This window comes from Drosophila tropicalis, unplaced genomic scaffold (assembly GCF_018151085.1).
Source record: "Drosophila tropicalis isolate 14030-0801.00 unplaced genomic scaffold, ASM1815108v1 contig_878, whole genome shotgun sequence".
Lineage (NCBI taxonomy): Eukaryota > Metazoa > Arthropoda > Insecta > Diptera > Drosophilidae > Drosophila > Drosophila tropicalis.
The window spans coordinates 13,606,478-13,744,252 of NW_027173374.1; the positions used below are offsets into that span (position 1 = coordinate 13,606,478).

General features: G+C 39.7%; 3 protein-coding genes across 3 annotated transcripts; 1 reads left to right on the plus strand and 2 right to left on the minus strand.

The window, feature by feature from the left end:
• Nucleotides 1-4,293: 4,293 nt before the first annotated feature.
• klg (klingon) lies at nucleotides 4,294-67,896 on the minus strand. Its single transcript, XM_068301187.1, has 11 exons — nucleotides 67,542-67,896; nucleotides 50,672-51,389; nucleotides 17,294-17,452; nucleotides 12,985-13,185; nucleotides 12,726-12,847; nucleotides 10,457-10,607; nucleotides 9,789-9,886; nucleotides 8,975-9,096; nucleotides 7,943-8,123; nucleotides 6,856-7,029; nucleotides 4,294-6,700 (listed from the first exon to the last, which is right to left on the minus strand). Exons 2-11 carry the CDS (start codon nucleotides 50,829-50,831, stop codon nucleotides 6,509-6,511), a joined length of 1,560 nt encoding a protein of 519 aa, XP_068157288.1. The 5' UTR covers nucleotides 50,832-51,389; nucleotides 67,542-67,896; the 3' UTR covers nucleotides 4,294-6,508.
• On the minus strand, nucleotides 41,519-42,700 carry LOC137584780 (very long chain fatty acid elongase F). Its single transcript, XM_068300340.1, has 2 exons — nucleotides 42,209-42,700; nucleotides 41,519-42,152 (listed from the first exon to the last, which is right to left on the minus strand). Exons 1-2 carry the CDS (start codon nucleotides 42,605-42,607, stop codon nucleotides 41,673-41,675), a joined length of 879 nt encoding a protein of 292 aa, XP_068156441.1. The 5' UTR covers nucleotides 42,608-42,700; the 3' UTR covers nucleotides 41,519-41,672.
• A 44,257-nt stretch (nucleotides 67,897-112,153) lies between the features above and the next one.
• On the plus strand, nucleotides 112,154-113,769 carry LOC137585018 (calcium uptake protein 1 homolog, mitochondrial). The gene is given in 2 exon segments (XM_068300651.1): nucleotides 112,154-112,777; nucleotides 112,779-113,769. Coding segments are annotated over 2 exon segments (1,443 nt in total). The 5' UTR covers nucleotides 112,154-112,294; the 3' UTR covers nucleotides 113,739-113,769.
• Nucleotides 113,770-137,775: the final 24,006 nt, after the last annotated feature.

Here is a 137,775-nt window from a genome sequence, read left to right on the forward strand (position 1 = left end):
AGTTGTATCTTTTTATAGATTTTCAGAAGATTGAAGCATGTAAATTAAGTTCAAGTTGGAAATTTGAGAAACTTGAGATAGTTTTTCACCTTCTTTTGGGGGTGAGGTTGGTAACAATCTTATCGCTTGGCTAACGAAGTAACGCCATTAGGCAACGCGTTTGCGACAACAAACAACAAGGCCATAAAAAAGGCCAACAACCTACCACTAGGCTGTCCCAGCCGAAAAGGAGTGTGTATGGTAACTGTAACTGTAACTGGGACATAGTCATAGAGGCAATGGCAAGCAAGTAAGCTGAAGCCTAATGAAATTCCATAGAAACATGTTCTCGCCTGATAAGCAGCCATTGGTCACTTGGATTTGCTAGCTGGATGGAGGACGACATGCAACTAACAGGGGAAATGTGCACCACACAGGCAATGGTGCGGAAGCGTAAGCGTGACGGGGTATGTTTAAATGGAAAGGAGAAGCCGAAGGAGCACCGCCAAACACCAAACACCAACCACTAACCACCACCACCAACATGAATTATGAAAAAGTGCAAAAAGCAGAAAGTCAAAGTCATTTGCAATGCAACGCCGTAAATTATTTTACACGGCCCAGTTAATGTAAGAGTTTTCAGCGGCTATCCGAGGTTGGCAGCGTTTTTTGGCATTGCCTTCACTAATATTTCTACCTTTTGAGGCAAGAGCAGATTGCACCACAACAACAACTACAAGAACTGAAGCAACTACAACTGCCTCAACTTTCATTTATCTTTATGAAAAGAAATCGCTCAACGTTCAGTGCTCAGTGTTCAGTCCTGAGGCTTCATTGTTTTATCCAGAACTGAAGCTTGCAGGCACCGCAACGTTTCCGTAGCGTTTTCCTGCGCTGAATTTCATGCAACGATTGCCAGAGGATTTCAGTTTCAGCTTCAGCTGCCTCTCTCCTGTCCCCTTAAGTTGCTTCTGCTGTCTTCACTTGCCTTGGCGTTAGCTTTAGCTTCGGCTTTGGCTTTGGCTTTGTGTATGCAAACAAAGTACGAGATAAACTTTTCTTCTGCCTGAACTTTGTCGACGTTGTTGGTGCTGCTGCCCGCCATTATAATTTCGACTTGCTCTCGCACAATTCCTGTCTTTGTCCACGCTTTATGAAAATGAGTTGAAAATAATACAAATCTCTGGCGTGGAGAGTTGGGGGAAAATTGTTTTTAAATTTCTGCCACGGTTGTGTGTTATGCGACACGCGCAACAAAATAACAATGGACCACGGACAATATGTCATTAGAATATAAATTGAAATTGAAGGCTCTGGCTTTCCGTTTCTCATAACCAACAGACGCTCCACACACACACACTCGAACATTGTCTTTCTGCATGTGGTAAGTTGATTCCAAAAAACTAAATGTTTCACTCACGTGCCACACGCAGCCTCATTCAGGATTGGACGATTGGGATGAAGCGCGTCAAACATACAGGACATACATTTCCAATTTATCCTGGCAAGGCTGTGCAAAATGAGCCACTCAATGCGATCATGCCCACCTCCCCCCCCATAACCACATCCACATTCACAATCAGACCACACCACACCCAATCACTCATTCCCATTCCAAAACGAAATCGAAACCCATCCAAGTTTCACGCAACAACCAACCATCAGCGCCATGAATTATGCAAATCTCTTGCGGCCCACATCACAAACTCAGGCAAAACTGAAAAAAACACCACACACACACACACACAAAAAGAGAGACAAAAAACAAAATCAAACAAAATCGATTGATGTACAAATTTTTCTTAACATCGGCAAAGAATTTTCTGGGAAGAAGGCTGCCTTTTGATTTGTACGCCAATGACAGGCGTTGGGCCTACTCCTAAATTATGTAGATTTGTTTTAGCATAATGCTTGCCATGGACTGCCATGGTCTGGGTCCGGGTATGAGAGCCACAGAGAACGGCCTGAGAGATCCGACAGCGATTTTTCCCCTGACTTTGGTTTTAAACCGCCATTAAGTTGCGTCCATAAATATCAGGCGTCCTTCTCTATGGTCCTCTATGGCTTGCTCCAACAACAGAGGACCTAGTCATGGGTGGGGTAAGAATTATGCAAATTTATTTGCCATTTTGGCCGTTGTTTCCTTTGTGGACTGTGTAAATTTTATTGAATTACTGTGCGTTGGCCAGGCAACTAATCAGGGCGGAGCTTGCTGTTGCCATAGCATATGAAGTGCTCCTCATTTCTGTTCTTTTTTTGTTGTTTTCTTTGTTATTTCCATTCGCTTCATCTAATTTGTTTTCATTTTCTCTACCCACTACCCATATGCCAACTTGGGTAGATGGATTCAACAAACAGATTGGGGTATATACGGACCAAGCATTGTCTGCTTCTGAATTGTTAGATAACTTACACTTTTTTAAAGTTAATTAAAACTAATCTAGGGTATCTAAGACCTCCGCGGACTAGACTATTCCGGGATTCTTCAAAAGGGCTAAAGTAAACTATATATGTATATGTTTTTCTTCAATTTCTCTCCCTGTCAAAAAGAAACAAACTGTTTCTATTAGCTGTTGGTTGAAACAACAAAGAGTATCTTAAAGTCGGTCAACCAACTTACAAAGTTGGTAGTTCAAAAAAAAAAAAAATGTTTCAATTTTTGACAACTGTGGGAATTGAACAGAAACTTGCCTTTTACGTCAAAACTTTTGCTGCATTCTTTTTTTTTTTTTTTTAAATCCAAATCAGCTGAAAATTAATTTAATTCGCGTTCAAAGTTTTCTGTGGCATTATGTTTTTTTTTTTTTTTTTATTCTGCTTTTCTCTTTTTGTGAGTCGAACTTTAGCTGAATTTTAATTATAAAAGTTGGAATCTTGCTCGCCTTGACGCCTTCTGGCTGCCTGGCTGACTGACTGGCTGACTGACTGACTCAATGAGTGAGTGACTCTGGTAATCATTTTTAACTGTTATTAGTTGCACCATTTGGAGGTGCCTGTATGTGGGGTCGGGGGTGGATGCGGCGCTCGATGCACTTTTGCCAATTTCACCGATATTAATTATGATTTCATTTTTGCAGTTAGCCAATTCTTTCTGCCAGCGATTCTTCATTCCCAAATGAACATGAACCAATTGCTTTTGGTGAATTTATGAAAGAAATGAAGAGAAAACAACTATGAATACGTGATTGGCGGAGTTGAAGATAGACAAAACTTGCCTTGTGGGGCAACTTAATTAATTTTACATTGCTTCAAGTGCTGGAGTGCTTTTGGCTTGGCATGGTAGTGGCTGCTGTCTTGCAAAAGTGTTCAAATGATAAACGAGCTAATTAATATGCCCCCTTCCTACCAGAAAGAATACTTTCAAATGGCCAAAACTGAGCTCTGGCACTGACCAGCAGTGCTCATGCAAATGGCTTCGAAATAGACGCGCCAACGGCGTCTCTGCTGCTCCTCTCCAATTATGCGATATGATTTGGAAAATTTTCATAGCCCAGCCAGCCCCCTTCGGCCATCATCCTACTTTCAAACTCGCACTCGAATTGTAGTAGTAGTACTAGTGCTTGGACTTTAACGAGCTTCAGCTTGCAGGCCACTGGGAGCCAGTGGGGGCCAGTTCAACGACACAAGAAAGAATTTTCATTAAAATTCATATGAAATATATTGAAACTTGCATGCATAATGGTCACTAAGTTTTCAAATGTCCACAAAACTTCCAGCTGCGGGCCGTGGGTTGGACGGCTTATGGGTGTCAACTTTGCCACGCCCACGCCCCCACTGCAACATGCAAATACTTGCTGGCATCCGGGTGGTTCGGCCCCCTTTTGAACTGAACATTCGTTCCAAATGCAACTAGCAAGTATTCCGCTAGGCGTCATCCTACTAAAGGGACCAGGACATCGTTTCCTCCACATCCGTGTGGTGCATTTTACTTATATTTATGTTTGTAGGAATGTTTCTACAAAAAAGAAGAGGGGAAAACGCAACTCAAGTAGTAGTTTGTGCGCCCCGTAAAATTTCATGCATAAACTTTTTGCAAAATGCAAAAAGTTCTCATTTATTTTTTTTCTATTCTATCCAGTTTTTTTTTTAATAATTTAAACTAGGCACGTTTTGCATCGCTGTCCAGGACCTCGATGTTTCAAAAGGCTTTCCAAGTGCCGCAGGTAATGTCAACGTGGGTGTAACTTTATGGTTTTGGTCCTTCTAAAATGCCATCGAAGTAATTCTAATTGAGTACAAAGCTTTTAATACTTACATAGATTAATATATGTATATCCAAACTTCATTACTCAAGTGTAAGAAAAATGCATTACGTTTTATGTTACATCTAATGCTTTATTTTATATTTTCTTTTTGAATATTTTTAAGGTTTCTTATGCGCAATATTCATACAATTAGCATCATACTAGTTTAAATGTATGTAGAGTTGTTATCAATGGATTTTGAATGGGATTCGGGGGATTCACTATTTTCTTGCTTGCCAAAACGATTTTACTGATTCGTTCCTATTTTGAAGTTTTTGCTTTATGCGCTAAAATTCTGCGGAATTCTCTCGTGTTTATACGCCATATTCTTGCTGTTTTTACTGGGTTTTCTTTTAATTTATGTTTGTATTTGCTTTGCCTCGATTGCATATACATATACATATACATAAATACATGTATGTGTATATACATATATATATTTGTGAACTGTAGTTTATACTTGGCTATGATATAAGTAAGGTACACACACACATACACATTTAGTTATGTTAGTAAATTTTCTTGTATCCGACTATTTGACAAGTAGTACATGCAAAATAAAGTTGGATGGAGCGCAGGAACAGGATCAGGACAAGGAACGGGAACAGAAACAGGAACAAGAGCAGATGCCTTTGGTATTTTTTGACTTTAAGATAGATATACATAGATACATGAGCTTACATATGTATGCCACATGTTACATATGTATGTGTATCGTTTGCAGGCTGCTAAAATGTACAGGAGTTTTCTTCTATCTTTCTTTCATTCATTCATTCATTCACTCTTTCATTCATTCATTCATCGTTAGTATCTTTGGTATTTCTTGTTTTTGGCTTTCATCTATTGTGTGCGACCTAAATGAAACAGATACAGATAACAGATACACACACACACACACACACACATACACAAGCATACATGTAGGGATGTCAATATGCATCTGCATCTGCAACTTGTTGAAGTGCAAAAGCTGATAAAATTCTGTTTAATGGAATTTATAACACTCGTTCGTTTTTTTTTCTTAATTTTTTTGTTTTTTTCTTTTCTGTGTATTTACATGTTCGTCTAGATGGTCTAGCGAACAACTTGGATGCTTCTTTTGTTGGTTAATTCCAATTCACTATATAATATATATGTATGTATATATTTTATATAGTTATTAGTTATGCAAAAATTCACATTGAATAATTCTATGAGACGACGAAGAAGATTATCCTAATTTGCCTCCATTGCAACACTTTTCTTGGCTTTCCATCCTCTTCTTCCTCTTCTTCGGCGTGTCTGTGGCTGTGTGTGTGTGTGTGTGTTTATTTTCTCTTGGTGGTACAACATGTTTACTTAAATTCTAATGTACATTGAAAAACATTATGCTGAATTACCATTATATTAGTTGATTTTCGTTTTATTTATTAATGATGCAAAACAGAAACATGAATTTTACTTTACAACTATCCTTTTATCATGGCAATATTTAAATTTAGTTCTGTATTTTGCTTGTTTCTTTATATCCTTTGTTTTCATTGCAGTTTTCTTGCTTTGTTTTGGGTTTAATAATATCACTATATAATATTTACTTAATTTACATACACATAAATATAAGTACGTATGGACTAGATGTACGTGTTGTAATATACGCTCTCACGATTCGTGTATTACTTTTTTCTGCCATTTTTGTTTTTTATTTTTATTATGAAGTAAAATGTAGTTCACATTCAGATATCTAATGCATATTTACATGACCTAATTCGAGTGGCTTATGCTATGCTATGGGACTGGATTGGATTGGAGTGCGTTGGGTTGGGTTTAGTTGGGGTTGAATTCAATTGAATGGGGATTCGGGTGTGGATTAGCATTTGCATTCGCATTTGCCATTTTCATATTTTCTCTTTTTCTTTTTTGTCCTCTTTATCATATTTGTGGGGTTTTCTAATTCAGTTTAGGTGTACTAATTAAATCGCTGACAAAAACTCTTGAAATATTATTTACATGGGTTTTAATGCACAAATGTTGCATTCATTTTGCTCTTTGCATTTTACTGTTGGCCTTGGGAACGGGGATCATTGGGGCGGGGACACAGATAATGTGTTGAATCGAGTTAAGCCATTGCTTAAATTGAAATCGAAAGTTTTCACTTAAATGCCATAGAAAAGGTAAGCGAACAGAGTTCGATATTATCCGCTTTTCATTTATCTGATTTGTTGGCTTAGTTTTCCCCCGAAATGCTTTTCCCCTTACTGATGTTTGGTGCTGCTGCTGCTGCTGTTGATGCTGTGGCAACTTTTCGCTTACCCCAAGCCGAGTCGACAATTACTCAAGGCTAAACCCAGCAGCAGGGCCATATGGAGTATCAGACATTGACTGGTGATGCCTGTGCCGGCGCTCTTGCTGCGCGATTTGGAGCTGGCCACCACTTCCGCATCTTCGGGGGCAATGTCCAGGCTGTTGCTGGCCACAATAAATTGAAATATATCGCTAACCTGCCGGGGGCGACATTAAGTGCAAAAGAAAGTGTCAGAAAAATATCATGTGTGTGTGTGTGTGTGTGTGTTAGCAAGGTTAGATAAAGATTAAGTAGCCATCTCTTTCCATATTGGATTCGTTGACATGTTGTGAATTTATGTTTGGCACTTACCTCATTCCAGCCATACCGATTCTTGGCCTGTACAATTGCCTCATAGTAAGCACCTGGATGTAGATTCTTAATGGTGTATGACATGATGTGTGTCAAGGGTTCCGATGCTGGTCGATGCTCTGGTGTGAGTATAAAGTCATGCCATCTTCCCGGCTGCTGGAATGTGTCGTTCATCTAAAAGTGAATTTAAAGAGTAGAGAGAGAGAGAGAGAGAGAGAGAGAGAGAGAGAGAGAGAGAGAGAGAGAGACAGAAAGACAGAGAGAAGGTAAGTGATTTGATTTTCAATCAGAACTCCTCGCTCAATGATCATTCGATTGAATTATAACAGATATCATTGCATCAATTAAGCTTCCAGTTAACGCTATATACATTCATATATAAGGATTCCCTCTTTGCATTAACTGCACTCCGCAAGCCATTTGCATTCACATTCAATGGACCGTAAGACCATCTCGCTTTTGGCGAAACTCATTAAATTTTTCAATCTTCACATAAAAGTAGCCCCCGAGATGGTTTTCTTGCAATTAAGGGAGACATTTTCATATCCTTTGTGAGCATATTAAAAATCACTCTTCGTCTTCCTCGCTGAATTTAATTTTTGTCGCTTTTACTGCCGCCTTTTATAGAGAGTCGGGTATCTTTGCATTCTTATTTATATATGTATGTATGTATGTGTGAATATCTGTATGACTTTATGGTTGATTTCTTCTTTTTAGACATTTTTTCTCTTTTGAATTAAATTTTAATCACTTGCTTCATTAGTGCCACACACACACACACACACACACACACACACACAAACATGAATATTATCCATTGTGGTGAAGTGGCAGCGCTCAGCAGTCGCCTTATATGTGCTTCAAGGTATCAGGTTGTTCCAACCGACGTCATCATGTGTGGCTATTGTAAAGACTTCTGCTGCAAAGCAGTTCATGTCAGTGTCAGTCAGTCAGTCAGATTCAGATTCAGATTGAAAAGTCCTGAAGGCTTTTCTTTACAAGATATACATATATACATGTATTGAATGCGGGTAATTCTTTCGCATCGGATTTATTTTACAGTCTACTGACTTGCCATTTTACTTACCAACACTCGGCGGTAGAGGAGACGCACCTCCTCCAGTGGCGGATAGCTATCGATTTTCCATGTCAGATTGTAGCTATCAGAGGATCGTCCCCATTTGGGTGAATAAAATTCAGCTGGTCCCGGGCGTCCAGATAATTCCATATATTTACGGGAACGTCCCAGGGAGTTATCGGCCACGCAGCTAAAAAGGATTAAAAAAGGTTGATTGCGTTTTCTTTGTTTTATTTCTGTTGTTTTTCTATTTTTTATTTTTTTTGGTTTCCTTCGCGTCATGTTGGCCAAAAAGCTAATTTCCTTTTAATTTTGCATTACACTCTGTCAACATTACTCATTCGCCACCCTTGCCCGCCCAGAGTGCGGGCCGACTTGTGCGAGAGAGAGGGAGAGAGAGACAGAGACGGATGGGGGGAAAGGCGAAAGGGGCGTGTTCCCTAGTGAGTTGTGGCAATGAGCAAGCCCGCATCGAACTGGCAAACTGAACTCGTCTAACTGAACTAATCCAAACACGTCGACACGTCGTGTGCACAAAAGCCACTCGCTGTGGGTGGCAAAGCAGGTGGCTAGCTCTGTCTCTACCTATCCCCCATATGATGGGGGTCTGTTGGCTAAAACTTTGTGCATGAAATGTTGTGTCAACATGGCGAAACTTCCGCTTCTTTAATATGTTTCAGACAGATTGACATTGATGTGGAAAACTTGTTTGTCCACAAAATGGACAGGGTACGCCCACATTGTGCTCTCACGCGGTCGACAATTCCCACGGGCTGGACGTGGGCCATTGAAACGTATAGGAGCCGCTTACTTGGCTTATCCCAACTTTGAATCGGATCTGAGAACCGAGAACCGGAGAACTAAGGACTGAGGACTGAGAACTGCTAACTGGCTGGCAAAAAGTGAAATAAGTTGTAGAGCCAAAAGTTGCCAAATTGACTAAATCAACGCTGGGTCCTACAAAAGTTCTTCATGGGAAGTTTATTGTGTGTCGTACAAGTTGTTGTCTGCAAAGATGGGGAAGGACACGCAATGCCTCACCTGTAGTTGCCAAAGTCCTCCTGCTGAATGTGGCGTATGGTGAGAGTATGTCGATTGCCTCTTGTGTTCATTATTCGTCTATCGGTCGTTTGTATCGGAAATGAGTTTTGGTACCAGGACACCTGCAGAGAGTGAGCGAGCGAGAGGGAAGAAGATGAAAAGTCAAGGATTAGCAAAAGAGCAAAATGATAATGATAAAGACGATGATGATGACGATTACGATGAGGATGACGTTAAGGATGGTGATGCAATGTGTCAGTGCTTGAATAGGTCAGGGCCATGTCAATTGACAGTGCAACAGTAAGTGAAACTAATAAATTCAGCTTAAATTTGACCCACTTGCTGGCAGCAAGAAGTTTTCTTTACCACAATGCCAAATGCTATGAAAGTTGGTCAAATAAAAATGGCATTAATTTGGCACAGACAAAAAACAAAACTAAAAAAAAAAATCTAAAAGAAATTGCAAACACAACACAAAACATGAGAGGAGGAATTTAAAAAAGAAAAAGGAAAACAACAGAAACAGCAAGAGAAACACTGAAAAACAGGAAAAAGTGACCTGAAAACAAAGTTCTTGAATAAAGCAGACGACGACGACGACGACGACGTCGATGGCAGGCACCTAACTGCTTGCTGCCCATAGCCCGTAATCGTAATAATCTAAAAATCCACCAAAAAGAAAATGGGAAAATCCTAACAAACAAAAGAAGGAGGAAAACGAAAACGAGAAAGAAAAAGGGGAGGGAAAAACAACAATTGCATATACACAACACAATGAAACGAATGAAACGATGAATTCAAAGAGCCAACAAACCGTTGCTACTGGATCAGCGTATACAATGCAAACGAGTTTCGCCTCGTATCCCTCGCCCGAGTGTATCCAAGACTTTTCCACTTGTATATCCGGGGGATCTGCATGATGTCAGCCAGCAACATCCGTCATCAGTGGAGATTGTGAGTGAGTGAGAGAAAGAAAAAGAGAAAGAGAGAGAGAGTGAGCCAGTGAGTATAAGAGACACAGAGGCAAGAATAACAAGAGGCAAAAAGTTTAGCACATGAAAAGAGAAGCCTTCTTCTGATTACAGTCAAAAATCAATTTCAATGCAGTTCTGCTAGGCCATGATTGAGTTGTTCCACAAAAGATTCACGATTCAAAATTGCTGAACTTGTTGTGTGAGTGCTTCTCTTCTACATATATCCTTGGCATCTTTGGTTGCATCTTAAATTTCTCGTTTTTTGAAGAAAAAGAAGTATTCCACATGCGCATAGTCAGCGCATTTTACCCACGCTGATTTACGACCCTCTGCCAGTTATTCGCAGATGCTGCTGCATTTTACAATAGTCTTGGAGGTCGGACTGGTGGCTTGACTCGCTGGCCACATACTTAAATGTGCTTTTTGCTGTCCTGTTCCTTCACTTTTTTTCCCCGCCATCGTGATTAATGATTGCAATTTCGTGGAATTGTATGTATAGTTTACTTACATAGCACATCGAGACGCATATCAACGGTAACCGGATCACCCACACCATTATCGGCGGTGCATTGATAGACTCCAGCCTGTTGGCGCTCCAATTTCTCCAGAGTCAAAATAGGGCCATCGCCAATGCGGGCCGTTGATTTGCCAGCTCCACTCTGTCAATAGAGAAAGGGCAACAGAAAAAGAAGAAGAGTTTTTGTTAAACAAGAATTTTCAGCAAATTGAATCAATCGACAGACATAAAATGAAGTCGGCAAATGTCAAAGGACAAATGCAGTTGACAACAGCAAGAAATGGAAAGTCAAGCTAAAAATGAAGAGATCTCCAGCGAACGCACAGACACACACACACATTGGGTACACAGAGTGCATGTAGAGAGTGCAGCAATGGCAAAAGTCAAGCTGCATACAAATATTCCAAGTGAAGCATGCAAAACTGCATGTAAACACAGACAGCGAACAAGAAAGGAGTCCGCCCCTTTTTTTTTTTTTTTTTTTTGTCATCGGAAACGGAAGAACCTAGTAAGCTACTACACTAGTACACATACAAACCGAGCAATGTCTGAGCTGAACGAACGTCTTGGTTCAGTTTTTGGCCCAAGTAAGTGACGCCCGAGGGGGGAACACGTGTCACTGGGCCCCAGCAAGCGAGTGTGTGAGACGGAAATGGTATAGAGAAGGAAGTGAATTGAAATGAAACGAAATGAAATGACATACAACTCTGGGCAATATATTTGGCCAAACAGACAGTCAGACAGACAGACTGAGAGACTGAGAGAGAGAAAGGCAGAAAACAGAGAAGGCAGTGAGAGCAAACAAATCGAACGGAAATGTCAAACGCGCCAAAGTGCACCAAGGCAAAAAGAAAATATTACCTAAAATAGATACATAGCTAAAGACCAATAGGAATCTGGACTCCAACTAGAACTTTCATCATGCAAAATTCTTACACTGGTGACTTTCTCATTCTGTGTGTGTGTGTGTGCGTGTGTTTGTGGCTTGGTGTGCTGAAATGACACTGACAGTGACTGGGTCACTTTCTGTTTGTCACCTGCCATTGCCTGTAGCATACTTTTGTGGGTCTTTGGACTCGCATTAATTACAATTTGGCAGCAACGACTTTGCTTGCCCTTGTTTGTTTTTGTCAACCTGCATGCATACCTTTCACCTGCAGTTTACCCATCTATCCTATCTTCTAGTTTTCCACATCTACTTCTACTTCTGCTGCTGCTGCTGTTGCTGTTGCTGACAGTGATTTACTGAGTGTTTCCTCCTTTAACTCCATATTTAGCTTCATTCTCATTCTACATACATACATAAATGTTAATGAGAATTTGATATATCGAGAGCTGTTGCTGTTTCTGTTCCTGCTACTGCTACTGCTCCTGCTTCTGGTTTCCTGCTGTTCTAGTTCTGATTCACATGTTGATAAACTTGCCGAAAATTAGCAGCGAAAACTAATTGCTAACTGGAATTCTTGTTGGCAAGTCATATAAGTCGGCATTAATTCATTTGTCGCTCCGGCTTCAAGGACCTTAAAATTTGAATAGCTGGCTGAGTAATTGTGTATGCGTGTGTGTGTGTGTGTGTGTGTTGCTGCTGTTATCCCTTTGTTGCTTCATGCGTAAAATTATGTGTTTGTTGAATTCATAATTGCCTACCATTACAGGCACATGGCACAATCGTAGATTGTTGTTGCCATTCCTCGTTTGTCGGTTGCCTTTGCCTTTGCCTTTGCCGTTGCCGTTGCCCTTGCCATTTGCCCCCTACAATTTATCATTTCACTTTCTAGGTGGAATGTGTTGAAAAGTTTGAGTGATGGGATTTTATGTTGATTTATAATAATAAGAAGTTTGTCCCTGTGTACTCTTTGCTATGCCTGTGCGATTTTAATGTAAACGAATCATTTTTAATTAATTAAGAAGAGAATATGTCGAAGGCAACTAAAAGAAAAAAGAAAAGAGCCAATGCCAACATTTCTCTCCTTAATGAGTTGGCCAAGTTTGCCACTAAAGAGCTTAAAAAAGGAAACCAACTTTAACTTTCAGTTGTAAAAGTGAAATTTTAATAGCTGGCAGATTCGCCCACTCTTCGCTTTTAGGTCCCTTTGGTCCATTTAAATGTACATAACGAAGCGAAACAGTTACGCGGATTAAATTCAATTAAATGAAATTCACTTAAAAATAGCATGAAAATTCTAAGCGGAAAAACAAAAGCGAACAACAGCACAATAACGACATAGAAATAGAGAGAGATGGAAAGGAAAAAACAAACCTTTTTGGTCCAGTAAATGGATGGTACCGGATTACCAGATCCTTTGCACTCCAATGTAATGGGTCCCCCTTTGCGGGCCTGCAACTGTCCAGAGGTGGGAATGGCTCGTACACTGGGCGGCACTGAGAGGCAGAAAGAGGGCGAAAAGAGAAAATGAAATCAGTTATTAATTGAAGTAACAGTCGACGTCAGTCGTGTTGTCAGTGGGGGGGAATACTTGAAATGTAAATCTGTGCAAAACATGTCAACATATACTCACCCAATATCTCAACTGTGTGCACTTGATCACGATTTATTTTGTCACTGATTTGACAAACATAATCCCCAGCATCTTGCGGCTCCAAATCGGATATCTCTAAATTATAGCCATCTATCAGTCTTACGCGCTCATCTCTGGTAACCATAATGTTGGAGGCGGTGAGAACATTTGCTCCACGACGCCAAAGCAAAACGAAATTGCCTGCAAAGTGAAGAATGAATAAAGAAAAAGAGGGAGAAAACAAAAAAAAATCGTATGAGAAAAATGTGTGTTGTAGTTTTGCCCGAGAAAATTTATTGTAAAATGCCGCAATATAAATATGAAGAACCAACATGCAGGGAGACCAGCAGTTGGCATAGTTATATTTCAACACACACACAAACACACACTTGACACATACATACACCCCGCAGATACACATCTATCGCCTGTCCTTAACTCCACTCGCTGTGTCTGTTGAGCTGTGAACATTCTGCAGATTCACTTTTGTTTGCCCAGCCAATCCCAAAATAGAAGAATATATTCTTGGGCTTTCCACTGTTTTTCATCTATGTTTATCTTGCTTTTCATACTTTAGTGTGTTTGCCCATATAAATGACATAATTTTGCAGATTCGTTTTTCTTTTGTTGTTGTTGGTTTCCTTTGCATATTTTTGTGAACAACTTACGGTTTTTATTATACATTCTGTTTCGCTTTTTGTATTGTATTATTGTGTCTGTTGCCTCAAAAGGCAAACAAAAATTTGTTAAATGGGATTAAGTGGCGTATAATATGTTTATTTATTTGATGTGCTCAAGTTGTCGACAAAAGTGAGCGACGGGGAAGAGCGAGGGGAGAGCGATTCGATTGGACTGGTCGCAATGCCAGCGAATTTATGAAGTTGTATTTATTATGGAAATATTAAAAACGAACGAAAGAGAACCAAAAAAAAAAAGAAAAAAAAAACACAGAAAAGAAAAAATAACATAAATAAAAACGTGAAAAATGCGGCATACGCTTGTATGAGTATGTACATACATTACGTATACGTGCCGTAAAACCGAAATCAGAATTGTGTAAACATAAAGTCGTCAGCGTTTAACAAATGTACACACAAACAGACAGACAGGGGTCCACTGGTCGGTCCACTGCTAGAGTCCTGCTGAAGTTGTGGCCAAGGGCGTGGCTATATCCGGGTCACTTGCGCCGCATTGGCTTATGATTTTCAGCATACGCCGTGTATAAAGTTTAAATGGAATTTTTTCCTTACAACCGACACAGTTATCGGTATTTTAAGAAAGGTATGAAATAAATAATTAATGGCAATTTCATACAGACATGAGATTAAATTAAATATTTGCTTATATCTACATATATACATTGCTTTTACGCATATAAAAGTTCTGCCGGTTATTGGCCCCAGTTGCAGATTGCAAATATTTTGAGCTGCCATTCATAAAAATTGCTGGATGTGTGGTGTGTGCCAACTGGCAAAGGATCTGCTGCCAACTTAAACGCACACACAATCATCTTTTTTTATTGTCTTCGATTATTATTATTATTGAAACGCTTTGAGTTTGCTTTTGCCCCAAACATTTCACGAGTACAGAGCAAGTGTCAAACATTTAAGTAAGGGAAAAAGGGAAAAGGGCATACAAGGCAGAACTGAGCCAAGTAAGAACAGGGTAAGAGTCAGGTGGTGGTTGGTTGCTGTTGGGTTTTATTTGGATTTTATTTTACAGGCCTAAACTTTTTTGCCTTTGCTGCATGTGTATATTGATATTATTTCTGGGACCACAGAGAGAATGAGAGAAAGAGAAAAATAATTTAATGCCAAAGGCAATAAAAATTTCATTTTATAGCTCATCAATTTCGAGCATATGAATTTGTATTGGAGTTAAAGGTGCCCCATCAGGACCCCCACAAAATGGCCATCGATTTTGGCTTTGAGGCTGCTTAAAAATTCCTAGCAATTTGGGCTGCCTCATAACTATAGATGGAGATGGGCACCCCAAAAATGGGTTACATAAGTTTCGTATATTATATTTTTTTGCGGTTAACTTTAGTTTTCGGGCCACTCAGAGTTTATTGAATGGCAGCATTTGATTCGCAAAAGAGTGAATGTTAAATGTCAATCGAATGGCTTCATAGACCATTTGATACTTAATTTCTTTTATTGGATTAAACTCGGTCTCCCTCTTGTACACTATCCTCGCACAGTTGGCTTTGGCGCTCTAAATACTATAAAGCTGCAATCAAACCCGTAACCGGTGCCATGTCAGTTCGACCATCCGTTGATGCGGATTGATGTCTGTGTGCCGTAGAATGCAGAAGGCAACAATAAATGAAACGTGGCTTAGTTGTAGCTATCAAATGAAGAACCGTTAAACCATTTTCCCTTGTTTCCTGTGTATGTGTGTGTGATTTGTGTCTGTATTGCGTCTATATGTATTTATTTTGTGTATTAAATTACACTTATTGTCTTTGTTTTGATTATATTCAAACTTATTCAATGCAAATTTAATTAAAATACGAAATTTGGCTCCGTTCGTGTAAAGGAGATGCAATTAAATTTAAAAACTTTGAAGTATTCTCAACTTTAAAACTGTTTTCAGCCATTAATTTGATATGAAAGATCTTTGAATAAACATTTCACTGGGTTGATCCCTTCAAGTATTTACTTTAATGTTTGCTTTATCAGCGACTTTTAATATTTAGTCATCTGTTTTCACTTGTAAACTAAATACCAGAACTCTTGATGGTGGTTAAATCTTTAATTCCTTTAATACATTTTGTTGTGGTGCTCTGATTTAAAGGTGCAAAGATTAATTATTTCCCATGTGACGTGGGTTATTTGTTCCACTTTCGTTTGACTGATGCAAAACTTGGCAATTTAAAGTGGCATGCGGCTCAGAGGGTGCCCTCGTTGTTGTTTCTGTTGTCGTTTGCTCTGATCGTCGTCAATGTGCAATTTATTTTCATTTGTTGTCAACGGTTAATTGCATTTTATTTATTGGCCTGTCAACGACAGTTGCAGCCCTTAAAGCTTCAGCCGCTTACAACATTTCATTGCACTTTAAATTGTTGTTTAAAACTGTGTGCATTTCTCTGGTGGCAAGGACATTTAAGTAAACTGTATATATACATACATATATTATATGATTGATGGCTTCAAATATGTCAAAATATATCAATCTTGAAGGCAAACATGAATAGAAAATATTAATGTTTGATTTAAGCCCTTTCTCATACAATTTGGGCATAATGTAAGGAGTACTAATTTATTGGACTACTTGCAATTTGAATATATAGATATTCCAATAAAACCTATTGAATATATTATTGAAGTTTCGAGCTGAAATCAAATCATTTCTGTCATTTGGTCTAAAATTTTAGTAATTACTTTTTGGTATATGCAAATTTGTTGGCTGTCAAATCCAATTATTTTTGTTGAGAGAAAAAGTGTTTCCATTTTCATTTTCAAAAATATATATACGAGGATACGTATGATATTGTCGTTTGCTAATTGAAGTTGCAATAAAAAAATGAAGAAATATATTTTCAAATACGAAAAATCAATCGATGCATAAAGATGCAACAACTTTTTATGCATCCATGAGCAATTGAATGTCCGATTATTTACAACTCAGTCAAGCTGCATAATCATGATGCCAGACAGCCGGATAGCCGGATAGCCAGCCAGGCAGTCAACCAACCATCCAACCAGCTAGCCAGCCAATCCATCTATAATTTAATCCAATACATCTCATGCTTTTAAATCTAGAACATTGATATGCCATCGAGTGGGTGGCGGCCGTTATGGCGTTAATCATGCCAGACTTATATATACATATATACATTTTTCATATATTATACGAGGTATATGCTTGTATGTACGTATTTTGCCAGCAAAATTTATAAATGCCATTTGAAAGGAACAAAATGCCATGCCGTGGCCTGAAAAATCCAAACGACAAGCTGTTGACAGCTGTTGGTTTTGCCATTATTGTTGTATGCTGGTTTTGTTGTTGTTGCTGCTGCTGTTTATAAAATTTATGTGAAGTGACATTTGGCCTAAACATATTTGCATTTATTTTGCATAATTTCTGTTGGTTTTCTGTTGCTTTTCTCTTTCTCTCTCGCTCTGTTTCTCTAGTGGTAAATTGGAATTTTTTGTTTTTGTCGAATATTTACGCATAAAAATATTAATAACGCTAGGATTAATTATGCCATGCCATCATCATAGTCATCATCAATATCAGCATCAGCATAATGATGAACATCATCATCAACATCATCTTTCATAATCATGGCATTCGCCATACTCACCCAAATTTTCCACTTGGCATGGTAGAACAAGCGTGTCGCCGACCACAGCCCGATAGGTGTGGCCCCGTGATAGGAAACGGGGTTGCGGTGCGGTTAGAGAGGATGAGGCAGCCACCGCTGATTGTTGGCCATTGTTCATGGAACGACTGTTGGAGTTGCCTGCGGAATGAAAAGGAGTGAGAATTTGTTATAGTAAAATTATGATTATACTTAATGGCAAACTCAACTAGCTTGTGTGTACATATTTAGTTGTATGTATGTATGTATGTGTGCCTATCGATGGCAATTTGTTTCCATTTGAATGGCTTTCAATTAGCATAAAAATGTTGCTGTACAATATTCACGTCGACGCAGATTCCCAGGATGGTCATAAACGCTCTTACCGTACAGTGATGCGAAAACAAACAAACAACATTGAAGTGAAATAAAGGGAATAGTGAATCATTTTAAACCTGAATGTTTCAAGTTCTTATCTGTACTTGTAAAGTTAATGAACTTGGATCCAATGTGCAGTATTGGCCATCGATGACATACAGAAGAGAGATAGAGAAACTGAGACAGACGGCTCTGTTCGCTCTGCCTGTTTCGGCTTCGTGTTAACGCACTTTGCGCGTCCTTGGGGCATCGTTTGGCGAACGTGAAAATTGCCATTGAAGTTACCACCCGCACACACACACACATTTGGAGCCCCAACTTAAAACCAATTTCTGTGACCTTTCACACAAAACTGTCTGACCCAGGCACGCAGCGGCACATAGCCAGCCGTTGCTTTTGTTGCTCCTGCTGTTGTTCTTGGCTCCTGGCGACAAATGAGCGCAGCGTAGCGTAACAAATGTCAGTCGTCCCGCTGCCACATTGCCTGCACCTACATACATACATACATATACCGAGGCAGCGTAACAAATTTGATTACAACAGAGAAGCAGAGCTCAGTTGCAGTCGCACAACATGACGCCCCAAGGAGTAGGAGCCAGAGAAATAGCTACGTCAGCAAACAGGCCAAAAGTTCTCCTTGCCTTCACTTTAGCAATGCAGACGCTGTTGGCTGCACTTTTTGGTTTCCGTATTCCTTTTCTTGTTATTTTTTTTTTTTTCTCTTGCCGCTGTTGCCTGGACATTGGCACCATAGTGCTGGAGCTCTAATACTGGCTCCTGGATACTTGCAGTTACATTCTTAAGAGACACTTTTACAGGTCCTTAGCGTCCAACAGCCATAAAGCGACATTTGCGCAGATCATCGTTTTATGGTGCGAGGGCAAAGCACAAAGGAAACGACACAAAATTGGTCAGTCTTTAATGCTGGGACTTGGCTTTTGTCACTTCTGCTTTTGCCGGTGCCATCGCCAGCCAGGCAGAGAGAGGCTAAGGGAAGGTGATGGCCGTACACTATAACAGCTTCAACATACCAAAGCATAACCCGCTGGCTTTCAACTTTTATAGTCATTCACTCTCTCACCCTAACGGACAAAAGCTGGAGTTATATTAAAAAATTTCACAGAGAAGTGAACTTTAAGACACTTGCAACTTTTGGGTAAATTCTGTACTTTGTTTTACAACCGGACAAAGGTTACTCTCTGGCTTTAGATGGACAATCGACTATAAAAACTGTCATGTGGTTGCCGGACAGGCCACTTTAAAATCTCTCCTTTCTCCATTCCAAAGGACGAAATAGTCTAGCGTTAATATCTCGACATGCATAAATATTTCTCAGTTTTGCAGCCGGCGCGATATGCACTTCAGTCAGCTCTTGATCCTCTCTTCTTGCTGCTCCCTTGCTTCAAACCAAAGTCCTTGTCCGCTTTTGAAGTGACTCGAAATTAGAGTTTTGCATATGAATATTATGCAAAACTGTGAGGAATCCACACCAAGGCAGTAGTAGAAGGAAGTGGACGGCAGACAGCGACAGGCTGGTCAAACGACCCAAGTGCCACATGTCGAGGCTTTTGCACATATTTTTCAAATGACCAAAAATGCAACTGGCCTTAAATTGCCATACATGAAATGCATTTAACATGCATGCAAGCCCAACTAGAAAACTCTGGCCAACAGATATAGATAGCAGGGTGACTAAAATACAAAGAGAGACGGACGAGAGGTGGTAATAGGTATTTTGTGTGTACATGTGCATACATAGAGATAGAAAGTGAGAGAGAGGGACAGAGCTGAGCTGGTGTGGTGGCATTAAACAATTTTCAAGTGGTTGCAAAGTATGCACAAAATTGCATTAAAACTGTGAGAGAGTTTCATTTCGATAAAAGGCAAACTTTTTCGTTTCTATCTCGCTCTCTACCTCGCTCTCGCTCACAATTTAAGTCAAACTCGTAATAAAGTTGCATACTTTAAGGCGAGTTGAACTTTAAGGGGTGCTTAAATTTCAACCAAACATTGCTACTCTCTCACATTTACTAGTCGCGTGCACTTCACGGCACTGAACACAACGAAAACTTTCACCACTTCCGCCCTGAACACTTTCGCCTGGCCGTGTCCGTGATGAAAAATGAGCGCGAATGCATTTTGTCCTCGCTGCGAAACTGTGTCACATGAGTTACCACCATCCGAACCAGCATTTGCTCCACCTCTCTCTCTCTCTCACTCTCTCTCTCTCTCCCCTCCATCCATCTATATATGCCACACCGTGTAAACACATGTGTATTTGTATCTGTGTGAGTGCAGTTAGGTTTTCAGATGTAAGTGTGTGAGTGAGTGCGTCTGCTTACCACAAAATGCTGCCGTCAGCGTTCCTGCCACACAATAAACTCAATTTTGAATAAGTGGCGACAGACTACACTCGGCAATTGGACTGCCTAATGCTCTTACCAACTCTTGTCAGATTTTTGTTTGACAGTGACACAATAAATGTATCAATCTATTAACTCTTCAAATAAAAAATTGAAATTGAAAACGCAAACCATCAAGGAAAATAATACCAAAAACATTATAAAAGTGTTAGAGAATTGCAAAACAAAACAGAACAATAAAGCAAAAACTTTTCTCTCTCTAGATTAAATTTTCACTAAATTCTTTCCAGCCAGATATATGTGCATATCTATATTCCCGATTTTATTGGCATTTTGGTTTGCTTGGTATAGCTTATAGAAAATTCACGTATACCCAGCAGAGTAGGGCACCAAGCAAAATGCGCAGTTGTTGTTTAAATAATTTATCTTATACAAAAACACAATATATAGACACAAACACACACACATCCCCGATAAAAGGCTGTGAGTTGAGGGGGTATATAGCGCGACAACATTTGCCCATAAAACTATGTACACGCAGTGCACAACAATGTTGCACTAAAAACACACACACACACACACACACACACACAGACAACCGAATACCGTCAATGGGGTAACTCACTCACTGGCAATAGTTGCAAGCCTTGCCTTATACTCTTGCGAAAAAGGTAATGGTGGTTTTTGCCCGTTCTGCGTGTGGTTACATTTGTAAACGAAACGCATCCAATTGGCATACTTTGGAAAGGCCTTCCTCTCGTTAGTTCGCTAGTTCTGACATTTTCGTTGTACGTGGGCTGCCAGATGCAACGATCTGTACTTTGATTTAAGTCCGCTTGCTGAATGCTCACGTTGCTGTGGTTTAGGTATGCTGTTTTCCATGCTGGTACTGAGATTTCAAGTATTTTCAATTGTTTTCTGTGTGTGCTTGTATGCTGAACGACTAAAAGACTGCATATAGGTCTGTGACCGCCTATGACGCGATTGGTTCCGCTTTCTGTGAAATTCGATTTGCAATTGTTTGCGCTGGCGGCTTTCAATGAGAAGTCTGTCAGGAGGTATTGTCACATGACGCTCCACTCCATCAACTCGACTAAATTTGTTGCATTATTTTAGGCAGACACAGGGCCCTCAGTCCTTTTCCGACATGCAAAACGCAATGTGTTGCACGGCTGGCAACATTTTCTCATTTCCGTTGCATGGCTGCAGCGTCTAACTTTGTTTTGGTTTTGCGGTTGAGTTTACACGCCGTAACACCTCGCCCACTCAGCAGCAGCAACAGCAGCCACATTTTGTTTCATTAAAACTTTTGCCACGTGTGGCAAGTCTTCGTGTGTATGTATGTGATCAGCATCTTTGCATGTTGTGCTATTTGTTTAGTGTTTTCATTCTCTTCTTCTCTACCTTTTCCCCCTCGTCTTCCTTATCCTTAAGCGACCAAACAATCTACTCATTCCCCTCTGCTCAAACCCCGACACTCCCTTCTTGCTGGCCTTTCAACGTTCTACGCTATCTGCATTTCAATGCATTTTAAAATATGTATAGCAGGACAGAACGCAATATAGAAAAAATTAAAAAAAGACAGAAGCAAAAACTAAAATAGACGGGAAAAGGAAAAACGGTTGAGGCAAAAGCAAAGTGTAAAGAAAACAGCAACAAGAATGTTCATTACATTTTCCCCGTGTTTCGGCAGCTTCTTGGCAAACTGTTTGCTTGTTAGCTGAGATTTCCATGCATATGGAGGTGAGAGCCGCGGGCTACATTGCCACACCTGCCGCATGATGGTATACAACCGTTTTTACCTTGTTTTTCCTCTCACTCTCTATCTCTCGCATCCAAGTCAAGAGCAAACTCACAGCATATTGCATTTTGTGGGTTATTTTTACCATGGATTGCATATTTAATGCATGCAAATTATTTACGGCGTTGACTTTTAGCTTCTGGGTCTGTTTTAAAGCACAGTTTGCCGCGGCCAATTCTGTTTTATTGGCCCCCGTAATTTTCATCACGCCCCCACATAACCACCCATCCTATTCGTGTGTCTCTATATGTGTATCCATCTAACCATTCGTCTAGCGGGCTAAGTCAGTTGACTTTTAGGTCGTAAGTGCATTTTCTCGGGTGACAAAAAGAAGCAAAAAAAAATAGCTCATGTCAATGGCAGATACTTTGCTTTGTACCACCATTTCCTAGTGAAATGTCACTCAAACAGCGAATGCCATTTACCCACCTATGAAGGTTGGGTAACTCCCGAAATATGCAAATGCTTCTCGCGCTCTAGTGTTGCATCTGCATGCTGGGTGTGAACCTGTCAAGCGTTTGCTCTTGTCGATAGTCAATCTATTCATCCTTCTAACTGGTTTCACATGTGAAAGCTGTCAGTCATTTCGAGTTGCAAATCTTTCCTCCGCTACGTTGTGATGCACTGCCCCGGTAGGGCGTGGCCTTTGGAATCCAGTTTGACTTTTATGCACATATCATTTGCATAACATTATGTGATCCAGAACTTCATATCCCATTCCTTGGCCCCCGACGCCTCCCCTCTGCTCGCCTGTCACCATGGAGCGCATTAAATTTTGAAATGCCAAATAAATCCGCAAGCGAAATGGTTTTTGCGCTATTTTCGTTTACGTTTGCACTTAGCATGCGGCACTGCAGCACTTTGGCTGCACTTCCTCTGCATCCTGATCCTATCCTGTGTGTGTGTGTGTGTGTGTGTGTGTGTGACTTTGTCGCTGACAGTTTCTTTATTTGCATTTCGACTTGAGCTACGTTTGATTTACGCTGCTGCTACTGCTTCTGCTGCTGATGTTGACGTTGCACTTGGCGTATGCGTAATAAGCGTATGAGCATTGACAGCAGCATAACCAAATAGTCATAGCATACTTTTTGGGGTCGTTCTTGTGCGTAAATTGTTTGATTGTCTATTTAGCATCTTAGATGAATTTCGGGTTTATTTATCGCCCCATTTATATTTCAAGCACATTGCCAAAGTCTTTAAATTAAATAATAAAACCAAATCCCCTTCAATGCTGGTCTAGCGTCAAACAAAACAAAAAAAACAACCAGTGAACCCTTCCGCACCACAAGCCGTAATAGGCAAAAGCCGACTAAAGTAGATGAAGGCTCCCGGGGCAAACGGGGTGGAAAGTGAGTGTAGTAAAATATAAATATGAAAACGGCAAACGTGGCAGGCAGTTTGTGTGTTTTCTAAAATATCTTGAGACTTATGACAATTGCCATAGGAACCCTTACGCACACAGACACACTCATGTGCTCAAGGAATTCTCTTAAAAGGGCGAAATACCCGTCGCGATACACTTGAAAAAATCAAAGGAATCTTTTTATAATTCAAGTGAGCATACTTACACCTGTGAGGACTTGATGCGCGGATTGCGGTCATAGGTAAATAATACCATGCAGAATTATTTGAAAATCGATATTCGATATTCATTATGTTTTCTTTCTCCTTTTTTCTCTGACTAAATTGGCACATCGAAACGATGGCGCAGCTTGACAGTCAATGTGTAACGTCTGCTGCTGGTCGTAAATCAAAATTATGGACACATAAAAATATTTTGCGGTTATATATTGACAGGAATTTTTGGCTAATAACTTAGAAACACACACACACACACACACGGAGACTTACACAAAATAAACACACATATACAAATGGAAGTTTTATGATCTCCGCTTTGGCCATTTTTTATCTATGTCACCACAAAAACAGAAACGTAGAAAAGCGAAAAGTCAAAGAAGGAAAAGAAAACTTCGATTTCCGTTTCGCTGCTGCTGCAAAATTTTCACACTGCGTATGAGTAATGGGACTGTAGTTTATGGCCAACTTGTATGCTGTTGGCTAATTTGAATTTAAAAGCATTTCCCTGGTTTCAATTTCAATTGCTTGGAAAATTTCAACAACCACTTTTGGACATTTACCATGCCTGCCTCGTGCCTGGTACTTGGTGCCTGGCTATTAATTCGCAACGCCTAAAATTGGTTTACGAAACATTAAACAATTGCAGTGCTGGCAAAAAACAACAAAAAATAAAAGAGAATATAAATTATATACATACTATGTAAATAGTTGCCTGGCGGCTGTTCATTGGTCTGGCCACATAGTTAGAGGCAATATGAAGGGCGAAAAATATCGCATTAAGAATTAAAATTAATTAAATTAAAATGCGTGCGGGATTCTTGCTGCAAACCAAGAGAGAAACCGCCTGATGCCGCTATACTCATGATGTTGGAGGTGGAGGTGTAAGCCTCCATTGGTCTGGCTGGTCTGGTTTGTTAAAGCTGCCACAAGATTTGCATAAAGTATAATGGCCATCTTCCTGGGCCCCCGCCAGCAGAATAGACTTTATAAGAGCGAACAGAGTCCAAGCTAACGGGGAAGAAGACCATGAAAAGCCAACCGAGCGTGGCCATTCAATTTTCATTTTTTCTCTCTTTCTTTTTCTCAGTCTTTTATTCATGTTTTTTGTTTCTTTTTTCTTTCAACGTCATCATCGTTGTCGTCTTTGAACTTTTCACATTTCTCGTTTTCGTTTTCGTTTTTTCGACTGTCGTGAAGCATTTGTAGTTTTTTGTACAAGACATTTCCGTGCCGCATGTCCAGTTCCTGGCCAGGCTGTATGTTGGCCTGCTGCTTTCTTATTTTTCTCTGTTCGTTTCGATTTTTTATGGCGCGCTATTTCGCTCGATTTCGCTTTGACTCGCTTTTCTGTTCCTTCCCTTTTTTTGTGTTGGCTTGGATTTTCACTGTCTCTGTCTGTCTCGGCTTCCTGGCAACGAGAAAATTTCAATTTGATTTTGTTGCTGCGATCGTTTTGTTTTATTTCCTGCAGATAACTTCAATTTCATGTATATCAGATTTTGCTTTCTCCGCCAACTATAGCAATAGTCAATAAAAAGAAATTTTTAGGACTTTAGTTGCTTCCGCTGGGTTGGCTCGACAACTTTCTTTTTTTTCAGCATTTAAACTGTCTATTTAGTCGGTTAAACGAACTGATAAATTGTATGCTAGATGATTACGGTTTGATAGCCTTATCTGCTGCTGCTGTTGTAATTGTGAATATTTTGTTTAACTCTTGGCAAAAGTTGCCAGGGCACTTGGAGTATTTAAAGCCATGGCTCTCAGCCTGCCTGCAGCTTCATTATGTACCATGGCCATGGCCAGAGTAAAGTTCTATGGCAAATAACCTAAAAGTGCAAAAACTTTTCGGAAATTTATGGCCCACACACACACAACCACGAGAGACTGAGTAGGCTGTGATGGCTGGCGGCTGCCATGCCTCAACGGACGACCTTTGCTTCCAAACCAGCCTCATATTTGTGTTAACTGTTCATCTGTACATCTGTGTGTGTGAATGTGCGTGTGTATTTGTGTTCTTTGAGGCCAAAATGCAAATGTTTGTGCGCCGCTCAAATCCTATTATTTTCTTATGAGGGTCAGCTGAGTGTCGTCGGGCGCAATATTGTTAATATGAACAGCAAACAAAGCCTGTCGCCAGCCACCAATCCCTTCCACGAGTCTGTTATGAGTATAACTAGTATTGTATCTGGCAAATTAGGATTCAGACTGAAACTGGACTCTCAATAGCCATGTCTGTCTCTTGATGGCAGTAGTAAACTAAATTTTAACAACTTGGATAGCAGCTTCATTATATTTTCATAAACTTTACAACTTGAATTATGTATAAAGAAAATGGAAAATTTACCATGCACACACACATACACACACACACCCACACACACAATTCAGAATAGACAAAACTATAAGATAAAGTCAAGATTATCTCAGAGAAATGAGGAAAAAAAACATTTCTTAAGCTTCAAACTCTATTTTATTAAACTTTTAAATAAAAATTTACTGTAAAACACGATAATCAATTATTGCAAAAACCAACTATACAACTTTAAATACATAAAGCAACAAAAATAATCAAAACAAGCATGGGAATCAAATAAGAACCAATTACATGTTTATAAACCATTGAGTATTTCCTTCTTTAATTTTCATTTTGCCAATTTTCAGCTAACTAATGTTTGTCTGTTGCTGGCCAATGTGCTTATATCTTCTCATTTATTTAACAATGTTTGCCTTTCGTTTGTTTGTTTGTTTGTTTGTGTATCGTGGGTTGTTCCCCTGTTTACTAAGTGGTTGCATTTTCCTTTTTTCCGTAAAGCGATTACTTTGAAGGTAGCTAAATAATTTGAGGTTGTTTTGTGCAAAAAGCAGAGACAGAGAGAGAGGACGAGAGAGATAGAAACCGAGTGTTTAATTTAATGAGCCAACAACAGGTACGAATTCGGTGACAACAATATCTACACCATATACAGATGAAAATTACAGGCAAACACACACATTTAGTCTGGCTAAATACGAAATGGACCAAAAATGTTATCCAGTCGACAGTAGTAAATTTCAATTTGTAGCAAAACTAGACATGCTAAGAGAAATGACAACAAAGAAAAACAGATATGCAATGCCAAAATTTGCCAAACCAACCAACCAACCAATCCACCCTACCACTCAGACAGAGAAAGACACTCGGACAAAGGCATACCAGAGAACGAGACAAATTGGTCAAGCATTTTTCAGTACTCATGGAATAGTACACTGTTGCCAGTGGTTTCATTTGCTGGACATAAATCAAGCAGAAATTGTTGCAGCATCCTAAAGTTGCAGCATCCACTTTATATTGCCCAATCAGAGACAGCAGCCAGAATACGTTTTAGTCTGCTTAAATTTTAAAGATAAACACTTGGTCATTGGTTGACTGGCAGAGAACTGTCTCCCTTTGTCTGTGGCATCAAGTTATTTCATATTTAAGCCAAATTTAATGGGCATGTCCAGCAGCTCATAGACCGCAAACCACACACCCACACATCCCACAGCCCCTCCCACCGACCCTCCTTCACTAAGTGTCCACCTCTTATGGACAAAAAAGGGCGAGGAGCAGAGAATAGACTATCAGACCAAGGCAAATCAAATTCTCTGCTTATGTATGCATGAATATTTTGCCATTTTATCTTATGCCTTTTTGCTTTTGGCCTTGTCTAGTTGTTTTCTTTGCCTCACTCTCTGACTCTTTGAATCTCTCGTGCTCCCTGCTTCTCAGGGCTTATTTGCAAATCAATTATGTAGAGTCCAATAGAAAGAGGTGGGGGGATGGCGTAGGAGAAAAGAGAAGAGAGAGAAATACAACAGATTCTGATATGTGTCAATGTAGTCTCGGATTGAGCTCCAACTAACTGACATTGTAAAGAGGGTTCGGGTCAGATCTTTTTGGTCTGGTCAATGTATCTATTTCTAATTACTTTAATTTAAAACCACAAAAATAACGAAAAAGTAGAAGGAAATGGCTTGTAGGTTGGCATTCGAATTGGCCATCAAAGTTATTGAAACTGGGTCGATGGCGCCCATAAAGTTCACAGTTGTCAATTGGAGGCCAAGCAAATGTTGTCTGTGCCGGAAACGGAAACAAGCTGTGCACATAAGTAGAAAGGAAGGACGGAAGGAAACGAACCCGCCATTTGAGTGGGGAAAACCAAAAGATGGTTGTTGTTGGCACAGTAAGTACGAGTAGTCAGCAAGTCGATGCAGCAAATGGAGCGAAGAAAAACAGGCAATGCCATCAGTGGAAGCCGCAACACCATCGGCATTGCTTTCGTCTTGCTCTCGCTTCGGAGTCGCGCTGCGCCTCTTATTACACTTACACACACTGGGAAAGGGGAAAAGAGATAGGCATCCTCTGCTGGCAATGCATTCAAGTGAAGTTTGCTTTTAATTCAGCATAGAAAATGAAATTGAAAACTGTGCCAAATGTGTGCACAGATACCGATGCCAGTCAAGCCACCGCAATAGTTTCTATATCAGAATTCGAGCTCGGATTTCCCCATACTTTTCCCTTTACTCTCTCCCCCCACCATGGCATAGGTATCTCTTGTGCTCTCGCACATATTCTCCATAGTGAAATGTAATAAATTTTATTGATTTTCACTTTAGCTGGGTGTTGGAAAGCTTCCGGTTCCACCATGGTCTGTGTGTGTGTGTGTAATGCTCTCTTTAATGAATCACTTTAAGTTTTAACACTACTTGCTACTGCTCTGGGAAAATTACAAATAATTGTGGCATAACTTTGTCTGACATTTCATAAATCTGCTGCAGTTTACGTGTTGCCAGTAAGTATGCTGTCAGTGATTAGTTTGACAAGGATAACTCAAATGTGTATACAAAAGTTCTCACATTCGCATGTCTATTTGTCTCTTTATCTCCTCCTTCAGTCGGCATTGCATTCCATTCCACACACACACGAACACGCACACAGTAAAGTCAAAGCCAGACAAAATGGCTCTGCCTCAGATTTATTGCATTTTTAATCCATACATTCTGATTGCATTATGTTTTGTGTGGGCGTGCCAGGACTTGCTTTTCATGGTTGAGCCGAGTTGGGCAATTTATTTATTTTTTTCCATTTGACCTTTCACTTGCACAATAAAACGGTCTATTAATAAATAAAAACCACTGCTATTGTTTCTACATAATGTAAACATATATACATACATACATACATATATTTGTGGTTTTCCCTTTATTTTAATTAATTTGCTGTCGACGGCATAAAAAGAACTCACCTGCAAATAGAAAAACAAAACAAAAAATGCGATTGCAATTTTAGTAAAGGGCATTAGAAATAGCCATAGAACACATAACTAATTAATTTGCCATTTGCCTGGCAGTCATAATAACAAATAAGGCAAATTAAATATTTAAATCAAATCAAAAACCCAACAAAATTAAATGTCAAATTTAAAACTCTTAATAAAATGTATACAAAGGTTTAGTTGAATGTTTTTAATTTAAGCCCAAACAATCCGAATTCAATAAAATTAAGTTACAAATTTTTGTTGCCCAAATATTATTATTAAGAGGGCGAAAAGCAAACAGTAAGAAAATCCGAATAAGGTTTTGGTAAATGGACATTTGGAATAAACAAGAGGTGGGTATTATTTGTATGAGATATAAATATCTTATTGGTTTAAAGGTAATGTCAGAGGGCAGACTAAGCTAAATCTAGACCTTTGCTCTTCTATGGCAAATAAGTAAATGCTTATAAGGAGTTTTTATTCGTAATACGCTTAGCAGACTTATTCTTGGCATGTAATTAGGCATGTTTACTCTAGTTACTAGTTGGTCTTTTGGTTGGGGAGTTTATCTGATAAAATATGAGCACTAAACATGCACATCTAATTTACAGAAGGGCAAATTATAATATATTGTCGCTTGTTCCTTTGGCGTTTTATATTTTTTTACGTTTTTGCTGATTCTGACTTGCGATTGTCGAGCTTAGCTTGCTGGCCTTTTTTCTCTCCAACTGAGCCCAGGCTAATGTGTGTGTGTGTGTGTTGTCATCATTTATCAAAGCTCAAAATGCTGCCTTTTGTTTAGCTTTAAAGGGTTAAGTTACGCCCAATACTTAGCCTCAACCTCAACCTCACCCTTAACCGACCGACCACCCACCGAAGGTATGTGCGTGTGTTGCATATGAAAAATCCTGCGGCTAATAAGTGACACGCGTCGATTAATAAAACTGTACAAGGCTGCCTGCCTCCCTGCCCTTTTTGTGGGTGTGACACAAGAAGCAGAGCAGGCTGAAGGCGGGCTGCGTGTGTTGTACATTAAATGCCCATGTCACAGTCAACGATTATGTAAAGTAGTTGGGCCTATTATGGATAAGTATAAAAACCGCGACTTGAAGAAGAACTTTACTTGCAATTGCGTGAGGCATTAGATATGCCTCATGGGAATATCTGTGACAGCAAAGTACATAGTTAAAGAGTAACGCCTGGTGAATGTCACTTAAAGAATTTCTTCTTTAAAGAAATACCACCAGACTTATTGTCAAACTGTCAATCTATTTAAATTGAGCTGGTGTTGCTTTTTCTCTCTATCGAAATATGAAAAATATTTGTATGATTGTACATAGCAAATAGGAAAAATATGAAATCCATTCAATTTCCATTTTGACGCAACCCACAAAGAGCATCCTGTTGCTTCTGCCACCGCAAGCTTTACTCTCTCACTCTCCGGTTCGTCGTTTCTTTAGCTGGTCATATGCAAATGAACGTGCAACATTCTTGCCCATCCTTCGTTTCGGTCGTTTTCCTTGGCAACAAAACAAAAACAGATGCAAATCAACAAGCTGCCAGTCAGATGAAGTTGAGCAAAAACAAATGTCTGTCTGTCGCTAGTCATCCGTCCATCGGTCCATCCGTCTATATCCTATCTACAATCTCCATTCAAAGATGAATGATGCTGCCAATGACTGTGTCCTCGTGTTGTAACAGCATTTTCCTATTAACTTGCTGGAATATTTCTTCATTTTTTTGCCATCTCTTTTTTTTTTTTAGTTTTGTTGAGTGTATTTTTTTTCACAGAAATTTTTTGTAATTTTCGTTTTGCTTTTCGTTTACCCCATGGATGTGAAGTTGGCGAAGAACTACACATTTGATAGGGCCAAGGACTGGGCATAACGACTGTCCCCCAGGATAGTAGATGGAGGCATGGATAAGTGATTTATGTATTATGCTTCTATCTCGTTACAAACATAAATTGCATTAAGATTGACCCCCCACTCTCCCCATCTTCTTATCTGTCCTGCTGCCTTTAAGTTTTCTCCATCGCTCATTACGTGCAATACACACCCTTCCCAGTTTCCCTTTTGAAGTTTTGCACCTGCGGCATCTTTCACAGCCGGCAGCTACTTTGTCCTGGCATTGTTTGCCTGAACTCCCATACATCTCCAACTCTGTTGGCTGAGTAGCAAAAAAAGATACAACAGAAGAAAAAAAATCCTAGAAAAAAAAAACAAAAGCCGCTTTGTTTGTCAACCTTCGGGCTGGGTGGACTGGCTGAAGTGTGTTTCTCTCTCTCTGGTTTGGGTTGGGCTCATCTAACAAGAAACTTCAATATTGTTGCTTGTGCCCAAACAACAAACAGCATCGGGGCAGGCGGACGGAAAAAAAACGATGAAGGAATGACTCAACCATGTGGGATGGGAGTACAAATATTAACCCCGGGCTATTCATTAAGTAGTCCTTTGCTCATATGTTTTGCTTTCGCTTGTTATTGTGTCCTTTCATTAAACAAGCTTTCTACGCTCTCTCTTTCTTTCTCGCACCTCTTGAGCCACTTGAAGCTTCTATTGTTTGCACTTGATGATGATGATGATGATGCTGATACTGACGAGGAATCTAACCCAAACTCTTAGCAGCTGGTGCCGTTTTACCTTTTGCCTCCTCAATATTTCATTTCAGTTGGATTCTCAGCAGTTGTCAGTTTTAATAATATTTCTCCGTTTCAGTCCCTGCACATTTTGTTATTGCCTCAAATTATCTCGGCCAAACAGCTGACGTGGCACAAAGAATTCTACATTAAAAAGCTTAACGATTGGCCGCTTAGATGTCCTTGTCCTTGTCCTGGTTATTGCTATTGCCGATGGCCGGCTGCTTGTCTGTGTATTTTAAGTTGTTTGCCCCGTCTGAGTGGGGCATAAAACGCACCTGATGTGCAAAAATTGCTTAATTGAAAACATAAGCCGCTATAATTTCGTTAGCGCGCCACTTGGCGTCAAGGAACTCCATTTGAATATTCAAATTTAAGCGTTGCATATTAAATGTCACGATCAGACCGCCCCTCCCACTCTCCAATCTTCAAGAGTCACCATTTGTTTGGCTAATTTGCCCCTCTGTCTGTTGTCTGCAATTAAAAGCGCTTAAATCAATAAGCCCACACAGTTGGCATTTTGTTTCTCATTTGGCTTTGTGAACGTGTTCCGTTTTAGTATGCAAAGCACAAAGCAGAAAGGCGGCAGGCAATACATACACACATACATACATATAGGGATAGAGTAGAAATGCACAAGAAGGAAGAGAAAGACTATGAGGATGAGAGTGTCCTTAACTGCTTCCAGCATTAGACTGACTTATCGCCTCTACTTGTTTTGTAGTCGTTTGTGAGGAAACGAATCTCTCCCAGCGGCCTTGTTGGGTTATCATTGTCATTGTCGTCTACGTCTTGTTCCCTTTCTGTCAAGTTTTCTTCTTCGGCGAGTTGCTGTTGTTTTTTTTCCCCTTTTCGTCTCAATATCAGAAAGGAACTTTGACACCAATCGCTGGTACAAAATCTGCCAAGCGCGACAAATACGCGCGTTATCTTCATCTTGGCAGCAGCAGCAACCCTGTGACACCTTGATGTCCTTCTCTGCCTGCTTCGTCTTCGTCTTCATTATTTCTTTTCACACAAAAAATTGGGGGTAGAAGAAGTGTTCCCGCAAAAACGAACGAATGGTAAACTTCATCTTGCTACAGTCAGTCAGACTGTCGGTCTCTGTCGCAGGGGGTGGGGGGCTGGTGGAGTCCATTGTTGCCAGTCGTAATTTATCTACCGCTGTTTGCGGCATACTTTCCCCCAACGAATATCGTCTTCCCCACCTTTTTCACCATCTCAATGTCACCGGTTTGTGGCGAAATCTCAGCGCAGTGTTTAGCATCTCAATTTGGTTTTTGGTTTGGTTTGGTTTGGTTTGGTTTCCTTCTTTTGTGCCGATAACGAAAACAACGCCAAGTCCCAAGAGGGCAACAATTTCTCGCTTTCCATGTTAAGCAGGCAAAATGCCAACCCCAACCACATAACGGCCTCATCTTTACCATTCATTTCCCCGTTATCTTCGTTATCAACATTGCAATGCAAAATTTATGTCAATAAGTAAATGAATTTCAGCTAAATTCACATTTTAATATAAACTTGAGGCAAAACGAAAAGGAAAGCCATATACAAAAAAAAAAGAGAAAAAATGACAATTTTCAGTCTGTTCTTTAGACTTCTCACTTATTCATATGGCGTCATCTCATCAAGGCATATGTGAGCCCCGCCCACCACTTTATTTACTTGATTCCAACAAAACTGTCGGTTTAAAAGGAAACAAAGTGAAATTGTCTCCTTTGGGGGGAAGGACAGCAGTCAGCAGCCCACAGCCCTCAGCCTTCAGCAATAGCAGCAACAGCAGCAAAATGCCAAAAAAAATGTTGTCAAATGCCGGCAAAAATGTATTTAATATGCAAATCCTGTGTGTCCTTTGAGATGATTATGGCGTACATTATGTCCCAAACAGCACACGTACAAACCCATGAAGATGGAATTACGGCAGAAACAGGAGGAGGAGGAGGAAGACATGCCGAGCAGTTCCTCTCACATCTACATACATACATATATATAATTATTGATTTTAAAAGCCGCTTTCGTTTGTTTGCTCTGACAAATTGAAGACTAATTTGAGCGAAATTAAAGCGGGTATCTACCACTACCCAACGCCGACTACCACTCCCACTCCCACCCACACCCTCACCACACGAATGTTGGAAAACGAGTGGAAAATTAATATAAATGGGAAATGGACTTTTTCGATGGAACTTTTCCAATTTGTGCACAAGAAGCGAAAGATAAACATAGACATTGGGCACAGACACAACGACATAGACATGGAATACAGACATAGGCAAACACAACATGCACCTGCACATAAAAACCACTCCAACACACACACACACACACACACACACACACAACCATTGGGCTTAACACAGACATCTATGTATATCTAAACTTTGCTGACCGGCTGTGGCCTCTCAAACAAAACAAAAAACACAGCAGGAAAAACTAATCGAAGCGAAATACTCGAAATGTTTGCCTGATTTCTCGAGAGTGCGCGCAGTTTGAAATTGCAATCATTGAACAGAATTATCCTTTCCATTCTCTTCATCCTTTCTTCTCGTGTTCGTCTCGCTTTCCTTTTTTTTTTGTTTGACAGTGTCTGGCCCGAATTGGGCCGGTTAGTTGTCTGTGCTCTGTCCATGGCCACCTTTAACAAACTTCAGCTTGTTTGCGAATAAGAAAAAAAATGTTCAAGTACAAACTATTCCTGCACGCTGTGCAGATAAATTAGCTCTCTTTGCGGTTTTCCCTGGCTTCTGGCTATGCACTAGACCAATGTCGATAATTGCGTGGAACCGAGACAGAAGTTGATTTAAGACCGGGGAAAACAGAGGATTTGTCTCTATTTTGATTGCATTTAATTTGATTGTGGTTCGACAAGCATTGTTGACTCTTAACATTTGCCATTGATGGGAATTAACAAAAACTGCGAAAAAGAAACACATGGCCCAGTTCGACTAGTAAAGATGTAAAGTAAAGTTCAGTTTAATAAGAATGACTATTTATAAGCAATATTCAACAACACACAAAACATATTGCACCTTGTTTATAGATGCAGTTAAAATTTTAGCATAACTCAATAAGGAAGACAGGTTTTTATGTTTCTGTGTTTCGAAAAGGTGATAATAATCTTTTCTAATTTATCTTTTAATCTCAAGTTATGTATGTATCTCCTTTCTTCCATAGCAGAAAATGTAAAAACGTTTTCTCAAACCACTGTATTAATGAATTATTTATTTATATATGTATGTATTTCTGACATCTGTCGGTTTGTGTTTTTTGCCCCTTCCATATTTTTGGGCCATGCCGAGTCCTTAATTAAACCATGTAGCAAGACCAATTCACTTAGAATTCGTCCTTTTTTTCGTGTCTGCCTTTTTGCTTATGAGTTTGGATCTTAGCCTTTTTGTTATGGGTTTTCTTTTTGGTTTCTTTTCGTTTTTTTCTTGGTTTTTATAATCGCCATCTAAATGATGAGAGAAGATTTTAGCTTGAACACTTTTCCCGCGATTCAAATTCTAATTAAATATGTGGCATTAGGTGAAAACAATTTGGCACAAAGCCAAATTTCATATTTTGCTTAGACTTGCGGTTTGCGATAGCAAGCACGAGGAAACGTATTCACCCAGATATCTCCTTCGGGTGCCATTTTTAGGGATTTTTTTTCATATTCTCACTGACCACATCCGACTTGAGTCAAGAAACAGATTTCGTTTCTTCTTTCCATTTCTTTTTCTATGCACCTTCGGCCCCAACTGGAGCCAAAAGAAACGGCAAAAAAGTAAATAATAATATGGCACGTTTCGCTCAACGCTCGGGCGGGAAAGTCGTAAAGTAAATTTTTTAATTAGAGTCACGAGTAAAACAAACCAATTAGTAAAGCTGTCAGAGCAATCCTTTTTTCTGCCCTTCTGGTGCTTGGCTGTTGTATTTTTAATTTCTTGGCCATGTTTTGGTGGCAATTTACGCGTGCCGCCTGAGCAACTGTTGTGACTGCGGCGTGTGAATTATTGAAAGAGTAAATTATGTGAAAAGGGGCGAAATTAAGAGCGGTTCGTCGGCGATTTCTTCCAGCAATTTTCCGCAATTCCACTTTTACGACTATGAACCCGACAATGGTGCATAGAACGGGAGCAACCAAGACCAAGACATGAACCTGCGTCTGACACTTGATTGCCATTGCCGGCGCATCAAGTGTCAGGGAACACTTATGCTCCTTGCATTGCGGTTGCTAACCAAAAATTTAGGTTTAATTAAATAGCACAATTACTCTGGGCAAGTTTTGGGGCAAAAACTTCTTGGCCAATGTTGTTTTGTTTTGTTTTGCTTTGGTTTTCTGCTTTAGTTTCTCGTTGCTTTATATTCCTTGCTCTACGTGCACAGCATGACCAATCGGTGCTGCCTCAAGACCCAGTGCCCACTCCCACTCCCACTCCTCCTCCTAGTCGCAAGTCGCAGTCCAAGTCCAGACAAATAAACCGAAAAATGTGCATGACTCATGGAGCGAAACGAAACGAAAAGTTCACAACTTGCCCTCTATAAAAAAAGTACCATAAAATCAGTTGGATTTCACAGAATTTAGACTACCCTATAAAATTGAATGACAGTCTATGGAAATGCTTCACCAATTACACAGCTTAAGCTGAAACTATTTATTAGAACCAAGAAATAATCTAGCAAAAGGAATGGTTTAAATACTTTAATCGTAAAAGTTATTAAAATTGCATGAAAATTAAGTATGTTTAAAGATAATTTTATGAAATAATTATGATCTTTAACATAATAATATATACATTTTATAAGAAAGTATAAGGATATGTATCCTTCTGTGCGTAAAAACTTTCAGTCTTCAATTGAAATGTTTTTCTCATATTGTTTTGTTAGAGTTTATGAAAAAAACAAAGTTATTAGCACCAACAGTGCTGCTGCTGCTGCTGCTTTAGTGCTTCGGCTTGATGGTGGGCGGGTGGTGCCACACCCACTTTTTAGGGTACTTGTAGTTTATGTTTACTGCATTCTGTGTGCGAGCGTGCGGCAACAATTTTTGGGCAACCATTTGGACCGCTGTGTTGGTGGTGAAGCTGCCCCGTTGCTGCTGCCCCTTAACCTCCCTTGCTCTTCACTCAACACACATTGACAATGCCGGCAAGTTGCTGATGGCCTAGTCACAGCACTGTGAGGATCAGCCAGGGTTTTGGGTTTTCAGATTGGAAATGCGCTCGCCTGTTGGCAGTTTTTGTTTTGCTTGCAGCAGCTGTTTCTGTCGTTGCTTTTGTTGGACATACAATTTATTGTTGTTGCAATCGGTTGGTTGGAAAATATTTGCGGTTCACAATATTTGCATTTTATTTTTATATTTACGATACCTTTTATTTCGTATGTCGCATATCAAATTATCCAACTTGTATATTGAAATTCATTTCGAGCTGTTAAACAGCAACAAGACCGACATACATAAATGCAACCACAATTGCAAGCGATTTACTAACGTTTGTCACTTGCCACCTGCCAGCAATAAAAATAAACATAAATATACTAGACCAAAGTATAAATGGAAATAATGGCTCTCTAGTATGAAGCATATTATTTCAACATTTGTTTCACATGGCGTCAAGAGGAAGATGCTACGTGATTTACAGACACTTTTTATCGATGTGGGAGGTGGGAAGGAGATGAGATTCCGAGTCATTAAGCGATTTCATTGACTGGTTGCATTATCAGTGGCAAAACATTAGGGATAAGGACATTAGGGATAAAACAATTGTCCCCAATAGCAAAATGTGAGCGGAGTTTACTTAGAATACGGCACTTGCGTCACACAAATGCTTATTTATGCTTCATATCGTTCAAGTCCTTGGCAAAGTCCTTTTCAGTTAGTTACTCTACAGTGGCACTCGAATGCATCGAATAAAAGGCAAGGCAAAGCAAAGAAATTGAAATATATTGATTTATGGCAGTAACTGAACAACTGAACAACCGAACAGAAGTAGCAACAACTTCGACTTGGCCAAGGTGGTGGAGGTTCTCGTTTTGAAAGTTTGTCCTGCAAACGCAGGACCTGCTAAAAATAGCATTCGACGCATGGGTTGCTGGCTGGCTGCTTGTTGGCTTGTTCAAAGTTCAATCAAGTAGAGACTGCCTGACTGACTCTGGCCAAAGTATGGTCATTGATAAGTCATAAGTTGACGTTGGACCAGCCCCACACCGCCCACCAATCGCCATCAAACCAAGTGCTGGCAAGTTGCGTTGGAAACTTTGTCAAAGTCAAATACAAACTTCGCTTTTTTGCTCTCTCCCCTTCGTACGTTTGAACGGATAGAGATGGGGCAAGGGGGGTGCTATGTCAATGGGTCGGATATTAGCAGTGCATTAGTTATTGCTGCATTATTAATGATCGGACTTTGATTGTGAATTGATTTGTTCCCCCCTCAGCACATATGGCTGATATTAATTGAACACGGAAATGGTTTTGCCAGCTGACACTTGATGTGTGTATGTGTGTGTGGGTGTGTGAGTGTGTGAATCCTGTACTATTCTTTCCTGTACTGTCCTCAATTCATTAATTCGTTCGCTGTTTCGTTTGCGTGTTCAGTGGGCTGATGACCCCTTTGACCTGTTGCATGTCCCAGGCAACTGTATGGCAGTTAATTACTTTGATTTATTTGTAAATTATTTACACGCGCCGCAGTCGCCACGCTTGTCACATATTTCAAATCGCACTTAATTACAAATGACATCCCTCCTCCTCCTTCTAGGCCCCTCCCCATCACATACTAACAAATTAACAAAATTACTTGCATTTATATACATATGTTTGTTTGTGTGTGTGTGTGTGTGTGTGTCTTCCGTCTCCAAAATTTATTACAAATTTATCCCATTTACCATCACCTTACATCATTCCTGCACATTGGGCCGCAGTCATTAGATCGTTAAGCCACATGGCAAATGTGTTAATGATTCATGCTAAAGTCGTAATTGGTATCCTGTTGGATAGGTGCCCCCACTTAAGGAAATTTCAACCATAAAAATATTTTTCAGCTATTTTTTCTGATCTACTGCACAAGATTTTCCTCTGACAATCATGACCAAACACAACTTTAACTAATTGAGTCCAAAAAAAGTCCTTTAAAACGACTTTTTGATTTTGCCCTTTTGATAAGGATCTCTTCATTTCCCAAAATTTAAGTTGCTGTACATTTCGAGGGAAATCGATCAATTAAAAAATCGTCATCTTTTATTCTAATCCCACTGTATCCACTGTGCATGTGGATATGGGTAAATTTATTGTTTTACTAGACCAAAAATTACACCGATAAAAACATGCAAAGTGCTTAAGTGCTTATGCCTGCCACTCCTGTGCAGTCTGTGTGTGGCCTGGGGACACAGAAAAAGGAGACACCCCACGGCCCATCGATAAAATCGATAAGCATCGGCAATAAATTTGGAAACCACGGATGAAGTTCAAATAAAACCAAATGCCGGCTAATCTCCATTAGGCAAATGCGTTCGTTCAGCTTACCAAAAATGTATTGTGACCCAATTTTTTTGGCTGCCTTCTGCCTACTGCCTCCCTCACCTTACACCTGAAAACATTAATGCTGCCTCTTTGCTTTTGAAACTTGTTATTGTTGCCTGTTGTGTACTTAACAATCTTTTTTTGTTGCCTTCGAAAACACTGGCAAGGGGTCAAATTGAGTGGCTTTCATTGAGCATTGAAGTGAATTGGCGCCCGTAAACTTAATGTAATTTTGATTTCTTCATTAGGCATATACATACATGTATTTTCAAACATGGCAATAAGGCGTGGGAAGGACAACAGGTAAAATAGCCCAAAATCATCTCACGTATAGCCATTTAAAAGCACACACACACACACTCATCTACTCACTCTCATACACATGTGGTTGGGCAACTGTGCCAGCTAGTCTGGCTGTTTGGGTCGTTTAATGTTTTGGGTTCATTTTCATGAGATTATAAAGAGCTTCAGCGATGACTGAGAAGGTCGAAGGAAATTGTCGGGCGCAACATCAATAGCAAATTGATTTTCTGTTGATAATTTCAAAAGGTAAATAAGATTAGCCTAGGGCTTAACTTGAATATCCATAGATAAGTTTTTTCTCTTTTTTTTTTTTTCTTGGGCGGGTCATTAATTTACTAGACATTTACGTATGAGATACATACATGTGGCCCAAAAGGGTCCATTTGAACATGGGCGTAGCCACAATGTGACACAATTAGCAATTTCCATTTATTTGAACATAAATAAAAATTAATTCGACCATAACTGCAATTCAATGTTGCACAATCAATGACTGTAGACTAGACTATAAATGGAAATGGAAATTAAATGCGGTTAGACAATTTAGTATCAATATCACAACAAAAGAGGTAATTGCTATGATTTTATGGTATATTAATTAAACAATCAAGTTGATATCCAATTTGATACTAATTAAAAGGAAAAGGATATAGAGTTATGGTAAATATATACAAGGAAATTATAAATTTCAAACCCGTTTTCTTAAGTTATGTTCACTAAGAATTTCTCTCCTTTTGGAGAAGATTCCAGCTACGTCCGTGCTTTCAATTGATTGGAGTGCGGGTTTCTCTCACATTGAACCAATACGAAATCGTGTCGTAAAAATAGGGAATACAAACAATACGAGGGAATTGTACAAGGGACTGGCTGGGTGGGACTGGTTCTGAGTGCTTATTATTTACATTCGGCTTCAACATTGTCGCAGGTTCAGCTTGGCCATGGTGGAAAGAGCTCAGTCATCTTGATACTCAGCTCTCACCCACTCAATTTTCGTATATGGGCCGCAATCAAGGCGCATTCCATGGGCCATGGCCCACCATCTACCCGAAAACCGGGATAAGGCTTTAACTTTATGCTGAGTAATGGCCAGCCATCGAATTGCTGCCAGTGGTAGTGGAAGGCGGTAGTAAAGAATCGCACTCGCACTCATATATGCGAGTGTAGTTTACATAACAATTTTACTGCCAGCACTTAAACGAGAGCACACGAGTACCCCCAGTTCATGTGACATGAGTCATAAATAGGCAAGGAATGCCCACTTTCGTCTGATTGATATCCAGAGAGATATCAGAGACGTTCTTCCATCCATCCATCTCAAAAGGCGGTTCATTCAACCCTTTTCTCTTTGGTTTCTCGTTTTTTGAGGAAATATGTGTACTGGTTGCTGTTAATGATGGTTTTTCCCTCGTCTCTGTCTCTTTTTGACCAGCTCAAAATAACATATCCTGCCCCCAACTTCCGTTCTCGATATTTACGCTCGGCTTCAGTTGCACAACTTTATTATTAGAAAAGTTTTAATGTCTGTGCCAAACGCACGACCAAACATTCAGTTTGTAAGATACAAGACACAACAAGGCTGTTCTAGCTGCCACATATTCGTATTTAAAATGGCCAACCGCCGAATGTGGCCGAATTGTTTGCCCCAAAATTTATCCAGTGTGCAGAGCTAATAAGCATCATTCGACTTGTTGGCTCTCGCCTGACTACCCTATAACATTTATGTGTCCTTGGGCTCTGTCGTCAACTTTGTTTTCGGAATTTACATAACTGGAAAAATATTGTGCAAGATCCTAAACGAGAAGCAGGAAAAGAAAAAACAAAAAGGGAAAGTAAAAACGTTGCCCTGCGGCTTAACTTTCTGTGGCTTTCGAACGTTTGCCAGTCAGTCTGTTTTCTTTATATTTTTTCTTCCCATTTAACTTTTTTTAGACATTTTTCTCCCCTCTTTTCTGGGAAAAGGCAAAAACACATGTAAAACTTGTGCAAAAAAGTCTGTAAAAAAATTAAATAGGCACTGCGTGAGGCTGCCTGCTAGGCGAATGTGTTTAACATGGGGAGGTAATGTTTACTTTCTTGGGGGTTTTCTTTTTGGGTTCTTTTGGGATACGAGGGGTGCCAACAAAAACAACGCTGGGCAGAGAGTTAAAAGGTAGCTCAGGGCAACATACACAACACATGTCGCCGCCAATGGTCATAAATAGGATGATTGCGGCATACACACATAGACACACGTGTTAGCAATTCCATTTCGATCTTTGACATAAAGTGAATCTTGAGGTAAGACTGAAAAGTTCATAACTTTATTACACAGAAATCGTAAATACACTTTTGGCAAATTGTAATTGATTAGGCAACATTGTATTAAGGGCAATAGTGTGTGCGTGTGCATAGGGATGAGTGTAAACCGAATATTTATTAAGCAATTGATTGGAAAAATTTACATAAGCTTAAAGTTGTAAATATGCAAATGACAGCGTACAATGAACTTGAACCTTAATATAATAAATGCCAGTCCACCGGCCCGGAACTGGCTGGCGTTCAACTGAGCTTTAACTCGGACTTTGTTGTGTCTTTAGTTGCTGTTGTCGTTATTGTTATTGTTGAAGGTTTCTTCTGCTGACGCGATTTGCGTATATAGGTTTTGTAATAGAAGTCAAAGAACATGGCAAACATAAAGATATTCTGTGTGAATCCCGTAAAGGCTATGAAAATGGGAAACTGGCAGGGATTGTGCACAATCACCAAGAGAAAGTGGCATGTAAGATAACCAAATTGGATCAACTGCATCTGAGTGATGCGCTGCTTCCACCACAAAATATTCTTGGCGGCACCCTGTGATGAGGCAAAGTAGTAAGCGTACATGACGCTATGTACCAGCAGATTTATAACACCCAGCATGGTGCAATGAGAGCCTCCGAGGAAGTTCATGAATATCGAGACACCAAAGACCATGCCAGCATGATGATATACATGGAGGAAGCTAATCTGTGAGTTCTTTTTGCGCAACACGATAAACACCTGAAAGAAGAGGGCGAATTAGATGGATATTCGTTGCCACATCGAACCCAACTGACCGTATCGAGCATATCCAAGTATTTCAACATATAATATCCATAAGAGGCATAGAGAGCCTTCATCATCTGTGGTGAGGAGTTGTTATGATCTACCGGTTGACAGGTAAAACTGAATTCTGGCGACAGATATGTGTTGATCAGACCATAGATAAACAATGATGAATTGGCCACCACTTGAACCACATTGTACACCTGCATAACGAATTTCAGTTCAAACGGCGGCCGATGTTCCATCCATTTGGGTCCATAGTGTAGTACGAAAGCCAAATAGACAGCAATTATGGCCACTACTGTCCATAGATTGGAAAGGAGGGGTAAGTGGGCCACGCGAGGATCTGAATGTTCCAGATACAGATCCCGCAAGAGGCAACACAAATAGGCAATCAAATTGTGCCTCATCGCGATCAGTTTCTATATATATCTCTCTCTCTCTTTCTCGCGTTCTCTGTGCTAATACTTGCAAGCAATCACGACGATTCGCACCGCACAACAGTCTTTCGTTTTCTGAAAGGCCGCACAGCTCAATCAATTTGAAATGGTTGTCGCAGCGAGTAAATCCATCGGCACTATGTTAATGACCTCCAAATCAGAAGCATAAGCTTAGCCTTATTAACCCAAGACTGGTGGAGGTATATTGCATTGCTAAGGCCAGACATTAAACTTAAACTAATGGAAATTGCGGGGAATTTCAGCAAAAGTTTATCAACCCAGAGGGTATCGATAAAGCATCGTTTGTCCATTATGCAACAATGTAAATGCACATGCAAAAAGTTTCTTACAAACTTATAGCATATTACAAGTTGCCGCAAAAGTTGAATGATGTTGCACATAACTCTCTATTCAGCGTGTGAAAAATTATGTTCCAATTGATGTTCTTGGGTGACATCAGTTTGATCCAATTTCGGTATAAGTTCTCCACATACATATGTATATCTACAGATACAGATGTATATATGTATGTGTTAATGGTGGCAATTCACAGAGTATTTAAGGACATGGCTATGTACTTATTATGTATATGCCAATAAATTTAGCGCATAGAGCTGCCAATATAAGCGCTTAATGGCAGGAGCCAACTATTTTGAAATTAAGCCAAGAGTGCGCCAGCTGCAGCCGGTGACCCACTGAGCGGGCCATGCTTGATAAATTCGCCAAGTATCTTACTCTCTCTCTCTCTCTCTCTCTGTTTTCTTCTACAATGGCCGTAAATAGCCGCAGGCATTGGACAAATGGCTCTTAAAAACAACAACAACAATAAGTTTTAAGGAGCAGCAACAGCAGCAGCCAACTCGACTAAGTGCACAACGAAATAGGCAAGTGTTTTATGAGCAGAGCCAGGATGAAGATGGGACTGAGGATGCGACGGGGTCGTCAAGGGGTTGGATGGGGCAGTCAAATTGGAACAGGTGCAATTTGTTTGCGCAACGTGCAAAGTTGGCAACCATTTTGTGGTAGAGAGTTTGCAATTTAAAGGGCATCCAAGTTTATTTATATATACGAAAATTTATAGCTGCATTTGCACGCCTCGAGAATCAATCAATGGCCAAGTGCATGGCATCATGATGAGGTTGCTGATGATCATGATGATGATGAAAGTGGCCACCACTTGCACTTCCCTTCAAGAGTTGCAGCTGTAATCATTACGATAAACAACAAGGACAACAACAATAGCAACAACAACAATTGCTGAGCAGTCAGTGGGAAAAGTTTGTTTTTGTTTGTGGTAGATGGGATAGGACTTAGTTAAGTGAAGGCCATTACTTTCACTTGAGCCCTTAAGTCGCAATTGATGCGTTTGTTCTTACCCACACTCTCACACGCAGAGACGCATACACATACACATATGTATGTCCTTGGGGCTTTGGATGACCTTGTTGGACTAGGTGGTTTTCTTCTGTGGGGTGGGGGCAGCGCCAAAACAATCATTTGCATGATGCCCTTTCCCCTGATCGACCGACCGACCGTCCGTTGGCCCACTTCTCTTCATGGACAATAAAATGGACGGCAGCTCATTTGCACAAATAAGCCATAACCGCATGGCGGTCGATGGCGGCCATTTTCGGTGAGAAAAAAGAGCGAGCAAATGGGAATGAACACGAGAATGATGGCTGGGGACGGGGACGGGGACGAGGACGAGGACAATGAGAGAGAAGAGGCGTGCGTCGCTGTCCGTGTAAGTGCTGTTGCAATAACGGTAATGGCCACGGTAACGACAACGGCAAACAACAACGAAAATAATAATGATAATCATTTCGCCGCGTCGCTCTGCGGAAGTATGCAAATATATATGACGGTCGCTGAACGACGACTCCAAAGACGATGTCGATGTCGACAAGGACAAGGCAATTCGGTTATACAAGGACAAGGCATACGGATAAGGATGCGGATGCGGATACGGATACGGTCACAGAGGCGAAGGTGAAGGCAACGGCAACGGCAACGACAGCGGATGCGGCCAGGTGCCTACCGACAAGGACCTGGACTTTAACAGGTCGCCAAGCAAAATTAAAAGCGCCGCGAATGAAGCGTTAATGAAGGCGATACACGCGGAGTAAGTAAACAGTTGGGGCGACAGCATAAATATAATGCTGGCTGACTGGCTGGATACCAGCTACCTGCTTTATTTTTAAGGCTCCCTCCCATTCTGCTTTCTCCTTCTCTTTGTCGCTTTGGCTACAAAAATAAAATGAGAATGAAAATAATAATCTCTTTCGACAGGAAATGAAGGGAAATTCAACAGGAAACTTTTGTGACGTGCCGCAAACAGTCCGTGCAAACACTCTCTCTGAGAGTGTCAGAATGTGTGAGTGTGTGTGTGTATATTTGTGTTTGTAGTTAAAGTAAAAGGTCCAGAATACACACCCACACACACACACATCAAAGAACCAACTCAAACACACTTCAACTCATTCACATAGGTGTGAAACGACGGCTGTGCAAATTATAGTCATTTAGCCAGGGTCTCCCTCTCCCTATTCTTTCTGCCACACAATATAATATTTAAAAATGTTGGGCGAGAAATGCAATTGTGAGAAATAGTAAGTTGAAAGTTTATTTGTAGACTGTGACTATACCCTTTAAGCAGCACTCCACATCACCAGGTAGGTCTAATAAAATTGTATTTATAACCATTGATTACAGGGTAAAAGAGTGTGCAGTACACATTGATTTGTTTTTTTGATTGGGGGACAACAACATTGTTTCTTGGCACGCACGACAGTTTCCACAGCTGTTAACCGAATTTAATGGCTTCAAAGTTTTCTATTGCTTTACCTACCAGGAGCACCTGGCTCCACCCATCAGCCACCACCCAAAATGCTCTTCAGTAGAAGCAATCAAACTTTATATGCACTCATTATGTGCGCCCAGTAATGCACAATTGAGGACTGTCATTAGCAACACTGCACAACGAGTCCTTTTTTGGTGTGGAAGAGTGCGTGGAGCGAGGAGGGAGGGCACAATCTGTGCAACAAGAATATAATTATAGTCCGGATAGTAAAAGAATGGCAATGCCGAAAAAATAGAGTATGAGTGCGGAATAAAGTGAAGTGGCTAGGCGATAATGACTTGATTTCCAGTTGGCAAAAGAAGGTAAATGCGTATTAATTATTATGATTATGGTGGCAATCGTTGAATATGCCATATATACATACACTACCATATATACACAATTTCTATACATACATACACATAATATTTATACTAAAAGGCCATTTGGCACACAAAAGATGGGAACATCGTCCATTCAGGCGGAATTTGGCAGAGTCGAAAAACTTCAAGGGTATTACACAAAATGCTGGCCCATGAGTTCTAAGCATATTTTGAATGCCAACTTGAGCGCCCTTTCTACATGCAACCCTCCTTCCCCCAGTCCCTCCTTTTCCCGTTTGACATCATCTATGTATGTGAGTTGGTGTGTATATATGTATGTGCGCCCGAAAGTCACTTTCAAAGTTCAAGTCAATGTCGCAAAATGTTAACGGCGCGTTAATAATGCGATTAGTGGATGTTACGGACCCCTCATAGTACCCCCCACTCCACCCGCAGTGGCACAATGAAGCAGCTTATGGCTGTGCCTTCTCCACATTCCCTTGGGTAGCACAAAAAACATATTTGAATGCGAACGAACATTGGAAAATTGGCTTTAATTGGCAAAATTTTATGGCTTGAAACAAGCGCATGCGAATGGAAATATGCCGCAGAACATGAATTCGGTTAACAGTCTACTAAACCGCCCTTCCAAAAGTCGACCACCTACCCCCCCTTGCTCTACTTAATAGATGTGTGGGAGATACTAATTAATAAATTTTTGTTGCGGGCTTTCTGCCATTTCGTCTTGCAAATGAACGCAGAGAGAGGGAGCGAGGGAGCTCTCTTTGGTGTAATTATCACTTGGCTATCATCTAGGGAGAATAACGTGTAAATTTCTATGCTAATATTTAAGGGCTGAAGGAATCGAGGAGTCTATGGCTGCGGCGCGTAATCCCTGTTAACCGAAGCCTTCAATTACATTTAGTGGCACTGTCAGTGCAAATCCCCAAGTAATAGGATATTTTCAATTTCCATTTGCTCGTTCGTATATTTTGCAATTCGTTTTCCCTCTCATCTGTTTTTTTTTTTTTATTTTCTTTTCAATTTTCTATTTTTTTCCTTTGCGTGTATTTGTTTTAAGTTATGCGCCGCTGGCTCTCGAGAGGAATCGTCCCCTTTTTTGCCGTTGTACCAACTGGATTCCCTTCCGCTCTCCATGGCTCTTAGGTCCTTGTTGAATGTACATACATTGATACAAGCAATGCGAGACCTGGATCAGGGCAATAAGAGAAATAGTCAAAGAGCAACGTTGGCAAAAGTCGGGCCTAGTTTGAATATTGGCAGAGCAGGCTAACAGAACATCATCAGAAAGGAAACTGATGCTGGAGCAAGTGGGTCCTGGTCACGTAATTGAGCTGTACATTACAACAACAATACAAACTAGGCGATAGGACTAGCAAAGCTGGGCCTCTACTGTGCTTGTGCTGTGTCTGTAACACAGAAATATGACAAACAATCAAAACGAATTTGAAAAAACCGCAACACAAACCAACAAATGCGCCAGCTGAGCCAGAGATTTGTTTGTCCCAGCGCATAGAGACAGGAGACAGAACAGCACGAGATAGAGAGTGTGAGAGACAGAGAGTTAATGGAGATGGTAGAAATGGTCGGCGTGAAGTAGGAGAAACCGCTTTTCTGTTGGTTGCTGCACAGTCAACGACGACGACGACGGCAGCGACGGGAGCGACGACAGCGACGACGATGACTACAGCGACTGATGGAAATTTATTGCTCGCTACATACCCAAAGGGATTCGCAAATATAATACTACAACCACAACGGCAACTGGGCAGATGGAGGCGCAGCAGCTGCACATACACACTCACACCCACAAACACAAACTGTATGCTCTTCAACATGTTTGCTGGGAGTATGCTGGCACTATGTTGCTCCTACAAGGGGCGGTAAAACAAAAACCTATGAAAAATTTCCCAAAAGCATCAGAAAAACATACAAAATGCGGTTTTAGCCGCTGAAAGAAAATCTGTGAAAAAAAATATACACCCAACAAAAATCTGTGGGAGAAATATATGACAGACAGAAAACATGTGGACCCCTACCCTACCAACACCCGCCACCCAGCACATCCCTGATCCCTAAACTGAGCTGCAAGCACGCACTGTGCATATTTTGTTATGAAAATTTAAGTGAAATCACTAAAAATGCCAAACAAAACTGCCAACTATGCAAAAATGCTGGGTTAGTTGTGAGGGCGGGGAAAGAGAAGGAGAATGTGAGTGGAAAGGGAGGAGCAAGGGATAGTTGCCCCTCCAGGCTAAAAACAGCTGTTGGTACAGTGTTTATTGTTGTTGTTGTTGTTGTTGTTTGCCTGCTGACTACAGCCTGGGCTTGGGATGCTGCTCCTGCTGCTGCTGTTGATGCACTTTTATGAAAAATTGTTGTCAGTTTATAAAATGGAAGCTAGATGTAAGCTACTTCACATCCTTCAAGTGCATCACGTGCACCAGATATCCGCCGCCAACCCCTCCCAAAAAGCATCCAGAGTCACGACAGGAAAGAGGTTGATCGGTAGAGAAAAAGATGTGGACGAGTAGTAGTAGGAGGAGCAACAACGGCAGTTGGGTGAGCGAGCTCATGATTTTGGGAAAAATGGGTCAAACAATGTTGGAGGAAGCAAGGCCAAAGTGAAGCGATTGCAGTTTATGGCTCGTGTTACTCAATAAACATTTGTCAAGTCAATGCAACAACTCCTTCCACCACTTCCAGATGCTCCACCTCAACAGTCCAATGTGCCGCCAATTTGTTGCTATCAGTGGACCACCTCGACCTGGTACCATTTGGTGTCTTTTTTTTTTGTTTTTCCCTCTCCACCTATTGTGCGTTTCGTTGTCAAATGTTGCCTTTTATTTCCTTGTCCTTTTTTTGCATTGAGTACACCCACACACCTACACACACACACACACACACACACACACTGAAGGAGAGATACATGACAGCTAACGGTAACGGGGGAAACGCAAAAATTTATGATCAGTGGCAAAAGCACATTCTCACCTTTGATATACCTTTACTGCTTTTCCACCTTTGGCCTCCATTCCGCCTTTGTCGAATGCTAGAACCCAGATGGGGGAAGGGAACAAAGGTGCAAAGACGGGGGATGTGGGTAATGGTTGGAGTTGGCTGGGTTCCGACTTTTGGGGTTCTGTTTTATTGTACACGCCCTTTTTGCTACCATTGCTACTCTTGTTGTTGCTCTCGCACATTCAATTCCATGCTCTAAAAATTTTTGCACTCAACACACTTTGAGCAACGACTTGGCAAATGCCCATTAACAGGTAAACAAACAAAGGCAAAGAATATCCATTTCAACATTCATACAAGTAATAGACTAAATCTAGAGTTCCATCCTTTTCTTCACATATCTATATACCCTAACGCCTTTATGAGGACCCTATGACTACAGGATATACAAGTGCGTAGGCTACAAACAGAAACAGCATTCCTGGTTCGGGTCCAAGTCCAGGTCCACCCAGCACCACGCGTCAATGGGTCTTTTATGCGCTTCGCAGTTGCTTTCCTTTTTTGCACATTCTTGTTTCTTGTTTTTTTTTTTGCCCGGTGTGTTGTGTGTTTGCCACTCGGATTTTTGCGATAATGGAGACAAATGTTGTGCTCTTAAATTTATCGATTGGTTGGCAAAAGCTACCAAAAAAAAAATACCAAAACAAAAAAAAGAAAAATATTACCCGGAATGGTAGAATATTTGTTTGTATTGAAAATTGAGAGAGAGTTCCAGTTTAAAGATTGGTAGTAGCTTTTTGTTATCATTTGAAGGCTTTAAGATGCTCACCTGAACCTGGATTGTTGGAAATATATTTCTGTTTTTTTCGTGGCCTAATAAAAGAAAAGCAAAAGGCAAAGCAAAAAGAAAGCAATGGCCAACAATGAACTTTGTCTAGTAGTCTATGATAAATTTATTTTCGTATAATCCAACTAGCTTGGCTTCAGCAATTGAGTTGTGCATTTCTTTGCCATTGTTTTTTCTATGCTTTTGTTTCTGGAATATGTTTTCTCTTTTTTGGCAGATGAAGGTGGATCGAGGCAGTAGTTTGGCAAACTTTTAAATTGAAAGTTCAAAGCATTTTGAACATATGTTGCATAAGGCTGGGTCACTGAGGTTTTTCCCCTTTTTTTTGGATAAACATTTTGTGGATAGTTTGAGCTCTTTAAAAACTTTGCAATCGATGCGGTTATAACGAGTTATTAAGTGTGTGTTTTGGTTTTGAGCATGTGCAGCGGATTAGTTGGGAGCAAAGCTCAGATTCATCTGACACTGTCCCTACAACTATCGCTACTCTTACCAACAAAATGACCGCAGGCTGGGTGTTTCTTTTTCGCCTGCTTTTAAATAACGCAGGCGGATTTAACATTAAATACCACAACGTGCTCGAGGGCCACGGCGCCTGGATTTATGCAGCGTTACATTGGCATTAAAATAGCAGTACGGATTATGAGGGAACAAAGGAAGGGAGAGAGAGAACGAGAAGCAGTGAAATAGCGGAGTTCGTTTGCCATTTTTTTTTACTCTCGGTGTATTATGTAAAAACATAAATGCAACTTGCGTTGAGTGCTGTGGCAAACAACAACAACAACGCAACGCAAAAAAAAAAAAACAGAAAAGAAAACGAATAAACGCAGAGAGCAAAAAAGAAAGCAAACTGAAAAATAAAATAAGAATAAAATGAACGTTAACGGTGAAACGATGTAGAAATAAATATGAGAGAAATACACGTAAAATGCATATACTCTCTTCCCCTTCATACCCTTGCCAGGCACAAAACAGGCGCCCCAAATGGGCGTGGAAGTTGAATAAAAATGTGACTACAAATGCAACAACGGCGGATCACTTACCTCCTCTATTCGAAATGGCCGCCTCCGCTTGGGCTCCGGTTTGCACTTGCAGCAGACATACCAGGCTAATTACAATCAGAATGGGCCAATTCATTTTCACTGTTGCACGCTTGGCGTCCGCGCCGTGACGTATGCTACATGAAATTATTTTCATTTTCATTGTTTTGCCTCCGCCTGCACGTCGTCGCAGGTCGACGCTCAATATGCGCGTGGTTTTGTTATTAAATTTCAGTGGTGTAATTAATATAGTGTACTTTGCGTTCTCCTACTCCCTTTCTCCGGTGTTTTCTTGTCTATCCTCTTGGCAACTCCTCCTCCTCTGTCCTCTGTCTGCCCGTCTTGTTGCTTGCTTGCTTGCTGGTTGCTTGCGGGTTGTTCGTTTTAAGTTTTCATTTGGTTAAGCGCCAACATACTTTGCATATTCGCTCTTTGTGTAATTTACAGTTTATTTTAGTTTCAAATATTTTCAACTGCTTCTGCTGTTTCTAATTAGAAATTAAGCGTCATGCCGCAAGCATTTTTTTTTTTTTTTGCTCTTTTTCCAGTTTTATCTTTTTTTTCCTTTCTGTTGTGTGTAATCTATTTTGGTTGCTATGTGATGTGAAATATTTTCTAATTAATTTTTATTGTGTGGCTTTTTAACTGTGTGTTTGTATCTTGGCTGCACATTAATTAGTTTGTCATCATTTCGCGGAAAAGTTCCAAGTCCTTTGCTTTTCTACAGAGAAAGAAAGAAAAAACACTGGTTAATATATTGTATTAGCTTTTATCAGAACTTTCAGCGTTTGCTTTTACTTTGCCATAAATCTGCATTCATACATACATATGTGAAGTCTATTTTAAGCACCAAACTCTCAAGTTCCAGTGGTTTCGAGTATGTTGTTGTGGTAGTAGTAGGTAGTCAAAGCCAAAACATTAAAGCATTCACATACATGGAAGCCACTCAGAATGCGCTCCATAAACTCGCCAGTGCGAGGCACCAAAAAATGCGTCTGCAGAACTTCACTGACATGCAAAATTACACCACAAAGTGCAATTAGCACACAAGTTAAATTATAAAAGTTCTGTTTTTAACCATTTCCCCAAAGCTTCACCCACACACACACACACACATGTACACACGCGTTACCACACTTGTAGTGGGCAAGTTTTGAACTGTATTGGGCAGACTTGTAGAAGGCTAAGTGGTAGAGAAAGTAAACAACACTTCAAGTCCAAAGCCAAATAGCACATAGCTCCTTTCCAAATTCTCCATTCTCTAAATACTCTATCTCTATATTACTCTGTCCTTTTCTCTCTCTGTGTGTATCTTTCATTTTGGGCTCCTTTTTCCATTTTTAATGACAAAGTTTTGCATAATTTCATGAGTTTGCCGCTTGTGTTCTGAGTTTGTGTGAGTTAAGCCAAAGAAAAATCAGCAAACAGAAAAGTTCCAATTATTTCATTATCACTTCCCATGCAGGACAAACATGGTCAGACCAAAAAAAAAAAAATGTTTTAAAGCTTTGTGAACGGAACGAAACAGTTGGCCAGGGACCGGGAGAAAGTGCTCAGTCGCGGGCTCATGAAAAAATAAAGTTATAAATTTAGATTAACCCATGCAATGTCTGTGGCTGGGCAGGCACTTCCGCTCTTAGGAGGCAAAAGGCGTACTTTCACTCGTTTGGTTTTGGCCATTGGGATGCTGGGCAAAAGCCCATTAAAAGTCACAAAAAGGAATAACCGAAAGTGAGAGAATGAGAAAGAAAGTTAAGGGGAAAGGTTGGGTGCAGAGATAGACACTGTGCTTGGCCGTAATTATCTATCGTTTTCATTATTACCATGGGCTTGCTGGCAGCGCCAGGAGGTCGAGTATATGCTACGTGCGGCGCTTATGTGCGGCTCATGTCCTGGAGGAGCAATAAAATATTTGTATCTATTTTGTTGGAGGGGTCGTGGGATCGAGTCGTCGTCGTGTAGGTGCCACCGATGCGGCTGCTTTCCCCTTACAAATCTGAGCTGGGCATGTAATTACTCAAAAAGTTGCTGCCTCACCATCTAGTAGACAAGATATCCAATATACTGGATACATAGACACTGTCGAAACAGAGTGGCAAGATGCAAGGAGGTAGAAGTATAATGTCTATTCTAAAAGTAGCTGGCGGTTATTTAAAGTGAGTACTTAAATTCTCGAGAAAATTTGCATTAGATAGAGATTAATTTTTTTCTGTTTTGCTCCTCCCAGCTACTTATTATGGCTTGATTTTGAGAGCAAGGTATTTTGTTTCTCTTAGTGTATAAAGTGAGTTTTATGCTCGAATGGCAGCAAAAGGCTTTTATCATGTAGGCGGTAAACAGCCGTAAATAAACAAGGCAGCACATAAAAAGGCAACAAAAGGCGCATCAGAAGTAGAATCAGTAGCAGCAGCAGCAGCAGCAGAACCAGAAGCAGAAGCAGGAACAGGACACAGGACCAGGTTGTCATCGCCTAACTCCTGGGCAGAGCATTAGCTCAGAGTCTTCGTTGTTGGCCAAGGTTATCAGTTTTATGAGCTTTGGGGCCCATACAGATTCCTTCTTCTTGGTGTGTGTGTGTGGGTGGGTGTGGATGTGGGCATACGGGTGTGAGTACCACATGCTGTGTGCTTTTCCCTGTTATTTATGCGATGCCGTTCGCATGGCGGCAACAAATAGCTGGTCAAAGAGCTCTGGCTAAATGTTTTAGCATTTTATCGCAGCTCTTGTTGTGGTTAGTCTGGCGGGTTGGTGGCTCGAAGGGTCGGTGGGTTGATGGGTTGGTCGCCTGGCAGCCGTCATAAAAGTTTAATACTCTAATAAAGCGGATTTAATTATTTAAAAAAGAGCATTTGATGTGTCCGGAGTACAGCAAGGTTTTTAATTTTTACGCGCTCCATTTCCACAGCCGCAGCGCAGCGCATCCACAAAACTTAAGGCGACTCTCGACTCTTCGCGCCTTTTCCACGACTTTGCGTCTAAATTGCACTTTGCGGTACAATTTCAAGCTACAAGTTTGCCGCGCAAGTCGTAATTAGTTTTTGCTGGTTTGCTGTGAAACTGATTTTCACTCCAAGAGGCCAAGGGATAGAGAAGGAGATAGAGAGAGAGACGAGGAGAGAAATAGTAAAACAAAAAAGTCCTGTCTTTTGTCAGTTTTGCGCTGTGGTCGACTGGCGAAACTTTAAAATGGGTTAATTGCATTGTAAACTAAGAAAACAAATGGCAAACAAGTGCCGCCACAGAGACTAGTAAAGAAACTGCTGCAGATTCGATACGAACACTGGCTTATTTATAATTCCATGTTTTCATACTGTCCACAAAGATCCCCATCCCTCTTCACTGGTTACCACTTGACAACCGACAAGTGCATCATTAAAATTAAGAAAACGACTCAAGCGTCGAATGAGAGATGGGAGTGAGAGAGTTTCGAAGATGTCGCAGAACTCATTTCATGCGTGCCCTCTGAGGCATGTAATCAAAGTAGAAGCAACATATTTCTAATACACAGAAACCCACTCGAAAATGCTAGCCAACCAGCCAAGTCTTGGCATCTTTTAACCCTTTGTGATACACACACACACACACATACATATAGAGAGGGAAATACACTCATGTATGTGTTCTGAAAATTATCAACTGGAGGCCACTGGCTTAGCCAGCTCTAGAATATTTTGTGAAATTGCAATGCCGCGGCAACGTTGACTAAAGGAAGGAGTAGAAAAGATGTCCTGCCAGTGCGCCACATTGTCATTGGAATGATTAACAAGCGGCACAATGTTGCCTGACAGACAGCCAGCATCCAAGCCCTGGTCCCGTACAAGGCAACAAAAAAAATTGTGTCTAGAAAACTCTTCAGCCACACAAAGTTCAAGCTGAACACTTGGCACTGCCACAAGCGAATTGACACGGCAACAATGTGGCGCACACACACACAATTCGCTTAGCTTATAATCAAAAGAGATAGAGGGAGAGAGAGAGAGAGAATGGATAGAAAAAAAACTAGGGAGAAAAAGAGATCCTACCCGCTCGATAAAAGATTATTAAAATTTTCCAAACGAATGGCAAAAGTTCGCTGCAGCAGTTTGTCAAAGGTTCAAAAGGTTATCTGCCACTGCAAAGGCAGACACACACTCACACACACACACATATATATATAAATACGCATACGCCGTGTGTGTGTCTACAAAGTTGACAGACAATCTCTCCCAAGCAGAAGTCAAGCAGCCAGCAAACACTCGACCCAAACTTTAAGTCTCTCTAGACGCTTAAATTCTGGAAAACTCAAGTTTACGGATTTTCATTTGGAATGAATAAACGGGAATCCCTAGCCCAGTTTGAAGTTTGCCCTGTTGCAAGTTCCATAAATGCATGAAATATGAATATAATTTCCAGTATATATTAGAAAACATTTTGACGTTTGCTTTAACATGCAGCCAACCAACCTGCAGTAGTAGTAATAGTAGTAGAAGGCAGGCAGCTATCCAACGAGAAAGGAATCCAGCTCGGGCTCTTGATACTTTACATTTTTGCTGAAGCAAACATAATTCGTCTATTATGCAGTGTACCAGCCTATATATCTACATATGCACACTTACATACGTCTACCCACTCCATGCAAATATGTATGTAGGTATGCATGTATGCATATAGATGCATCTGCTCAGAGTTCATAGATCCTGGCTGCATTCACTTGGCAATTACTGCTTTATTTATTATGCCGAAATGGATTATCCCTTTTAGTGCCCTGGGATGCAATTTCTGCTTGTGCTGCTATTTTGTGCCGTCAACAATTTTTCTTTCCTTCCCTATTTAGGGAATTTTTCCAAAGCACTTGCCTGTTGTTGCCTGCCTGGCTCCTATAGACTCTTCACATCTGCACCCCTCTCACCCTTTTTCGAGCTTTCTATATGAATTCCTGCCTTGTTTAGCTGTTTGTTGTCAACATTGCCCTTGTGGGGTGGAGGCCTCATCCTCACCATCATCATCATCGTTGAACGCGGCGGCAAGTGAAAATTTGCATGCTGCTGCGGAAGGATACCACGGCCAGGCCTATTGCGGATGCAGACACATGCATACATACATACAATGTGAATATATGTATGTATATCTAAATGTGTAGGCGAGCGGTTGCATCAATGTAACCAATTTATGAAAAATAACACTGCAAAATGGCTTAAAAGACTAGACAATACACTGACATAGAGCCCATGCGATTCATAATTTCTTTTTGAAAAGTTCAGCTCCATTGTTATATACTTCTGATGAAAGTGATACAAGAATGTAATTGCAACAAGATTCGCATCATTACACAAAGAGAAAGAAATCGATTTAAAGCCTAAAATTTATTCCAGACAATGACTTTAAGTATTTTGATGCTTCATAGCAACAAATGCAATCGATATGCATACCGATGAATAATTGAATTTTCATAAATTTGGGCAGTCACTTTTTTGATATTTCCCAAAGGCAATTTCATTTGCAATGGAAATTCTAAACCACAAAATTTGATTTCTTGATCTATTATTAGCCTTGTCTATAAATGGAAAACTTGTGTTTTCTTCAGTCTGAGGATAAGTTTTGTATATACAGAATTTGCCCGATTTTATTTAGCTTATTTCTGCGTTGGTCATGTCCCAAAAAAAATCAATTGAAATGAAATTAGTTTAGCCTTAAGTTGACGGAAATTTAATATATACAATTTATTTTAAATTGAATAGAATTCAATAGGTACATACATATATAAAATAAGGCAAACCCTTTGCAAATTTTTGCAGTTCAAATGGCCATTTGTTTGACTTCGTTTGGCCGACGTTGACCTCGCCGACATTTGTAACAAAAATTCAATGCACACAAAATTCATAAATCAAATCAATAAAATGACAGCATGAAAAATTGCCACAAAGGGAAAAAAAAAGAGAACAGGAATATAGAAAAATGACAAAATGGGATTCAAAACCGCAGACCAAACTATTATAGCCAAAAAATTCAAAACTTTGAACAACAAACAAAAAAAAATAATGGCAATTTTCAGAGGCTGGCATACAAAATAAAATGGAACAACATCTCAGGCCCATTTAAATGCCAATCTGCAGTTAGAGAACAACACCAAGGCAATAATAATAATAGAACAATGGCACACACACATATGTATATAGGTATATGTAAATACATGTACATACTATATATGAACGAAATGTAGAGTGCATGTTAACCTTTCGACACCTACAAATAAATAAATGTGCAAGTAAATATTGTAAACAGAGCAAACACACATTTACAGACATACAGATAGATAGAGAGACAGTAAAGAACAATGCAGAGCAAACAACAAACAGACATAACATGAAAATGGTTGTGCCTCGGCTAAGGCGAAGGCGGTAACAGGGGCAGGAGTGGGATGGGGCGGGTCCATGGCAAACAACAATACAGGGCGTATGTGTAACAAATAAAATGTCGACTATGCCAGTAAAAGACAACGAGATTGAATGAAAATCCTCATATGACATAAAAAATAATACGCACACACACGAAAAAGGGGGAAAAAAGACAGCGTAGAAAAAGAAAAACCCATGCTCATACAATAGAAATTGGGAAAAATAGCAAAACGAAAGGATTCCGTGGCATATTAGTTATATTTTCGTCTCCGCTCTACGTGTGAGTGTGTGTGTTTATGTGGGTGTGGGTATCAGTGTCAGTTGTCATTGCGTCAGCTGGCGGAATGGGACAGAGGACAAAGCCAAGCTAAAGGCAAATCCAAGTCGTAGCATGTGGAGCAACAGAAGCAGAGGCTTCCATTCAGCCATAACACAATGGCAATAATAATACGTTATTGGGAATATTGATTGCCTGTATTAGGCTTCGCCACCTCGAATACTGAAAGTCGCATGACGGGCACGCATTGATAAATGCTTGTAAGCCAAAATGCCAGCACCATCACCATGCACACACACGCACGGAAGAGATCCTATAGGATGAGCAGGTATTCAGGTAGCAGGAGCAGCAGGTGTTCTTTGTTTTACGCTCAAATGACTTTTGGATTTCGTGGCAAGGTATGGCATTAGTGGGGATCTGTTTGAGAACTACACATAGCAGGTTAACATGCCGAGCAAACCGAAGTTGCCAAAAGGCAGACAGGTCGGCAAGTCGGCAGTCAGGCTGGCAAAAGCCTAGACGATGACACGCAATGATTCTGTCAACACACACAATCGCAAAAGGCAAAGTGAAGCCAGACTGAGGGAGAAAGCTGCACACAGCTGTGATTAATAAACAAATTGAAAGACGCGACTCAATAAATCACTCCTCCTGCCAGCCTAAATCAATTATACTTGAGCACACAAAAAACATGGCCTTTAACAACAAACAAACACACCAAAGTGTGTGTGTGTGTGTATGTGTTTGTATGGATAAAGAAGCAGCAACAACAACAGTTTAATTTATTGATTACCATTAACAAACAGCATGTCAAGTAAGTGTCATTAGGATGTCAACGCATGTCCATGAAGACGACCCTCCTGACTGACTATTTGACTGGCTGGACACAGAGGGAGAGAGACAGTAACATGCTCAGGCTGGGAGTAGGGATTGTGGACAGTCCAGTCAAGAGGCACTCCCTATAGCTCCCGCCCTCTAATACCGTTGGCATGCTCATTAATTTCAGTGACAGCCATTGGGTCCTGTGTGTGTCTCTATGTGTGTGTCTGTGTGTGAACAAGTTCATTTCGTTTGCAATTTCCTGCAAAAAGGCGTTAAATACAAACATCCAGCTAGGTTAGTGACCGCAATCCGCCAGCTCTCCCGTCACATTTGACAACGTAAATTGACCAAGTCGCAGTCGGAGTCGGACTCGGCGACGAAGGCGGCAGCGGCCACCTTTTGTCTGCGGTGACAGCTTGAGAGAAAACAAAAAGGAATACAAGAAAAAAAAGGAGCGAAAAAAGTACACAAAATACTGACAGTTTGACAAATTGTTTATGTAAATGGAAGTGCAAGTGGTCGAGAAAATATGGCCAAAGGAAAATTCATTCAAGCCAAAAGCTTAGGCATATTGGCTTAGCCACACTTTTTATTTCAATTTGCCCTCGCTGTCTCCTCCCATCCATTCCATTTGCCACTGCTCATTGAGTTTTCCCCCATCCCCCATTGTAGATACAAGTTTAAGCAAATATCTAATTTACTGTTTGTGCGCTTTAATTGTTTGTTATGCCCGAGGGGGACAGTCTCGATGAATGGCTTTGTCGGTTCCTTTAAATGACAACGTCGACGGCCTTCACAAGGACACGACAAGAGATGGGTGGTGGTGGGTGGGTCGGTCCACTCCCAGGCAATTAAAAATTGCTGTCTTGAAATTTCAACAGTGCCTTATGCAAAGGCACAAGAAGGAGAAGAGGATGGAGAAGTCTAGCCTGCAGCAACTTATGTAGTCGGTTGATTCTCGTGCAGCTCCTCGCATGCTAAACAGAAACTTTGCTTTTTCCTTTTGCTGGGCAGGCAAACTTCCTGGGCGTCGTCGTCTTCTTCGTCTTCGTTGTTGTTAGCCAGCTGCCATCTGGCTTTAGTTGGACACAAAACGCTTTGCCAGCTTTTCTTTTCTTGCTGGTTTTCATTTACTTTATGAATATGCGCCTATGTGTGTGTATATGGTTTGTAGGTATGTGTGTGTGTGTGATGGCACAAAAAGCTGTTGCTTGCTTTACTGCTTAGTTGCTCTAGCTGAATGCCTTTCCGCTGGCTACGTCGGCCTAAACCAAAAGTTTTCCTTTTGAAATTCTTTACTTACCCGACCATACGTTGACTCGCTTTAGCCCCATTTCCAACCTCTTCCCCTTGTCTTTGCCATTCTCGACACATCCCTACCTCATTCCAGTTTTCTTTGTTGCCTTTGGGGAGGTCTTTTGTGTAGTTGGTTTTTTTTTGTCCCCCTTTTCCAAGCCGTTGCCTTACTTTAGTGTTATTAACTATAATTACCACATTAAACGCCAAAGTGTCTTAATATTCAATTATAAGTTTCTTTTTTCGTTTCTTTTTCTATTTTACCGAATTCAGTTGGCCACTTTTGTGCGTGCCTCACATACATACACAGACATCCACACTTATTGTGGCAGGCTATTGGAAAAGTTTTGCCGATATTCCGACTATCAGGCCGGGCTGTCCTTTGTGACCAAATTCACTTCCTTACTGCCGACCGATGCCTCTAATGATGTCTGAGTGCTTACAAATTATTTCAGTGAAATGCGTTGAATGTTTATATTGCTTTTGATTTTGTTGGATAAAACTTTCGTATCGAAATGAATGTGAGTGCGAATCGATAAAATAAATTGTGTGAGTGGCAGTGTGAGTGTGAGTCTGAGGCAGGAGGCATCCTTATTGCCTGGCCTGACTGTCAGTGACAATTAAACGCTACCGCAAAACTGGGCTAATGGAATTAACTGAACATCAAGAAGTCAGCATTGACAAGGTAAGATACACAAAGACAGATAGAAACACATACATTCGCACTCCCACTCACACACACACACACACACACATACACACACACACACTTCAATAGACTAATGAGCGTTGACAAAGTCAACGTTTGGCGTCGACAGAATTTTAATTAACGAATCGTAAAGCGCTAATTTTGCATATTAATAACTACTACGAGACACAACGGTACAATGAGACACAATACAAAACACCCACACATTTAGAGAGACTTCTTGCTACATGGCAAGGAATGGACGGAAAGTGCCATTGCCAGGAGTTGGCACTGGCACGCACACAGCGGCAATAAATAAAACAAGAGGAGCGAACGAGTCGCTACCTAACTCATTCGCTCGCCATTTAAGTAGTTGAAATTAATTTGCCGTACATGGGAAAGGAGAGTAAAGCTGCCACACATTTCCCCCTCCGAGTGTTTCAGTTTTGAGCCTCACGTAGTGCAGACATAAAAGTCGCTTGCCAGCTAAATTATAATATCAATTATTTTGCAACATAAAACCCCCTCACATGAGTGGGAAAATGGGATTAAAAGTTAGTAAGTGGAGTTGGAGATGAAGAGAACGCTTCAGGTTTAGGCTTTCTGTTCCAGATAGGAGTAGGCTGTGTTGTTAATTATTTTAATGTTTTGGTATGCAAATGGCAACAAGTAACTGCGCAAACAAACAAAACGTTGTAACCATACGCCGACATGAACATCAAATCAACTTAACTTGCTAGGCCAACTAATTTGGCAAGATAATTATGAACCATCAACTATTAGTGGAGGGAGAAATATATTTAAAGCTGTAACCAAAATCAAAATTTAAGCCTACCGATAAGTTTGAATTTTTAACCTGTTTTACCTATCAGAAACCTTTAAATAGAATTCTAATGAAATATGGCCAAAGGCCTCCAAGCACCTCATGTCAAATTTACTTGAATTCCTTTCTGCCATAGTATGGCAAGAAGGTTGGGAGGGGAAGAAAGGGGAAAGTAAATGAAACATTCTTTGCGCTTCAACGCCTCGAAAGCTGGGAGGAAGGTCAGCTTCAAAAGTTTTCTCTATAAAAACTCATTAAATCAATTTCACACCTTGCCTGGTCCAGCCCAGACTGAGACGTAGACATGGCGGCCATTTAGATGTCCTGAACGAAGAACGAAGGTTTCGCCAGAGTGAGTGAGCGGGCTCTGAAGTTAAGCAGATCGACTACAAAAAGCAAAGTAAAATGAAATATTCGTGGCTCCTACGAGCTATAAGCCCAAAGAATAACTTCCTCCCTGACGCGCCTTTTGTTTGACCAAATGCTTTTCACTCTCTTTGTTTTCATTATATTTTTTCACATTTTTTCTTCCTTTTTTCAGTTTTTTCTTTTAACTTGCCCCACAGAAATTGCTTCTGCGTGATTGAGGTTTTCCGGAAGACCTTTTTTTGCTGCTGCTGCCTAGCTTTGTTCCACTAAAAAAAATATGTGTATATACATATAAACGAAAATATATATACATATAATTTGAAAAATAGAATAAAAGAACATAAAAGAAAGGAGAGAAAAAAAGGCTCGAAAGGTCAGTGGGACGCGTTGAAAAATTTAAAGAGCTCTTGCAGTCTTCTGCCTTCTGTCAATGTTCTTTGTAGAGCATAATTCATAAAATTTGCACAAATGTTTTGCTGGCTATTTTTAATATTTTGATTAATTTAGGCTTCCCTTTGTATGCCTGTGCGCAATAGCAACAATAACAGAAGCAAAAAAATAAATATGTTTTTCCAAAAAAGAAAAGGAAAGTTGCTATCAAGCCTTGATATCTTTTTTCAAACAATGGGAAACCCTTTTTTGCCGTATTAGATAATGTTTTTCCTTTCAAACAGGCCACAGACAGCAAGACTAAAGTGAGTGAAAGAGAGTTAGATCCTAGTGGCTAACCTTTAAGGTGGCTAAACAAAGACCAAAAGGATGCCTGTGTTACCTTTAGAACAATAACAACAACAATCCACTCGAAAAAGTTGAAGATCAACCGAAAAAAAATCATCTAAATGCAAATAAAACTATGAACGAAACCTTAAACAAAAGTAAACGACTGTCAGGGAGGGCGAAAAATAAATTAATGTAAACTTGGCACGGGACAAACATATTGCTTAGTATGGAGGAAAACAACAAAACAAAAACAACAACAACAACGACAACGGAAAAACGTAAAAATGGGAAAGAGAAATGAAAATAAACAACAAAAGCAAAACAGCAACAACAACAAAAGAAAGGGCAAAAAAATGAAAAGAAAATGGTACACACACACAACATTTCGAAAGCATTTATTTGCACATTTAAAAATGCAAACAGCGAGGAATGACTGTAACAGTCAGACCCAGACCAGAGACCTGGCCAAAAACCCTACCAAAAACATGGCAAAGGCAGTTGACGTTGCCCTTCTAGAAAGCGTAGGGCCAACGCCAACGCTTAAATTAGACAGAGAAGGCAAAAGGATGCTGCCAAGACAACGACTGCCAATTCAGTCACTGAGTCAGTGAGTGAGTGAGTGAGCGAGTCAGTCAGCGAGTGAGCGGGTGAGGTAGTGAGGGAGTGAAATGTGTAACCCTTTTGCAATGATTTGCTAAATTACAAGCAAAGTTTTTGCGTTAGAGCAAAAGTTGGGAGTCCTCCCAACTGCTGAGTAATTAGTAAAAAAACTTGGCTATGCCCATGAAAAATTACTTGAAATTGGGCATGAAAATGCTCCGCACAGTGAGAAAACTTAAAAGTGTACACATCACATCCCATCACATCCCGTATATAAAGATAGAATCGTGATCAGGTTTAACAGGAAATGTGCTGGCTGGAATAATGTGACTTTTTTTATTCTAGTTATTCTCTTTGCCGAGAGAAAAATCCATGTCTGAGGAGAATTAATGCATTTCTTTGCCACTCAGCCAGAGTTGTGGTATCATTTTCTATCGTTCGTTTTTTAGTCGAACAACTTTTTAATGGAGTTCGAAGTTTTTGGGCCAAAAACTTAATCCGCGTGTACATGCCAATCTAAAGGATTTCAGTCAAATATCTTTGGCTCTATACCGGGCATAGATCGGCCTTGTTGTTGCTGCTGTTGTTGTTTCCGTTCTAGATTTCGTTGTTGTCGCCGTTGCCGCTTTCAATAAACAAATTTGTACGCAAATATTTTGGTACACAAAATTCTGGCAAGCTACTAAATATTTTGTGTAAAGTCGTTGAACATTTACAAAGATTGCAATAATGACAGTCAAGGCCGGGCTGGGGCAAGGGAGCTGTAGCTGAAGTTGGCTTTGGCTTTGGGACTAGTCCTCTCATATAAACTGGAGCGCACAAGGCGGCATACATTAAGGGCGGCGGCCAGGAAACGAAGGCAAATAGGCTGACTTGCTGCTCACGAACCAGAGGGGCCAGAGCCAGAAGACACTGCGGGAGCAGACACACAAAAGTCAACATAAAATTTAATTAAAAACTTCGCTACAACTACAACCAAGAGGCGGAAGACTACACCGACGACGACGCCTTCAAAAATGAAACAACATAATGCAACCAAATAGACGGTCGAATGTAAGTAGCTTCACAAGGAAGTGTGTGTTGTGTATGGGTGTCGTCTTCTTCTGGAGCAACTAGTCAAATTGTAGACCGAAACACGGCCTGAATTGAGGCCAACGAACCAGCAAACGAACGAACCAAACGAAAGAACGAACGAACGTACGAATAAATGGATAGATGAATGGAAGGAAGTAAGAAAAGAACTATGAACTTGGAGTTACTTAAATTCGCCAAAAAACATATTGAAAGAAGCTGCCGAAAAATGCGCTTAGAAGACATTTTCAACTGAGGCAGATATACATACATAAAACGAAGCAGCTATGGAAATTTAAATAAATAAAATGGCAGTTGTAGTCAAATGGAGATACGGCTACTGAAACGTAGCACACACACACACACACGCACACAGACACACAGTCAGTCTTTTTTTCCGTCTGGAGCTAAAAATTTGCGATTGGGTTCTGGGGGAGAAGTGTGGGCAGTGCGGATTGTGGCTGGGGAACCAGAACCAGGACCAGGACCAGGGAAAACCAATTACGAATTCAAATGAAATTCATGAAATTCTTGGCACTTTGTGCTGAACTTAAACCACGTCTTTGTAATATATATCACTTTCGGGAAGCTATCTAGCTACTAGACTTGCCTCAATACAGAAAACTGTGTGGCATAGTTACTCAAATGGGTTTTTGGGGGGTGGAGCTTCTGTGGGTGTGTGTGTCGCTTGTGCTTCTATGCTCGCTTGCTCTAGCTTTTGAAGGCATTTAAATTGGCAGCATGATTTCAAATACAAATTGAGCAAATTGGCAAGAAAACTGAGCAAAAGTATCACAACCAAATGCCATAAACCGCAAGACACGAAGTCAATGTTGGCTAAATTGAGGTAGTCGGTGAAACTGAATGAAAAAGCTTCTTCGAAGCACAAATGAAGATGAAGGTGGAGATGAAGGTGAAGGCAAATATCTGAAAAATTTAAAAATTCTATACACCCTCCCTAGGGGCGTAACTTGAGTTTTTCTTTGGCCTCATCTTAAGTGCGAGCAATTTTGATGTAGACAATGTGCGCTCAAATCTCTATTGATTTTTTTTCTTTAGCTATATCTGAATCTATCTATATACATTAAGTGTACATACCAACCTATCTATATACAAATTTTGTGTGTAAATAATGTGTATGTACAGTGTACTCAGATCAGGTTTCGTTATATAATAATTAAAATGCCAAGAATGTGGTCACGATTTTTTTATGTTGAAGGAGGCTGGCAAACAGATAAGCGGACAGCAGGAGGTATTTCCTGAGCTATAATGGGCGATGTCGTAAATGATATCGCGGTCGCATTGAATTTCCAATGAGCAACGACCTGACGGTATTGGGAGTAAGGGTGCTCCTCGTCTGGAGGCAAATTAAATTCATTCGTTCATGGTGAGTGGTAAATGCGATGGCATCACCTTGACAGCAACAGCAGAAGCTCGTTAGTCAGCTTACTTGGAAACATTTTATCTTTTTGCAATTGCCCGTAAAGGAAAATGCAGAACCTGACCCAATCTAGAGACTGTCTTATTTAGCTTTTTTTCTTTAAAGAAAAGCAGGCGATAAACTCAAAGCTTCATACTGGTCTCACACTTCTACTCATGTTGCCTAATCGCATTCAATTAACACATAACAAGAAAAACAAAGTGGAACTAGTGTCGGGTCGAAAAGGAAATGACAAGAAGAACAAGAGAAACACAAAAAAAAAAAAAAACAAGGAGACGAAACAAAGTGCATGAAAAGAAAGCAAATCCAATAAAGTTGTTATTGCTTTTGCTATTGGCCTGTTGTTGGTTGTGTTGGGTGAAAGTCGTTTATAAATTACTTAAAGCGCTTAAGGCCGAACCAAAGGAAAAGAAAAAAAAAAAAAAAAAATCAGCCAGCAAGTGGAAGAGCACAGCAACAGGAGCTGCCCTGCCCCAACATCTCACAATAACGAATCAAAGAGGAGCGACAGAGTGAACAACTTGTGGCGTGACCAGAACAGCAGAACACCCAAACCTCTCTACAATATGTTCACCCTAGCGCGCAGATTAAAGCGTATCATGTGGCAGAAAATCCAAACCGCAAGCAGGCAACAAAAGGGCCAAAAGAAGAAGAACGACGGAAAGCAAAGGAAAGCCTACCAATTGGTTATCAATCAACTTTTTTGGAAGACCAACTAAATCCGGAGCACACCGAAAACTGAAAGGACTGAAATAGAGTAAAGCGTGGCGAAACAAAGCTCATGGGTGGGACCCATCGAAGTGGTTGCCGACTAATGGAATTAAAACTGGCAATTTCAGGCCCCAAAATATATGCTATGTATTAGAGTATGCGTGGTTGTATGAGTGTGTGTGTGTGTGTGGAATAACATAAGCGCGTCTAAACGAATTAGGCAACACAAATCAATTGCATTAAATGGCAGCTAGCGCGTGTCTGCTTGTCTACATGTCAGAATCAAGCTCCTTGCTCTGTTTGTGTGTGTGTGTGTGTGCATGTGGTTAGAACTTCATCCGCGCCTACAAGTATGCCGCACATTTTAGCATACGAAAACAATTGGCTCGTGCGAAAGGAACAAAAAAAGTGTTGGGCCCAATAAATGCCAACGAACAGCTGCAAACGACTTATTTATGCCGCTCACGGGCTTACCAATTCGAAAAAGGAAGCGCAACTTGGTTTTACTTGTGGGTTGTTGTTGTGTTCGGTTAGGTTTTTGTGGGTAGTATATAGACATGCTTATTGTGTCTTAAATGATATCCCTATTATAATTTAGGGATTACTTTATCACCCGCACACCAGTGAAATGCTTTAAATGAACGGTAGACCAGAAAGTTGATTTTGAAAAGCCTTTAACCATTTCCTGGAATGAAAACCCACTGCGTGAGTTAAACAAGAATTCTTATTTTCAAGTATTCAAATCAGAATACTTTTATTTCGGTAAGAGGAATGGAAATGGGATAGATGTGTGTGTGTGTGTGCACTGCTGTCTTCACACACCGTCGCATGTGTTTATTTCATTTCTTATTTTCACAAATATACACACACGCATACCTACACACATAGACACATGCAAAACACCCACAGAAAAAAAAAAGAAGAGACTCACATGCCAAGTTCTACTTCATTTCATGTTGGCATTTGCACATTTCGGGTTTTTTTCCCACTCTTAGTATTTATGTATATATGTATGTCTTTTTGTGTTTGTGTGTGTGTTGATGGAAATTTTGTTATACTTTTTGGTTTCTTACTTTTCGGTTTCTTGGCACCTCGCCATCCCCATATCCCACAGATTTGCCTTACCCACCCAAGCAGCCATCAGTTGGCATTCTTGGGAGCGACCACAAAACAATGAAAATTGGTTTTGTTATTTTGCTTGCTGCTTTTGGAAAAGGAAAACGCCAAAGGAGCCAGAGCCTTAACTCTCTGTGTGACTGAGACTCTGACTCTAAGTGTTGCCGCGACTGTGGCTGAGCCGTTGGCGGTGGCTTTTTATTGCTTGCCTTGTTATTGTTGCTGTATTTATTTGGCAAGAAGACTTCACAATTACAGTCGTTGCCCGAAGTCGTTCTTTGCCGGTTTTTGCAGCAACTATATCCCTATCTCACTCGCTCTTTCTTACACTCACTGTTTTTGTGTATGTATTGTCGTTGCTGATGGTGTTGAGTATTATCACATAAAATCCAAAATGTAAACACAAACAGGCAGCCGCCGCCTTAGTTGCCATATTCATGTTCTAAAAGAACACACAAACACACACAGGCACATTCATATTCAAGAAGGACATTCGCGGTTTCTCGCTGCCAATTTGACAATTCCCGCCAAGTTTCCCAACAATAAAAGTCTTATAAACCATTACCTTCAATCTTGGACGTTGTTGAAATTCACTGTCTATACTTATGATGGCTGATGATTGCCCTCAATTTAGGATCCACTTTTGCACCTTGCGGTTAATGGGCACTTTATTATGCAAACTTTAGTTTCATTTGTCTGACCAGAAATGGCACATTGCCCCAATTCGGCTTGTCTGCTTAGCACACACACTTGCACACAAAATCACAAACACCATGCATATATGTATGCACAAATATGAGATGATAACACTGTGAAATTCCAGCACTCTTGCATCAAGAATCCGTATGTCTGTTGTTCTTCTGCTCGATAGTGAGGAGAGATGCTGATAAATTTGAGTCCGTGAATCGCGCGCGAAACGTGTCAACTTTGTCGAAGAGTTCACTTTCAACTAAAACGAGTTTCATTCCGGCTTCGTTGCCGATTGCCAAACGCAATGGACTCGTATTCGTTAACGATTCGGGTGTGTTGTTTGGTCGTGCATATGTCACGAAGTCGGCACTGAGCAATTCTATTTCAGAGAGCATGTCTAGCAGAAAGGACACTCTTTGTGCTCTTATGCGGCACAGGTATTGCGGCGAATCCGTCCTTATAATGAAATGCCGTGTTTAGCGGTTAATTATGATTAAATTTTTAGTGATTTTTTTTATAAATTTGATTGAGATAACATTTTATTCACTATTTTTCAGAAGTTATAGGGAAACATATCAGAAAGTATTAGTCTATGACTAAAATTTAAGGTGATCTTTTAGTTAGTTCTTTATTTTTTAAGGAATACATTTTCTCTTAATTTTAATTTATCTATTAAATGTTCTCTCGTTTCATACTATGTCACTCTCTTAAGTCAGAGTCTCTCTCTTGCTCTTGTTCAGTCCTACAAAAGGAAAACCTACCCCTGCTTAGGTTTTCCATTTGAATTCGCCCCACTCCGAATGTGTCTGAATTGTAGGGGTAGTTTCTATGGTAAAATTCGTATTGGAAATGTTGCTGCAACATTGTCCGTCAGTCGGCTACATTTTAATTTCGTTGAATGAAACTGAGTTGCTGTCACATTTCACATGCTTACACCATCTAGTGTATCACCTTTTTCTAGAAAATCAAGCCATCGAAGCATGTCCAACCGGGGGCAGGCTCGCGTGTAATTAAAACTAAACAACACCGCCATGAAGACTGTCATCCCATTTGCCGCCGTTCGCTCTAATACGACAACACCATGGGCCAGACCAGGCCAGTCCAGGCTAGACTTTAACCGTAAAAAAAGTCCATCAGCTTTTTGTTTCTGCTGTTGTTATTGTTGTTGTGTGAGAGCAACAAAGGGGAACCGAGCTGAACCGACTGCTGGGTGGAGACCAGGTCATGTTGATGACGAAACTGTATATGTAGTCCATAAGTCAGGATTAAAAACAATGCTGGACATTGGATGGAACAGCGATGGGGGAAAAGCTACACGCAAAATATGGCGAGAACGTGGTCAAAAGGAGCAGACAAAGGACGTCATGAAATTAATTTGAATATTTTTCAACCTTTCTGCATTGTTTCCGCTTGTTTCAGCATGTTGGCCTGTTGGCAGCAACAGGGGCTTTTGACTTCATTAGAAGTAATGGCAGATTTTCTATGAAAAGTGCAAAAAAAGAAAAACAAAACAGGAACCTGTCGTCGACGTCGCCAACGCCATTGTCATTGCTGCTTTTAGCCGCAACAGCAGAAACAACATCAAGTCAACGGTTATAAAATGTCAAAATATGCATATAAAGATATAATCCCTCCCACCCAGAGGAGGAAACCAGATTCAGGTGCGTGGCCAGGCGGAAATAGAAACAATCTCGAAGTTAACGGAAAAATTGTGGGTGGTCTGCTTCTCTCTTTGCTTGGCCAGTCGGTCGGTTTGACATTCTGACTGACGGTCGTTAATTTATTGGAAGAGCAGCAAAATAAATTTGTTTTCTTTTTTTTTTTCTTTTTGAAAATATGAACATCACAACGCGCCGTGGGCTCTGGCATGGGGAGGAGTTGGCTATCACCAGATATACCCAAAATAATGGTGCGGGGTCGCGCCACGCGAAACAATAGACACAAAACGTTTTTCGTCTATGGCTAGAAATTTATCTTAATGTTTGTTGCTCAAACAACACAACTTGTTCTCTTATACACTGAAGAGATTGCTTAATATCATATGAATCTATAGAAACGGTCTTGGAGTAAAGTATTAATCGGGTATAAAGACAATTTGAAATTTGTACAATCACTTAATTATTTGATTCCAAGCAATATATTTTTCAAAATACTTTGAAACAAATAAAAAGGATATCAAGTAGAGGACACAATTTCTTATGTGTATCTAAAATCTGTTACTTTAATATTTAATTATTTAAACACACAGACATTGATTCATTCATATTTAACTAGACGTTGCCTAGAGAGATTTGTTTTGATTGGTATAAAATATTTTCATAAATGCAATTTCTCAAAATAGCGAGGACTATTTTCGAAAACTAACAAATTTAGTTCACCTGAATAAATACACATTTTCTTCTATTTATACTAAGTAATTAAAGCAAATGTAATTATTGTTATCATTCTTAAGCAGTTTATGTTATTGGAAGTTAAGTAAGGGAAAACTAAGCTGATTAGTGGCAATTAAAAAGTACAAAACCAAACCAAAGTATGGAAAATGATATACTTAATATACTCGCACAAGGGAATATGTTTTTCAATGTGCAAAAACATTGTGATTTGATGGTTTTTGCCATAAATGCAGCTGCTTTTCGTCCTGGCCACCTCACACTCATCTAAACATTCCTCAATTAGTTGCAGCGGCACGCTTCGATTGAGTTTTGTAATTTCACTTAATCGAGGCATTAGTATTATGTGGAAATACTGAAACATGCTACTCAGTTGCATGAAAGGCAATCGGATTACGGCTCAACTTCGATTTACTCACTTGGACACAGCATCAGGAAGTCACAATGCGGGTGCGTTGCAAATGGGCAACAGTCGAACGCAGTAAACAAAGCCGAAAGGTTGCAAACAAACAGGCAGGCAAGCAAACAGACAAACAAACAAACACACAGGCAAATAAAGGGAGGTCCCTGTCGTGATTTCCAAAAAAAAAAAAAAAAAAAGCGAGAGGCAAAACAATTGAATTGGATTGACAACATTGACGGAGGGGATGGGGGGCTTTGCATCTGATGGTGGTGCTGCTGCGGGGCCGTTCACTCGACCGGTAATGGTGTTGATAGCATTAAGAATGCCTCGTCTGCGATTGCCGCAGTTCGGCCCAGTCCTCTCAGCCAGGATATGCGTGCAGCCGCCAGTGCTGTCGCGGCCAATCTGTGCGGTGTCTGTCAGTTGCCACCACTCTACTCTGGTGGCATTGTTGTTGCTGTTTTTGTTGTTCTCTGTGTTGTTTTCACTGCACTCGAATGCTTTTTGCAATGTAAACACCCAACACCGGGGTCCAACGCACTTTCACATATTTCCAAATATATTTATTTTCTTTTGTTTATTTGCTGTGGTTACTTTTACTTTTTTACGGTCTGCTCAACAAATTAGTTAAGTTACGGTACGGTTCGAACGACGGCAACCAAAAGAGAAATGGAGATAGAGAGCGAGCAAGCGAGGGCGACAGAGAAACCGAACGAGAGTTGTCGTTGTAACTTTTTGTTTGACACTTTTGGGCATAAGCCTCAACCACATGCGACATGCAATGCCATCCCCGTCCGCCCCTATTTGCACTTAAATGCCCTTAAAATTGCCTGGCACCAGGCTGCTCTTGCAGCACTTAATCCGCTTAAACGTTAAAAGTGCTAATAGTTTTTCATGTTGCAACCCTGACTTTAACTTTTTTCCTTCTCTCGACTCACCCAGGGCAACAAAACAAACCAAAAACCATCGTCCAGCCTCCTGCTCAGTTTTTTCTTTTTTTGTGGCCCAAGCAAAGGTGTTAAAAGCCAATAATTTATGTGCTTAGAATTGTCATGTTTATGCCATGAAATATCATTTGCCTCCCCTAACTTCTCCCCCTTGTGTTGGCATTATTGCATTTTTGTTTTGAGGTTTTTGGTGAATTTATTCAATGGTTAAGCGATTAAAGTTTTCTCATTACAATAAAACCCAATTTGCCTTGCTCGTCATCAATCAAATGTATAAATGTTATATCCAATAAAATCACACATGTGTGTGTGGGTCAGGTCGCCATCCCTTTGCCTGCAAATGAAATTCCTCAATTATAACAAAGGACGAAGAAAGAAATCAAGCGTGCCCGGAATGCTCAATTCAAAGAATTATTAAGCAAACTAATTGCATAAGTTCGTATGAATCAATAGTTAATGGCAATGTGGAACCAAAATTCATAGAAACTGGTAACAATATGCAAAAATGAATTAACATCATTTTATGGCATATGTGTGCCAATTTCCTTTGGTATGCATGTATGTGTTAGTTTCTCATTTCCGCTGGGCGTGGCCCCATCATTTACACAGTATTGCAATATTATAATAATATATTATTAATATTTTAGTAGGCATCATTTCACTACCCAAAATTTAAGTGACACCAAAAACCAACGCACATGTTCATCATCTTTAGCCAAAGAAACAAAGAAGAGGAGATGGAGAGAGAGAGAGAGAGGGAGAGCATGGATGAAAGAGAGGACGCCTGTTTCGTTGTCGTTCGGGAATAGCGGACATCCTGCCGCGCATTGAGCCATAGCCTGCCTGCCTAGCTGCCTTATTATTTATGATAATGTTTGGCCATTCGTTTGGTTTATTGTGCTAATGTGCCGCAATTAAGATTAAGAAGATGATTTTCCTGTTTGCACCCCTGCCAGGAGCCAGGAACGTGAGCCTGTGTCTTTCTCTTTTGTGGCTATGACCGGCCATGTGAGTGTGTGAATGTGGCTTCGCTATACCACTACTACTACTACTCAGGGTTATGTTTAAATCATTACTGTTAGACGCCGTACTTGGGTTTATCATCTACATATCTATGTATGCCAAAAACACTCTGATGCCAAAACCATTGAAATGCAACCGAATCATACTGTGGTTACAATAGGACTGATGTAGTTATAAGCATAAATTTTGCCTACAATTGGGTTTGTGGTTCTGTCAAGTGAGACTTCTCTCAACTTTCTCAATTACTCATGAAAGATGGCTCAAGAATGCAGCAAAATATACATCTTTTGTGCAACTTTTAAGTAATTTAAGGGCTGTAAAAATACTTTTTATTTAAAGTCGAAATCAAGTAATCAAAACTCAAAGCTCTATAAACAGATGTAGTAAATGAACTTCATTTATTGGTAATACTTTGGAACTCATTATGATTCTCGAATATGCCCTAATTACCATATATTCTTATCGTTTGCTTCTAATTACAGTTTTTTCCTTAATTTTTCTCAATTCTTTTTCTGATTGTCATTTAGTTTGGACTGCTGCCATTTAAACTTTAATAATCTATGGCCGCACAATACACAATACGAAACAGAATTGTATAAATGGTCTTTGGTTTTGGCTTATTGACTATACAATTTCACTATACAACAAAATAAAGTCAATACTTAAACTTTAATTGTTGTACAAGCCAACTTCATGGAAGGTTTAAAGAAGCATCCTACCAACTTTAAGTAATTGAATAATCAAAGATTATATAAAATATTTTTGCATAAGTGGAAAAATAGAAAGCACAAAGCTATTGTAGCATAGTGTTTGTGATTAATGACTTGGGCTTGAGCAGTGGATAGCAGCAGAAGTGAGTATACGGACGGAGTATAGGCAATGGTATTGGTATTCTCTCCCACCAATTTGGAAAGCCGTACAAAATCGTTCGATAAAAAGTCTTAAGCATCAATATCCATCGGTTTCTGGGCCTTTTCCAATAGCAAAGGACTGACTGCACACACCGTGCCATTTTTTGTGCCTTTATTTATGACAATCATTTATCACAGGCGATGTACAAGGCAAATTTTACGCGATTACGCTTTTCCATTATCCTACCACTGACGGAGTTGTTATTGTCATTGTTGTTTTTGTTGTTCTTGTTGCTGTTGCCGTTGTTGTTTGTCCGTTGTACTGCACAAAGGCACTTTGATCTGATAAAAGAGATTCCCTCAGTGTTCTTTACACCTCACCTCACCTCCAGGAGGGCCATTGTTCTGCATTGATTTCATTTTTCCTCTCCGCTGTGGCTTGTAAGACAGCTGACACATGTCAAACAGATAAGTTCAAGTGAATAAAGATGAACAATTGCCACACTTTCAAGTTCTTTAAAAATAATTAAGCAGCGTAAGTTTATATAGCTTGAAAGAGTGAAGCGAAAAACGACCATCAGACCGATGTAAAAAATACAAGCGATTTTGTTATGCAGACAGCGATTTGGGCAAGCGAATAAAAGCCATATCAGCGGATGACAATCAACATGTCGCTTTGTGTCGTCAAAAATGTGCTAACTTTTTCCACGAATATTAAACACTTTTTTCCCGCTGCTGCCAATGCGGCGAGGTTAGATGGCAAGAAGGAGAAAGCGGGACAATCGACATGGACAGCGACGACGATGACAACTTAAGGGCGACATTGACGCCGGTCTTGGCATATTATGCAATTCACGTACCAGACATTAGACGAATTTGAGTTTTCCAAACGTGCAAACATCAGCCAAGTCCAAGCCAAAGAATATGAGAGGAGGGGGTCTAATGAGCCATAGCATCTTCTATTTATGTTGTGGCCCTGCATTTGATTCTTCCTTAAATTGCTCAAATGCACAAATCCAATTAAAAACAAACCTCTAAAATGCAATTCCATTTGGCCTCAAATTGAATTGTCTTCAATTTGTTTTCATTTCATTTGAGCCATTTGTTTATTGAATTCGAGGCAAAATATTTAATTGATGCTCACGTCTGGCCATGCAATCAGATGCCTGAACAAAGGCATAATCATAGATTAGCATCAATATTTGTTATCAACTTGTCGGAGGGAGTAGCAGCAGCAGCCTCTGACCTCTGGCCAAAAATGATTTCAAAGACTCTTGCTAATTGTACATACGTTAGTTTGCTTTTGTTTGCCAGTTCACTTATGTGTACAACTGTTTATGATTCAGTGTGTCTGTGTGTATTCCAAATGGAATGAAACATAAATATAACGTATACGCATGCGGCAGAAAGATTGGCAACTCTTGTGGGAAATGCAGAACTTGATGCCCCAATTGTTTTCGTCTCTCACGATAAGTTTAATTGATGTGAATTCCTCTTTATCCCACTTTGCCACATCCCAATTATCAAAACTATAGCCAGCCTCGTGTTCTGTTAAATAAATATAAATCGAACATGAGCCTTTAGAGATTTTGCATAGAAATCATTAAGTTTCTACCAAAATCTATGTCTATGCCATTTGCCAGACAAGAGCAAAGCAATCACAAAGGAAATTGGAAAATTAAAACGTGCGGAAATTTGCCACTGAAGGCTAATTAGCTTTGTGGTTTTCAGATTGTGCAATAGAGCGAAATGTTAATCATTTGGGCAAAGAAATTTCTTTAACATTTATTTTCTTTTTCTCGAGTTTAAGCTATTAGACATTTGGACACTCGGGTGTTGTAGGCAGATCAATTAATTTGGTCACTAAAAGAAGACCCGAATGACATCTTCTTGACTTTTAACAAAAGACAGGCCCGCTAAGAAGAACTCTCTTTAAGAAAAGTTCAAAATATTTGATCTTTTTAACTGATTGTGAAATATATTAAACCTAAAAAAGTTCAACACAACACAAAGCATCATAAATATCAAATAGTTCTCCTTCATATCCTAATCCGATTCAGTAACCAGTCATCCATCTCCTGACTTAAAGCGTCATTTCTTATGCATTGATTTACCTTGATTGTGCGTTAGGCCTGAATCTCAGCTTACTGCTGGTGAGATTTAAACGTATCCTTCATTTAAAAAAATGCGCAACTCATGCTGCGTCCAATCGTCAAATGTTCCACACGTACGCACCGCCACAAACCGTCGCCTCCACCACCATCAAACAGCCATTTCGTGTCGGTCAGTAGCCACGTGGGCCTCACTTCATTCGTTGTTAAACAGCATTGACGAATTAAAAGCTGAATTGGCAAAAGGGCCAGCAAAAAAAGAGAAGAGAAAAATAACCAACAGAAATAACATGGTCTGAAATAAGGAGACGCATCAATGCCAGTGGCGTGGCAATGTTGTACATTTTGTGCAATATCATCAACTATAAATTACGAATATTGAGGCCCAACAGTAGTATATGTATGTATGTATGTATGTACGTACGTGGCGTGATAATGGATATTTGTCAGATATGTGAACATTTTAAACTTCCGTCGAGAGCCAAAGTCTGCAGTTCAGAGCAGCTCATAGTACTGAGGTTCGTGGTTGTTTTTTGGGCTTTACGAATTGGACTTTGTATTTGGCTTCTCTTTTTTCTGTGTATATGTACATATGTACATATGTATGTGTGCCGCCCCATAAACATAAAAAAGGTAATACGGCACTAGGGACGGCAGAAAAAAAAACAGTCCGAAATGTGTGGCACTCTGATTGCAGTAAAGTGCAAAACAAACGTAAAAGCAAAGTGTTGGCGGGAAGGAGACAGAGTGAGGGAGTAAAAGAAATGAGTAAGAGAAGCCAATGACAAAGGCAAAGGGAAATGCCAAGTGTTTTGCAATGATGTGGCAGGTTTTTTGCTTCTTTTTTGGCCCGGACGGTCTGATCTCATCGTTATGATTAGCCGAAAAGCAGGGGTATATACAGAGCGGGTTGCCAATTTCGTGTCAAACGCATATAAACGAATCAACCGGGACACTCGAGTGGGCGGCGGAAGTCAATCTTTATTCCTATTACTTTTTTTTTCAGTTTGGGCCAAAGACATAAAACTGAATTTGAAAATTATGCACAACACTTGAATCGAAACGAAACGAAAAGAAACGAATATAAAGTTTTTCCGACCCCTTTGCAAAAGAAAAACCCGAAACTAAGGAGTGAATTTCATTTGGAAATGAACGTTGGAAAGGCAGCAGGAAAACTTCAATTCAACCCCTACCATTGTTTTGTGACATTGAACTTTTTGCATTCAACTTGAAATATTTTTTTAATGAATCCAACATCATCACAAGCTGAATGGACTCTCACTTCTATCTATGAATCTGAAAACTTCTTCAACTTTAACTTTATTTCAAGCTGATGTTGCTGTTATTGTTATTATGCTTACTGACTTTTCATAAAAATTCAAAAAAATGAAAGAAAATAGCAAAAATGAACAAGCGGAAGAAAAAAAAAAAACACAATGCTTGGTGCAAAACTTTGCATTTCCTGAACATTTTTCTTCATATTTTACAACAGCAACTTCCGGTTTCCGCTTAAGAAATATAAAAATAAAACAGGACTGTCTACTACCCACCATTTCCATTTCCATCTACTTCAGTGGCTGATCCTGCTGGTGCTGGTTATGCTGCTTTTTGGCACTTTTAGAGCCATTTTCTTCATTTTGTTGTCTAGGATTGTTTTCTGTTTTCTGCAAGAATAGCAAAAACTTTTCACAGACATTTTGCCATTCATTGGAGCTCATCTATGTCTCTGGGTGGTTGGTTGGGGTGTTAGTTGCATTTTTTGTTGGGTTTTGTCAACTCTCAGACTCAGAGCATGATAATTGCAAGAAAATAAACTTCAAGCAATAGGGAATCAAAGTTCGCAGACATAGCCAAACAACTGTATACAAATGTCTCTGTGTGGACCTCTTATAAATTGAATTAAAATTTAATAACTACGTGAATAAGAACAATTTCCAAGAAGCGCCCCCTTCTATACAGAGGGAAAAAAACAAAAAAAAAAAAAAAACCAATAAAGAGAAAAACTTGGCCAAGTCATTCTAACGAATGTCTATCACTTGAAGCAAATGTTACGCCACATTCATCACACGGCAGTTCCTGGAAAAATTGAGCAAAAGTGACTTTGGGGATGGGAAAAGCGGACCGGGAACGGGCTGGGCCGGGCCATGCTGGTTCAAAGGTAAACGATCTACAAATAATATTAATTGAAACATACAACTCATATGACATTTATGAAGCAAACTCAGGCATTTCAGAATAACCGAAAAGACCAAGTCAATGCTTGAGGGATGAATGAATGAATGTACATATTTATGTTTGAACCGGAATCATAATGAAAATGAAATACGGTAAATGGAAACAGGGCAACCCTTAGCCCATATTTGGTGCGCCGTGTGCATGTCCAAATGCCAAATACAAGCGTTAAGCTAAATGAAAACAAATTACCGTTGCATGTGAGAAGAAGTCGAAAGGGTGGCCAAACCGAAGGCGCTGTTGAAGGCGACGACCAAGACTGGCAGCTCAGCTCAACCCCGATTGCTTTTCCGCTGACACCCTCCCGTCATACTGTGACACACACTGTGTCGACTGTTGCAATATGGTGCAGTCAGACAAACATTAGCGTCGCATTGCCTCGCCTCGCGTCGCTTCGATTCATTTGTCCAAAAAAAAAAAAAAAAAACACTGAAATTAATGAACACAGGCCGCAGCAATGAAATGAGCCACGCTTAGAGACAAATGAGTGTCGTCGGTTAGGGGCCTAATGACAGGGCTGTTAGGGGAGTCAAATGTAGCCGAGGACGGAATTCGATATTACTTGTGGGCCAACGTTCCACTTGTATGTACGCTGCGTGTTGTGCAGCCAAAATGAAATTAATTAAAGCCCTTTACATGACCCCAAAAAACTTTAACGAATCTAGAAATCTCGAATCAGAATGGTGCATAAATCTTTTGAATTGAACTTTCGTGTTGTGTACATATTTAATGAGCACAGTGAGGAGATCATAGAAAAAGTACAAGTAAAAACAAAGAATAGCAAAATAGCTGGGCGAAAAGCAAATACCCTTTAAAGAACAGAAAGTCTGAGCACTCTGACATTTCCTATCTAAATATTTATATGCTCTTTGGCATGTGGTGAGAGTATTCTATGGAAAACGAATGCTCCATTGGGGGTCGACAGTTGCACGGCGGCGTCGGCGGCGCCTCCCAATAAACTGCAATAAATCTCAATAAAAGTCGCACGACAAAGCGAGCCAACAGCCAGCAACCAGTCGGCAGCAGCAACAACAAACAACCAGCAAAGGGAGCTCTATCGGGCAAGCGATGAGTGAGAAGTGTGGATATAGAAAGAATATTTTAAATTTGATTATTGAAAGAGGGCTGAAGGAATGGAACAGGAGCAGCCAGCGATTATGTGATTTGTATGGCGACAAATGTATTTGCTATACGAAATTCGAAACTAGAAACTCGAGATGGCGTGAAAAGCTCAGAAGGGTGCTGGGCCCCCCCATTGTCACTCCTCCTCTTCCGCCGTCAACTGCCACCTCTTATGTGGGGGCGGTTGCTGCTCATATAAACTTTGTTTATTTTATTAACAAGTTGTGTTTTGTATGCTGAATAGATGCGTGCAAAGGAGACTTGGCCAGACTGTAAACCCTTTGTTACTTTTACTTTTTCCATGTAGACCCACGATCAACAACATACTGAGGGTTGCAACCCTCCTGTGTAAACGTGCGTGAGTATGTGTGAGTGTGTCTATGTGTCTATGTGTGTAGCATGCAATTCAATTTTCATTGTTTATCAATTTTCTGCTTATTTTGGGCGCTTCAAAGAGCCGCTTTGTAATTAAATTTGGAGAGCTGCCAGCAATGCATAAATCAGGGCAAAACGATGATTATGATTGCTGTCGAATGGGGGAAAGAGCAGTGGCACGCGAGTGGTGGTGGTGGTGGCATAAAAGTTGTGGCATTGTGCTCGTCTGGCAACCAGCCGCGTCGTCGTAGTCTAACATCAAGTTTACGAGTATAAAATTGCGTGGCTGGGCCATGGCATTGTCTTGGCAACTTTCTTGCTCCAAAAAGTGCAATCAAAGCAAAGGACTGGCAGAAAAAAAAAATAAAAACCGAAATTATGTGTTCATATTTCTGTATTTCAGCGCCGCAGACACATAAATCTCACACACAATAGACAAACACACAAACACACACACACACATGCACACACAGACTGATTTGAATTTATGTGAAACTGATTATTTTGGCAAAATGAGAACTTTTGGGTGGGGCGCATAAAACTGACAATGAGACATGGAAAAATATGTAAAAGTCGGCACTAGAAGTGTTTGGCATCTGCCACGGATAACTGATCCGATGCGGCTGGGCACGTGTCCGTTTAAGATAACACACACAACCGCCAATTGCCAACAGTTCTCGCCACACTTTCATAACACAAATCACCAGGGTCGTTTCAGAATTGGAAATAGTAAGAAACCAATAAAACCAATTAGTCTTCAAAAGGTCTACTAGTTGCCCTCGTCTCTTCACTCCGGCCCTGGCATTGCACTGAAAGGTTAAACGAATTATGGCAAAACAAGATAGATTCCCGCTGTTGCCAGTGCTGGTCCTTCGTTTTGAGGGCTATATAAGGACCACTCGGCGTACAGTCGGCTCTTCATTAGACGCGTGTGGTTTCGGCCGCTAAATAAAAATCCAACATCTAACCCTTCCACTTCAAGCTGTGCACGTGAACAGTGATCAGTTCGAAAGGGCGGGATGAAGTGTTCTGGGGGAGTTAGGCCAAAGGTCATCTTTATTCCCTTGTACGCTGTGTGGGCTTGGCAAATTTGAAATTGATATTCGCACGGCGTGAAATCAGCTTTAGGTTCAGTTTATTTTTTCATCTTTGTTTTCTCTATTATTCTCATTTCATACTCGGGCTTTAACTATTTCCACGTTTTACCTTTTGCTGTGGCTGTTCCCTTGGCCATACCTTCAACAAGGGCTGCTCGAGGTGGCCATGATTTATTGAGTTGCATAAACAGAAATGGCAACGCAATCATGTCGCAACTGGCGTAAAGTGAACGCCTTGGCAAGCGACCCAAAAGTTGCCCTGGACCGCAGACGAAGAAATTTACCGAGTGAGCTCAGCTTTCAACTCGATTGCTTCACAAGTCGTTAGACCTCATCGAGAGGTGAGGCAAGTCGATATTGTTGGGGATGGGAATAGAAATGTGTGGGGGTGCTCCTTGAGGATGGGAATGGCCGACCTGCACTTCATGGTCTTGGGTCCTGTGCAATGGCAATTCCAACTCCTCTCAGCATTTTTGGTTATGGGTCTTGTCGTGCAACAAAAGGGAAGCGAACGAGCTAGCCGGCTCCTTGAAACAAAAAATATAAATCACAAATAGATTTCTTTGCTTTTGCTTCCTTTTGGCCAGACTTCGGTTGCGTCTTCTTCCATTTCCCAAATGGGCAAAATGCTGGCGCCTGCTTCTCTACTTTCCCCGACTCTTTCTATCCTTTAGTCCTTTGCCTGACTGAAGTTTATGTTGGTTTTCATGTGCGGCATTGGTGGCACTTTGTGCCGCTTTGTGTTGCGCTTCAATGAGGTCGAAATGGCTCAAAAATAATGTGAAAAGTTCCCCTTAACCATTTTTCTACGCACACAAAAACAAAGCCCAGAGGGGATGAGTTGCTTCGGGCTGAGGAAAGAGATTCAGTTAGCAGACTCCGCCAGTCTTTGCAAGAAAGGATTCGCGCCACATTTTCTAGTTTTCCATGGCTTAAGAGTCTACTCCTTTGGCTGCCTCGTTGAAGTTATGTGACTTTAGGGAATAGCTGAAGACACTTCCCCTCGCCTTTGCCACTTCTTTGGCAAGCACTTTGCCTTTACTTTGACTTTTCAAGAACTTTGTTAGCAGCATCTTTGAAGTTATTGCGGCTTGTGACAGAGAGCAAATGCTGCATCCTTGGCTTTCGATATTGAGAGTGAAAACTTGAAAAAAGACAAAAACAAAAAACTTGCGGTGGCTAATGTTGCGGAAGACTTTGTTTCGCCTTCTTCTTCTTCTTGTTCTTCCTACATGTCGTCCCCTCTATATAAATTTCACTCCAAAGTTTAAAATTATTTGCCCCCATGTGTCCTTGACTGACTTAAATCTCAACACCAAAACTAAAGCAAAAAAAAAAAAGGAAAAGCGCACCACCAAATTAATGCAATTAGCCAAATACACTTGAAACGAGCAGCAGGCAGCAGGCAAGATCAAAACAAGGTCGTCTTGATTACAATAGAAACTCTGCTGTTGAATGGAATGAAGGCACAGCCAAAGACTGATGTGGCACACAAATGACTTAAGTGCTGCAGGAGAGGGGACCCAGCAGCAGATTGTCAAATGCTTCGCCCAGGATAAGCAAAAACAAGGGAACGACCATAAAACAAAAGCAAGGCAAACAAAAAAAGAAAATTCCCGCACCAAAAGGCAAAGTCAAAGAAAGCAAAATGGCTGCAAATCTGTGCGCAGGGCGGGATGTTGGATGTTAGATGCTGACTGGATGGCTGACTGGTAGACTGAATGGGATAACTGCTGACTGTGTGTCCTTGCTGGGATTCTGGCACGCAACAACTCAATTAAGCCGCTTTAATTGGTCTAATTAATTTGCGCTCAAACGCACTTCAAGTCTAAACGTGTTTTTTCCCCATCATTTCAAACCTGAAGAAGGGTTCCATTCGCTGCCAGCCAGACCGTGGTCGTGGTCGTGGCTATGGCCTGTTCTGAAATATGCATTAACGTCGCAGATTTGCGACTGGCAACATTGTCGGTAATTAAGCAGAAGCGCGGCCCAACACTGCGCTTAGAGCTCTGCTGCTCCCAATTGTTGACAAGCTGGGATCGAGTTGTGGGCCTTAGTTGATTTTTCACAATTTCAAGTGATGCGTTTAATGAGCAGCACGTGACGGACGACGAAAGGCGGCAATGGCGACTGAGATGACGCGTCGTCAATATTATTTGAAATTCCGTTGCCCTGGGGGGTCCAACCAAAAGCAAATTGCTCACGTTTAATTTGTAACAAAATGTCCTTTTAACTCATTTACTCTCTGTTTGCCATTCTTTGCTTTACTTTTAATTTCGTGATCAATAAATTTATATGTAGGTAAATTTTTTTTCTTTACACCTTTCGGTTTTTCATTTGCAGGTTTCAAGCATCATTAATTTTAATTTAAATCGAATCGAAGATTAAATAAGAGCAACTACAAGAAAAGAGAGAATCTAGAGGTGGGCAAAAGTTGGAAAGGAGAAAGAAGTTGGCATGGCATATCTGTCTTTAACTGCGACAATTCCGGGTGAGAGATTATTATTATTGCTGTAATTCTGTCATGTACTTGGCATAAATTTTTATTTGCCAGCCCCAGCGCCTAGCTGAAGCCCATTGTGGGACGACAAGTCCTTTGAGTGTGCTTAATGGAGAAATATGCCACAGCGTTAAGCAAGGAATTGCTTTTAGGACATGCTACTGATACTTTTAAGTACTTGCCAGCGGATTTGGTTCGCCTATTTAACAATTACAAAAATCACAATCACAACACAAGCCGCAGGCTAAGTCCCCGAGCGCACTATGGTCCTTTATGAGACATATGCAAGGACAACCGAAACATAAAAGCTGCAGCTGAGTGGGGAGATGGGATAGAATGAAATGGGTGGGGTGGGGTGGTGTGGTGTAGAACTTGGGTGGAATGGTAAGATGTTCTGTCATACATAAATTTTAGCCAGTGGGGTCGGTTGGTCGGCCTTTGGATGGCCAAAGAAATGAGTGATGTTTATTTGCGCGAGGCGAAGCCATTAAAATGAAAAGCAGCCCGTCGAGCAAGAGAATCCAAGAAGAGATCATGAATATGCAACAGCCAAAGAGATAAAGCCCAGTGCTTTTTGACTTCAAGTGAGACAGGGTGAATTCGGGCAACAGCCAAACAAACTGAAAACGCACACTGCTCGGCAGTCGCAGTGGCAGTAGCATGGCAGGGACTGAGGGGCGGGCGGCAGGAAGTAAAGCCAAACGCGCCATCACAATAAAAATTCATTACGCAAAGCGAACGAACGTACAAACGAACGAATAAGCGAAGGAACCAAAAGACCGGAAAAGAAATCGCTATAAATTTTCGAAGCAACGCAAAAAAAAAAACCCAAAAAAAGCAAGGAAAGCGAAATGAGGGAAAATAGCAGCAGCAGCAGGAGCGCGCCAGTTACATGAAGAATTATTGCGGCGGCGAAATGCTGTCCACCTACTTAAAATTAATTTCGGCAAAGAATCGGCCAAACAACAACCAACAGCCAACAACAAGAAACCATCAACAGACGCCGAGTACATCCCGCTGAGAAGCATAATACAAGCCAACCAGAACTGGCCCAAAAGGGCTGTTTATAGCGATGGCAAGGGGTGCGGTTTTCCAATGGGTAAGGGCAAGGGCAAGGGCAAAACAAGAGGTCTGGATCTGCGTCTGGCCCCTGACTTTCGGCGCGTATGTCAAAATATTGAAATATGGAAACAAATGGCAACAACAACATTGCCAATGGCCCTTTCACTGTTCACCCCTTCCCATCCATAGGCAATCGCCTCACCCCCTTTATCTTTAACAATCTCGCTGGGCCAAGTTTAATGAATGTGCGATGTACACGACATCCTCATAAAACTATCCCGCTGCCGTCGCCGTCGCTTTCGCCTCCACCAGCAACCAAATTAGTCGCAGTTGTTGGATGAGGAAGGGTGCCGATTGCAGTAAGTTGATAACGGGAAAAACGCGTGTGAGGAAGCCAAACTTCTCCCCCGCCCACCGCCTCCAGACCCAAGCAAAAAAAAAAAACAACAAACCCCTCCTAGCCAAACAAAAGCGGCACAGACAGGGAGTGGCAAAAGTCGTTGCAGTTGCTTGCACCTCTCCCTAATAGTCAGATCGATAAACGGCATTCAGCCCAGCCAGCCAGTCGACTATTATGAGAACCTCATTAGGAGAGTGCCACTAATGACAGCTACCGACCTTCTCTCTCTCTCAATGTGTCTCTGGCCTCAATGGAACAGAACAGATTCCATTCATGCAACAATAGGCGGCAACTTCGCAGTCATGTGAGACTTGCTAGTTGTGCGTTATAATAATGCCAATGCCACCTCGTTTGTCATTGCCCCGCGGTGCTAATAAAGCCATTAAGGGGTTCAACCCTTCGACGACCTCTATAAATAATTTTTACCTCTGTATAAAACCCAAAGGCGAGACAAAATGGGGCGTATTGGAATACATTCATCGTTTTACCTGAAAAATCGTTACCAGTTTAGTCACTAGTCAGTAATAGCGCAATAAAGCACAGAAAATTTCATTCGCTAATTTTACCAATTTTTGCGTAACTTTTTCACTTTGCCTAAAAGGGTTACAAATCTGATTGCAGCTCCCAAAAAAAGAGGGAAAAATAGGAAAATGAATAAAACAAAAAATCCAACCAAACAGTGCAAATTTGAGTGCATGCCGCTTAGGGGTAAAAACCTAATACTGGACAAAAGTGCCACCTACTCCTGCTCCTCCAGCATCCATCCTATAAAGTGTGCCGGCAATTGGCCGCAAAAAAAAATAAATCAAAAAGCAACGCTACATGGCAAACAGACGAAACAAAACCCACAAGCAAAACGAATGAAAGCCAAAAAAAAAAAAAAAAGGGCAAACCATTTTGTGTTTAAGCCATAGAAAAACGACTTTGAAATGCTCTTTATCAAATCATTTTCAACTTGCAGACTTTTTTAAGAAATAAACATCAAATTTATAACAAGCCATATTGAGTATTTTTCTGCCTTTGAGAAAGAAGTTATTGCATATTGTAAATGGCAAATGTTACTCTTCTTGTTTCTAGAAAAGGTTAACAAACTGTCGGCCATGGCCCTGACGTAGCTACTGAGTGCTACATGAGTCCCGTATGAGTTTCCCAGGCAATTCAATTATATTTTTGCAATAATTTTCAATACACTTAAGTGCAGATACAGGGAAAAAGGAGAAAAAACCATGCACCACAACCCCTTTCGTGTGTAGCCATCGATTCACCTGGCCACAACTTTGGCGGCAGTTTAGAAAACAAATAACAGTCAATACAAACTCGCATCCCTCCGGCCCATGGCCCATAGCCCACAGACATTTCTATCCAATCTTCCATCCAACTGTCTGGCACATTTGCTTATATGCTGATGTGTGTGTTCTGGATGGTGGGTACTTTTGCTCCTGTTTCGCCTGCTACTCCGATTACTTCTGCTTCGCCTGCCCTGTTTTTGCCTTACTCGTGCCACTATTGCTGCATATTTTCTTTATTTTATTGGCCAGTCGCTGTTAGATGTTAATGGAAATTGAACGAGCACTTGGTCTTTTGGTGTGGTTTCAACTTTTGAACGCAGCTTAAATTATGAAAGTGACTGAAAAATTAACTCAAATTGTTTAGGGGTAAGCACAGCCCTTTCCCATTTTCATTTTTCCGTGCTTACTTTTCCCATGAGCAATAAATTCAATGAAATCGCTTACAAATCGCTCGAAAATTGCCTCAACTTGGGCATGGCTTAGGGCTTAAGTGCAGCAGCACTTCTCTTTCTCTTATGAAAAGACAATGGATTGCCCGCCATCTCAACAATCTATGTATCTGGAAAGTGTTGCAGCAACTTGAATTGACATTGACATTCGATATTATCTCTGACAAACGATCACCAATTGAAAATTGCGCACAAGAAAGAGTTTATAGAAATACAAAAATCATGACTACGCTGAATGGTATTTTGTTATCGAAAAGAAGTGCACTTTGTCGCAGCTTATCAACATCTGACGGCTGGCTGGATTGCTGGCTGGCAGGCTGTCGGCGCAGGAAGTAGCGAACTGTGTCCCCGAGATAAATCCTCAATACACACGCACACTTCAAAGATTAAAGCAATTCACAGATTGAGCCAACTTGCAATAACTTTAAATTGCAGCAGAGGGTGAGCAGTTGCTCAATGGATGGTGTCACGGGATAGTGTTTCGAGCGAGGGTAGCACAACAGATAGACAACGGCAGTAAATGGGGGATTGTGGGATGGTGGGCTTCGGGGCGGAGGTATTCTTATGAAATGCAACCGTTTGGAAAATCCAGTCAATACTTTTACTGTTATTGTTTCATGTAACAACAACAGGGCTCCCCCACCCTCTTGCCGTCTGTGTTCATATGGGACCAGAGCTTAACTTGCCCTTACACATATGTTGCCAGTTTTTGGCGAGCTATTGGCAGTTCTTTTTACCAATTTGCAGTTTCGATTTTACACGCTTCGCCATTTGCCCCCTCTCAACTATTACACTTGCAGAATTCATGATGAAAATGTTTGCAATAACTAAACCTATTAGGCTTACAATTGGTATGACAGGCTTCTTTTCTCAATGGGCTTCCCTTTTGCCTAGTTTCGTCGTTAACAAAAGTTTTTTTAAATAGTTAATTGAATTTAATTATCTTTATAAATAATTGCATTTAAAAAGCAATTCATTTCTCTAAGTGCATCCTTGTCATGTGCTTTAAATAATTCAAGTGAATGGCAAAAGTGCAGTAAATCGTTGCGCTATCCGTTGATGTTTTGGCCATATTAACTGCAGAAACAACAACTAGAACAAAAACACTGACAAAGAAGCAATAAAAGTCAATCAGCATTTATTTCAGTTAACCCCAACAAGGACCAAAACAAAGCAAGGCAACTTTACAATACTCGCTAGGAGGGTGCAGAGGTCATGTGGGGAGGGGGTAGAGAAATGTTTACATTCATTTGCCATTTGAAATGAATTTCAGAATGAATTTGTGCTGAGCAATTTACTGCCAGTTGCACACATGAGAGTAGGGGAATATGCGACTTCAACAAATTTGTCTCAATTAGCTCATGAAATTACCCTCATAGTACACATGGAAAAATATGTACATATACATATATGTTTGTAGATAGCTCCGAAAATTCCTCTAAAGAAATGAATTAAATTATGTAATCCATTTCTCTACGAGACATTATAAGATATGTGATTTGGTTGGTTTAAAAATGAATTGAAAATACAATGTAAAATGAAGAATAAATTCAAACAATAATCAGAAGGTTTTCTTTTGTTCATCAAGGATCTTGGAACAAACCCAATTACTTGTCTATAATTTAAAGACTTCTTCAATATGATTGTTTTCTCTGTAGGAGAAGAAAAATCTTTGAGCTCTCAAGTGATTGATATTTAAGTAGGCCACAAAATGATTGAGAGCCCAAAACAAATGGCTAACCAGGTGAGACTTTCACATTTGTGTGTGTTTGTGTGTATTTGTATATCTCTCTATTTGCTCGTATCGAATAAATCACAAAAGTAATAAATAAATGAATGCAGCAAATATTTAGATTTTCCTTCTCTTCAAAAATATTGCAACATAAATCAGCGCTGGCAGGAATTATTTCAAAATAAATGCATTTAATCAGAAAGAGAGAAAAAAAAGAAAACTGTTGTGTTGACCCAATGCCAATAAAGGCAACGATTTCATTTTGACTTTTCAGCATTGAGAAATGAGCGTTTGGCATGTATGTACATACTCTGTGCTTAGCCCATAAGTCAATCAAATTATTAAATCATATGAATTGGGGGTGGAGGGGTGGATTACCGTCTGATTTTTTGTTCCGGAATGGGCATAACGATGGTTTATTTTTGACGACATATGGCAATATTAAAATGCAAATTGAATGCAAATAAACAATTAAATTTTCAAACACTTGGCTATGGACCTGATTGTGGGGGCGTAAATGGAATGTTTTCTTTTTTTGTATTTTTAGTTTTCTACCAGTCTTTTAACAGTAGCAGCAGCCCTTTTTTGCCTTCACGGCAAATGCATAATTAATAGACAAACAAACCAAACAGTGGCATTTGAATGGCCTTTGGGTAAACAACAGCAAACAGAAGGCACACTCAAATTTAAAACAAATGAAATGAAATGAAAAGCCCGCAAGGCATTTTACTATTTGCTATAGAAACAAGAACCAAGACAACAACAATAACAAGCAATTCGAATCACACCTTTGAAGTGGCAAGCAGAGTTGCAGCAGAAATCGCAGCAAAAACAGCGACACCAAAGGCTCTCAAGTGATTAACTGAATGGATCAGAGGCGTAGTTCTTCAAAGGGTTTGTAAATTTGATCTTAAATACTAAAAAGAGTATTTCAAGATGCTCAACTCAATTGAATTATAACTTGCTTGAAAGGGAGAAGATCAATAAATAAATTTTTGCTTATAAATGGTTCTTCGTTAATCCACACAAAAATTAATATTCAGAAAACAAAGAACCCCCCTAAAACTTTTATTTATTTACACCTCTGGCTTTTGCAAGGACATCCGTGTGAGCGAGAAAGTAAGCAATTGCCAATGCCACAGTGATTATGAAGTGAGTTGTCAGTGAGGCGTCATCCAGGTTTGCCCTCTTTAAAAAACGAAGCCATTTTTTGTGTATTGGTAAGGGTTGGTTGAGACTAAATTGATATAAACATCAATGCGGGATGATAGCGACTCGTTCAAGGGTTTAAGGGTTGTCACTTAAAAATTGAAACTTTTCATCAAGTCGGCGTGAAATCCAATTCACTGGAAATCTGTGCAAAAATATCGAAAGAATGCAAACGAGTTCTCATTAGCTATGCAAGGGGCGCTGGGCGTCGACCATCCACTCGCCCCAAGGGGCCTGACAATTATAGCCAAAGTGAAAGTGGAGGCCCCCAGCGGATTGATTTCGAATGGTATTTTTTCCGTTGTGTTGTTGATGTGGCTTATCTCCATTGCATCAGCTGGTTTGTGGGTTATTTGCTTCCCCAACGCACAGAGGGGTGGAGAAATGGATGAGTGGGTAAGGGATTGGGAATACAGACGCTAATGATACATCGACAACTGTTGTTATTCTGCGTTCATTGCGTTTTCTCTCTCTCTTTGTGAGCGTGTGTGAGTGTGTATTTGTTTGTGTTTGTATGGCCGGCGGTCTTATTAGGCCACTAGATGGATCTCAGGATGACGGTTTCGGTGGGTGCTTCAATTCGGGAGATGACAAGGGAGTGCGCTTCATTAACGCATTATGTGATTCGCTTGCTTTCATCTTGGCCAGACCAGACCAACACAAATAACTGACCACCCACACACAGACATGCTCGCTTTGGATGAACAACATGAAAATGCAATTAACGCGTTAATGTCAAGTTGAAATGGCTGTTGACCGTTGTCGGTTGTTAGCTGGTTTTTGGTTGTTGCTTGTTGTTTGGTCGCAGCGACATCAATTTTTTTTGTTTCCTCCCGGCGGCTGCAACTAATTTTGCTAATACCTAATATGTATGTTGGTGGCCTACATAATGTTTAGCAACTGCCTGTGAACATATATGAAAACGATTCATGAACTTTGTATGTATGTATTTGCAGCTGGAATATCATTTTTCTAATGGTTACTCTGAATGGTAATTACTTGACCAATTTACAGCACACAAAAAATATCCATTATTTATTTAATAAACATTTTGTTATAACTACAAATTTGTTAGAGTTCTTGAAACCATGCTGTAAGCTAATTGCTTTGCAACCTGTGGAGGAAAAATAATAACTATTGCACCAGAGTCAACTCTTTCATAACTCTGCCCTCCCTCTCGCTCGCTCACACACTCCTTTTGTAAATAGGTAAATTGGATCGCCTTTTGTTGCACTTTTTACCTATTTTCAGCATTCACCAGTCGCACCGCAAGAGAATTATGTCGTAACCGAGACGGGAATGGGTATGGACGATGCAGATGGACCTGGATGTGGCCATGCAATCTGCTTTTACTCTACGCTGTGATTTTCTAATTAGGCAAAGTTGTCCGACCATTTTGTGGTCGCCAGTGTTGCGGCAAATTTCATACACACACACACACACAGATACACATACAGGCGGCTGGGGGTGCGCACCTGCACTATTTTCTATTTCAGCAAATTAACATAGAAATATGTAATTTCCGTTATGTTCTGGGAGGGAAAACAGCAAAAAAGTGAAGAAAAAAAGAAAATAGGGCCCAAAGACGAGTTACTTTATGACTCGACAAGATTTTGCGGCAACATTTAAGTAAAACGGCAGCCGCAAAACCCTCGCCTACTTATAAAAATATTACGCTGGTGCCCAAGGGGCGGCAACAATTCAACGTATAATAAATTCCACGGGCTCAGTGAGGCGGCGCCCAACAGATCTCTCGAAGCCAGCAAAAGCGCAGAAAAGAATGAACTGAAGGCACCGGTAGGTTGTGGTGTGTGTGTATGTGTATGGATGCGGCTGTGGACAGGCCACAGGATGTGTGTAAGACCAGGTCGAGCACGCCGAGGGTAAGCTCAGTGAAAGCAAGAAATGGCCCAAGTAACTGGCCGACCGAAAAAAAGAAAACAAGAAATTGCGCCGAGTTGTGAATGCTACGCAGGGATTTACGTTTTCATTACGTTTGCCATAAGTAGGGGCATCTCTGTGGGTGTGTGACAGAGAGTGTGTGTGAGTGAGTATGTTAGTGTGCACCTTTTGCCCTGCACATTTTGTGCGTAATTTATGCGCTTATTGTCTTTTGCCAACCCACGCCTGCCTCTTTCTACCTACTGATTCCAACCACTCTGGGTCGTGTCGAGGACTCATTTTGACTCGACTCGCTTATTCGCAAGGCTTCCCATACCGTTATTTCCTTTTTACACTGGCAATTTTTCATAAATGTCGACGAGTCACCGTCGCTGTCGACGGTGTTGGCCCCCGCTTTGATCCAAGGCGACCCGTTGACTAGCTGTTGGGCCACCTGTGAAAGGAGTCGCCTCGTCCTCCACACACACACAAGCATATACATATATATATATATATATGTACATTGTACACATTTGAGCCGACAGCGCAAGAAATTAAATATAAACGCACTGCAGCACTTTTTGGCCCTTCACAAGAAAAGTGATTCTGCTCTCTTAACGTCTGTCCGGGTAATAAAAAATGCCAGCTTGCTGTTGCCGCGGACGCTGATGCTGCTACTGCTGCTGCTTGTTAATGTGGCACTTGTGTTGGTGTTGTTGTTGTTGCTTAAGCTGTAGCTCTAGCTGTTAGCTGTTAGCTGTTAGCTGTTACCGTTACAGTTACTCTTGGCCAAGTGGCGGCAACTTCATCAAGAACAAGCCCCACAAACGTAGGAGACAGAGCGCTTTCGCTCAATCTTTCCAAGTCTTGGCCATAATTATATTCAACAAGCTGTTGTCGCTTCAGATTTCTGCCCATTTACATGCACACACACACACCAATACACGTACACATAATTTTTATATTTTTCATTATTTAAACTCCTTGTGTGGGCTCCATTATTTGCCATGGAAACTGCTAGGCCCCTGCTTCACCCCGGGGGAAGGGAACAGATTATGAAATTTATTAGCCTGGGTATCCTTACTCACTTTTACCGAGAGCAAGTTATGAGCTTAATGTACTTGATCTGTTTTAATTCGACTTTCTTTTTTGATTTAACAAGATTTCAATGGATTTGCGTTTTATGATATGCTTCAAATGCGCTTTAAGGCCTCCCAGTAAGGTTCTCTCTCTCATCTGGCATCTCGTGTTGCTTGAATTGCTTAATTGGTATGGAATTTCCTGAACTTCAATCTAGTCCTGCCTGTTCCTGGTCTGTCTCAGCCTGTCGGGATTGTGGTCATAATGGATAAATTGTTTTCGGCCCATTCCTGGGCATTTGTATGTACATGTATTGATTTGGTTCGCAATGTAATAATTACATGGTTACATGAGCGCAATTTCCGTAGCATAACTCACGGCGCCCACATGCCGCATGCAACATGTTGTTGCTGCTCTCTTCTCCAATGTCTTCAGTATGTGTGCTGTGTGTGTGGCCGACCCAACTCAACGCAAATACATACACACATGCACACATCACAAAACATAGGAGACAAGGCGGAGAACGAAAAGGATAGAATGAGATACACATGTGCGTGTCTATTGTAACTTTAGCTTGTTGAAGAGTTGATGGGATGTTAAGATTATGTTAATGAGTTCATTAAATCACAAGAAACAAGCTACCGCATAGAATAGCATACACACACACACAAACACAACTTTTGGCTTTGGGGAAGAGAACTCTCGTCCCTGTCTCTCAGTTTGGTCAGCTGCTGCTTGATTTGGGTCTCCATTGGCAACTGTTGAACATGTCGAAGTATGTGTGTATGTCTGTGTGTGACCTCATTTTTGCAACTTAATTGTCATCGATGGTTAATTAGTTAATTGGTTATCTCGTTCACATCACACGACATGCTCATCAAAATATAAAAATAAATGACTATCGATGAAGTAATGAAATATTAAAGTTGCGAAATTGAGAATACTCATTACTGAAGAATTTTACAGTTTATCAGAAAATCAATAACATCAAGACCTAAATTATTATTGGTTTAAGCCAGAACTTCTGGTATTATTATATCTACGATTTGTTGTTCATAGGAGTCGCATATGAACTAGTTTATAACAGTTCAAAAGAATCTTCGTTCAGTTAGATGTTTGCACAGGGTATTAAACACAGATAATTTCAATCTGATCGATTTATGTGTTTGTCAACCTGATTTATCAAGTGTCTCAATGTGATGGCATGCAATTGCCTATCCTGCATGCCTGCTTGCCTACACTGACATGGGTTGCACACAAACGCACACACAAATGAAGAAATGCTATGCAAATAGCATGCGCTTTTCCCAAGCATTCCAACTCTACTACTACTATTCGCTGAAACCTCAATTCAATCTGAGCTGAGCCGCTGTGAGCTGCTTGCAGCCAAATGGGACAGCTGACAGACAATCTAACAAAACAGCAGACAAGAGCAGAATCACAGTCATGTGACATACATTTCCGCCTTAACTCGGGGAACATTTATTGCTAAATCAGAGACACGAGACTAGCACTATATGTGTGTGGGTGGTGGGTTGTGAGTGTGTGGGGGGATATCTAATCAATGGAAACCCAAATCCCAAGCTAACGACAAATTTCAATTGGCCAAAAAAAAAAAAAAAAAACAGAAAAGAGCTAAACATAAATGTGGCTGCTTATCATATTTTGCACCGTTTTAACCTTTTCTCTCAGATTCTTTTTACCACATTGAGGTCAATTTTAAATTATACACTTCCGCTTCCGTGCTTCGGCACTCGCTCGATTGACGCTGACGACAGCAGAAGCGGCAGCATACAGAAATTTCTGTTCTAGCTACCTTTGGCAGCGGCTCCAGTGTAAATATTGAAATCGATTCAGTTTTTATAAGCCCCCGCCTTTTCTCCATGTTGCCCAGTCAGAACAGTCAGGTGGTCTTCGACTCTATAACTAACTGCAGCAGTCCTCCCTTGGGTCTGACTTTGCGTCTAGATCTGAGTCCGGCCCCCGTCCCAAGTCTGTTCCCAATCTGGTTTACTTTGCTTTGGTCTGTGCGGTGTGGTTTCTCCTGCTTGTTATGCTTCATGTTTTTGCCAAGTTGTTGTCGTCGTCGTTGCCGGCGCTCGACTCTGGCCTCTCTGTTTCCTCTGGGTCTCGGTCTGTGCCTTGGATCTGGCTCCGGCTCTGGCTGTGCCTGTTCCTGTTTATGCAAGTGGATTACGGTGTTTGGATCTGATTATAAATCATCTTTATAATCCGTAAATCGTGTTTGGTTAACATAATGGAATAAATTTATTTTATTTATTGCAGCTGTAAGTTTTAATAAGATTTCTACGACTCGTCGTCGTTTATGCTTGTGCTTCCGCATCGACTTTGACTTTCTCCCCCCTCATCGTTTCTCTTCTTTCCTTTCGCCATCATCACCTCTTTGGGCAGAGTCCATTCAGTCTCAGACCATTTGACATTATGTTGCCTACATTTGTGCGCCAGCCGCTTAAGTTCAATTGCTCTTTAAGGCATCTGGGCCACAGAAACAATTCCATTTTTTGTTATAGTTGGTGTTGTTGTTGTTGTTGTTGCTGGTGTCGTCTCTGACTCTCTGCCAGCAATTATTGTAAATTGCTTGGTGTCATTTACACATTTTCCACGCATTTTCGCTATGGCAGATGTCGTGGCCTGGCCGGAACTTGTTTGCGTTTCTTTTCTTCCCCTTTTTTTTTTTGGCCTGCTGTTGTAGTCGTTAGCCATTGTCTGCTCTCTCTCTTTTTCTCTCTCACTTGCCATATTCTTTTTCTGCTTTCTACCCACTTCAAGGATTCATCCGTTATTGTCTGCACAGAAAATGGCATTCCCCAATCCCGCAGCTCATTAAAGGCATGCACACATTAAGGGGGGCATGGCAAGCAACTGCATTGAAACCCGCATATTTTGTTTGAGAACTTTACAGGACACATTTTAAGCACGCGGCAGTCGAGTCGCGCCTGCAATTCTGCTCCTCTTGATCATGACCGTGCTACCTAACTGTATTGTATCGTGAGTGTAAGAGTGTGTGAGTGTGTATAAAATATCGCACTTTAAAGCCATTTTAAAAATGATAATACGAAAGCCTAGCAGATAAATAATGCAAGCGAAACAGACTCCAAGCTTAGGATGGTTTTATTTTACTCCCACTCAACGATTTTCTTGGCTGTTTTTTTTGTTCACTTTTTTTTTCTTTCGTTGGGCCTGAAAATTTATTATCACGCAAAGGATTTGGCATGTAAAATATGAGAGGGAGCACCCAAAAGTAATGCTGTTGAAACTCATGGGAGTTGTTTGAACTTTAACCTCTGTACTCCGAAAATATTTTATTTAAAATATATTTTAGACAATGAAAAAGATAATACCAATACGAATTGAATGTTGTAAAGAAGAAATAAATAAAGTCGCGATAAATCGGAAATTAAATTAGAGAGAATGATTGATTAACTACCAAATTCAAAACCAAAGCGAAAGCAAACGCAATGTCAATCAATATCCTTTGATTACGTTGCAAAAGTAATGTGTTAATTATTTGTGAATTAAATTTTTTTTCGTTCGTAATGCAGCTGGAAAATTTTTATTTGGACTCATTTTCCCGCAACTTGAACTAATTCACTCATAGACAATTATGAAATGTGCATGCTCAAATTGTTGCTGAAGTGCACATTAAGGCACTTGAAAGAAATGCAGAGAGAAGTACTTGCCACAGCTCTCCTGGGCGTGGATGACGATGTTAAAAAGGCCAAAAATAAAAAAGGAAAAAAGCAAAGCAAAACGAAAAATGAGTTGGGAACAAAAAATATATACATACATATATGTTAGGGAGCCCCATACGTTACGAGGTTTTGCGGTCGCAAAAGGCACCGAAACTGAAGGGTTGCATATGCCCATGTGGGTGCCGCTTGGTTAGCATTTGGATTTCGAGCGCAATTTAACAGCAAATTAAACAGCATACACACACACAAACACACACAGCGAGAGACAGAGACCCTCACATTCATGAAGTGTAATGCCACATGATTGGTGTGTGTGTGTGTAAATTGAAAAAGTTTTGTCGGCCAAGTTTGCTTGTGTTTTACTAAAATTTATCGAGAAGCAATGTCGAAATTGATGATTGTAACTGCCAGAGGGCAGTAATGGGGCATGGGTGGGGTAAGTGAGGAAGACTCCTTGTAATAATAGCTTTAAGTATGCCTCCGATTTATGCGTCGATTTATTCTGCAATGTAGCATATAAACGAATCCCAAATTTATGGCCTTCTAATTTCATATTTTCCTTCAGTTTTTATGTGTATGTTTGTGCGGGTGTCCCTGCATCAGTTTGTATGATGTGTGTAAACTCTGTGTGCCAAACTAATTAAAAAGTATTTAATATTTGTAAACATGCCCAAAAATAAACTGCTACAGAACAAAACTGCCCTAGAAAAAACAAAGAAGAAAAATACGAAAAACTATTGAAAAATAACCCCCCTGAAAAAAACTTTGTCGTCAAACGATGGAGTCGTCCCTCCCCCCATTTAGCTAGCCATTATGGACTACCATTTGGCGCGTGTGTGTGGCCGTTGTTGTCTGCGAGGAAAAGTGTTGCCAAAAGACAACAACAACAAAAGGAGGGAGACGACGCTTCGTCGTTGTCGCGTCCTCATTATGAGCTCTGGGCTGCTCCGGTTGCATATTGCATGGCTTGTCCCCTCTCTAGACGATAAGGCGAACGTGTGTGTGTCTGTGTTGGTGTGTGGCCCAGTTTGGGCTCATTTCTCATCGGGGGAGCTTTGTTTTTGGCCAGCCCAACTTTTGGCAGGCAAACATTTTTAGCAAAGTTTATGCTGCTCGTTGGCCAGTTAACGGCTTTTCGCATCAGCAGCGGTGGACCCTTGTTCTTGTGTTCCTGTTACTCGGGGTACTCGACGTTGAGCAGTTTGCGTGCCGGTTCAAAAGGTTTTGCCATTGTTTTTGTTGTTCTAAACAACAGAGCAACAACTTTATTATTAGAAAAAGTTAAAATATCGCACGGCTTACAACCACCATGTGTAGAGTAATCAGCTAATTGGCGGATGACCTTCCAACAATAGTTTGTGAGACCGAAAATGGAATTTTGTTAATAAGTTAAAAAGTCAGGCCTTGAACAACACATCTTATCGATAAAAGCTAAGCGTAAGTCTGTTGCTCTACATTGCATGCCACGTCAAATGGCAGGCAACCAGCAGAACCAAGAAAAAAGAACCAACAATTGCCAACTTTTTAATTGTTTAATGTTTCTAAAGTTTCCATGCTCATGCTCCTTAATTTCGCTTGTTTCAAGCTTTTTTTTTTTTTTTTTTTTTTTTGGTTTCTATTTTGTGCTTTTTTCATTGTTATTCCAACTACTTTTTGCAGGTTAGGTACCCACTCACTGTTTGTGTTTATCTCAGCTGCATTTTGTAAAGTTTTCGTTGGCCAATGCGGCGTATGATGAATTTCAAGCGATTCCCTAGATAAAACAAGAAAGACCAAAAGTTGCATTTCAATTAAAAGTCAAATATCAACATTCATTTGCAGTCAAAATTGCACAGCCGGTGAGGAAAGTGATGACTTAACATGGCTTACTCATACAATTTCTTGAGTTAATTATCTAACTTGAACAATCCCTCTTTGTTTACTTCATTGGCCACCCTAACCAACCAACCTTACAACCAACATCATCAAGATCATCATCAGCTTCAGCATCATTATTAACTTCGCTTTACCTTGGAAATATTTCAATGTCAATGGAAAGAAGAAAACAAAACAAAAACTTGCAACCCCAAGCGACAACAAACAAAAACTTTTCCTTTCTTCGCGGAAGTCTGAGCCATAAAGTAGGAAAAGCTTAAAGCGGAAATAACAAAAATTTTATAAATAACAGCAATATCTCTATTCAGGCATACAGCATATAAATAAATATATATATATATATACTCCTATATTTACCAAGTAAATGTGGTGTACTTACTCGCATTATCTCTCAATAAAGGTAAAGAAGGGATGTGCAATGAAAGCGAAATCTTGTCTAGAAAGTTAAGTAGACAATGGTAATCGAAATTACTTACGTAAGTATATGCTTAGGTTAGTATAAAGAACCCTTCATCCAGCTAATTAGAGATTATTTTGTGTAAAAGAAATGTAAATGAATAATAGACATGGATTGAAAATGAAGTTGTAAACGCAAACCATTCTCAGTGGTCAGACATTTACTTAAACCTAGACTTGCTAATAGTGTTTTACAAAATGAAATTTCAAAAGCACACATTATACAGATCCTTCTCTATGAGTGCTTAAACGAAAGAGTAGATAATTGTAAGATGTTTTTCGTTGCTCTCAAAGTTTATTATTTTCTTATCAGTGGATAGCAAGCAGTCCCCCGCATTTGCTACTTGACGACGCATAAAAATCTTCGCACGAACTTTTTAGCAATAAAAATTGCCATAAATTGAAATGTGTTTCGCACTCAGTCTCCAAGTGGTTGACCAAAAAAAAAAGAGCATTTCGTGCATGTGGGCACAGAGAAACGACTGGAGAGAGGGGTTAAAGTCAGGTCAGTCAGTAGCAGTAGTAGTAGTAGTCGTTTTTATAAGTTTTTGTGTCAATACAAAAAGCATAGCATACTCTTGAGGGTTGCAAATAAACGATGTCCATGTCGTTGTCCACGTCGATGTCCGTGTGTCTATGTCTGAGTGGGTGTGGTCGGGAATGAGGTGTCTATTTGATTTGATATAGACTTTTGTAGAGCGGTAGTGGCCAACATGTCCATGTCGAGTGCTTAACTGGGAAAACAATAAAATATCGAATTTCCGAAAGAGAGCGAGAGTCACACACACAGACACGTATCAGGCGGGTGAGCACTTTTATGAATTCCCCTATCGCTGAGGCATATCTAAACGCCCATGCCAACAACACTTCTGTTTTATACCCATTCCACATATCATTTGACCGATTTGTGCATTCGCTTATCGGCAAATCATCGAAAATTTCCAATTATTTGTGCACACATGTAAATGCTGTCAATTTGAAATTAATTTATGTAAATTTACAGTAATAACAGCAACAACAACAACAACAACAATGACAATAACAAGAAGAAACATTCCGGTATTATAATTGGCAAGTATCTCATTAATCCAATTTAGCAAAATTAATTGGAACGCAAATCATCTAATGAGCATGAAGCTTTGATTTCAAATCTCAAGGCCACTGCTTCGCGGTTGCAAGTATATACAAATAGAGAGATAATTATAATTGTATATTCATTGGCATATTATGTATCCTCATTAAGTATATACATACATCTATGTAGTATACAATGCAAGTACATATGCAATGTATAGCAGAAACATGTTTTCAGGTGTTCAAAGGACAGGTGACTGTCAGTCTATTAGAATTCAATTCTATTGAAATTATAAAATGCATTCATTCATTTTCGTGTTGTGTGTGTGTGTGTGTGTGTGTGTGTGTGTGTGTGTGTGAATGGTTGGGTGTTTTTGGGTGGCGGCTAAACGTATTATGTTGCCATCAATTTATTCATAAGCGTGAGATTTGCATTAAAACGCACCATCTGCTTGGGGCTTCTTCTTCATCTTCGTTCCATTCAAGTAACCACCCAACCGCTTACCTATCTGCCGACTGGTGATTATCAATCAATTTGCATAGCATAATGGTTTCTTGTTCTGGCTCGGCTTTATTCTGCTTCATGCTCACATACACACACACGCATATGTACATATGTATATAGCAAAAGCAAATTACGTAAAACTCGCCTGGGCTCCAGGTCTTCTCCAGGTCTAGGAGGTCATCAACATCATAATCAACAGCGACATAAATAATCACATGTCCCACTTGAAGTTCGTGCATATATGCTAGTCGCAAGTCCGAGTACGAGTCCATTGAGTGGCCAACATGCCATACCGAGAACCACTCTTTCACTCTGCCTCTCTCTCTCTCTCTCTCTTAATGTGGCAAGCCGCACTTTTCACTAGGCCAACCAAACGAGCTCACGTGCGTGCGTGGCCAACTATGGGAACTGGGTTAGTTTTGGTCACCAGGCATATGGTACGTTCTCCCATATATGTATTTATATGCATACACTAGGCTCACGTACATATGCAAGCCAAAAGGGCCAGAAGGTATGATAGGGTGAGGTGAAACTAAACTAAACTGTTGGGCTAAGGTAAGAGTCAGCTGCAGCTATTCATAACATGCTTGTCTGGCTTTGTATTCAGTATTTTGGCATTTCTGCACGTTTCATTAAATGGTACATGAGATATAATACGGATTAAATTCCACTTTCTGTTGTCCGATTAAATTAAACTCAGTTAAGTCTATTTTCAAGACTTAAGTTAAACTGTTTTTTGTGGTTATTTGCTAATTGAATTTGTCTGCATTAAAATGGCTACGATCTTTAGTCTCCTTGTGTAATTACGGTCAAAGATTTTTCATCAGACCCGCCTAAAGAGTTCTATTAACAATTTTCAAAAATTTATTTTCGGTCATTTTTCAGAGCACAAGGGCATTGTGGCTATTGTTAGTTCAGGAGACGGTCGACGTCGAGCAGCAGCAGGAGAAGAAATATAATGGCCATTGTTGGAGCATTGTCCTTTTTACCTTTCACTTTACCTTTTACACCGACCGAAAAAACAACCGCAAGCGAGTGCTGTGCTTTATGTTCGCTTATATTTCATTAGATGGATGGGTCATGGCAAGAGAATGGTTGAGCGAAGGCCAATACAAAAACTGTGTCAAAGGCGTCTGCCTAAATGATTTAATGAGTTTTCTTTATGATGAGCAATTTTCAGGGGTCAAGACATTGGTTTAAGGCGAATCACTGCCATTTTTTATGCAGCCTATGGCATAATGATCAAAGGTATTTAACAGCAGCTGCTAAACAACTCACACACGCCCACCCATTCAGAAACACACACACGCACAACATGCCCAAGTGAAGCGGAAAAGGAAGACATCTTCCATCTGGTCTTGCCTGCAGTCCTCATCTCTCCCCGGAAACGGGACAAAGTGTGCGTGCCCGCGATAAATACACATCGCAAGATATTGTTTCGGCTAAATCTAACAGAGATTTATCTGCCAAATGTCACCTAGAGTGAAAATTTATATGCGTTTTGTACTGATCCTGTTTTCCACTGCTAAGAAGGCATCGAGTATAGCATTTCAATGTGGCTACGTGCAGGGCGTCTTCATCTGCATGGGCAACAACTGTCAGTGGTGGGTGGGTGGTTGGATGAGTGGGTGGCTGGTTGGATTCGTTTGCTTGTAAATTTGTGTATAGGTGGCTGGCGAATTAACTGCATGTGCTTGAGATTCGCGTGACTGCTAAAGCAAGTGAATTTCTTACTCTGTACAGATGCCAGGATATGCAGAATAGATTCCACTCACTTGGCAGTCGTAAAGATGTATCTATGCGAGTGTCTATATGTGTGAATCTGAGTGTGTGTGCGCCTGCTGTCTGTTTCCGGCTTAAACGATGCTCTGTCGCTTCAAATATGTGTATGTATGTATATGTATGTGTGAGTGCAAATAAATTAACATAATGCTTAAGTACGTGTGACAAGCGACTTCCGGATTTCATTTTGCGTAAATTTATGTTGCTTTCAAATTGTCGCGCATGGATTGTATGTACATATATACTTATCTTATGTATGTATGTCTGCAATTAAAATTGCTTGAGCAATAAAACTGGGAAAGAAAAGTGTGGTGCAAGGACTAACGGGAGAGAAATTCAATTATATGGAACACAAGTAATCAATGAAATTGTTAACAAAACTTTGTGCAAGCTTTGAATGTTTCCCTTTTCCAATGACGGGCTGTATGCTGACTTATGACTCCCCAGAGTTATATTTGGGTTACCCCAAAAGACTCCATGCCAGTGCATCCTATCGATAGGCCTAGAGATAGTCCAATTCTAATTCTAATATCAAGCGAAACTTTTACTTCCTCTGCCTCTTCCGTTTTGCTTGATGATGATAAAATTTATTACGCATGCGGCACGCGTATTTCATCTTGTTTGCTTGTTTGGCGCATTATTATCGCCCAACGTGGCGTATGATTAACATAAAACGACAGCCAAGGCATCGCTCTACCTGCTGCTGATACCACAAAAGATGACGATGATGATGATAATGATGCCGATGGTGCCTCTCTTCTTCCTGTGTGAGTGTGTGTGTGTGTATATCGAGACTCAACTGATTAACATAATTTTCTGAAGGAGTCACTTGACTCCTCATCGATGGCGTATTTTTCTCCTTACGCATATTAAAATGGTGCTGTGTAAAAATTGACGCCTGCAAATGATCAGTTCTCAATTGTACAATGTTGAACCTTTAAAGACTTATACACACACGCACACATATAGACCCATTGTTCTCCCATCGACACATGTTGTTGTGCAGCAGCAGCAGGTCGAAAAAAGAATGAAATTCACTAGCCATACCATCGGTCGACACAAAGCCAACTCGCTATGTCCTGCCCTGCCGGAGCCAATCAAGGAGACATTGTGTGCGTGGCTTGGCTTGTTGGCGTTGCAGAGTAAAAAGTATTGAGTATGCCATGTCCATGTAATGACAAAAAATGGGACTTAAACGCCAATTGTAGCCGCTTCGAAACGAGGATATTGAAAAGCAATAAATATTTAATTGAACTCACTTGAACGGGCATTTGTTGCAGCTACCAATAAAAATTGCGGCGCATTAGAAGTAATTTTCATTGCAATGGGATTTCAGCTAACGATTTTTCCATCGGGCCCCTTTAAAGGGCTAACTGCAAAACTGTTTAGTATCTTAATTACTAGCAAATTGAAAGCCTTTTTCTCTATTTGTTGGCATCAACAAGGGTAGAAGTTGGGCAAACAAATTTGCTTTTAATAAAAGTGAAATGTGTTGAGCTCACACTCATAAAGGCACAAAGACAAAAGAGGCAGGTTAGCAGGGTGGCAGGATGGAACGAGAGAATGGAGAACGAAGTGTGCAGTGTGTCAATGGCAATCAATTTACTCCCTGACAAACAAAGCTCAAGCATTTTGCGTCACCAATGAGCAAACAAGTCGAAGAAGAACTTAAAACTGACTGCAGTTATGCTCTTATGGTCATGCCCATGGATGGGCCCTGAAGAGGAGCATAATGTCGATTGTTGCCATTATGGAAGACTGAGTTGCCCTGAAGGTATTATTACACCATTACGCATGCACTCAAGGCTTTCATTAGCCTGTAGTTTGGCGCTATTTGCAAGATAATTACGGGCCATAGTCGTAAGAGACGACCGAGAAGCAGTCCGATGACCGGAAACGTGCGTACAAAGACCCATCTTGATGTAGACCAAAGGGAACCATCCAAGCTAACAGGGAGAGGTATGTAGCTGGCAAAATCACTAGCCAAGTAAATGAGCCAGCTCGTTGACAGACAGACGACGACCAAACTACAACTACAACTCCAACACACATGCTCTTACTGATTCTGAGGCATCAGTTTCTCATGTGTGTGTCTGTGTGTGAGCGGAAGTCACTTTAGCAAGTGTCTGTGTGAGTTTTTGCGTGGGTGTGTGTGTGTGTGGGTGTGTATGTGGTATTGCCTTTAGATTGGCATTTACAATGTTGTTTGCCAGCTAGCCAGTTAGCCAGCCCGTTTTCTGACCCCCAAAAAACAAAAATTCTTTTCGCACACCAAGAAACTGTCTGTGCATGGGCCTGAGCCTGGTCCTGATGCCTGGATCCAACACGCAAATGCAATTAACACGACGGCCAAGTGCAGAAGGGTTGACTGTAAAACGGAAATGGAAAGCTGCTGCTGCTGCTGGCCAATGCCCAAAATTGTTCGTTCTTCATTTGTTGCTTTTTTTTGGTTTACGGTTTTGTTGGATTTTCTATGCAATGTTGATTCAAACTCTCAAACTCCTGGGAAGTGTCGTCCTTTTTTATGTGGACCCTGTAAATTAGACGTCTGATGGGCCGAAAGTCAATTAGTTGCAAATTAATTTTTCAATCATCGACTCGGGAATCGGTTTGTGTTCGTCTGCCCTTCAGCTTCAATTTATTGAACATTGAATGACTTTTATGCGAGAGCAGTGAATGGAAATCGACAATTTGAAGCAGCGATTAAAGAAGGCGAGCAGGAAAAAAGGACGTCCGTGTCCCAATACAGGTAGACGAAGAACACTAAGGGCCAGTCTTTGCCACGCACACAATTGCACTCATAAAGCACGCGTCAATCCCCGAACCCACCAGCCCAGCAGACAAAGCGGATTTTACTTGATTTTTGTGTATTTTTCTATTAAATGCTCTTTTCCCTCCATTGAAATCGACCAGTGAAGTGTCCCTTTAGCTTTCCTCTCCTGCTGTCTGCACTTCTTCCTTTTTACTTTTTTTTTTTTTAGTTTTCCTTTGGCATTCCTTTTTATCGGTTTTAATCTTTTATTTGCAGTTTAAGGCTCACTTCACTGCTCAACTGGCAAGGATATATATAGGTACATAGTTATAAATATATATGTGTGTGCATAGATTGTGAATCAAGTTGAATATTTGCTTTCTTTCGCCAAGTTGAATTTAAGCAAATTTTCAATATTTATCTGTGGCTGAGATATTTTCGGGATACATTAAGTTCAGAAAATGTTGAGGGCACAAAAAAACCGCAACGACCTCGAATTCCGACTGAGTTTCCTGCAATATACCTTCGCACTGTATAGCTTCTCCTGCTTTTCATTTATTATTTATTCATTTAATATTTAAGCTGCAAGAGTGTAAATCATATGGGGTGCAAGGCTGGCCAGCATGTCCCACATGGCCATGTATTGCCTCTCTCATTGAGTGCAAAAAGCATTGTCCAACACATAAACCATGTTGCAAATGACCAGACGTGTACGTATGTACATTCCTCCATTAGCCAGCCAGCCATCCAGTAACCTAGCCATGGACATAACAGTGCCCCAGTCACCCCTCTTTGTCCTTTTTGTATCCCCCTCATTGCTTGTGCCAACGAGCCATGTTTTGTTAGCTCATTTTTGTTCTGGATCCTAGTTCAGCTTTAGCTTCAACATATATTGTTGTTGTTGCTGCTGATGCTGATGCTATTTCTGTTTCAGTTGTTTGTTCCACTTGACCACTAAAGCATAGTTTTAGGCGCTAAAAGCTAAACACCAAAATTCAAAAAGCAGCTGCTACTTGTCGGGCCAGACTCGGGCCCGGGGCACTTTACTTTATTTCGTTTGCAATGTGTTCGTGTGAGCGTGTGGGTGTATGTGTGTGTGTGTGATGGCATTTGGGAGCATATTAAGTTGGACTTTGGCAGGTGCCCAATGGCCAGCTTCGGCACTAATTGCATATTTGAGTCCCCCAGTGCACACACTAACACACATGCACACATATTTAGCTTTCTTTCAAATTTCTCTATTTAATTTCGTTTAATCTAATTCGATTCGGTGGCAACATTAAATTCCTTGCTAAAGAGCCACAACTTTTCCCATCGACATCAGCCATAATTCTATATCTTTACCTATTCAACCTATTGAAAATTTGCGGTAATTTCATAATGATTATTGTGGCGCTTTGTCGTGCGGCAATTGCAGTAGTTTATGCCATTCTCTGTTGACCACAGCGAAATAAACCACTAAATAAATTATGCACGAGTTGAATGAAACGAATAGCGAATTGTGAGTGGTAAGCTGAAGCGGTTTTATGGCAATGTCTCTGCCATGCAAATAAACCCAACCAAAGGTAACCGAAAAACAAACAATGCAATAAAGGTAACTTTGCAAAATTAATTAAAAAAACAGAGGGGAAAAAACAAAAAAAAAACAAAAACAATTATTTAAATGGTCAATCAAATATTTAAGTGTCCCGACGGCATGCCAACAAACGAATGACGAATGAATTTAATAAATAATTCCAACTCATATGAGTGTTGTTTTGCATTTGTTTTTAATTTTACAAATTCTTGTCCCCACCCCACCAGTACCTAGTGATCGCACAGTTGCCAGACAGTCGTAATGAAGGCTTAAGCGTCTGTGTCTGTGGAGTCCCCAATGTAGCAAAATGTGTCTGTTGGCTTAGTCTTTACAGCATCAACATTGCAGGCAATCTAGAGTAAGCATAATGCTAAGCTTGGGCCTGGTTTTGGGCCAAGACTCAAATTGCTGTTTGTGCCACAAAGTGGCAAGTGCAATTTGAGACGAGTTTACCAACAAGAACAAGAACAACAAACAAGCAATGTAAATGGTCGAGTGAAAGGAAGAGAGCCTTGGCTTTTCCCATAGCCGCATGTGCATCTTCAATGTTATTAATGGCAACTGATAGATGGGCCCAGGCGTGGCAACCCACGGAAACTTACACAAGTGCTGTCTAGGCACAGTGGAATCTAACTTACAATTAACATCAATAGTATGAAAAACTATTGATATAAAATTCAAAAGACCCAAGAAAGGGGTTCGTAAAATATGTATACATAAATGTAGTTAACAAGACAAGGCTTATAAACGAAGTAAATTTTCTACATATGGACCACTGTTAGAGGGCAAGGAGGCTTCACTGCAAATTCTTGGCACTTTATCCCTGTTTGACTGCATCACAAATTAGCGGTGTACTAATTTATAGTTACAGTCACCATCGAATAACTTGTCGGACTTGATCAATTGCTTGGCATTAGCAACTTTATTTCTTCACTTTGGGATTTTCACAAAAAAAAAAAAAAACGTATTAAAGATTTATTTTTGAAAACTTTCAATGTCTTCACATATGCAGCTTGCTTGTATGTTTGTGTGTATTGTAGTTTATGTTGGCAAATTTTTTCATCGAGCTAAAGTTTTCTTTGCAATTTCATGTTAGCCATCTATTGGTAAATGCTGCAATGCATCGACTTTGCACGTATCAACTGTTTAAATTTAATTTGCTAGACAAGCTACCAGGCGATGTTTTCAGGTCGCCAGAAATCAACATTTCTGAAGCGACGTGCGTAATCGAAGGAAGTTCACATCGTATAGATCGCAAAGGTGAGGGAGAGTGGGAGGGCGTGGTCCGCACACACAACACACGGAAGTAGTTACCATCAAATGCCGAATATGACAAATGCTCTGGCACCAAAAAATAGTAAGAAACAACAACGAAACGAGAGAACCTTACCTTGGAACCAACGACTGACACGTAAACTGCATAAATATAAACGCAGTAGGAGAACGTGCTAGACAGAGACTCATAGTCGATGTCGACGACGATGCCAGAGACGGCAAAGCAACTAAAGCAGATGGCAATCCAATGCAAAATTTACCAAGCAAAGCTGCAGAGACCGACACGATTAGGGGTCTATGAGAAGACCCAAAATGCATGTCGAAACCAAAACGAAGATGCTCAAGATGCTAGAAAAGGGGCTACAGGGAGTGATAGGGCAGTGATAGCTGCAACTGCAGCAGCAGGAGAACAAGTTAGGCAAATGGACGAGAAGTACATAAGCAGCATTTGCTTCATGCCATTTGCGGTTGGGCCACAATGACAAAATCAACGGAGTTGCAACAACAAGAGCAACAACGACAACACGAAAATGTTTAGCTTATTTGCAAACGCAAAATCCGCTTTAGGTTAAAATATGCAAAGTGTTTTTGTGAGAATGGAGAATGGGGCGTGGCAAAAGGGCTGGCAACTATATTACTTTTAACGCCAAAAGGCAGGCATACAAAATGCCACAAAGAACAAGGAGACTGATGTGTGGCCAAGCGGCAGATGATACCAAACACGCCCTCCTTGTCCATCGCTCGCATGAAATGGCATGGCATGGCAAGGCAAGGCTCCATCTCAATGCCCTTTGGTCAGCATAGCCGTTGAGAGTTGAGGCGTGGCAGAAAGTCAAGTCATGCCTGGCAAGGATATTGCAATTTCGCCAAACAACGGAAGCGGAAGTGCAAAAGCAGCAGACGCACAAAAACAAAATCAATATTTATTTGTGTGGGACACACACATACACTCCGGCAACTATGCCAAAGACAATGACTACACACTCATACACACAAACAAACTCTTAAATTGGTTCTACTTTTCCATTGGAGAAGGAAGAGGCTTCGGATATATGCAAATATCGCTAGTAACATTTGCATACAGCCAGGCGGCAGGCAGTGGGCAGCAAATGGACTGAGTCCGACTTTCCGAACGACTGTACAAAACTAGATTTAGATAAATTCACTTTCACAATTGACACTATAAACAGATTGCGGTGACAATGACAACCAGAAACTGGCAAACTCGGCCATTAGTTGAAATTCAAACAAAACTTAAATACCTCAAATGAAATAATGTATGCGCATTTGATCCAAGCTCTATTTCAATCAGGTCCATCGATTACACTAGGCAACATACGTTTTTTCTTCTTAAAACGGGTCAACCAAGGTTAATCAAATGGTTGTCTGCAGAGCGACTACAAACTTGAATATGTTTGGTTCACTTTCAATGGGCTTTGGCACATCAAACTTGTTGGCAAGTGTTATAATTATCAAGTTACATTTGCCTACATATATTTACTTAAATGATTGCTATCATACGATTGCGGCCAAACGGAAGATTTCATTTCATATCCAATATGCTGCATAGTTGTTGTTGCCTTTTTGGTTATTTGCCATAGCAGGTAAGTTAATTGGTAATTGGCGGTTAGTTATATTGTAAGTCGGACCCACTAAGGCACAAAGTACTTTTGGTTTGCCATTCAATTTGAGCTCTTGGGGCACGTTTCATAATTACGGGCAAAAGCACCATAAAACTCAAATATGCAACCCATTCGCAAATTCAACCCAAGGCATCTCAATGTAAAGCCCTGAACGCACTGGACTCGGACCGATCTGTGTGGCAAAGATTTATATGAATGTCAGTGGGCTTGGAAGAAATTTAATCAAACGGCACAAGAGAAAGAGAGAGCACAACCCTTTTACAGAAACGAAAATCAAATTTCAAATTTGCAAACTCCGCTATGCGAAAGTCTCATATTACAAACCAAAGACTGACTGTGTGAAAGACAGAGAGTGAGAAAGAGGGGTGAAAAGAGAACCGTAATGGAAATGGCCCAAAATTGCGGAACGAACATTCCACGGGCAGGAATGCCGACCAGTTTGGTCCTTGTACTTGAATTATATGTAATCAAAATAAGGCAAGAGCCAGAGATGGACTCCCTTTCTCTCTCTCTCCCTCTCTTTTCCCGTATGTGTGTGAGTATGTGTTTATGTGTGTATAGTGCATACTTTTAGGCTGTGGCAGGGCAAAATTTCAATTTCACTTGGGTGGGCATCTTTGAGCAACAACAATAAAAACGTCGAAAACATTGCAAACATTAACGGAAAAACAATTTTCATAAATCTAGAATTATTACCCAGGAACCACACAAACACACACTCCCACTCACACACAAACATAGAGGGGCAAGCATTGAAGAACGGAAGTAAAAAAAATTACGAGTACGCAGTGTGTCCATTGAGGCAACAAATTCGCACAAAAATACAGATTGAAGATGCTAGCATTAAAGAGCACCGAAGCCTAAATACACTCTTTTCCTTAATAGTGTAATCAATTTGTTAGCTGAGTGAGTGGGAAATTTTGAACTACTTTTATAGAGTATTTATTATGCTACTATTAGGTATTTCAAATTAACTTTGTTGAAGTAAAATTCTAGATATTCTGCAAATTATTGATATGTAATTCGAAGAAGTTGATTTGAAAATTCGAGGAACATGTCGATTATTTCAAAAAAAATCACAATAAAAACTTCTACGACTAATAGATTCCTGTTAAAAAATGTTTCAAATCACAATACGCAGTTATTGGACTCAGAGAAACAACTTTCATAGAGGGTATATACGGAGTAAGCAAGCTAGCGACATTTCTATACCCTTTTCCCTTTAAAAAATTTGCCCATCCATTTGCCAGAAAAGTTCTTCGACCTCGAACAGCTAACATATGTACGGAATATTTTATGCTTGTATATATATTTGCGAAACGCATAGATAGAATATGATTTCATATTTTACGCCAATGTTTATGCTTTTTTTTTTTTTTTTTTGTTATCGGGGTTGATATTTTGCTAAAGGGCGTTGATGATGATGATGGGCGGAGAAAGTGCTTATGTAATTTTCAAGCGTTTGGCAAACAATCCTCCGTCATAAATCACATAATTCACGCTCTGTGGAGCCCTTCAACATTGTCTTTTTAATTCAATTTCTTTTCATGCTTTGAAGTCCACTCAAATTTCAATAATTCATTTTTTTTCGTCTATACCCAGACTATGCAAACAAATTATGGCAAAAAAAGAGAGAAATAGATAAGGAGGAAGTGAAAATGGGATGTAGGAATTGGAGAGCAACTGTCAAACGTTGAAGTGAAGCCATCAATTGTTGCTATAAAATCAGTTATTAAGCCATTTATATATAGTTCGGCCATAAGGGCTCAAAGACACACTTTTCAATGGCTTATCAAAATCTAAAGCTGACGACAAAGGAGGCACACACCCGCCCACGCATAACCACTCAAACACATACACTTTCACAGACACACACACACACACACACACACACTTCAAGCCGGCAAGACAATTTATAAAATTAAAATTGTAAGCGTCTCCCACCTCTTGCCACCCCTTTGCCACACTTATTGTCTCCATCGCCATCTCTGTCTGCGGCAAAGTCAAGCAAGTGGAAAAAATGCAGCAGCAGCGGCAACAAAGGGGCAGATTCAGTTGAATGGAAGGCCGTTAGCTTGCAGCGGTTCGATAAGTCCACTAAAGAAGATAATTTGCTTTCACTGCCTCTCTAGGCGGACTGTCTGCCAAACACACACACGCGCTTTTGCTCTCAGTGGCATATGCCATAGAGATAAACATACATATAGGATTCTATTTTAATGGCAGCAAAAATGAGATGTGAAGTGGCCATGACAAATCTGCTGGCCCAATATCAAAATCCAATACGCGATTCTCTCTTCAATGAAGGATGCGGAGGATTTGTGGGTAAATATTACGGAATTTGCATATGCAAATTGGCGCTGATTTTGTTGCTGATTAATTTGGCATTGGCAGGCATAGAAATAGATTCATTCATTCGCTTATTCATTCGTTCGAATGCCGCATCTCGGGGCTTTTCCCATGGTTAAGGGTTGACACACTTGATAAATCGCACACGCAGGCAGTTAACAATTGATGTTAAATCAAAGAAGTAAACACACGGGTGTCAAATACAAACACACACACATACACACACACACCAATACACAGATAGCAAAGCTACGTGACAATTTCTGTCATTCCGCTTGGGGGCGTATCCGTTTCCGCTTTTGACTTGCCACCGCTGCCAAATGTTTTTTTTTTTTTTTTTTTTTGTTTTGGTTAAACTAATTTTTTTTTTTTTTTGTCACTGTCGTTCCTGTCCTTTGTTTATGTCCTGATTGTTGTTTATGCGTGAAACGCGTGTGTGACAGCAACAGCAACAACAAAGACGACAACAAAACACGAAATATATGCAAATGCAGAAGAAGAATAAAAAATAACGAAAAGGAAACGGACAAAAGGATTGAGTTTCGGCTTGACAGCCGCCGCTTGACAGAAGAGGAAAACGTTTTCACCTTTTTGGCCTAACTTAAGTACCTCAGGTGCGCGTTTATTCACCTGACTGCTTATGTCATCTGTGGTATATCTCACCTAAATGACACTGGGCCATGTGACTATAGATTAAAGCAGCGTGGCAGTTTATAATCAAGTGTCGAATATCCAAATGAAATGTCGGAAAATTTAAATTTAATTATTCAAGCGAAATTTTCTATTAAAATTATGCCATTAAGATCTGACGAAAATGCTCTACAGTAGTTTAACTTACATTTTTTTGCCTTTTCTTTCACTAGAAAAACACTCACTGAAAGTTTGCCTAACACTCCAAATGAAACTTATGGCCGAGAGCACTCGAAGCGACACCCCGACAAAGAAAAAAAATTAGGTACATAGCAGGAAGCTTTGCTGAAAAAAAAAAAAAAAAACAGTGGAAAGAGAAAAAAAGGAAACTTTTTCCTAGCAAAATGCATAGAAAATTCAGCGCAGAAATTAGAAGAAATTCACAAAATCCAGCAAATCGAAGTAGAAGTTTTGCTGCTGCCGTTGCTGCTGCTGCTGGTGGCAAACCACGTTTGCTTTTCTTTGGTCAGTCGGTTTATTGTTTGCAAATTTCCCTGGGGCCTTATCGAGCATTTGCCGGAGTAGTTCAAACATTTGCGCTGCTGATTACATTTAATGCTCAAATCGGATGTAAGGAGATTGTTTCATAGCTCGGGTGGTTGGCAGTTACAGGGGGCAAGCCCAGTGGTGGGAGGCCTGGATTCATCAATCAGTTGGATTGCAAAAATTGACCCCAATTCTCTCGGTTGCCGCAAGCTAAATTCAAAGTTTTCTTTTTATTTTCTTTTTATTATTTTCTTCTTTTGGTTTTTGGTTGTTTCTTTTGAGCCAATGGCATCAGCAGCATGACCCGCAGCTGGCAAACGCTCTTCAACTATGCACGACACATGCATGCTCTCCTGCGACAGGAGCGAGAGCAACGCGAAAGATGCCCCCAGCAGATTGGACATTCTCGTTTCAGCCTTTTGCCCACAATACACGCCTGCTGCACTGAGGAAAAGGTGCAGCAGGTGAAAGAATGCCCAGACCGGAAAAAATTCAAGCGAAGCCTTATGTTGGTCAAATGGTTTTACCCCATAGTCGAGGCATCCGATGAATCAGAAGAAACGGATGGTATAAATAATAAAAGCAGAGCCAAAGCTGAAAAAAAGGCAAAGGAGAAGAGTCGAGAATCTATCCATCGGAATTCTTTTCGGCAAATGACCATCAGATCGTATGAGAATCGTTTGCGTAGATATTCAAATCCTGATAAAATATTTCGCTACTTTGCCACCATTAAGATGAAAAATGAACAAGGACGATGGGAAATATATATGACACCGCTGGACTTTTTTACGCTCTCTGATGCCTAGATTTCAGCAACCAGAAAATCTCGGACTTGATCGTTATCGTAAAATAGACTCGTCTAAGACATTGACTTATCCTGGATTAAGCGAAGACAGCATCTTTTGCAAATTTCAGCTCAATGGCTTGCTAACCTATTCGGATTATATGTTCCTTATGTGTCTGATTAAGATGCCGGAAAGGTATATAGAGATGGCCTTTCGCCTCTTCGACCAGGATGGAGATGGTAATCTTAGCATGGATGACCTGAATAAAATGTTTGAGAAAGTTGGCTACGGCGATTCCTATTCAAGAAATGCAAATGTGTACCGCTATTTTTTTGGCAATAGTTTCAATCAAAAACTAAGTCTCAACAAGTTTTTGCAATTTCAGCGTCTTGTAAATCGAGATATTCTTATGATGGAATTTAATTTGCTTATGAAAAATCCACCGCAAATGAAAAATGAAGGAAAATCGCGAGAGGAACAGGAGAAAAATATGAAAATATCCGAATTGGCATTTGCGAAAGTGTTGCTAGCCTATGCTAGGCATCCATCTAAAAAGCGTTTGTTGACACTGCAACGTATCAAGGAAAAATACTCGACATCGACGACTGGTATAAGCCTCAATGACTTCATGGCTTTCTTCAAGTTTGTCCGCGATATATCGGCCATTGATGCAGCTTTAACCTTCCACTATCTTGCCGGGGCGGATATATCGCGAGAAACTCTTAAACATATATCCAAAGTCGTTGTGGGTGTCACCCTATCCGATCATTTGATTGATATTATCTATACTGTGTTTGACACCGATGAAAATGGGATTCTTAGTCGTAGTGAGCTGGTGAACGTGTTTCGTGACCGTAAGACTCGAGGCAGAAGTATGCATGCGAAATCTTTCAAATTTGCAGCCCTATTGGGCGCAGTGTGCAAGTGTGCCCAAGACACAATACGTTCGTATATTTGAAAAATCTGTAATAAACTTTGGAAATTCGAAATGCGCTGATTTGATGCGTTTTTCCTATCGTTGCCATTTCCTCTCTTGAGCCGAAGAGTCCTTTGAGGCTGGCGGCTTTTAGCGAGCTCAGACAAAAGAAGAACAAAGACCCGACATCAACCATTTGATTTAGCCTCAGCCCGTCAGTAGCAGCAGACCCACACACCCCGCCACCCTCCTCCACACACACTCATCCAGCAAATACTAGAGACTGTGCAAAAAAGCGCATTTTGTTTACCTTCAACTTCAGCAGGCTTCAGATGTTGAAAAATGATGTAGAAGAGGTAAGGCAAGCGAGACAGACACACAGAAAGAAAAGTGGTAAATGAAAACCATTTTGTTGTCTCGTCGCTCTCGAGAGTTGCGTGAGTGAAGGTAGAAATAAGAAAAAAAAAATAGAAACAAAAAGACAGATGCTCTTCAGCATACTCCCCGCCGGGATCCACCTAAATTCCGCCCAATCCCAAAATGGGGTCGACCACGCAACTAACATGACTTTGAACTTTTATCACCTGCTGCCAGAATGTTTGTATGGCTAAAACCTCCGCATTTTCTCTGTCCTGGGAAAACAATTTAAAATACTTGCGGCAACACGCAATGTCGTCCCAGGTAGATGCACCATAAGAGGACGTACGCACAACAGTTCGGGTTTTCTCCATACCATTTTATCTGGTTCTGGCCATTGACAAAACCAGCCGCAGAAACATTGAAGGGAAACAAACAAATGGCAGAGAAAAGAAAAGACAGCCAAAACGATGGGAATTTTGACAGCCTGTGACCAAAAATTCTGATTCTACTTCAAATACTCCATGTTGTTCATTGAATTTCGATGAGCTTGGCATTAAAATTCAATGGAAAATTACTGTTTACAGTCGGACTCTTAATTGCAGGTCAAATGAAATGAAATGCGATTCGTTACGCCCCCGTCCAGCCCATCCAGTCCACACATACATACATACATACATACATAGTTGGGCCCAGTCAGTTATTAGAGAATGTTTATGCATGGAAAAGTTTTTATCAATTCTCTTGCAACAACATATCGAGGCCAGAACACCTGAGCAGGGCTGAGTAGGAGAGCAGCCTCATAAACATGGCTAGGTTACCGCCCGAGGAAACTTTGCCCATTGCAAAAATCAAACTCAAGTGCATATATGTTCTTGGCTTTCACCCATTACACACACACACACAGACTACACAATGCCATCAACATATAAGAACCTACGCAGTTGTCTGCACACACAAAACTTTCGAAACTCAACGCGTCAAGGAAGTGCGATAAAAATAAACATGCAAGTTGCCAGCTTTTGCTAGTGGGCGTGTCCTGCATAAAATTTATGAAGCAAGAAAAAAATAAAACAGTGTTCAACCAAAAAAAGAAAAACACAAATTGAAAAACTGAAAGAGACTTAAAATCAATTAAAAGTGCCACATACCAAAACAAGTGCAATATCCTAAACCATAAATCAGGAATTATTTTTGTTATATGGAAATCATTTAGCCAATCATAAAATCTGTCATTTTATTGGATATTCAATAGATTTGAATTCATTTTTCTCTTTCTATCACAATTCATGTCCATTTTTCCATCTCTCTCTAAGTAAGTCTGTCTGCCTGTCGCTTTATGTCAGAGTCTTTGTATATGCAAGCATTTAACATCAACATCAACTGTCAATGGGATTTTGTCATAAATAATTCAAAAGAATAGAAGAATTTTCTAATGAACATTGACCAACGTGACTGCCTTTAGTCAGATTCTTGAATTTTCATGTTATTACGACCGCATAGAAGAATATTTATTGTTGAGTCTTTTTCTCTGGAAATTGTCTGTTTGAAATGTTTTGGTCAAAGCAATAATACTGCAATATTCGGCATGGCTAAGTGCAGCAGCAGCAAGTGCTTCAAAGCTTTTGGCCTTTTTTTCTTACCACAATTGCCACAGGAGCAACCACATACAAATCACACCTACACATACATACACTCTATTTCTGTTTGAGATATTCCAAAAATTATAAAATATGCAATTTTATGGCCTTAAGGCGTTGAATGTGCAAAAATATTATTTTATACACGTTCATATTCAGGCCATGGCACTCCCACAACTCCCACCCACACACACACACACACACAACGGGACTTTGGCCTTTTTGAGCACCTGCACTTTAAGATAATTTCCATGAATTTAGGTTACTATGGTCGGATATGAAGGTTGAAAGTTGACCGGCCACAGCAGCAGCAGCAGCGACACTTATCTGAATTATGAATATGCAGGCGCTTATCGTACAGAGTGTATCTACATACTTATAAGCATGCATATGTGTGTGAGTGTGTGCTGGGGTGTAAACCAAAAATCATGGAGAAGATTTAAGGAGCTGCAAATTTTATTTATCATTAAACACTTGGTAAGCAGTTAAATCTTTAAGCAAAAGTCAAATGGAAAAACTGTCTGGCTCACATAATGACACATACACAGACAATACAATGCTGGAAATACTGACAAATACTTAGCATACTTAAAAGGGCACGTGAATTAACTGCAGCTTATACATACCTGAAGTACTGACTTAGCTGACGGTGTGAGAAAAGAGACAGCAATACGATAATTAAGTTTGCGACTTTTGCACGCTTTAAGCCCTTCTCGCAGGGCGAGCTTTAACGCTTTATATTGAAAACTTCCCATTTAAATGGATTAAAAACTTTTTCACATCATTTCCTGCCGATTAAAATGTTGAACGAACGTTTTTCGCAGCGCGACAATGTGTGGGTGTAGGTATGTATGAGGGGACAGCTAGCAGGATCCCTCCTCTCTCCATCCCTCTCTCTCTCCCAGTCTATCTCTCCCACTCTCGCTCCCTCTCTTTCTCTCTCTGTTCTTCTCTTCAGAAAGGCTTCACATCTGGCTGAACAGTGAGCTCACTTTGGAAATTATAGTTCTGCGCTTAAGTAACTGGCATTAAGGCCAACTAATGGCGTTTCCTTAGTTCTCATTTTCAACAAAAAAAATGTGGGACATAACGCCAGCATCATTTATGAACATCTTTGTATAAATATTTTGTTGCGGCTTCTGTGATTTAGCCATATTACCATTTACTCGTATGTTCCATCAAACGTGCCTAAAATTTCAAGAGCGCACACACATGTCAAACTAATAAACTTAAAGCGAAATCGTTTGACGACAACAACAACAGCAGCAGTAACAACAGGCTGCACGTGAAATCACAGTAGGAGTAGAATAACAAAAAAAAAATAAAAATATGAAAAACTTGGCAGCCGGTACTTACTTACTTCTCTTCAATTTACATACTTACATACACACATACATACATACATACAAACTTATTTAGAACGTTTATACATTTTAAATGCTGCGACATCCAGCCGGCAAAAAGTTATTTCAACTTTTTCATCTTGCCGTTGTTGTACTCGTATCAGAAACATTTCATCCTTTTGTGTGTCTCTGACGAGTTTCACTCATAAACTCTGTCTACATGTGTGTCTGTGTGTGACTATGGGTGAGTCTGTGTGTGTGTATGCCATAAACGAGCAGTCAGGCATCCAACCAGTTGGCATAAGCATAATGATGATGAATGAGTACCCTCAACCCTCGCTCGAACCAACCATTTCTACATACATCCTTACATATGAGGAGCATTAATACAGTCTGTTCTATCGGTAGAGAAAATTCTGTATACAGTAGAGAGATATCATTAAGCAAATCTATATATAAACATACATACACAACAATGTCATTTTATACCTTGTCGTCGAATTATTTTTGATAAATATGTTTACTGTTGTCTGTTAAGTAGAATACCATTACATATCTCGATATTGGATTATAATCATAAGAGTTCCAATCATCATGAAATTAATAAATAGATGACAGATATTTTTATCTTTGGGTTTAGTCCTTTCTATCCCAAGTAAGTTCTAAGAATTTAAATTATTTTAAATAACGTGTAATTGTAAACAAGAAATGTGGGAGTACTTTTCTTATTTCTTACTTAATTTTGAAAAGGCTCTCGTCATATTTTAAATATACTAAGCAGCAAAGGTAATTAATGATTCAGAAGTGAGTGAATTAAATGTAGTAAATCTGGAATATCTTAAATTAAATAAAATATCAGAAGCTCTTAAATACTAATACGAAGTGTTTCATTGTTTATATCTGTGGCAATTAATCATGTAATTACAGAGTTTAGATGCAGCTTAGTTTTTCGGATTAATTTTGTAAATTTAAATTGAATTAACTGGATAAGAACTGCAATGCAAATAATGATGTTATTATTATGCAGTTTGCATAAAAGTTAATTAAAAAATGTTGTGTAATTTATATTTAAATTGCCATAGTAAACACAAAGACTTGATCTCGAGATGTTTTTAACCATTACAATGTGTGTGTGTGTGTCTGTGTATGAGTGTCCGGGCAGTGGGCGGAGGTTTTTTTTTTGTTGTTTCTTTGTTTTTTGTACATAGTTGTTTTGCGTGATTTTATGCATACATAATTAATTAAAACATATTCCACGATAATTATTTAAACACGTAAAGCTGATTACATACAATAAACAAAGCGAAATCTGTTATAATTTTTAATTACCCGTCACTTATTGACTTACTTATGCAAATGACTTTGACTGTGAGTTAATTATGTATCGCATAAGTGCATAATTGTGGCCGTGGATTGTGGGTTTGTTTGATTCTTTTGCCAAACGCATCATCATATATACTTATTCCTCTAGAATATAAAATTGGTTAGCCGGTTCAATGATTCCCCGCATTGGAATCTGACAGTTAAATAAATATTTCATAGGCTGAGCAGTCTTGGGCCGCATATTACAATTAACGAAATACCAATTCAATGGAGTGTGAAATGTTGCATTAATATTAATGAAACAGATATGCCAAATTAATATATGAATTCCAATGTTATTTGCTGGCATGCTCTGGTTTATATACATACATATATGCAATTAAAATCATTATAGAAATTTAATGGAAAAAAAGATCAGAATACACATACATAGGCAATTAAATTCATTTTATAATTAAAATTATAAATATACAAGTGTGGCTATGGATAAGTACGAATTTGATTTCCGTAGCATATTTATAATTTATTTGCCCTCGGCAACATTCCAACTCCGAAAAAAGGGGCATAAGGGCAACATGTTGCCTTACCCCTTAAATCACTCCGAAAATCAAAAGTAGTACCCGAAGAGCTCAACAAAACTTTTAACCACGACATTAAGGACATTAACGACGAGCAGTCCTTAGACGGCCTAAAAACTTTGCATTGCAATCGAAATTACCCCCAATAAATAATTCAATGCAACCCACTTGCCACCACCCACAATCTGGCCAAGATTGCATGAAACTTTTATAAGGCAAATGCAGAAACAAGCCAATTGGATTTCAAGCTGATAAACATATTTATTTAGTTTATTTTATATGTAAATCGTTGTATATACATACATACATACAGATAAATTTACCTATAACCATTCTATCCGGAATACATAAATAATGTTACAATTTCTTTGGCCAAGAAAAACTTTTGGGTTTCCTTGGCAGTGTTTTTTTTTAATAAATTAAAAAGACCCTTCCAAAATATGGAGGGAGGGGGGTAAAAGGAAATAGAAAAATTTGAGTAGAACATGAAAAAAAAAAACAAGAAATCGTTATGAAAATCAGAACAGCAAAATGATTAATGTTGCCCAAATATAAAATGTGTCAAGCGATTAAAAGGCGGCCTTGCGCCACTAACGCACTTTATTTATGACAATCATTTATCATTTTGGCATATGTACATACAAAATATCCACAGTTGTATGTAACGAGTATCGAGTCAGGCTAGACAGGATATGTGATAATGCACAAGGGGCACGCGCTGGTGGCTCCTGGCCACGCCCAAGCCCACGTCCACGACATGGCCAGTCCACGCGACGAAGGGACAAAGGGACTGAAGAAGGGACGTGGGGGAAAACTTGCCAATGTTGCGTTACCTACTGTCAGGATGATATTCACGTAACATGCCATACAATTATTTATTTGTCGTCGGATTTGTTGTTGCTTCTGCTGCTGTTGCTGCCGCTCTTGCTTCACCTGTATTGTTGTGGTTCGTTACCTTTTAAATAAAAAAATGTTGCCAGCGCTTTGATGCAACTGACCTCCATACAACTTTCCCTCCTATTCATTTACCGTTGCATCACAGAAAGCAGAACAAATGGTGCTATCGACGACCCGGCCTCAACGCCATTCGACTTTAGTTCTCTCTATCTCTCCCTGCCATATGTATTCCACTCTACTCCCTCTACTCTCTCCCTCCACTCGGATGGACTCTTGTTCGACTGGCATATGTCAATCAGAGCATGGAAGCAAAGAAATAATCTCCGCTTGACATGAACTTAAAAGTATTATGACAAATATTTCGAAATCTCTGTGCCAGTCTATAACATACTCAGGAGCGAATTAAATTCTATGAGGGACTCTTGACTTTTAATCACTGAATTTGTACTCACTCTTTTGCATGGCAGTGTATATTTAAAGGTTTCTAACATTATTTAAGTTCAAATTGAAGAGTTCGAATGGTAAGTAAGTTAGTTTATTCCATCCCTGACTCTTATGTCCATATGTTTGGCTGTGTTTCCTTCCCTATTTATATGTGTGTTTGGGTGTACATCAATGGATATGTGTTGCAAGAAACTCTCGCATGCAGCCACGCACAATTCTGTTTAAATAAAAATCATTTCGTTGCAAATTCATTGTGGCATATCTCGTATCTCTGCTTTTGACATGCACTTTTTGGCATTGCCCGTTTGCCGTTCACATTTCTCACTCTCACTTGTTGGCAAGAAAATCCATAGCGTATTTTCGCTTTCGAGCAACTGGCGCACTTCCTTTAGCAAGGCTCTCTTTCCTTTTTTTTCGTTGTTGTTTCTGTCTCGCATATTTGTTGTTGCTGCCGCTGCTGGTCGTAACGGACATGATGCCGTAAATCAATTTTATATTTATTATTTTATGAATTGCAATTGCTTTTATTTTCAATTTGAACCTTGCTCTCACCATGCTGGCTGTACGGCACTTAAGTATGCATCGTTTGCATGCGCAGCTATCGCGCAATTTAATTTACCGTATGGCATATGGCCCAGGTCCTGTTCACCACCCATCGCTTCATGACCGCCACCTGCCTTAATTGGAAACTGCATATAGTTATATATAAGTATATATGTATATATGTCTATGTATGTATGTATCAGCATGTGATACAACGAAGCACGTAATTTTGTGGTCAACAGGATGCTGGGGGGCAATGCCAAGACGCCTGCAACTGAACATCGCAACGCTTTGAGTTATGCAACAAGAAAAAAAAAACAACTTACTTGAGAGAGAGGTAAAGAGAGAGGAAACAATTAAGGATACATATTGATTTATCCAATTAGCCAAATGCCTTTAAAATTCTAGTCTAGACACATTAAACCTTTAATACATTTGTAATATAATAAAATTTCGTTACAAAATATTCAAAAACTCATCTTCTGAAGGGGGACGTTCACCTCGAGAGCAGAATATGAATATGAAACAATATTTATTTTGCTTAATTGCTATCGATACTATTCATGGTTCAGTTAATGTATAAATTTTTAGCCAATTTGATTGGAAAAATGATAACAAAACATTTTCAGTAATTATTTTATTCGTAAAGTGTTAAAAAGAGAGGAAACAAATAACATATTGATTAAATCGTTTTAGCAAATGCCTTTACCTTTTAAGAGTATCTAGACATAGCTAATTACAAAATTTCAAAAGTGCTTAAGCTCAATTAAGAAAATGTCGTTTGAAAACATTAAAAAACTCATTTTCTGAAAGGAAGTGGCATTGAACCTTAAGAGCAGAATATGAAAATTATCCAATATTAATTTTGCTTAATTGGTCTGAAGGGAGACGTTCACCTCGAGAGCATAATTTGAATATGAACCAATATTTATTTTGCTTAATTGCTATCGACACTATTCATGGATCATTTAATATATACATATATTTTTAGTTATAATATTTTCAATTTCAGTAATTCAAAATATTGTCAAGTGTAATTTGAAATCGACACAATGCAGTTAAGTCGGAATATTTTTAGAGTGTTGGTCGTTTGTCTTATAAACTTGGACATTGAGCAGAGTGTAAGAGTTGCAACTACTAACTTAATTCGCGCAAAAGGTATAATTCTGTTTTGTTTTCAAATCTTCAGGAAGCTACTACGTTTAAGTTTACAAATCTTGTCTGTGAGAGTTATAATAATTCGTGGGTTGTGATCAATAATTGTCGTTTAAAGGCTGTCAAACGCGACTTGATAATGCTTAATTTGAACGTTACTTTGGTCCATCCAGCTAATAATATTACTGTCGACTATCAAGTTTTCAAAAGAGAAAATGGTTATAAGCCATGGTTGATTAGGGGCTCCATTGATGTATGTCGATTTCTGAAGAAATCTTACAATCCATTTCCAATAATGGTTTTCAAATTATTTAAAGAATTCACCAATTTCAATACGACATGTCCACTTTTGGTACGATTTTATGAACCTCATAAATCTTTTAATTTTAATAATATTTTTGCCTTTTACTATTCCTATAGGGTGATCATATTATTAAGGATTTTCACCTGCAACTGGAATTGATGCCTCTACCCCTACCCACGGGAGATTTCATGTTATCTCTACGATGGTCTTTTGATAAAAAACTGCAATTCGACACCAACACAAGCTTTTTGTTTGTTGAGAACCTTTTGCAAAAATAAAGCAGCTTCAGGCCAACTGTGTTCTGTTTTCCTTATTTCTTTAGTATCGTTCCAATTTCTCGCCATCAGCAACAATGGCAATGGGCCTAAAGCCCAGTACAGAAAATTTTTTACACTTTGGATGACATAAGCCGTAATTATATGAATTCAACAAATAATTCGATTGGAAAATTGATATCATCATAATCGCTTATTGATTGGTTTCAGTAACACTAAAACATAAAATGCTTTCGGCTGAACATCGCAACGCTTTGAGTTATGCAACAAGAAAAAAAAAACAACTTACTTGAGAGAGAGGTAAAGAGAGAGGAAACAATTAAGGATACATATTGATTTATCCAATTAGCCAAATGCCTTTAAAATTCTAGTCTAGACACATTAAACCTTTAATACATTTGTAAGATAATAAAATTTCGTTAAAAAATATTCAAAAACTCATCTTCTGAAGGGGGACGTTCACCTCGAGAGCAGAATATGAATATGAAACAATATTTATTTTGCTTAATTGCTATCGATACTATTCATGGTTCAGTTAATGTATAAATTTTTAGCCAATTTGATTGGAAAAATGATAACAAAACATTTTCAGTAATTATTTTATTCGTAAAGTGTTAAAAAGAGAGGAAACAAATAACATATTGATTAAATCGTTTTAGCAAATGCCTTTACCTTTTTAAGAGTATCTAGACATAGCTAATTACAAAATTTCAAAAGTGCTTAAGCTCAATTAAGAAAATGTCGTTTGAAAACATTAAAAAACTCATTTTCTGAAAGGAAGTGGCATTGAACCTTAAGAGCAGAATATGAAAATTATCCAATATTAATTTTGCTTAATTGGTCTCGACACTATTCATGGATCATTTAATACATGCATATATTTTTAGTTATAATAAAATAATTTCAGTAATACAAAATATTGTCAAGTGTAATTTGAAATCGACACAATGCAGTTAAGTCGGAATATTTTTAGACTGTTGGTCGTTTGTCTTATAAACTTGGACATTGAGCAGAGTGTAAGAGTTGCAACTACTAACTTAATTCGCGCAAAAGGTATAATTTTGTTTTGTTTTCAAATCTTCAGGAAGCTATTACATTTAAGTTCACAAATGTTGTCTGTGAGAGTTATAATAATACGTGGGTTGTGATCAATAATTGTCGTTTAAAGGCAATCAAACGCGACTTGATAATGTTTAATTTGAACGTTACATTAGTCAATGTAGTAAATGATGTTACCCTTCACTACCAACTTTACAAAAGAGAAAGTGGTTATAAGCCATGGTTGATTAGGGGCTCCATTGATGTATGTCGATTTCTGAAGAAATCTTATAGCCCATTTCCAATAATGGTTTTCAAATTATTTAAAGAATTCACCAATTTCAATACGACATGTCCACTTTTGGTAAGATTTTACATATTACATGAACATTATTAAGATATTCAAGCCTCTTTCTGTGCATTTAGGGTGATAAAATAATTAAGGATTTCCACCTGAAGCTCGAATTGATGCCACTACCTCTACCAACGGGAGACTTCATGTTATCTCTAAGATGGTCATTTGAAAAAAAGCTGCAATTCGACACAAACGTTAGCTTTGTGTTCATTGAGGATCTACTGCAAAAATAAATGGAATCTTTTAGCCAACTCAATAGAGGGGAACGACAGATATATCAGTCTGATTGATTTAAATACTAATCCATTGTTTGTTTAATGCATACGCATTATTAGGCAGCAGTTTCTACCGTAAATAATTTGGCTGAATTTTAGAGACAAATACGATTTCTAAAATTGTTTATTTTGCACATAGCAAATATTTTCATATAAATTATTAACTATACTTAAAGTTATGACAAGTGTAATTTGAAATCAAGTAAATGCAGTCAAATCGGAATGTATTTGGCCTTTTGGTCGTCTATATTATTTACTTGCACATTCAGAATAATGTAAGAGTTGATGTAATGTAATGTGTGATATTTTATCTAAGCGTAAAGTGATTAAATTCCATTTTCTATAAATCCGTAGGAAGCTACTACGTTTAAGTTTACAAATCTTGTCTGTGAGAGTTATAATAATTCGTGGGTTGTGATCAATAATTGTCGTTTAAAGGCAGTCAAACGCGACTTGATAATGTTTAATTTGAACGTGACCTTGGTCCATCCAGCTAATAATATTACTGTCGACTATCAAGTTTTCAAAAGAGAAAGTGGTTATAAGCCATGGTTGTTGAGGGGCTCAGTTGATGTATGTCGATATCTGAAGAAATCTTACAATCCATTTCCAACAATGATTGTGAATATGTTTAAGCCATTTTCAAACTTCAATAAGACATGTCCACTTGTGGTACGATTTTATGAACCTCATAAATCTTTTAATTTTAATAACATTTTTGCCTTTTTCTATTTCTATAGGGTGATCATATTATTAAGGATTTTCACCTGCAACTGGAAATGATGCCTCTACCCCTACCAACGGGAGACTTCATGTTATCTCTACGATGGTCTTTTGATAAAAAACTGCAATTTGACACCAACACAAGCTTTTTGTTTGTTGAGAACCTTTTGCAAAAATAAAGCAGCTTCAGGCCAACTGTGTTCTGTTTTCCTTACATCTATAGTATCGTTCCAATTTCTCGCCATCAGCAACAATGGCAATGGGCCTAAAGCCCTGTACAGAAATTTCCACACTTTGGATGACATAAGCCGTAATTGTATGAATTCAACAAATAATTTGATTGGAAAATACGTTAGCTAGAATCTTTCTAAGCACATCCGAGAAATAAGTATTCTTGATTTTTACCTATGTTTATATGTGAAAATACTAATCTAACTGATTACTGGAGTACACTTTTTTTGGTTTCAAACTTTTAAGCATGTCATCAGTTGTTGTATTTGTGCCATTAACACAAAATTGGCACAAAAGTTGCATGTGTTACGCGCCTTAATTGAAATATTTGACGCTAATGACGGTCCTTTTTACTAATGTCCCAAATGTTGCGGACGTTGCCAGTCCCGCGGCTGTCGACTACTTATTAAAGTGTCAATGGTTTCGTGTTCGCTTTTTGGCCATCTTTTGCGCAACAGGCAATAATGGGGGTTCAAATCGAGGTCAACATATCGCATGTAAATTTACAAAAATTGATTCGGTAACATAAGTTTGACCTGTTTTTGTGAGCTGTGACACATTGGCAGACGGGTTTTTTGTGTAATGAGTAAACATTAACGCAATTTGCATATTAATTAAAAGCTAACGACAGTATATAAACCCGAATAAGAGAGATTTGGTCTTTAAACTTTCCCTGCAAATACAGTGATGAAAAAATATATGCGTTTATAGCAATGGAAATCTGAAAAAGAGTGTCTCAAGTGCATAATTAGGCGAATATAATAGTTAACTGCTTAACTATGTTCAAACATAACAAAATACACGGATATATGTTTCCGTTTATGCATATATGTATGCATGTATGTATCCTCATATATGCATATCGAGCAACGCATCGATTTGAAGTTATAATTGCTAGAAAACTTTGCCAAAAGTATTTTCCAAACTCAGACGATTTGATTGCCAATGCTGTTGTTCTTCTTGTTGGTGTTGTTGCTGATGCTTTTGAATTTGTTGCATGGTTTGGAGTTGAGCAAATCCAATTTGCAATTTTCAAATCCTATTGAAAACGGGGAGGAACGGAGGTGTGGTGCTGGTTGTGGTGTGTGTGAGAGAAAGCTTGCGGTTCTAACTTGTTCTTCGGCTTAGTAGTAATTGGCATAAAGAGGGAGCAATCGGTGGGCAAATGCCAATTGCCATGAATCAATTGAATAAAATGCCAAAAAAGCAATCTAAGTTCCAACCATACAAAACTCAAAAATTATTATCAAATATGAAAAGGGATAGTGGGGTGAAGAAAAAAGAGAGTGGGAGATAGAAGGAGTAGATGAAAACGAGGATTTTAATAAAATATAAATGCATAGATCCATAGAATTCTGGGTCAAATTAAATAATAGCTCTCTTTCTCAGCTCAGTAAGGAATCTTTATGGCAAATAAGCAGTGAGACAACATTGTGGCTACAATGTTGAATTGTATTTTCGGTTTCAAATCGATGCAATTTGCTGCAAACCAAAAATTTAAATGACACACAAGGCAACCACAAAAGGCAACCGGTAATAAAACTTTTTAGTTTTCATGCGGCCAGCAGTCGAAATGTTGCCTGGCCAGTTGGCCAGTTGAAATAGAACAATTGAAATAATTGCGCAAACAGAGAAATACATCTATGTATGTATGTATGTGCATATTCCAAAAGGTCATGCTAACTCTAGGCAAAGTTGAAAGCTTAGCCTGCAAATGGAAGCATTTAGAGAAGAGGAAGTAATTCTTAGACTAAGCTAAACTTGCTATTATAGTGAACATAAATCTGAATTGAAAAATTCCTAATTATTACGCAGGTAAACGTACTTAAAAGCGACTGGGCCTTGCCCCAGAGATTTTAGCATTTCCTATGTCTTAAATTACACATGGTTCCTAGCCGATTTCCTTTGCCACCTACATATAAAGGTTCGGGGTATCTGCTAATTAGTAAAATAATAATATTTACCTCCAGGCGCCAAAGCGAAACACAACTTGGCAAAATCTTTGCCCACATAAATCTTGCCTGGCCCTAAAATGCGGCTCATTAGACGATGAGCAAACGGTCTCACGCAGAGTAAACCACATATGCCCAGGTGCCCTTTCGACCTCCATACCCCCTTGATAAACACATGAAATATGCTCAATGAAGACTGCTGAAACTGGTGCTTAGCTCCCATCTGCCCATTACCAGAACATTCGTTTACCGGATGAAAGGCAGATAGAGAGAAATCAAATTGATTGATAGCCAAACGAAGCGTCAAGGTAAACATTTCAGCAAAAAGAAGATGAAGATTAAAAGTGATGGAAAACTTCTTTCCACTCTTTTCCATACCCATACATGTAGTGGTATATCGACTGAAAACTGTTTTAAGTGGTCAATAGTCTGGCAATTAGAAATGCAACTTAAAACATAAAAAGTTGCACAATCATTGAGTGAACTAGTTTAAAAAGCCAAAGAAATTCCCAACTTAAGCTGCTGCTACTGCAGACAATGGTAATACAATTTTCAATAATATTTTTAGCAATTCATTTTAAGGCTCCTGCCGGCGAGAGAATAAATATTAATAACTCTGAAAACGCACAAAAAGGTAAAGGCTAAGCCAGTTCATAGGGCAAACAAAGAAGAAGCAAAAAGCGAAAAAAGAGACGTATACCAATGGCAAAGCATTTCAAACAACAACAATAATAATAATAATAATAATAGTAGAGCAGTGAGCAAAGGAAAAGGCCGTGAATAGACAAATAGTTTTCTTCTTGATGACAATACAGAAAATATTTCAGATGCAACAAAAATAAAAACATAAGAGAAACCATAGAGACTTTCGTTCCTAGTGAAGCTTGAATACCCTACTCAATTTGTAACTACATAATTCTAACTCCTCTTTAGCCTAAGGGAACTTACAAGTTATTATACTAAAATAGGTTTCTTGCCTTACAAATGGCAAAACCTGCAAATTTTCTATGAAGACAAACATCCCCATAGTTCGTATATAACCCATTTGGATGCATACAAAAGCATATCCTCGATGCATAATAAAAACACACACAGAGTTTCCGGATAGAGAAATGAAAATATTTTAATACATACAAAAAGAGAGCAACACTCGGAAAAAAGATGACAAAAAAAAATGGGGAAAAACATGCAAAATGGAGAAGAGCTTACCTTGGTCACATTCTCTAGCCCCCTTTCTCTGAGTAAATATTAAAATTCATACGCCATGTTGTACAGGCAAATCAGTTATGGTAACCCGCAAAAAAGAAGAACCATGACGTTGACAACATGGACGAGTACGACTATGAGAACAACTACGACGATTTTCATTAGGCAAACAGTAGAAGAGCATATTTCGTTCCTCCGCCATGGCACCGATGTGACCTAGCAAGTGCAACAATTGCACAATTTATGTGGCATATATTTGCACAGCATTCAAGTCCAAGCCAAAGCGAACCGGGGTTGGCCAGGTCAGATCCCATATACATACCCACCACCATATAGAATCTGCTGCTGTCAATCCAGAAAGCCTGGCACGCCTTCACAACGTGTCCGACAATGCTATGAAACGAGTCGTTAAGCTAAAAGGAACAGTAAAATAAAAACATGAAAAAGAAAGGACAAAGCTATGCAGGTTAGGCACATAGCCATGGCTTTATCCCCCGCTCCACATTCACATACAAAATCACACACCCACACACTCGAGAATAAAACTGCACAAATATTACAAATTCAAAATGCTAAATGTGCATTTAACTTGTGTATTTATGTAAATCTCTCGGAAATTATTTTGCCTCACAGTCCGCCAACGTTAAGCAAAAGGAGTACACACACATGCACAGTCAGTATATGGAATGAGTCAGGTGTAAGCTAAATACATACACATATGTGCATGTATGGATTGTGTAATGGAAAAGCAAAACCAACAACTGTATTTCATTTGAATTCATATATGTATATGTATGTATGGATTTCCATATAGTTCATTTTCTACACTCACCATCTACCCGTGCGATGTGTATATATATTTTTTTACCATCATTGTCCTCATGTTCATCAAAATTCGTCTCCTCTTGTCTGTCAATTGTCACCATTTTGGATTGATAGCTAAGTGAGCCCCTCCGATCCATTCCACCAACTAGTCATCCAACCATGGTACATGCTACTCTCATTTTACTTGTGCCACATTTTTCGTTTCATTTTCAGTTTACACTAACTTTACATCGGTCATAAATCTGTTGAACATTTGTGGCTGCTGCTGCTCAGGTTCATTTGGTTTATGGCATTGCACATTCAGTTTGCCATCAAAGTTTCAACATAATGTTTGAATTAAAAATTCTCTTCTTGCGGCTAACAAAGTGCTAAATCCGATTTAAGCTTCAAGACTGAAAGTTTTCACTCAAAAGAATTTCTAATGACATGCTGCTGACCTTCTCAGCAATTAGATTTTACAGAATCTCAACCAAAACCAAACAGCAATTGAAATTTCACCACACACATACATACATATATATTTCTGACATTGACTTAATAAGCGGACAAAGAGCGAAGACTTTAGGGGAGGGCCAAAAATTGATACTGCGGCAAACAAAAACAAAACAAATTCCCCCCCTGAACCAGATTCATTCTTAAATAATGAATAACTTAATCCTTGGCAAATCGTCGAAGCATTATCAGTCTGGAAAGGACTTCGTCCTACAATTGGCCGGCTAGACTCTGCCTATTGTCTGCTGCTGCTGCTGCTATTGTTTATCAATTTTATGCAAATCGAAATCCCCACCATTCACACCTTCATTCTCCCTCGCAGACCACTAGGTCCTGTCTCTGTTTTGACCAGGTTTTTTTGTTTTTGTTTCTGCTGCTTCCTGGCCGGGGTATATTCTCGTAATTGAATTAAATTGGCTTTTTGGCATTTTGAATACATTTTAATAATTTCATTTTATATGCACGAGAAGGGCTCAACATTTAATCAAATAATTACAATCTATATAGAACTATGTGTGGGCGTGGCTGTGTAATATTAGCTTCACTCGAAGAGTTCATCTTTACTCACCGAACCACTAACCATTGAAGAGCTAAAATTGCCAATGTTCTGCGCCAGCCGCAGGGCAAGCTTTGCGCTGTTGATTTCCGTTTAGCCGAAAATTCGTTTTAATCCCAAATGCCGAGTGGGATGAGTCAGAGGATGATGATGGTGATGAGAGGATGACGGTGACGCATTCACAGGCGGGTATATATACAAAACTTTCACTTTCAGCCACTGAAATTGAAACTGTTTAAAGCCTGAGGCTTTCTCTCTGTCTCCACATTCTGATCCGCCCTGCTCACTGAGCTTTAAAAGAAATTAAGTCTGCTCTACGATTTATCTATACTCTTTAGGATTTATTTTGAACCCGCTCATCTCATCAGCATGACTTTGGATGACAAAATTGTCATAAACTAAATAGCCAATACTATTTTTATAATTAAACAAAATTTGGTCATTCTTCAGATTCTGTAACTTTGGACATATAAAATTGTATTAAATTAACTATTTAAACACATAAAATAGACTTATTTATATACCTGAAAGCTTCAGGTTAACCCAATGTTCACAATACTTCATGTGCAGAGCATATAAAGAAACAAATCCATTGCCGTGGGGCTCACACGACTTTAGACGGGGCAGATTTTAATTCAATTACATCTGTAGCTGCAAGTCGTGTGCAAATATTATCATAGGACAAATTAAAGCAGCAGCAACCACCAAAAAAAGAAAGAAAAATTTTAAATGAAAAGGAATATGTCCTTCCACCCCAAAAAAGCAAGCGAAAAGACTTCTGCATGAGCCGCTATTTGCACTAGAGACTTCTGTGCAACTTCCCACTCACTTCGTTGGAAAATAGAAAATAAAACCAAAGAAATTGCTGTCTCACCCATGTCAGGGCCAAATGAGTTGCGAAATTCGTATATTCATATGCCAATGTGTCCAGACTAAATGCAAAAAACAAAAATGAAATCTATACACACGACTTCACAATACTCTGCAAACACAAATTGCTGTTGTCTAAATAAAGTTTAAAGAGGCAAATCAAAAATTTAACCAAAATATCTGTCATGTATTAGTGGAACTAGTAGCTAGCTAGTATACATACATATCTATTGTGCAAGAGTTCTATCAGAGACTAATTACATAAGGACTAAATGCCCCTGTTTGACATTTTAGATATACATAAAATGCCCTTTAGCTATATTTTATAGGGTATGCAAATTGTTGGAAATCATAGAAAATCTTGCTACATGTCCAGTTTTTTGTCCTGGTCGGACAATTGTCCGATTGTCTTCTTGGCCCGAGAACCAGTGCCACTTGCATAATAATGATTGCACTCTCCTCAGTACCGAATCCCTCTTCACACGGTGTTTCGTTCATACTGTTTATCTGTGTTTTTGTCATGGCTCTGGTTTCACTTTAGTTTTTTTTTTTTTTATTCCATTTATTATCGAAGTGTACTTGGTGTGTAATTATGTGAGCTACAATCCCGCAGCGATGACACACGCACACACACACTCACGCACAACACCCACTTACTTACACATACGCATTGTGTTGTGGTCGGGTTTGCTGTTATTCGTCTGCCTGTTTGCGACTTCATGGGCTACCAGTCATGGGCTGTTGAATGCTCGTGTTTTGTTACTTTAATTAACATGGTTTTCATTTTAAATTCAAGTGAACTCTCGAACTGACCCCAACAACTGCATCTGTATACGTATCTAAACTCGGCACTCAGAGAAAAAAAACTTTTAGATAGAGTGGAAGTAGTTACCAATTTAAATGAATTTCTTCAAGTGTATTGCTATTTGCCAGATGTCTCAAGGACTGCAGAATAAGGAATGAGCAGCAGGTGCAAAATAAAAATAATAAAGAAAGAAGCAAAAACTCAACTCTTAAGTGTTGATATCTCAGTTCTTAAATTTAATTTTTCTCAATCACGGACTACTTGCCTTATCCCTGCCACACGAACACGGATACACGCAATGATCGCCTCAAGGTATTAAAATTACAAGAATTTTAATAATTAAAATGCAGCCTTGAAGCAGGCGAACAGGAAAAATCGTTTCTGCCAATAAAACCAAGAACTTGGTCGGTCGGTTGGATGGTTGGTTAGTTGGTTGGTTTCTCCGATGGTCTGTGGGGTGTAAGGGATGGTTGGGGACGTGGGGGCGGGGAATAGGAAAAGCAATAAAAAGCCAAAGAAGAAGTTCGCACAGGAAGTCGCTATGGGGCGAAAATCTGATGCGGAAATCGAAATTTGTTAAATGGAGCAATCGATGGATAGCTCTGGCACAGCCACGCCCCAAACCTTGTCTCCTTCCCGTCCCTTGTCCATCACCCCAGCGAGAGTTTTGCGTTTGGTTTTACATTTTATCGCTTGTACGTTTGCACCATTTCAATTACAAACAATAACAATAAAAAAAGAGAAGAAAGAGCAAAAAAATAAAAAAAGATATGGGGTGTTGGAAGTGGGCGTGGAAGTTGAAGAAAGCGCAGAACCAGAAGTGCAAGCGAATTAGTTCACACGGAAGTGGCCCAGGCGCCCCACCCCATCTAACCCGCAACAACTTTGGAGCACGGGCTTGCTGAAGGCAGTGGGATGACAGACGTGCTGAGGGGGGAGAAGCATCGTGTCGTTCGTGCGGAAGTTAGGTGTCGAAGCGGGAATTGTAGGTAAATATTATTGTAAAAGAAATTTAAATACAGATTTTTTCCACTATCTTTTGACCCTCTTCTTTTGCGACCCTAATGGAATTTCTTCAAGCTCTTCTCTTCATCATTTTTCTTACTCATTTCTTGGATTTGTGTGTTGTGTTCTCTCCTCCTTATCGTTTAGCCGCACAGTTTAGTACTTCGTCTCGAGTGGACAAAAAGAGTAAAGGGGTGGGTAGTGCAAGGGCAACTAACCGCATCTAAGCAGCTCTCTATACAAACAACCTACATACAGCTCCTAAAGGCTCTGTTAACCGCAACAAAAGGAATGCAAAAAGAACAGAATTTTTTTCAATTTATTCAATACAAATTGCTTTTAAGCTTTTAAAGAGAATCAACGTAAAAGCATAAATAAGCAGAGAAACAAGAAGAACGAATGCTGTATCAGTTAAAGAGACAGCCACAAAATCTGTATGTATATCCCAGAATGATAAACAAAATCAATATGCAACGCATTGGGGGTCTGGGTTAGTAGTTGCGGAGTAGTAAGGATTCTACTTATAATCTATCACTGCAACAGGCAGACCCCTAATGGTGGAGCTCCCTCGCAATTGTAAGCTTTTGCTCTTTCATTGCAGACAGACAGACTTTAGCAACTTAACAGATCATTGGGTCAGTGATGCTGCATTTGAAATCTGCAACAGGAGGGTGCCATCAGGAGAGTATTGGACTTTCTATTTTGCTCCAGTCAGCTGCGAGTGAGTTGAACGCTTTGATTCAATTAGCCATTTGCACTGATTTACGACACTATGAGGATACGGGTACGGATACGGATGCGAATGCGACTGGACCTGTACGTGGACCTGGCCTGCGCCCAGTGACAGTAATTAATGAAGCAAGTTTTGCCACTGAAATGCCTTTCAGAGAGCTTCGTCATCGTCATGGACAACCGTCACACCTCAATGAACGAGTCAAATAAATAAACATTAACAAAAGATGTGGATAACGATGAAAGCGAACGAACAAAAAAAAAAAAAAAACAGCACATTGGCCAAAGCTAACAAAATAAAATCTCACAACTAAAAACTTATTTCATTAGCAATTCCCCATCAAAGCTAGCAACCAGGAGCCAACCACCAGCAGGCAAGAGCCAACAAGGAAGACTCAATGCGTCGCTCAATTTAATTCAACGCTAATAAAAAACCATATAAAAAGAAAATTTTGTAGGAAATTCTTGTGTGTGTGTATCCGTTTGTGTGTGTGTGTGTGTGTGTGTGTGTGCGGCTGGGCAGTCATCACCGACAAATATCATTGATACACGAAGAGAGTTTCTTATCGATGCCAGTGAGCCAAGTGCTAATACCATCTGAAATACATTCAGTTAGAGGAGAAAAAATAACAGAAAGTCCAACAGCAAATGGAGATGGCAAAGTGAACAACGAAGTGAAAGAAAAACTTAGACATAAATAACAAAAATAAAACAGCAACGCAAAAAAAAAACAACAGAAACAGAAACAGAAAAAAGTTTATGGCCAACATTTTTAGTTGCGGTCGAATGAATACAAAAGTGTATTCCATGAACAACACACATTAATGTGCACACACACACACCCACACGCACACTTGTACAAGAAAAAGCAAACGCAGACATGGCAACATTTATTATATCACAAGTGGCCAAGAGGATCCCAATGATGGGCCAATGTTCATTGTGTTGGCTCAGCTTTACCACCGCCGCCTGCCTGTCCCCCACTTGCCTGTTGGTCCCAACTCACCGCTCTTACTGTTGCTGCTGTCGTGCTTTTATTATTATTGATGACAATTTTGAGCAAACAATAAAGAGAATGGCAGTCAGAAACAACAACAACAACTACAATAGCATCTGCCAACTGTCTTTTTGTCCCCCACCCCAAAAGTCTAAGCAACAACAGAATGGTTTTGGTATGTAGTGCATATTATAGTAGAGGCTAGAGATGATTCTGACCAAACAACATTAAACTAAACGTAATCAAAATAGGCGAGAATAAAACGAAAAAAGCAAACAAAAAAAACAAAAGCTATATTTTTTTCCTTTCCCTCTTTCTAGGACTGTGGTCCACAATTTATGGGCGCGAAAACTTTTGACATTTCCTTAACAAACGACATTGCAGCTGCGAAACGCCAAAAACTCAGGCCAAAAACTCAACTATTAAGTGAGTGAGTATAAAAATGTCAATAACAAAATAAATTAACGTGCAATGTGGCCTCCTCAGCAGGGTATGGCCAATTCGAGAGGGGGAGCCTCTTACACACTACACAAAATTTGTGTGTGTGTGTACTATATGAAAGAAAAATTTCATTAAGTTGGCAACGTAGTTACTAAAACTTTATCTAAAAAAAGTACATACATATACACATGCGGAAAAGTTTTTCCCTTACAAAATTTTTCATTTTTAGTAAGAAATATTATGTGTTAAGCTGTATGGCCTTAGGAAGTACCTACCTATCCTCATGTTGGATAAGAAATCGTAAAATAAAACATAATTTAAGCATCTATGAATTCTAAACTACTTTAAAATACATACATGTATATGAAAATTATTGTCTTTAGCTAGCGCTGAAAATATGATAAAAGTAATCCAAGTTAGAAATCTCTTGTAGATGAAAAAGATTCCTTAAACCAAAAGACATCATTTAAATGTAGATAAATTACTATCGCCAATCAAATAAATTGATATTTGACTTACTTGCTTACCTCTATTACTTTATGTGCTCTATCAAGGTAGATTAACTTTGTGGCAGTGCAGCACATAAATATGAGATAGTTCTTTTCTCCAACATGAACGTGCTCCATCAATTTAATATGCCAAATTCTCTTACGTTTTCCCGCAAATACACACATGTAGCTGACATCTTCAATTGATTAAGTCAAGTCGAGCCACACCGCAACCCCAAAAAATATTTCCCCCTTCTCTTTTTTTCTTGGTAAGTATGTTGGCCACCAGGCTGAAACGCAAGGAAAAGTTAATTTTGAATCGTTTATCAAGCAGCATGAGCACATTGAGTTTCGATGCAGTGCCTTGAAGTGCATATGCTGCCACATACATAGAAGCTGATTCCAGGATAATTTGACTGGCAAAAACTTGATGTACTCGTGTGCCAGAGGGAAAAAGTTTGCCCAGCTGTTTGCCAGATTTTGACTGCTGGCCTTGCAGCAACGGCAACATCAGCGAAATTGATTAAATGAGTTGTGAAATTTGTGCCCAGGTGAAAAGATAGATGCATAAGTTGATGAAATCCATGTGCTAGGTAAACTCAAATCAAAACAAACAAATGATAATGGAGAGGCAAAGGAAACAAAAGGAAAATAACCTCCAAGAAAGATCTTAAACTTAGAAATGATAAAGTGCCTGAATACTTTAGTCATTTGCATTCGTATTAAAAATCAACCAAGTCAATTTTAAGCCACTCAACACGCTCCACATAGGTGAGAGTGCATTGAGTGCCGATTTTTATGAATTATCCTTGACACGTTAAACGCAAGCCACTACCTGGTGAGGTGTAAATGTTTCCCGCTTGAATAGAGTGCGCAATGAGGCGACACAGCATTGCCGTTCTATAGTAATGGTTCGACCACATAATGCACCTACTACGAATAAATTCATATTGATAAAACAAAAGTAAGGAGAAAAACTTTTAAGAGGGTATGTACAACTGAATATCTACTTTTAACCAATATAGGATTTTATTGGATGCTGTGATTTTTAGTTCTGTTCAAAGCAAAAACTATATGTATTCTTTTTTTTCTACATTTAACAATTTGTGTGGTTTTTTAAATTAAAAGGTGTGTAGAATCTAACTATGATTATATTCCAAAGATTTTGGAAATTCATTTCTCACCCAAATTATGTTTATTGGATCTTTTGACCCACTACTATTATTCTTGCTTTTATGCTTTTCAAAATTGCCTTGAATATTTGTTGGCTACGTTCATATGTTTAGCAGTATTTTTTATTTTCTTTTGTTGTATGTTGATCAAAGTTTACGAAGACTGCGCCCACTCTGCAGTGCATTATAATGAGCACTTCTCTCACTTTTGGTGTATGTGTTTGTGGCAGTGGAAACAAAGCATTACAAAGGCCAACACTCCACTCCGTTGGATGTGTAGGAGGGTAAAATGTATGTAGGCACCTTAGTTGCCTTTAGAAAACGTTAAACAAGGTTCCCACTGCTAACTACGCGCATTTTCCGATCCATTTATCATAGTGGCAGTGCAAGTCTACTCCTTTCCGCCTCTCCTTTATGCCCACCATCAGATTTTAAGCGATATCCTGCCATACCGTGGCATTCCAGAGCAGCCGAGCGATCGTTACCAAAGAACGTATTGTGTTTTACCCACTCTATAGTGTATGAGGGTGTTAGCCAGTGTGTATATATGTGTGTGTGTGAAGTGCTGGCAAGTTAACGGGAAATCGCAATAAATGCAGCAAATGTGTTGCTTTGTGCGGCGTCGACTGCTGTTAAACGCATTTTTATAGAAATTGCTTTCATGCCAACATAGTCGCGCCCATTTGTATGCAATGGTTCAGGTTCTTTTTTTTCTCTGCGATATTTTTCTTCATTCTCTCTTTTATAGCGTATTATTTTTATTTTTCCCTCTCATTTTTTTGTTGCACCAATTGCACTTTATGGGAATTGTTTATGTGTGTGTGTGGCAGCAGTCGCTTTTTAGTGCATAATTTCCATGACAAAAGGAGACCAATTAGCGAACGTTTAATGCAAACGCTTTCGATTGCCACATAATCGTTGGCATAGAAGGCCTTATAATATGGTAAATGCATTGACAAGGGACAAATGATGCTGCTGATGCTGATGATGATGGCGATGACAACGGTAACCCAAGTAGGATGCTTTGTGTAGATAAACAGACATGATGAAAATAAAA

Excerpts from the sequence above, each read along its gene's own strand:
- LOC137584780 (XM_068300340.1), bottom strand. The coding sequence starts at position 42,607 with ATGAGGCACAATTTGATTGCCTATTTGTGTTGCCTCTTGCGGGATCTG. Across the intron at positions 42,153-42,208 it reads ACTTGGATATGCTCGATACG|GTGTTTATCGTGTTGCGCAA; the intron begins GTCAGTTGGGTT and ends CTCTTCTTTCAG.
- klg (XM_068301187.1), bottom strand. The coding sequence starts at position 50,831 with ATGAAAATGAAAATAATTTCATGTAGCATACGTCACGGCGCGGACGCC. Across the intron at positions 10,608-12,725 it reads CCATTTACTGGACCAAAAAG|AGTGGAGCTGGCAAATCAAC; the intron begins GTTTGTTTTTTC and ends CTCTATTGACAG. Across the intron at positions 7,030-7,942 it reads TCCTCTACCGCCGAGTGTTG|ATGAACGACACATTCCAGCA; the intron begins GTAAGTAAAATG and ends ATTCACTTTTAG.